Here is a 144,179-nt window from a genome sequence, read left to right on the forward strand (position 1 = left end):
CATACAACTTCATGCAACACAAAGAGGAAGATGAAAGGCTGCACCCTTGGGTCTTGTTGATACAGCAGATGAAACGTCTAACGGTGCTTTCATGCCAGTGTTTGGTTCATTTGGTCCAGTTCCTGTTCACACAGGCCTCTTACAAAGAAACGAAAGCTTGAAGTCAACTCTGAACTCACTGACTGGACAGTTTTGGTCTCTGTCATTCTGAATCAAATTCCGGTAATAGACACCGCCAGTTTTCTTTGGAAAAGGGCAGGCACTTTCAAAAAAAAAAAAAAAACTTGATAGATGAGTGGATGAACCATCTGTCTCTCACAGGCTAATGTCAGTCAGTCAGATCAATTAACCATATGATGTAGGAGGACTCTTGCTGAAGCCAGTTGGAAGAGAAGAGCAAAAATATCTTTTCCATTGGAAAGCCTTCACTTCCTTTGCTTGCTCTTCTTTCAGTGGAGAAACACTCCTGAGTTCTGACTGGTGTGTAGCAGTATCTATGCTAACCTCTTTAGAAGCTGTCATTCTTGTTATTTTCAAAGTCGCTTATCCTGCTGCCATCACATCTAAACCACATCCATAGCTGCCAGCGGCTCTTTATAGGACACTGACTGATCCAAAGCAGCTGTGGTTTGGCCACAAATGCATAACTTGAAGCCTGGTAGGATGGATTCTTGGCCCGAATCCAACTGCCTCACAAGGTAAAAGTTATGCAGCACTTTAAAGGTGTTTTCAGGGAAGCAAATTTGCACCTCTACTCATTTGGGTGAAGTTGACTACTGGACCGCTTGTGTTTATTTGCCTCACACCACCAATGTACCAACTCCACATTACAATTACAATTACAATTTGTCATGTGGCAGACGCTTTTATCCAAAGCAAAGTACATATGAGATTTTCATACATCACAATGTGATGTATTTTCATACACCACAAGCAACATTAGCTGTAATCTAACTACAACGGATGTGTCAGCTCAGTCTCTGACTGAACCAGAAACTCCAGTTCTTTCAATTTTCCCTTCAGTTTCTGTCATCTTCAATTGCCTGTTTGAACAGCTAATTTCCTTCAATTTCTTTCTAGATGAAAGAAGACGAGGTTTGACAGTATTTATACAGATTATGCAAAATCCAATCCACTATATAACCCTTAATGTGTCAGATTTTATTCAAATGTTTAAACAGTTGTAGTTATTCCTTTGCTTAAGTGGTAAGCCTTAGCTTTTTAAAAATTATGCAGTGTTCACCAATATGTGATTAGTATGTTGTGTACAATATCAATATCTATATCCATTCTTCCAGCAATATTTCTTGAAAGGAATAGTGATCATGAACCAGTGGTGGAACCTCCAACAATGTTGTCATTAAAAATGCTTTATTAATGTCGATGTGAAACTGTCATATCAACAGGGAATAGGGAAGTGTTTTCTGGAACAGTGAGTACAGCAATTACATATAATGAGTCAGATAATAATGACCATTCTGGTACAGAATATTGTCTTTTATTTTCTCATATGCAATTCAGTGCATCATTCAAACAAATATAAATACATCTCTGAATAAGTTAGAGAATAAATAAATTGTTGTATTTACAATTACTGCTATCATTCAGCATTTAACAGTAAACTGTTAGGATGGCAAACCATCCATCATATACAGCATTGAGATATTAGAGGAAGAATATTCTCCAAGTTACAGTGGAGGTTTATATTTCCATTTGTTCGTGAGCTCACTACAATCAGACAGGGCAGAGGAAAAGTGCAGGCCACAGATAAATAGCTTCTGAAGGGCATAACACAAGTTCAGAGTCATACTTTCCCAGTGACTAATTACAGAGGAATTAAATGAACGCTTGTCAGGGGACAAAAACAATTGTTGCATTTTTTGGCAAGCTGCACGTCACTGAAACTTTCTGGCTTATCTTCAATCAAAATGTTAAACACAAGCTATGCAATAAACACTGGAACCAACACAATAGACCTTCTGTAGTTGTTATGCTACCACAAAGTATACTTTATATGTCTGTGTGGAGGAGCTGACAATGGATCTTGTATAAAGTTAATTGTTTGTTAGATAAATCCCAAAGAGACGACCTTCATTTCACTATGAGGCAATGTGTGCCAAGAGTGAACAAGCTGCCATTTTTAAGTACTGCCTGATTATTAAAAAGCTCTTTGCTAATTTGCCCTAAACATTAGGCAGGACAGCAGATTCCCGCTCTGATACAGAGGATATTAAACCCAACCAAAGATCAGCAATGACAAAATAGTTTCAAGGACATTTGAGTAAACATTGACAAACAGCTCCGAACTAAAGGCAGAGTTGATATGATGCAATATGTAATGAGTGCCATAGTGTACATGAGTTATGGATCTAAAACTGTCCATTCAGATGAGTCACAGGAGTGTGATTACTATAGTAACCATAGAGCGACAGATCAGTGACGGATAAGTCTTTCTTGATGTGGTTACCCAAGAAGCAGCTTCTATGTCCTTAGCTTTAACTGATCCTTCCTTGACATGTGTAGACTGTTGTTAAGTTCAAAGGGAGCTGAAGAAATGACACTAAACTTCTCCACCCGACATTGCTCCTGCCAGACAAGGCTTCTGTCTTGGTGAGCTGCCAGTCCTCCGAAGCTCTTTGTTGATCAAATGCTTGAAAGACTGCCTCTTTGGCCTTCCATCTACTTCCTCCACATCCCCAGAGCTGGTAAGACTTTTCACTCATTTGAAAACCCTGGTGTTGGCATTGAAAGCAGCTGGAGGAGTCTTCGGTCCATGGACGTTGAATCCATGGATAATGAACCACTTCTGGTGCTCCCTCAGTCCTCTACCTGATTGTTCTGCTCCTGAGTCTGTTGACTCCACTCGGGTTCTTTTTTGATGACAGAATCTCTTTTGCGAGTGCCATGTTGGACTTGACAACAGATCTGCAGGAAAAAAGCAGAACAGGTAAGCTTCATATGTCTTAGAAATGACCATCAAACAACACAATATTGATTTAAAGGCTGATCCTTAAATTCTTCTTCATTTACCTGAAAGATGCCAGCAGTTTGTTGCTGTTTGTGCTTGCAGATTCTACCAATGGGCCCATGAGATTAGTCTGTGGATTCTCAGAGCTGTGGACAGATAAAACACCAGCATTAAAACAAGGACACAACCCTGCCAGTGCCTTCAATCAAATCTGTACAAACTGAGGCTTTCACGTTCTATTATTACGTTACATCAGGGTCAACCACGTAATTGCCTTTGAATACCAAACTAATGCATTTTCAGATGCCTTATGGGCAGTAATGCCTCACAAAACACCACTTAGGATAACATCTAGATATGGTGACTAATCCATATCAGTGGTTTCATGATCACAATAACTCAAAGACGCAACAGACATTCCCTCGAGCAAAAGCATAAATCTAAACTTTCCAGAAATAGCAGCACTGCTAATAAACCTTTGTGATTTCTTTCAAGGTCTCCAAGGAAATGCGGGACATTCTTTGCCCTATGACTACTACCCCTATACCGTGGTCACATTATCATCAACTAAATCATTTTGTCTCCTTGATGACTCGGCCTCTATGTCAACATAATACTGCTCAGGCTTGTCACACATGACTGACACTGGAAAGAGATACAGAATCTACTTTGATGCTATCTAACAGCCGATGAAGACTGCATGATGAGAATGTCTTGTTTTGCTGTAGTTCTAGGTAGATGGAAGAAGGAAGGTTGGCGCTCACCTTTGGCAGAAACCAGAACAGGTTTTATCTGCTGGGTTGAGGCATTCACAACGGTCAGCTGAACGGCGGCGACGTGACAGGGGACTTCCAAGGCCATACGGAAGGAGTTTACTGTAAAGGAAAACGAAAGAAATCGTCTTAGGACAATGTGGATGAAAACATGTGGGAAACTGGGATTAGTTTAGAAATTGTCCCTGAGTGCTGTAGGTGTTAGGTTGAGGTTAATGTTAGGTGGTTTTACACAATGTGCTGGTCTAGAAACAAATGCATCTTTCTGAGTGTATCATCTATACCCGTACCTTGGCGTGTTGACCCAGATAATATCCAGGTGGCAGAAGTAGATGCATTCTTTATCATCCCAGCTGTTACAGGAGCAGCGCTTGGTCCTGACGCGGTGTGGATGTGGAGCCTGAGCTGGCAGCTCTGCCTGGTCTGATAAGGGTAGTCCACAGCCTAGAAAACACAAAGGAGCCCAAGATTAGGAAGTGCCAACTAATGCTTTGCCAACTGATGCCTTGCAGTGTGACTGTACAGTTAGTGATTATCACATGTAAATACAAAATTCACTGGAAGAGCTAACACCCACTTCTGCGGTTAATCAAATGTGACTGTGAATAGCAGTGGTACACATTTATCGTATTATAAGTCAAGGAACTTAATCCATGTCAAACATTCCTGCAAGGAATGGTTGTATTAATATTGCTGTGGTATTAACTTATCATAGGAAAACAACCTCTGGATGGCTGAACCCAGCATTTCTATTGTACTTTCTGTGGTGACTGGCAGAGGATCAAAAGTATTGACTATTTAGTGCACATCATATCCACATCTTAAGTCTCTTGCTAAATCAATTTCTGACATTTTTTTTACAATTTTTGTAACATTGCTCATTTTGGTGAACCTCAAACCTTAACCCTAACACCTTTAAACTAGCCAGGAGATAACTGGTAATCCATAGCAACCAAAAGGAATATTTGATGAAAGCAAATTAAAAAATGTTTTATGAGATTTCACCCACGAAAAATATATAAACCCACTTTAGTTTTTTTGTAGCTTTTGAACAAATATCTGAAAACCTTAATTTTAGGTTTTCAAGAATTTTCCCCCCAAAAAACACATACAAGTTACTCACCCTCTTGCAGAGCCATGCAGATGAAGAATAAAGTCAGCGTCTTGCACATGAAGGAAGCCATCATCATCCTGTGTCTGATGTTCTGATCTCTAAAGTAGCAGCAGTCAGTGTACACACTCCAAGAGGTGTGGATGAGCCTTTACAGTTGTATGTGCTGAGGCTGGAGAGCAGCAACAGGTGCTTTCTGTTAATGTTGCTGCCAGGACATCTACTTATACCAACCCTGCGGCCAATATCATGATGGCCCCTCCTACTTCTGTGTAGGCCTGTCTATGTGGAGCAGTGTTGTTACACAACACACACATACTCCACTTGCCCTCCTCACATTCCAGCAGTGAGCTTGACACATAGTACTGTCAGTGCCCCCAACAGGCCAAGAAGGGAAGGGAGAACATGTGAGGGATCAGCGAGTAAGCTGTTGCTCTTCAGTATATTTCAACTGGATTGAAATTTGAAAATTTCTTTCGAAGAAAAAAGAATAAAAGAGGTGGTTGTTTTCCCTTTCGAGCTACTCCTGATTAAGGCGCTAACTTGGCTAAAAGGCTGTTCATCACTTGACACAGAATCTAAACTAAGAATGTCCCAGACTAAGACTCAAAATAACATTAATTCATTAATTATTACAGACCAAAGTCTGATCATTGAACTTAGAATCAAGCACACCAACACTCCATAAATACTTAATAACAAATTAGTTGCAAGCATGAGACTGTGTCTATTAACATATTTGTCAACAGTTTGTGTATAATGAATATTAACACAGCACAACATAGCTTTAATCATACATCATGATGAACAAACACGCATAAACAAGTGTGTGTGAAAAAAGTAATGGACTGTTCATACACATGTACAAATCATTCATAGGCAGGATTAATACTGTTTAAATATATGTACAGAAGACAAGCTGGATTTCATGGCCTTCATCAGCCACTGGTGTTTGCTCAGCTGTCATGGAAAGTGAAGAAGATGTGTTTAAGATGAACATTGCCATTACATATAATAACAAATATTTGTTTTATATCTATAAAATATAAGAAATGAATACATTTTATGCATTTATAGCGTCAAGGAATCATAACTACCAACAAGTGCATTAATGAACACTTAAAAATGTCCTCATTTGCTTGCAACTACCACCACTATAACTACTTTATATATTGCTCATCATTTCTAAACTCAAGACATCCCAAAACTGGCTCTCTTGATTAATAAAATGTCTTGTGTCTTGTACAGCAGCCTGTAGTCATGCAGAATAATAAGAATATGTATTATTGACAAGCGAGAAGGGATGATTGTTACAAAGACAGGAGGTTATGTGAGGCCATGGCATTCCCTTTGTTTTACTTTCTGTCTTTCTTTCTTTTTTCCAGAGGCAGTGGGTGTGCAGGATGAGGCTGGAGGCGGCAGAGGAAAGAGATGAGCAGTGGCAGAGGGTTTGCATGTGCCACTCAGCTGATATGAGGATGATGAAGTCCAGGAGAGCTGTCAGTACCCCCCGCAGGAAGGTGAGGTCATGGCACAGTCGCCCCACATGCCTCTGTACTGGCACACAAACAATATCTCAGCGTGTAACATGCTTCAACCTTGGTCAAGAGATACGCAGCCGCCTGCCACATCAGCTTTCTGCAACCCACACACACGCCGCCATGCATACAGTAAACTGGCAGAGACACGCTGTCTCTGTCAGTTTACGCTGCCTATGACAAAAACCACTCATCATAGCTTTGACCACACAGTCTTAACACAGCCATGCAAACACCCTCAGGTATTCCTTGCTCTTATCAGCAATATAATGGATTATATAATTCAAATGCACAGGTATGCACTTGCATAAGGAACCAGTGAGGTATGTGCATCTGATAACGGGATATCACAGGGAAGAATGGATGGATTAGGATGGACTTGGAATGAGACTTTACGAAACTCAAAGACACAGTCAATAGAAAGTACAAATCTGACAGCCGCATACTATTTAAATATACAGATGACTCTACACTGACTCTAAAGCCAGTCTGGAGACTACAGTATAGAGCTGTCCCAAAAATGTCTGTTTTAAGTCATATGCTACATGTTGCACATTGTGTTGTGTTACAGATGTTGCTCAAATATTTTCCTCTTAATATACTTTATCATTCCTTTTCTGGTACCATTACTTATTGTTAAAGGTACCTAGAGTTTCATTTTAGTAACTTTTATTAAAACCTCTTACATAAGTTATCTATGATGCTTTCCTTCCTTAAATTTGTTTCTTTTTGAAAATATGTTAAACTCTGGCTTCCAAATTCTTTAAGGAAGCTGTAGTAACCTTCACGTTGTATTAAAAAAAGGTGTTTTTAAATGCATGTGTAACTGTATATTTAATACATGGGCAATTCAAGTCAAATTCTTTGAACTTTCCCCAAGGAAATTCATTTTAATGCTATGTTTTTCAATCTAAGGTTTCCTTCTACACGTATTGTATGACAACAGTTCATTACTACATTTTCTCTGGAAGTCGCAAAGCAGTGTCTCTAAATTTTGTATGGGTCCTTTTCAGCTATGCACTCTTGACCATAAATGGTTTCAACTGAAGTAGGAGGCAGGAAAAAAGCAGCTACAAACAGGAAGGAGTAGGAAGTATGTACACTATTGAAGAACTTCAACTGAAGTATGGAAAATCTTGCAAAGATTCAGCAGAAGCCTCGACAAACAGAGGCCACTACAGAAGCAGGAAAAACTTTGCTGACATACATGTTTGTGAGTGTGTGTGTGTGTGTGTGTGTGTGTGTGTCATAGTTTATAGATGTGAAGGTGCGGCGGAAATGCCAAAAAGATGTCACAATGCAGAAAGGCTGGCATTTGACCAACTATTTATTACAGTCAGAAAAAAAATACTCATCTAGAGCAAATATTTGCCCAGTGGTGCAAACGAGAGGAATGGGATCAAGCTAAAGGCACCCCCTCCCCTCATTTCCCCTTCCCCATGTCCTCTTCCCCTGCTGCTTTCCCCAAACAAGGCAGAGAGGGAACACGGTGACTCTGCAGTTGCAGTGTAAAAAATGTGCCATTATCTATTTCCCACTTCCGGCTGCTGCTGAGGGCAACAGAGGAATGCAAGGTAGCACAGTGACAAACAAATAGCAGAGATATGATTGCAGAATTCTTTGAAATTCTTCTGGGATGAGGTAAAGACGTATGGACTGTGACACAATAACACACTGCATGTTCAGTGAAAAGGTTTCAGGAAAGTGCCAAGAAAGCATATTACTATTATGATTATTATTGTTGTTTTTGTTTCCATAGTTATTATCAATATCGACACCAATACAATCAGTTCAGTTAGCTGAACAGCTTTAAAAGCTATGTACCTGCATCTAGTTTCATTATTAACAAAATGCTCCAATGATTTGGCTGTTTAAATCTCTGCTAGCTTGGTTTTCCAGAGAACAATGCTGATATGTCATCCTTCTCCCTTATAAGCATAAAATGTGCAGAAAAGAGGAAGCAACTGTTGACAGAGGTTGAGGTGACTCACACACTCACACAGACACCACCATGGTATGAGTGATGTGAAGAATTTGGGAAAAACCTCTGCATGAGTAGATGGAGGCATTGATAGCAGCATCACTGCCTGCATGTGACATACACAAACCAAAACTTCTAATCTGACTGAGACACGTGAATCATGAAGGTGTCTGCTGTACCTGCCTACAGCAACCAGTCGTGTGAAAAAGTGAAAAAAGTGAAACTTGAGTTTAGAATATTTTATCACAGAGTACATGATGTAGAGCAAGAGCTGTGCATTGAGTCCCTGATGTAGGATTTGTTTGGATTTGAGCTGCACAGCGTGTGGCCCCACACGGCCTTAAACTGACATGAAAAGGAAGAGCAGGGACATAATCCACAAAAGATAAGCAGGGGTAAGAAAAATTAATAACTAACTAACTTCTGTACATTTGAGGACTTTATCATACCTGAAGATACGTGTGACCCAAGGCGGTCTTAAACTGTGTGCCACGATGAAGAGATTGCAGAAAAACAAAACATTATTATTCTACATTATACAAATTAAATGAAACTGGAGGAAGTTTCTTAGAGGGAGGCTTCCATCTCTATTCAGCCCGACAGTAAGAGCTTCATATTCCCATGAACTTCAGCTGACTCGTGTCTTTAAATAGTGAGTGGGGACTTCATGTCATTATTGTCAATCATGAATAATGTGAACAATGTAGAGAAACTGAAAGTGACCTGGTTGCTTTCAAAGTAGAATGTGTTTAAGCTTTCCACTTTCAACCTTGGTGAACTTAATTGTGCGCGGCAGAAATCAGGTCTCTGCATTCAGGACTGGAGAGAAAAGAGGGGGAATGACAATAATAACATAATATAACATATTAACATGTTCACATCTTGAATTCTTTCAGTTTTGTCATTGTTGTCAGCGAATGCTCTGACTAAGGGTTCCCACATGCATTCATGTTTGTGATGTTTCACTTCATACGCAGAGGCAGAAATGTCCCAATGTTTCCCCTCATGAATGATCCTATTGTTTGCATTTCCTCTTGTAATGAACCTTATCACAGGATTCCTCCTTTGATGTCCTTATACTCAGTTAATCATTTGCTGCTATTACATTATCATTGTGTCGATGACACAATTTCAAGGCCGTATTTGGGTCTTGTTATGCTTGTTGCTGTGGAGCCACTGGCACCCAACACATTCCATCAATGGGCCATGTAGAGTTCTGCAGAAAAGATTGACAATCATCTTAAGTAAATCACAGCTGACCAAGGTTTCTGTCATGGTTTCTATCATGGTTTCTGTCACTGTGGACTTTGAAAATAAAACCATGAACAGTGCAGATTAAAATCACCACCTTCTCCCTGTTCCTCTGTCTGATCATTCCTGCTGTCTGTGTGTCTTCTCCTGGATGATTTATTACAGGAGAGGGTTTCAGTAAATGGGCCAACACCAGTGTGTGATGTCATCCCTTTCATGAGAAGGACGTAAAGCTGCTTTCTGCTGCCATCCAGTGGTTACATGTGACACCTGCAGTTCTGCAAAACAAAGACGAGCTGCCTTTATGAGCACAGATGAGAAGACCACTATGAACTACATCAAAATAAAATCTTTTTTTCTTTTTTTTTAAATTTAAAGTAACTAGGGCAAGCCATAACGTAGATTTTAAGGAAAGTGAGTGTTTCCTTTCCGATGAAATTTCAGTTTCTGGTGAAAGTTCACCATCAAGTGCAACACAACACCATGACCACAGGGTGGTGCCACTGCATCTGCAGGTTTGCTGGGTTCTTTAATCTGAGTAGAATTGGAGCAGAAAAACGAGAGAAAGAAAAGTGATTGTGCCTAAGAGGACACTGAAACACATGAGAAAAGTAACCTCTGTTAACACGCATAACAAAAGTATTAACACTTTGTTACAGTGGACATGCACTGAACTCAGCCGTTAATGTTGACGAGGACCACACAGGTGTGATGCATGTTTAAGATCGTAAAAATGTCAAAATAGAATATGCAGGTAGGTTTTTATAAATGTAGTGTTGTACGATGTCCACTCCCATACAATGGAAGTGATGTCAATTTGAGAAAAAAATTCAGCAGCAACATCTCTTTCCAAAATCAGTCTCATCATTCCTCAGGATAATCCACAGAGCTCACTGAGAGGGTTTACAGGGGCTGGAGGAGGTAACTCCAGTGTGTTCAGTGAACGATTCACAGTAACCAGTCTGTCTCTGCAGGTCCAGTGTAACCAGGCTCCCTTTGAGGATCCTGGCCTCACCAAACCACAACATCCCTGATTCTACAGAGTAGTCAAACTAAGCCAACAGGCTCTGTTGAGTTTATTAATTCAGCTATGAGCCTGTGCATGTGACAGCACTGCGTTTCAGTTCGGCACACTGTAACGCTGCTTCAGCCTGAAGCGAAGCTCAGCCAGAAAACTAACCTCAGGTTAGTCTGGATGGATCAGTTTCCATGGTAACTTGGGTCAGACTTATTTAAACCTCTTTTATGAAACAGATTTTCCTGAAAATAAGCCTGACTTAACCGTTAATCTTGCCCTATGAAAAACCCTGCAGTGTTAGTTACCATGGAAACTGAACTCAGTGTTAACTCAAAGGCAGCTGAAAAGCCAGGGTTAAACCCAAGGCTAGGTGGCTAGTCCACTAATCCTTTTTCTACCACGCAAGCAGCCATTGATTTCCATTCATTCTTATACATCAATTAGTATTTGAAAAAAAAAACTCACGTTCCCCTGGAAAAGAAGACCAACAACCAACTCAAAAACCACAAGTGGAACACAGTTTTTAATATAAATCTGTAAAAATGAGAAGTTTAATGGTAAACATGAAAATGACAGAGTGATTGTATCATTTATAAAAGCAACAACACAAAAATACATGTATCTGTTTATGAAAAAAACTGTACCATAGCTACCATGTACGTGAAACAGGTTCGCTCTGGGTATCAAATTATTTGTCAGTGCAGTCCAAACGTCTTGATCTGAAACTTCTTTTCCTAAAGACATTAGAAAAGGAGGCGATCGTAACCCTGCTTCTTTGAACACAAAGACAACAACAGCAACAACAAAAAACCCTGACAAATCATAATAATCACAGCCTTTAAGAATGACAGTTCAAACCACAACCTTGACATAAAATTGCACTTCAAAATACTGGTTTGGGTGAATAAATATTTATAGTACCTTTCTATATCCATTTTGGTAATACAGTACATTAACACAGCAATATTATATTAGAGCTGTCCAAGGGGTTAATAGGGAAACTGATTAAAACTTTTGTCTATTTTCATTCCAGCTGCTTTTGCATATATTACAGAATTTGCATAATAGCACAGAAATAAATTAACACCGATGACATCAAACAAGAGGGTAAAAAAAGATTTACAAAACATACTGCATATCTAACATAGTGTCTATATATATTATTCATATAATTACATCATAGCGTCATTCAGAAGCGGTGCTGAAGTGCTCTTGCCTTTTTTCCTCAGTCTCCAAACCAGCGTGGTGTTTTTACACCAGACTCTGGTTTTTGGACTTTCAGTCTTTTGCACTGTCCCTTCAGACTCTCCCTCCTATCAGAGTTGTGTTTGGGAGGAAGGAGCCTTTTTTTGGCCTTGGGTGGTCTCGGGGTAAACACACCTCTCTGTGACATGTGCATCTGTGTTTACCTCCGGACGCCTCATCTCTGTCCCGGGGCTGGACGGCTGTTGGACGTCAAAGAATCCTTGATTCTTCCTGTGTATTACAGCATTCGATCGACTGCTCTCGGACATTCCCCCTGATGCACTGGGGTCCGGCGGGCTGGCTGGACTGCTGCGCAATGTCTCTTTGAGAGTATCCTGCCGCTGCAGTAGAGAAAACCTCCCCTTCGGAGCGTCACTTAGTCTCCAGGACGTCCCTGCGGGGTTCGGTGTGGCTGCTGTGGGGCTGCTCACCAGGCTGTACAGAGGAAGGAGGGACCTGGGCTGAATCATGTGAATCCCCCCGATGGGAATCAGGAGGCTCGGGGCCCTGCTCGGCTGCTGGGAGTGCAGAGGAAGGTGACTCAGGAGGTTGTGGGCTCCCCGAGGCCTTGTGGGATGTGGGGTGATGTGGGTCAGACCAACCTCATCCACAGACTAAAACAGAACAAAATGAAAGGACACTTGAATGGTTCTGCTGGGGAAACTAGGTCACTACAGCAACCGTATGAAGAGGATACAGTACAGAAAAGACAGGTCGCCAGTGAGGCACATTATGTGGGCAATAAGTAAAACCTTTCAAGTATCGTGGCAACCATAGCATGCTGTCCATCAATAGCAATGACTCGACGATTACTTGGCCTTGATGCTGTTTTCAGAGACGAGTTCTGAGGAAGTGCTATGAGTTAGCATTCAGCAATGAAAGACATTTCATCTCTGGAGGTTTAAAAGGCTCGTTCTAAAGCAATAAAAGCACCTGCTAATTCCTTAATGCTAACTCCTCCTGATGGGTTATATTTTGACTGGATGTTTCTTCTGGGTCAAATCAACCAGTGGCTGCCTCTGATGGTCCCTTTGAAAACGAGACTAACTTTTGCTAAACAGAGGCTACAGTGGCAATGGCATCAAGAAGAAGAAGAAGAAGAATCATCCTTTATTGATCACTGCACACCACATGCTGAGTTACAGAGTCTGAAAACTGCACACACCATGCTTAAGTGAAATTATTTCTCCGCTTTTATCCTATCTTGGAAAGTCCTTCCTCCACAGCAGACCAGGAGCGGTGGGGAGCGCACGGGGACCCAGTTCCTTTGTCACCATTGGTCAGGTGGTGATCGTCTTGCATGTTTTTAGTGGGGAAACATTTTATGGAGGATACCCCAGGTGAACATGGGGAGAACATGCAAACTCCACACAGTAAGGCCCTTTTTCCTCAAGCAGCAGGCACTGGAGGCATGGTGGAGGACACGCCACCAGCGCCCACAGCGGGATTCGAACCGGGACCTTCTAGCTGTGAGGCGACAGTGTTACCACTTGTTCCACCGTGCCACCGAAAAGAATGGTATCAAAGAGTTTCCCATCATTCTCTTGAGTCAGTTACTTTAAAAAGCATCTTAACACACCTTGAGAATCTTGTTTTTGCTGACCTCCAGCACTTTAACCTCTCACCTTGCTGCAGTGATATGTCCTGTGACATCACTGTTGGTGTTTACAGATGCAACAAAAAACGCTTCTGACAACAGTGGTGTCAGATGCGGAACAACCAGAGCTCAGTGAAACACTGCTTTTAATCTGCTGTTAAGTTCCTCATTAAAGACTTCATCATTAGACAATCTGCCCGGGAGCGAGGGGAATGGAACGGCAGGCAAGGAACAACAAACACCTCTCCTGTTGAGGTTGAATCCAAATGCCTGGACTCAATGAACTAACAGGCTCATTCCTGGGAAGGGCTGAGGGCTGCTAAAATCCAGAGAGCTTCCAGAGGATACAAACTTCCCCCGACTTTGCTCGAAACTACTACTTAACCGTACTTCATAGTAATATTGCGACAATGTAAAAGAAAGGGAAACAAAAAACAAGTCTACCTATGTTTCACACAGTTTACATGCAGTTTCCACCAGATTTACCATATTTATGTTTTTTCATTTTTGATGCAACCATATGAAATACTTTATTATTTCCATGGAGTCAAGAACCTGTGGTGCAAGGATCCTCAGTTGAGGATTCCATTTGAATATCCAGTTAATAAAGCTAACATTTTCCGGTGCACATCAACCTTTAAGAAGAGGAAGAATCCTTTATTAATCACTACACACAACATGCTGAGTTACAGAGTCTGAAACTGCACACCCCATGTTTAGGTGAAATTATTTCTCCACTTTTATCCCATCCTGGTCAGTCCTTCCTCATTGGCAGACCAGGAGTGGTGGGCTGTCAGCTGACAGTGGCGCCCAGGGACCCAGTTCCTTTTGTCTTGTTCCTTTTGATTTTTATGGAGGATACCCCAGGTGAACACGGGGAGAACATGCAAACTCCACACAGAAAGGCCCCTTAAAGGGCAGCAGGCACCACCCCAGGTGGGAATCGAACCCAGGACCTTCTAGCTGCGAGGCGGCGACACCGTGCTACCTTTATGCTGTTCCTTTACCTCTATCCCTGTTATTATGTTGACAGCAGCACACCTGCATATATCCTGCTTGAATTCATATCCATGGAAACTATTGAGAAAGTCTTAATGATGCATTCTATTCCCTTGCAGCCAAATGCCCTTGCAGACTTGACGTGACAATGGGGGCCGCATCGCTCGAGTGGGGTCGAGAGGGTGGACATTTGGATCCAGCCTGTTTATCTGTGACAGGCCGAAGCAGGAGCCAGTATTAGAACGGTGTGCAAAACTTGAAAGATGATCAAATAGCTAAAATAAGCCAGAATATGTGTAATAAGAAAATCTGTTTGAGAGAGGATATAAAGAAAGTCAAGTGTGGTGCTTTTTTAAACATATATTCAGCAGTCATTTACTGCATATGTACACATCAAATATTTAGGTATTTAGAAATGGCTTCCCTTTCCAAATACACCCAGTTTAGAGACGTAGCTAACGTTCACAGAAATGAGTGCAGATGTGAAAAACAACCCAGCAGAGAATGTGAATTAGCGTCTGCTCCTATGAGACTTATATTAGTGTGAGGAGGAAGCGGTGAGGTTACACCATGACATAACCACAAGTTTGGAGTAGACGTGTTTTTTTTTTATTTTATGAGGCTGAACTGAGATATTCACCCACGTTGTTTACGTCGTCGACATGTGGTTCCAATCTTTGGTATTTAACGATCGGCCTGCTTCTCATTTTATCAGCGGCTACCCAGGGAAAACATGTTGTGTCTATTTGCGAGCTCTCCTGCATTATTTTAAGGCTCAGCGCTGCAGGCCTGGTTTGAGTGATATAAAACAAGAGAGTTGCCTTTCCTTCCTTTTCCAATAAAGGTGCGACTTTAAAATAACCTGTACCAGCCTATCTATATTTGATCTAGATGTTGACTTACTGGGATTTAACTGAGCCACACAAGATTAGCTTTGTGAGCTAAAAGCTGATATATTTAAAACTGTAGGCTAAACTAACAGAGATGGATCGAGTCACAGGTGAGTGAAGCCTGCGTTTTGGACAAAAGCCACGTTTTTGACCAGCGTTAATTATACACACAACAAAAACAGAGCATCACGGCAGATTCAGACTCAGATAAAAACAATGTCTGCGTGAGGGTAGATGCAGAAAACAAATGAAATGAAGCGAAAGATGTTATGTCACCACGTTCTTTTGAGGCCAACGCTGAAGTGACTCACCAGTCTTGCTGCAGACGGTCGGTCTCTTGGGTGAAGGCAGGTGTGGCACTGAGCTGAAGTGTCTGCCAGGGAGCCTGGAGGCCCACAGGACTCAGGTCCATGGGACTGGACTATTATAGGAGAAAGACCTCGAACAGGCGAATCTGGTCTCAGAGTGGAGGTGGACACATGACAGCTGGATGGGGAGAGGGAGGAAGGGGGAGCAGGGGACTGGCGAGGCCTGGGTGACGGGCTCTGAGGTGGAGACGGCTCCCTCTGAGGAATCAGGGACGGAGTACTTGGAGAACGCGAGCCCCCTGAGGACGCCGATGCTGAAGCTTCAAGGCGTCTGCGGGCAAACAGGGCCCTCCTGGCACTGGCCGAGCTCTTCTGGGTAGAATCCTTGGGTGGAACCAGGGCGGACTGGCTGGGTTCAGGCTCCATCGGCTGCCCTACTGGACGACTTTTCTCACAGTCAGAGGAGGCAGTGTGAGAGCTTTCAGATGCCCTGGACCTGCTGTCTTCATTACGTCTGCCGTCCTTGTCCTTTGCATTCCGGCCCTCATCACATCCACTTTTCCCCAGGTCAGAGTACCAGTGATCTTTTGGTTTGTCTGGGTGAACTGAGGGTTTTTCACAGACACCTAGGACAGGAAAAAAATCACTTGTCAATACATTTTTCTTACTTACCTTTCTATTCATTTGTCAGTGCTAACAATGAACTCCACTGTGGAGCTGAAACAATTAAATATCAAGTGTAGCAGGCTGTTATTGGCCAGTCACCTACTGCACATACAACAGAGATTACTTCCTAACTGGGGATGTTTTTTCTGCCTTGTCAGGAACTGAATTTTGGCAGAAACACTACATTAAAGTATTTTATTTTCTTAATTTTGGGAGCTTTTTGCCTTTATTTGACAGTGCAGATGCAGAGAGACAGCGAGGAGGGAAGAGAGTGGGGATGAAACAGGTGTTTAGGTGCAGATTGAGTAAGTCTACCTGCAACATATTACATGTGCAATGAATTCAATCACAAAGCATGTAATTAATTAGATTAATCTTTTTATTGCTTGACAGCCCTAATATATAAATACACACTCATAATGTGGAAGTGTATAGGTGTGCGTGGGCTGTGTTCTGGCCAGCTGATAACAGCTGAGAATATTTTTTCCCAGGATGCAACATGTAAGAGCCTGTCCCTTGTTCTTGTGGCAAACCTTGTCCCACATACTGTATCTTCCATCTTGAACGCCCAAGATCTCGATCTGCTGATAACCCGTGTTTACATTTCTGTTCAAACAAATGTGAAATGTCGGAGCCCAATCAAAGTGACAAAGTGTGACAGCCGACAGGATTAGTGCACTGTTTGAGGCTATCGATTCAAATACTTGCAGGAAGAAAATTCATGTAGCTCAGGTTACAGCAGTGGATATAAATGTGGGTAGTTGCCAATGACAGGACTGTCTGTCATCTTGTACTCTTATCTAACTTATAACAGGCATGCCACGTGTAGCAGCAGTACATCTTGATCTGTGGTTCAAACTGTCAAGAATTCTGATGCTGACTTATCAGTGCGACAATACAGGTTATTAATTGAATCACATTATTTTCATTTCATAGTTACTTTCTTGGTCTGGAAGCTGACTGAACATGAATTAAAACTTTTCACCCTACAGCTGAATGTTAGCTCTGTGCAGTTACTTAGTTAAGTAGCCAGCAAATGTTTTCTCCCAGTGGGTATTTGTTTGGTTGCACAATCAATAAGCCAAGGTGCAGCACAGACATGTCCATGCTCACAGATAAGGAAATATTAAGCAGAAAGCTAATGTGCTGTAAAGGTATTATGAGTGCTAATGGTAGGCTGATAAGAAAACCAGGAAAACAGGACATGTCATTTGCAAAGCACATCTGTATTAGAAACAAAAACATGCAGTTTAATTTCAGTTGGACTTCAGTGACAATGTTTCAGGTATGTTTTTAGCATAAGAAATGGCAGAAAGTACTGCTTATTAGTACATTCGATTGAAAAATTTGATCACTGACACTTTCTTAGTGAGATAAAAACAACTTAACAAGCTCACTCATAAAACTGAACAACATCATGTACCTTCATCTGCTCCATCTGGCCAACAGCTTTCTTTTCCATGTGCCTCAGATCTCAGGTGTTCGGTGAGGCTTCCTGTTAAATACAAAAGAAAGGCTGGGCTCACACTGGATGCACAGATATCACAAAGTTGAAAAAAAAAGTTCTTTCTTTATCCTTACCTTTGGCTTTGAAAGAAATGTGACAGTGTTTGCAGTTGTATGCTGGTGACTCTGGGATGCAATGGGTGCACTTTTGCAGGACACCGGTATTCTCAAGGTGGAATCCACAATCCCCACACTGGCACTTCCCTCCACCTCCACCATGCATGATAGCATACTTCTCATTTGATCTGTAGGTGTGAAGAGAGTAAGAGGTTTTAGTTTCATCCTCGGAGCATTTCCCTGTCAGTTGTCTATCGATGCTGCTCCTCTCGGGATGATAGTCACAATCAATATGAGTGTAACTGGAGCTGACGGAGAGGCTGCAGGCCCTTTAGCACCTGTAAGCAGCTTTTTAGTGCCTGTATTTATCCAGTGTAAGTACGCTATCTGTTTGGCCTGTACTACACAGTGAGCTCACACTGTGGCAGCTGGGCCCGCTGTCCACCCCTGCATGTACACTGAGGGTCCCTCAGCGAGGCACCCACTTCAGCCTCAACAGAGCAGCTTTCATAAGCCAAAACCAGACGCCCCCCCCCCTCCCGCTGCCTTATAACCCCATCACAGCTCACACCACCACTGAGTACAAACAAGGGGGAGCCTACGATGTGGCCCAAGGTCTGGGGTTTGCTGTAGCCGGCCAATAAAAACAGGCCAGAGAGGGAGGGAAACCCTGAGCCCAGACCAGCTGCTGCTCTAAATAAGCATGAAAAAACACAGAAAATGAAAACACATTCCTACGACAAACAATCCTTCTGATTATAATCTGCTGTTTTCTTGTCTATTTTCACGACAGACTTCATGGCTGGATAAACTCGGCAGGTATCACAAAGGGTGGCTTTTACAGTGTGGATGAACGTTTAAGTTAAAGAAAGAGGAGCACTTTGCCATCATGGTGGGACACCATACTTCTAGACTACAAAGCACTGATTCACACCCAAGATTTGAGTCGAGGTGCCCTTGCCTCCCCCCAATGCCAACAAGAAAAAATGGCAATGTTTGAGCATGTTGCTGCATCACTTTTGTCTTTTTGTCCCTCAGACAGACTGAACAGACAGAGAAGGGGAAAGCGAACAGGCGTGAGGATGACTCACACTTTTTGGAAGGCTGTGATGAGCGTCAACATGAGTCACAACAGGGATTTGTTCACAGACACACTCCCAAACCAAAAAGAGACACACAGATGGCACCTCTCTGCACTCTCCTGCATCCCATCGCAGCGGTGTTTATTTTTGATGGGTATCAGAAGTACTGGCCGTGTCTGGCTTGACCTCGCAGCAAATTAATTGGAGAAGACGCGTGTGCTTCAATTAAGACAGATAAATAACAGAGCTGTGTCCTGCCTTACATGTTTACATTATGCATTTTACTGAATTTTGGTAGAAGAATCAGTCATTGCTGTTCTTGCTGTCTTTGTAACATTTGTTCTATCTTTGTAACACATATGATGCTTATGCCATTGGCACTGACCAAAAGAACATCACAAACCATTTTTCATTTTTCAAGTTGTTTTAATATATTATTAAGTCTGTTTCAGCAGGAGTTATTGTCTGTTAATACTGCATTAATGGGAAGTATGCTGAAGTTGCTATGGTTACTCTCATTTTAATATACCATTTAACATACTGGAATGCAAAAAGATGTATAATAGTCATTAAGCTGTTGGTTGGATGTTTCTTTGACATGTCCTGTTATACAGTAATAGACACCCATCAGCCAATCAGATCTGATACAAAACAATCAAGACTTTCTGCCTCTTTACAGTAAGATACATTTCATTCAAATTGTGTTCATCCAAATACATTTTAGAAATAATGACAGTGGGATCCAGGAGTTTGAGTTTACTACTTAGAACCACCTACAGTAGCCTAATAAGCCTAATAAACCTATGTTAAGCCTGACAAGCCTAAGTCAGGGCCAGAAAATCCCCCAATCAAACCTTGTTCTGCTTCAAATTATAGCATTGCAATGCTTCCAACCCATTTGGTCTCTGATTGTTTTTAAAATGATGTTATACGCACTGTATTAAAAGATAGGTTCACAATTATTCAAGCCTGTCTCAAAAGTCAGGTGTCCATATGGACATTTAAAAAGGTTTTGCTTTCTGTGATCATTCCTGCTGCTAATATGAGGCTTGAGCACTCTGAGTAAGACAAATCAAGTGATAGTATCCTCCAAAGTTGCAGTCATTTTAGTATAAAAAAAGATATTGGAAGATATCCACTTTGTTTGTCTAGCACAGACTGCTGAAGCCTCATAAACTTTGGATAAAACTTGGAGTGTATTTTTTCACAGAATGAGAGCTGTGAATTTTGTTTCGCATCACTTGTGAGTTAGGAAGGGATCTTTTAATGGCCAGTATGAGCTGGAGGAATGATTACTGCAAGCAGAACTCCTTTCGATGTTCATATGGCCACCTGGCTACTGTTTAAGACAGTACAAGTACAGTACGTACTGTATATGTTCTACTCAATCCACTGACGTAAGTGGAAGAGAATGAAACGTGCTGCTGCTCCATGTGAATGGCTGTGATGGTTGGTGTAAATGAATCTCTGCAGGCGCAAAGGAAGCTAGGTAGTTTCCTGGCTTCAGCCCCTCAACAGACGGGCTCTGTTGGTGCAGACAGCCAACCCTTGGCCTCTTCAGCATGGTGGACAGACAACAGTTTCCACAACATAACACAATATGTGACGCACGCCCTCAAAACTGTAACTAATGAGGTATATCAGATTTAACGCTGTAAATATAGACAATATGTCATCAGTAAATGTTCTTATGCCGAGCTGTCATAAGATCATACTCACACTCTCTCAGATATCCAAACTTTAGGGGGTTGTTTATTCCTGGAGCATGATTGTACTTCCTCCTCCTTCTTCTTCTCTTCCTCCCTCTCCTCTTTTCTGCTTGACGTGTTGTCGTCTGCGGACTGCTGTCCCTTCCTTGTTCCCTCATGGTCTCTGCAGTATGACTGTCTGTTGCAGACCTATGCTCGAAAGAGACATGGGCAAATTCACCAACTCTGCTCCAGCATGCCCAGGGAGACAAGAAATTGGGAATTCTCGTTGAACAGTATGTTTAAAAATATAATGTAAAATATACAAATTTTATACTCAGGTCATCAGCAGAAATTCAATTCAGGCAGAGTTAGCACAAATTTAGTGAAGTATCTTTTCTGCCTTTTGGGGGATAATATGGCAAGGATATAATCTTACTGAACACTAACCCACCCTTTGCTGCACCTTCTGCACTCCAGATGAATTCCCCAAGGGAAACCCAAAAAGGCTTGCTATGCTGATCTACCTGAATTTTGGCTCTACAGGGTTCCTTGACATTGGGCATCAACCATCTAAATGTGGTATCCTGGTTTCAAATGTGACTCACACCTTTTACTGCATGTCATCTACTCTCTCCCAGACTCACACAGATTCACAGACAATTGTAATCAGTGGTTTGTCATGTAATTACCTCAGTGGAGCAGGGTCTTTTGTTGTCCTCTTGCTCCATTGACTCTGTTGTCCTGACTGACATGGGGGATATAGTGTAGATGGAGGGACTGAGCCTCTGCTTACAGTGAAGCAGAGACAGAGCTGTCTTGCTGGAGAGGCCAGGTGGGTTGGGGTCATAGCCACTGGTCGACCATGATGAATACACTGAGGGCTTCTCTTCATCCAAAGTAGAAGGGTTTGGTTTAATGTAGTTCAAATAGCACCAACTATGACAGGTGCTGGATAGCAGACTGGGGAATGATGGTCCAACATGTGTGATGGGAGAACAAACACTGGGTAGACATGATTGATTCTCCCCTTTGAGTTGTTGATTGCATGTGCCCACCGATGCCTTTTCAACACATCCCACCTCCCTCCTCTCTTCTTCTTTTACTCGTTTCTGCTGCTGCTGTGACTCAGGAAGGATCTCTATACTGTTTGAAGGGGAGAGCATTCGCTTGCTTCCCCCTGAGCCCGATATCCTCAGTCCATCATCAGACCAAAACTGAAGTTCTGGACTTATGTTCCTATGGTCTCTGTATTCAGCCGATGGTATACCTACATTGTATGAAGCAGCATCAACCTTCTCCTGGGGCCTGGGGGAGGTGGACTGAGACAATGTGGTGTATATGGCACATGCTAGGGTGAGGGTGTCTGTTTGAAGACGCACTGCTACGGCTGGAGATGCAACTGGCCTCAGTAATTCCAGACTGGAAGTGATGTGAGGGACAGAATGCTGGATGAGGGAGTGACTTACTCGAACTTCTGACTGATCATCATGTAGTAAGGGAATCTCTAGCTTCAGCCCTGTAGACATGGGGAGGTAGCGAGCTCTGGCTGCACCTGATGGTCCATGTGCAGGATAGGGCTGTGGTGCTTGCGGAGGGGGCTGTTCTGTATGGACGTGTGAGGCTTCTTCTTTTACAGAATCTACAGATGGGCAGTGAGTGAGGGAGGCTTCTGTGCTGCCTGTCAAATGAATATTTTGACTGAGTTTCCACTGAGAAAAGACCTCTTTGCCTTGCAGTCTTACTGGATTATGCAAGACTGTGTCACCTGATAAAGGAGAAGTAGGGGACCTACTGCAGTACACAGAAGTTGGGCTTGCTTGAGAAGATGTGCTCAGGCTGACAAGTTTAGGACTATGGCTCTGTATGGCACACTGCTCCTCCTCCTCATCTGGATCTCTGATAGCAGTGTGTCTCATTAGGAGACATTTTCTTCTTTCCCTCCAGCCAACTGCAGAGCGCTCAGGGGACAGACAACTGTAGTCAAAAGATTTACTGCGGGTCTCAGCCATTAGGACACTTGGTTGTGGGTCATGAGGTGCCTGCTCAGATGCTGAGCGCCTCATCTCTCTATGCTGATGCACCCCAGGCACCGTCAACATGTGAGGAGCTCTTGATCTCCTCAGTGGTGTCGATGTTGCTGTCTCCATATCTGGTCTATTTGATTCTTCAAAGGATGTGGAACGACTGGATGTATACGACGCACTACTGTCCTGACTAGGGCTGCGGGGCAGGGATATAGAGTCAAAACTGGATTCCCCGGAGGACTGGGCAGCCTCGGCTAGACGTAAGCGCTTCTTCTTTGGAGGAAGCTTCTCAATAGGAAGCTGGGCCAGAGAGGGGCTTCTCTGTGGCCACTGAAATTCATTCGGTTTCTCTGAATGCTTTGCTGTGGAAGTTGGCTCTGTTGAGGCCACTGTGCTCATGTTGGAATCCTCTGTGACCAGTATTTCTGGAACCTTCACACTGTGTTGTCGGACCAACTTTCGATTTGTTAGTTTTGTCGACTGTTGTTGGGGTTGTTTCTGAGGTACCAGTTGATATTCGTCATGAGGTGGAGAGTTTGTTGCCTCAGTGCCTTGATTCTCGTTGCACAAAGATTCTTGTTTTTCAAATGAACTAGTATGTTGAATTACTGAACAGGTTTGCAGTGTAGGTCTTCTGGGGCCCTCATAAACTGTGTTGCTTTCATCTTTGCACTGTCCTGAGAAGAGGGCAGGAGAGGGTAATGAGGGAGAAGAGGGATCATCAAATTCAAAACTCTCTTCTTTCCTCCTCTTGCGCATAGCTGAAGTTCCTGCTCTGACTGCATGGTTAATTAACTGTGAGCACTCCATTTGACTAATTACAACCTCATTTCTGGGATGATGTGCTAAGCACAGGCTTTGCTTGTGTTTCTTATAACCTTCCCAATCTTTGCATCCAGTGCCACAGGCCTCACACTCATATGGCTGAGGTTGACTTTGCTTGTGGTCAGGCACAGTGGTTAAGCTGTCGGGGTAAATTGAATGAGAACCCTCATGTTCCTCTTTTGTGAGTTCGGCACCAAGTGGGATTTCAATAGCTGGCTGCCGTCTTAGCATCCCATAACGACGGGATGCCTGCCTTTGAGAAGGCTGTCGTTCATCAAAAGACTGACTTAGGCGGAATTTACTGGGGCCACCACTGGAGGCGTCAAATGAACTGGCTGCAGATGGCATTGAGTGACTTCTCTCCAGAGGGGTTGATGTTTGGCCAGCTGGCTGCTCCACATTTAAGGATGGATGATGAAATTTTTCACAAGGAACTCCCATGGTGATGGAGCCACTGTTTTTATAGCCCAGATCTCCAGCTTTTGGGCTATGAATAAGCGGTTCTTTCATCGATGAACTCTTTTGAGATTCTGAGCTATTCTTTCTGGAGAGTGAGAATCTTCTTGGTTTTACACTGTCAATTTTACTGGTGTCCACCACTGCCTCGTTGATAGTGATGAGTTTGGTGATATGGTCAATGACCTGCTTCTTGGGGACTGTGAATGCGATGTTTTTGTCCTCTTGACCAGAGGGCTGCTGGTTATGTTGCCGAGGAATCCTCTGTAGGTGTCCCAGACGTCCATACTTGCCGAGGATGATCTCTGCATAGCTTTTGGCACTTGTGTTCGGGGGGCTGTCCTGTGACTGCTCAGTGCTTTCAGAGCGAGAGAAATAGCCAGATTCTGTGCTGCCTTTGCTCCCTAAAATTAAAGATGAGGCCTTTTCATCAGATGAGTCTCGAGGAACATGTTTTCCTCTACTGAGACGGAGAGCCAGTCTCTTTTTCACTGCATGGGAGTCATCGTTTCCTCCAGTGCAATGCTTGGCGCTGTCTGTTTCATGACTCTTGGTTGAGGCTACACTGCTTTGTCTTTCTGTATAGGAAGATGCTGATGATAACTGTCTGGTTTCATCTTCTGACTCAGTGACTTGCTCCTCTAAAGATCTCGGCTCCCCAAGTGCCAGACCTGCCTTAACCCTGTGTGTGTGCGATTTGCGGTGTTTGTACAGGTTACTCTTGGTCTTAAAAGAGAAGCCACATGGGGCGCAGGGATAGGGTCTTTCACCTGTGTGGGAACGAATATGTTTCTGTAGGACACTAGGCTTTGCACATGCACGGCCACAGTAAGTGCAGACATATTTCCCTGGTCTCTGAGGCTTACGCTCACGTTTCTGTTTTGGGGTGCCCTCCTGCGTTTCTGGTTTAGACTGGGTGGAGCCACTTGCTGACGAAGTTGGGACTCCTGGTGACAAACTAGAAACTGTGGTTGCTTCTGTCGTCGTTGTTGTTGTTGTTGCCTCATGTTTGTGTTCCGGGGCAGTATCTGAGTCAATGCTCTGCCGCTGGTGCCTGAGACGTTTACGTTCAGGATGCTGTCTTCTGGACTGTTTGGGCTGCTGTAGTGTGCCATGGGGCTTTGGGGAGCCAGTTTGCTGTTGCTGACAGGGCTGGGAGGGAGACTTTGGCTGTGGGCCTCTGCGATGAGACTCTGGTTGACAATTCTCTTGACCTCCGGACTGCTCCCCAGTCGTCAGGCAACTATGCAAGGCCTCCATAAAATGGAAGGACAGCCTCAGGTAGACGAGCGGGATGTGTCTGCCTGTGCCAGGCTACAGAGTTCAGGCCAAATCATTAACTGGACAATGGTTTTAATGTGAGTGAATTCTATCAAATTATATTTACTTGCATTGACTTTCAGGCTTCATAATTTTCACTTGCTTAAATTTTATTGTTTGATAGCAAAATGATGCCATCAAATGAAGGAGGGTGGCATCAAAGAATGCAGCTGTGATATGTCATGTGCTGTGGAGGAAGTCCTCTGCCATGTTGATCTAAAGTAGCCCATCATGAAACACCCAGCCAGTGTTGCTGCCACACACTCTGACGGTCAGTTGACTCCGTTGAATTTATAATTCTTCTGTCTCCTCAACATAAAGATCTGTGAAGACAAAGCACTCATTATATACTGCAGGATAGTACTGCATACGATTCAACTTTGAGACACAAATAAATCCCTCTGACCCTCCGCTTGCCAAATATGGATATTTATGTTTCATGTGTTACGTAATCACTGTATGTGTCATAACATTCAGCTTTCCCCTGGCTGCTGCATACTTTTAAATTAGAATGGTTTATATAATATTGCTGTGTAAAAATATAACAGCATGCACCAAGTAAAAATGATGATTCTGCTAACATTCCCGGAGAGAGGCAGTATGTCCAATGACTACGACAGGAACATTCCAATAACAGCATAATCTGAATTTGTCATGGTCGTCAATGATTTCTAATCAACCATGCATTCCCTTTTTCAAAACTGTGGACCACACTATCTTTCTGTCAGATGGCATTACATATCCCACCCACTCCCATAAAATGAGTCAGATCTTCCTGCTACAAGATAAAAAAGGAAATGCAAAAGGAATAATACTCAATTCAGAGTCTGCCATTTTCATAAGGAAATACAAGATCATCTGGGTTGAGGTGGGAGTCACTTATATTGAAATTTTTTGCCATACAAACACCTTTTTTTCTTTTGGTCTTAATGAAATTGCTTTGCTTGAAGTTTTCTTTGCATAATTAATTACAATGGGATTAACTAAGGGACGGCTGCATGTGAACCTGGCAGAGTGTCTCAACATGCTCTAATTAATGCTGCATATTTGGCATGTTGTGTCGTTCAGTGTCCGACCATGCTTCCTTCAAAATCATGATAATCAGACAGTGCTATAGCACAATACTGCTGCATTGGAGCCACGTGAATGATTCTACCTGCTTTATTTCTTTATAGGGTAGGGATAACTGCATCTGAGTAACTGTGATTTTAGACACTGAAAAAGGCTGAGCCAAATGAAGACAAGGGATGGCTGTTAGCTGTGAGTGCATACACAAGGTGACTCAGTGGAGATACTGAAGAAAACTCCCAATGTTTCTTAGTGCCAGCATACTGAAACAGTAAACAAGGCATCCCACGCACTGACCAGCTGGTTTCTACACCCACGTTCTGGTGGAAGACGGCAAAGCTGCTGGATTATATCCAAATTACTGATAACAGGTTGATAACCATCTTTGGTTTAACTTGTGGGAACAGTATATATATGCCAGTATTGGATGAATAATAAACCAATATTACTTTTCTTTCAAATGTAAACATGCAAACCATATACAGTAGGTATATTACATTTGTACTTTGCAGAAGACTGTTCAGATGTCCTAGGCCTAAATGTGGTGGTAAATGCAGTGGGAAATGTAGGTCAAACAGGTAGTGTGACTGGACTAAGAGTTTTTGGAGGAGAGTCAAAGACTCAGTCGTCTTACTGAAAATAACACCTCAGACCTCAAACTGTGAGAACCTGCATACTCTGTATGGGGGCGACAAAGACTGGAGTGAAATAAATTTCAAGATTGAGTGCTTGCAGTACAGAATCTCACCTAAAACCAAGTGACATTTTTAAAATCATGCAATGCATCTGCTCATTTACACTTCCATGTGTGACACTCGCTCCAGAGTTAACACAAGACTGTTCATTTGCACCTCTGATGGTGCAAATGAACCTAACAAGCAGTTTTTTTTTCTTCACCCCTTCTCTCCACATGGATTCTGTTTCCCCCGTCCTTGGCTCTCATCCGCAGTGATTCTCTCTAGATGAACTGTTGCAAGGCTCTGCTAGAAAACACATGTCTAGGTGTAATGTTCTCAATGTTAAGGCCAGACAGCTGTTTGCTTGGGCAAATTACTACATATTTAGTAGGAATTGAATATCAGTGTCTTTCTATAGGTACAATCCATCCAAAATCAACACATCTCCGCTTAATGGGGAACTTTAGACATGAAAGTCTGTGTAGAGGTCTTGAGGAATACTACTGCATTGCTTAAAAAGTTGTGCTAAGCCTTTTGAATGCTAAATCACTGAAGTGGTCACTTGACTCACCTGAGTCAGCGTTGGTCGGGTCTGAAGACCATGAGTTTGAAAATGAAAACAATTTGGGGGTGTGGAGTTAGAAAGAAGTGAACTTAAGAGATCTCTTACCAGATGTTAGCCGCTACTAGCGTAAAACACTCAAACTGTCAGCAGTGAAGTCGCATTGTGAGTAATGTAGGCCAGGTTTTGTCAAGAAAGAAGAATGCAGGGAATAAAACCTGTCTCTCCGAGTCCAACAATGTTAGAGGAGTGCAATGCTAAATGAGTGGGAAGCTCCTTTAACCACTGTCAGACATCCTTTCCAAAAAACAACTGGCCTTTTTCTCAGTAGACAATTTGCTAAATCTTACACAATTCATGACATTACTCCATTAATGTGCTCCAGTAAGCCATACACAAGGATGCACAAGACCAAATTCATGGAACTCGCACCCCTTAATGTAATGTAGACATTATGCATATGACTAATCACATCTGGGCTTTTCCTGCTAATGTCTGGCGTGATCATTAGTCTATAGCCAGCCTATAGAGCAAAGACAGAGAGGGGTATGAGCAATGTGTGCAATATAAATATGTAATGTATTAGTATAGCACATTCCAAAAATCTGTAAACAGGCTACAGTGTATAATATAATATAATATACAGTGTATAATGACACCATATAATAGTCATTTTCTGACATGTCTCTAAAGGCTGCAGTGCACATATTTGCAGCGTGGGCACACACAGTTACAATCTGCGGAGTGTGCTCAAAATGCACAGGTAGCTACTGATACACGTCACCTCGAGTCAAGAAAAAAACTCCTATATAAATTTGTGAAATGCTGCGTCCATTCACACACCGTACAGAAAGAGAATATTGTATAAATGGCTTTTTAAAAATCTTGTCAATTTCCTCTTCTCACACTAATGGGCACCCAGCGGTGGTTCCTATGGTAACGGCCCTAAACCATGTGGTAGCAGATGGAAGGAGAGCTGGAGGGCTAAATTTATCTTCCAGCATCCTCACTGACTACAGAGAGAGGGAGAGAGCGAGGCAGTCGAAGGTGCCTCCCTCCTAGAAGCTACGGCTTTTTGAGGAGAGAACGGTACACATCTCAAAAGAAAATCAATACTCTGGGAGTCTTGGATTCGTACTACGCTGATACTCCTCCATTCTTTCAGGAGGAAGCAGAAAGGAAAAGGTATACTGTACATGGGGATGACAAAGAACACTGTCTCCACGATAAACTCAACATTGTTCGAAGCAATTCAACCACATAAACAATTTTAAAGCATTCTTCTGTTTTCATAATCTAAAAATGCAATATTTTAAGTGAAACAGGCGCAGTATTTCAAATGGCATACAAAACAGATTTATGTGTAAAAATAAGGACATTGCCTTGAATATCAGCTACTTATTAAGTGTTTTCTAAAATTAGGTTCCAACTAATAGACTGACATTCATAGTATCCGGATGTTGAGGTAGAAAGTAGGAATTAGGACTAATTTGGACATATTCACCATCATCCTAAGTCATCATCGTGCAGACTCATCTGAACTTAGCAACAAATGCTCACATTTGTTGTTGTCTTTTCACCACAATGTCAGCTGAGCATTACCAATGCTGTCAAGTCAGACAGCGCAGCTTCATCAGCAGCCTAATAGTGGCGCTCTCCGGGGACAGAGGAGAGCCCCCTGGGAGTCAGTGCATACACAGCCATTCCTGTGTGTGTGTGTGTGTGTGTGTGTGTGTGTGTGTGTGTGTGTGTGTGTGTGTGTGTGTGTGTGTGTGTGTGTGTGTGCGTGTGTGTGTGCGCACGCGCGCACCGAGTCGGGAGTGCTCCCCAGTCCACAGGAGGACATGCCAAGCATAGGAGGTTGGATGCACAACACAGGGAGCTCATTCACTCCCAGTCTGAGCTGTGAGCTTTAATACATACACAGCCCACGGACCACTCACTGTATGCACTCTACTTCATTCACACACAGACACACAAACACACACACACAAGCACAAACACCCTCGCTGCAGAAGCTGCACTGCCTGCATTTGTTTAAAACAGCCAAAATATTCATCTCATTTCAAACGTCTCTGTTTGCTCAGAACATGTTTCCACGAATGATTCGGGTTTTTTTCCACCACTCTCTGGCTCATTGATGTAGCAGCCTTCTGCAATAACAAAGACCTGAATGGAGAAAATCCCCGAGTCCTCACATCACGTCACTCACATCACCCCACACACATCAAAATCGCTGCAGCTGACAAAAAGGATGTCAATGGCTTTTTTTTTTTTACCTGGTAGCAGGTGCTGCTGTCCTCCGCTTGTGAATGACTGGAGACGGGGAGAGCAGAGAGCCAGAGAGAGGTGAAGGGAAGGAGAGAGAGAGAGAGAGAGAGAAAGGATGAATGAGAGTGACGGCGAGGAGAGAGGAGTAATCGAGTCTCCGCACTACGTGCACTGGGCTGACAAACAGGTAGCTGAGTATATTATGTGTATGAATGAGGAGGAGGGGACACGCTCCCTGTCTATCTCCACCTCCTTCATACACCCCATACCCCCCCCCACCCCCCACCCCAGTGTTTCTCTTTCAGGTCAAAGTGAAGTAGCAGCTCCTTATTTGGAAGTTGACGTAAGCTTGTGTTTCTTTTGGCAGCGGTCTCTGGCTGCACAGCTGGCAAAGCGGTGAGAGGCAGAGGGGCAGGGTGAGTGGTCGGTGTTTTAATTTGACTGGGAGACGGGGGTGGAGGGGGTTGCTTCATATTTTTAAAACACAGTTTCCCCATTCAGGTCTAATTTTCCAGCATAGGTGGAGAGCTATTGCTACTGCATTCTGAGAAACCCCTGGAAAATGTGAAAAGCTATACAGTAAGGACCCCAAAGGGGAAAAAAAGCACAGGGATCCAGTTTTTAAGAGCTGTTCTGGAGAATGTCCACACCGGGTCCAGCTCAACCGAGTCCAGGCAGCTCTGACATCACTCTCTGCTCTTTTAGGCCATGGGTTTTCCCCCCCTCTGCCAACTGACATTTTTCAGCAGCCTGAAAGCTTGCAGACATGTGAAGCATTGAGGGAATACCAGCCGGTGGGATGAAGGCAGGCGGTCGGCCTCTCATCTGGCCAGGCCTGAAAAGGGGACGCTGAGAGGGGAATGGAAGAGAGCCCAGGGTGTCCATCCTGCAGCAGGCAACAGAGCGTCTTTGTGACCTGGGCTCCAAATTTGAAACATGAAGGCCATACTGACACGTTCTTACTACTATGATACTTTCCATGTGATTAAAATGTCTACTGAAGCTTCTGCTCCACTGGGAAGACAAAACATTCCAACATGTCATATTTCCATCAGGTTTTCCACACTGTTTTCCCTCATTTGAGGTTTGACAGGAGCTTTTTTAATCATGTCCTCTGTTGTGCACTCCTGCGTATGGAAACCTCCCCAGTGGTGACATGCAGTGAAGATCTGCCAGTTTCAACTATTCTACAAAATCCTGCGTTAACTGCTGCGTTAAATGAAAGCCAACCCCCAAACAGTAATGATGTCTTACCAGTTCAAAACACATTTTTCATGACTTGGGTGTGGTCATTATTCTAAGATAGTTCTGCCCATTGCCAACCTTGTAGCCACACCAGATAAATGGAATTAAGCCTAAACTGGCAATTAAGTGTATAGTTTCCTTTTAACTTGCTGAATTATTTGTGCTCGTATTAATATTGATGATGGAGGTTTTGCAGCCACATGTTGACACTTCTGTTGGGAAATATCATAGCTATCAGAAATTCCTGATATTTCCAACTTAGAATCACAACTTGGAGGCAGACATGAACGTTCTTCCCACTCTATGATCTGACATGAAGGCAGATGCACCATCCAGCTTCACACCTGCAGCCAACACAACAACTGGCTCTGGCAAATATCCAAGCAAGCTACAATAATATTTGTGCTTTGGCAATGAGTGTTCATGCATTAATTACAGTTTGCAGCTAATGCTACATTAACTACTGTTAGCTAGCACAGCTAATTACATTTGTACATTGCCACTCAGAACTCATCGGGTATGGTCTCATGATGATTTACCCTCTGATGGCAACAGCAAATGCTTTGGGGCGACGGTGCAGCCGGCAGACATCAGGATAATGGATAACTGGGCCAACACCTCATCATCTGTCCACCTCTTCTGTCACTCCTCCTGTCATTGTTTACAATCCAGTAATCAACTTCACTTTCAAACTCAACAACTGATATATATTTCTGATATACATTATATATAAATTATCACCATTGAGCTATTAACTTCTAATGATACTGAGCTAATGAGATGACAGATCTCTGTTGTCCACCTAATATATTCTCATGTTACAACGATAGCTTTTTAGGTTAAACATGAGGGAAGTAGTATTTGTATTTGTGTAATAATTGAGCTCTTTTCTGTCCTTTGTGCAGACTCCATAACAACTTCTGGCCTGTAGAAAATAGTCATTCCAGTCAACTTGGTGAAATGTCACATACACTGCAAACTCAGTTCTGGGTGGCCCAGCTCTGGATTAGTGTACAATAGTTGGTCCAAAAATATGCAAATTCTGGATTGTGGAGTTAGTTGTTTTTTTGGCAACACCTGGAAACTCTGCTTCCCTCCCTGGGTGGTTAAATCTTCCCACAGTGGATTCTAGTGTCTGTTCAAACATTTGATAGAAGAAGAAAAATAAACATGGTTAATAGCTGTGACTAGAGACATCCATCAAATTGGAGGTAGGGCTGAATTTGAACTGCCTTTGAATATATAACTGACAAGAAACATTTTTAATGTAATCACTGTTGACTTTGGGACAAACTGTATTTCTTCGCAATATGGTACGAGCGGCCTGGAGCAAACGTACAGCAGCAGACATACAGCAGCTGATACAGGTACATATATGACTGCATTGAAATGATGTAGTGAACACTATAGATATCCGTAATCGGTCTAGTAATAGTGTGTGTTAAACACATTTGCCAATATTTGACAAAACAACATTTGATTTGAGTATATTGGTTATTTGAGGTTTCTCACACATCCTTAAAACCCTGCCATTTATGACAAATTACTGTTTATTGAGGCCTAAATCTGCTGAAAATAAAGGTGGTTTTTGCTTTCAACACATTCTGGTTTGTTGTCGTATTATTTAAGTATGACATGAAGACTAATATTGGCGAAGTAAATCAGTCTTCCTCCACTTGTCAGCCTCTCAGGAGGTGACAGAGCTGCCAGTGTTGAGCTCTTTCACAGGGGAGGTTTGCCTCTGTGCAGCTGGGGCTTGTCTGGATGGCCTTGTCACAGTGTGAACATCGTGCCACCAAACACGTTTCCTCAACAGGAATATTTCTTTTTGTTAGGAATGTAGGACGAGGAAGGGATGCAAACAAAAAGATAAGGTCTCACAAGACTGTCCTCTTTTCACTACACCAAACACTGAATTCATTTTGTACCTCAAGCTGTACAATACATTAACATTTAGCAGAGGATGAATAGAAATGATGGGCTATTTTAAAGGTGCAGATGTAGAGGATACAGCAGTAAATCTGCCTAATTTCACTTGTATTTATTTATCCCTCTTCTCAGGCTGTCATAAACCTGTGGCAGAGGAGAAAGGGATAAACAAACAATAATTCTTTTCTGAAACTGAAAGGGTTGTATGTGTGTTGTAGTACTGGAGTGCATACTTCATGCATCTTTCTTTATCTGCCACTGGCTCACTGGCTATTGCAACATGACAAAAGTATGTGCATATGTAAAAATCACTGTTTTATTGATGGTGATGCTCAAAACAGGTCTAGCACTTTACCTCTGTCAACACTGTTTTGCAGTAAAGCCTTGAGTTTTCACTTTGCATGGCCCATCTCATCATTTGGGTAATCTCTAAAAGTGATCTACATTAGAACAGACTTTAGCAGGACAAGGCCGGGACAGATGACCTTCAGCCTAACTGAGTGCAGGATTCAAGTAAAAGCTGTTAATGCCTCAGGCTGGATGAAGAAACACCACTTGTTTTATGACTCAGACATGGCGGCTCTGCTCAGGAAAGGCATCAAGGCTATCACTCCGTGCTGAGCACTTTTGATGTGGCTGTCCTGTTTTTTGTGTCTGAGAAAATTACTGAAGTGACATCACCGGAGTATCTTGGCTTAGAGATCACAAATGTGTTACAAACTAGGGATGTGGCATTTGAAAATCCTGTTATTTACCACACAGGACATGATCTAAGCGGGGGTTTTCAACGTCTGACACTATGGGCTTCCCCTCAGACAAAATCAACCCAACTTTTGGCAAATAGGCATAATTAAAACTAAGCTGAATCAACTATTAGCAGTTCCTGTTTGCAATGTGCTCGTACCCACGCTGGATTATATTAATTCTGAGGAAAGTGTAAAAATGTATCAGGCAAGCTCTGGAGTTAATGGAAATATCTTTTATGACCTAAGTGCCACAACCACTGCTGCCACTGTAACCAAACTACAATAACTGAGTTCAGGTTGTTTTTCAACATCTGTGCAGCTGAGCGAAACCCCACAACGCCACGCTGAAATCATTCCTCTGCTTTGAAGTTTGGCAGACTTGTTGTCGTGAACAAACAAACATCAACAAACCTCCATGACAGTGACTGGTCAATGTGTTCTCCTGTTAAAATGCAATAAGTAATGTAGCCATTTTAATGAATTCATCAAACTCATGCAACTTATTACATTTGATCACTTTTTGATTCTTTTTCTACCAAATGTTTTAAACTGGCAGTAAACCTGACAAGTCCTAATTTTAAACCAGGTGGTGTAAACCTTGTGACAGTACACTGATTACACATGATTGGCAGATGAGAGGCGGTGCCAATGAATGGAGCCTCTCTAACAGTACAGACAGCTCCTTGTAAGTCATCCTACCCTTGATGGTGTTGCACTTAAATTTGTCCCAACAGCTTTGCTGACCCACGTTGTCTGGAAATATGCCAAAAGAAGGAATTCCTGCACGGCAAAAAGATGCAAAGCAACAATGAATACAGAGAAGCTTTTTACTGAAAATAATATATTCGAATGTGACCCCTTTGTAATCACCAACATTTTGCTTAACAACTGTAACTAGTAACAGCAGTGAAGTAATGGTGCGACCCCGGTTGGTTTGTGGTAGCAGCATCCCAGCTTAGGACAGTGCTGGCTCCATCCTGCAGTGCCACAGAGGGAGTTTCTGGGCACTGTGCCACCTGTCAGAGGGGAGAAAACACAGGCAGTGTCCTCCTCAGCATCCCAGCGGTCCAGGGCTACACATATGGCCCTTAAACAGCACTTAGACCATAGAATCTGTCACTACCTCCTATAGCACAGGGTGGTCTTTATGGAGACAGTATGACTGTCTGACTTCTAAAATGGATTATCACTGTCTGTTGAATATGTGGGACTGCACGTTTGAGGTAGCACCCGCCGGTGGAAGTGCATATCATAGGTTCAGGGTATGCTGAAGACAGCAAAGAAGAAGAGAGCCTTTTTCATGTGCAGTGTGTGTACCTGGCTGCAAAAATAACAGTGTGTCTGGATCTAGAAGGCTGATGTGTACCTTGTTGCATGAATATGTGTGGGCATATGTTTGCAAAGCCAGCCAATAAATCCCAACATATAACCCTAATCACAGATCCCCTTGCCTCCCTCCAGACATTCAGCCACAGACAGACCAGAGAGCCCCCCGCCATACCACTAACAACCAGCAGGGAACAGATGCCCCTCTCAACCTCAACGTGCCCTGATGGCCACAGAAAGCAGCAGTATGACCCACACATGGAAGGCTACCATGCTACAATTTATAGTCCACAGAGAGAAATAGCCATGTGAGCTCACATGCCAACCTGACTTCCCAACAGCAGAGCACGCTAACAGAACGTTGTGCAGAGCTCAGCTGTGGTGGGTGGTGCAGGTTCAAACCCGACTACCAAATGTTCCAATAACATACTAATTCCATGTATGTACAAATGTACCTTTATGGCTCAAAGAGGCCCTTGTGTGTACTCAAGGTGCAATAATTAAGATTTTAACTGTGCACCACAGCACCATGACCATCATACAGCTACCAGCCCACTGCCCTTTCAGACCCTCCCAATCCTACACACCATGCTTCATGATATGTTTTCATTCATCAAGTACTTCGTTATGTCAAAGCTCTTTGCATAGTGATGCCTGTTGTGTTGGATTTCTTGCTTTTATTTGCCATTTTACCACTCAGACAGCCAGGGCTTTATTTTTGAAACTGAAACCAAATACACGAGATTAAAGGTTTAAGAGGTGTGCCTTTATGGCAATGGGTAAACAGCTAGACTGGATCAGTGATGGCAGCACTTCAGGGTGTCACTCCTCATGCCAAAGAAATAGTCCTGTGCTTAAACCTGCCATAAACCACAATTTGTCTTTCTATACTTTGGTTTTTGTTCAAATGAAACAAACTAGATTAAGCATGTTAAATACTGAGATTAAGAGATGCTGGTAGGCAGTTTTCTTGAACTTTGGGTTAGGGTTAGGGCCCTACAGAGCCTGGATAGCTGTTTAGCTACAGTAGTTGAGCAGCAACTTGTCCTCTCGAAGTGGACACAAAGAGCCAGGTGTCTGATACGTCTAAGAGTCCTGTCAATAATATGGTTAACACCTTATATTAAGGGATGCATATTCATCAATAACTTGTTACTTATTAGCATGCATATTAGCAGCATTTTGGCTCTTTATTAGGCTGTATAAAACACTTATTAATGCCTTATTCTGCATAACCATATTCTACAATTACTACACCATTAACTAAGAGTTTTCCTTTAATAACCTCTGAATTACTGCTTATTGACAGTGAGTAAGGAAGTTGTTCTAAATGAATTATGATATTAATAACTCTACATCTAACTCTCAACAATCCTAACCATAGAATAAGGCATTAATTAAGTTAAGTTATTAAGTTATTTATAATGACAAATATAGAGCCAATATGCTACTAATATGCATGCTAATGAGCAACTAGTTAATGGAGAATATGTGCACCTTCACAGAAAGTGTAGCTATTAATATGTCATTTTTATTGATGCTTTTAAGAACATTAATGTGATTGTATGTATCTTTCTTTCAGCCACATGGCTTGGTATCAGAAATAAGTCCTGATAAATGCTTCACATTATCCTTGTCAGAATTTACAGGAAGCTTATGTGCATTGACAGATGTGCAGCACGGACCACCAATGTGTTAACCAATCCCTTAACAGTTTCAGTCAATCATGCTCCCCATACTGATCTGCATGGGTGGTCCACCACCAAAGTCCTATTTTGAGCCAGGAAAAACTCTGTTTACAGGGCACTGAAAGCTGTGCCAGACACCGGCTGATGTTTCTGCAGCTCCTTGGTCAGCAGCGCCGGATGATTAAAGTTGATACTTCATGGCCTTATATGATAAAAACAACAGAGGAAAGGATCTGAAGTTGACAGTTGACAATAATCATTCTGATGACTGTAATATTGTCATAAAAGCTAGAGCATTTGGCCGGAGATTCCTTTTCTGTTCTTTAAACTTCACTGAACCCAATGTTTGTCCTATAGGTTAGCTGAAGAAAGGGTAATCACTCTAGAAATAAAAATATGTCACATTGATATTTCGAGACTGACAACAGCTTCATTTACAAAAAAGTGGGGAAAGCATGTATTTAGAGCACCAGCAAACCAAATCAGGAACAAGGAAAGAGGCACAAAGACCCATAGAATGGGAGGCATTGTGCAAGCAAAGAGAAAACAAGTTGAAAATAGACGAAATGCTAAATATAGGAAATATGACCTGCCACTTGCTATATTTGTCCCCGCATCTAAGTTAGGCTGTTTCTGCAAGTGTTTGTGGTTTCAGGGTGTGAATGTGGGTTTCAGGAAGGCTGCTGACTGAAACTGTGACACTGTTTGCATGCACTCATCACCATCATGGTGACAAAGGCACACTGCTAAAGGCTACACCTGCAGGGCTGTGGGACATTATCACAGGCATTTGTCACTTTTCTATGATATTTTTTAGACGTTTTTAGACCCAAGTGATTATTCAATTAATTGAGGAAGTAATCGGCAGATGTGTTTTGAAGTGCAACAAAGGTTTTTTTATACAGAAAATAGCCAGAGGGATACTTGGACATTGTGAAAAATAACCTATGGCTATGAATCACACAAATTTTTTTCATAACAATTTTTTTTTTATGAAATACAAAAATGTAGGTTGTAGGTACAGCCGATGTTGTTCCTCTTGTTCTTGTTCCCTCCACTGCCTCACTTTGGTTGATGCTAGCAGCGGAGTCCTCAGATTTGTTGTGGTTGCAGAGTAAGGTAGCTGCTTTTTACAAAGTTGGCAAACAGCCTCATGCTTGTTGGTCATTTTGCCATCTACGGTATAGAACCAAAAGTACTTCCACACACTGCTTCTCAGAGGCTTCGGTGTCATGATAATCCAATCAGCATGGCTTTGCTCACTTGTGACCTCCTCCATTTTTATTTATTTATTGTTTACTGATCAATAGCCAATAGGGCGTGCAATAGGTCAAGGACAATAGGTTCAAATGCAAGTTTTCAATTATAGCTTCTGCACTGCAGCGAGTTGGGCTCGGGCATTTTGAGGAGGAAGATGAAAGAGGAAAAGGAGGAAGGCAAGTCAGAAGCACAGGAGGGTCCATCAGCAGAACTGTCTGGACCAGAATTATCATCATTAAACCTTGAAGTCATTTGTCTCAAAGGTCTTGTTCAGACTGCCAGCTCAAATCTGTTTTGGCATATCAGAGTGAATCCAGGTTGATTTTACAAAGTCTGGACACAAAAACACATAAAATGCGATTTTTGCAAATCAGATCAAAGCCACATGTAGAGGTGGTTTGAAATGCGATCCAAAAGAGATTTTTACAGATGTGTTTCGGTCAGGACGCAGTGGCAGCTCAGATCAGATTTTGCATCGCTCGCAACACAACACGCCACAGTGACGTCAAATCCAAAGTGATGGAATCGAGAGCAGCTGAGCATCATCCATACTGCTCTGGAAAGCCATATTGCCAGCATGTGCATTTACTGACACCTCCGCTGTTACCACAGCAACCCATGTACATCCAGACACATAAATCTGAACTGATCACCTGCAAAAACAGTCTGTCTTTAAGATCCACTATTCACTATTAAGATGAAGAAAGAGCATTATAGTAACTGCTAGCAATTGTGACATGAACTGGCCTGATGTAGCTTAAAACTGCACTCAGCATTTTCTAACTACTAAAGGGTGACTCAACACATCTGGAAAATATACCAAAGTAAAAAATACTGAGCTACGGAGACCCCAAGGACAAACTGTGCATAAAGGCTAATTGATAAGCTAGGTGGCACGGTGGAACAAGTGGTAACTGTCGCCTCGAAGCCAGAAGGTCCCGGGTTCGAATCTCTCACACGGGGGCGTGTCCTCCACCATGCCTTTGGTGCTCGAGGAAAAGGGGCCTTTCTTTGTGGAGTTTGCATGTTCTCCCTGTGTTCACCTGGGGTATCCTCCTTAAAAAAAAAACCCCACCAAAAACATGCAACAAGATCACCACCTGAAGGAAGGATGACCAGGATGGGTTAAAAGTGGAAGACAAATTTCACCAATTTGCATGCCGTGTTCAGCATGTCTGTAAAACTGTGTGACAAATAAAGGGGACTGTCCCTCTGCTTCTTCTCTCTTCATAAAGGCTAATTTATAAGCTAAATTAATCTATGCAGAGTGTGCACAAAGAGCATTTTAGCATTTTCATACGTAGGATTCCTCATCAGTGTCAAAAGCTCTGGAAAAGCTGATAATTGGACTTTGAGTTGGGATTGTTTTGTCAAACTATTTCCATGATCAAGAATGGACTTTTAGCTAACAAGGATGCGAAAGCTGCCAAGCTTGCATGCCAACAGATGCATCTCCACGACAACTAAGTAAACTCAGAAAGCTCCAGAATAAACTGCTCTAAGTCCAAACTTTCAGTAAGATTCATTCTCAAATGAATCAGCAAAAATGATGATTTAAATGAGGAACTATCTAAATAAAGAATAAAGATTTTGGACTTGATCTTTTTGGTCTTTATTAAAGTGAGCATTGAGCTTCCGTACAGAGCCACACTTCAGTTCTGCAGCCTCGGCTCTTTGTAAGAAGAAACGGTAGCTGAGGTTGAGATGCCATAAGGTGTTTCAAACCAAATCACTACCAATATCAGAGCAGTTAGAATGCACAGTGCATCAGTGCATGAGAAGAGCCAGGGAGAAAAGCCAAATCAGGAAGCTAATGGAAACCAGTGAATAGCTGATAACAACCACATGCAAAGTCTTCACAGGAGCCTGAACGCGTGCAGCGGGCAGAAACTCTGCATGATGTGATATAACTCAGATGGATCAATACTAACTCTGTTGAGCCTGATGCATCTGGCTGGGCTGTGCGCTGGGTTAAACAGGATACAGAGCACAAAACAGTACACCCCAACCTGTTTTTATTTCAAGCCAAAAAAAAAAAAAAAAAGTCGCTGACCTTTTGCGCATCCACTTCATTAAGACACAGTTCATTTCAGAGGCCAGCATGCCAATTTCTGTGGAAAACACAGCTCGGGTAAAACCCATCCAAACACAATGAGCCATTTTTTTTTGCCTGAGCTGGGCTGTAAATGCAAACCAATCTGCTTGGATCTCAAGGTGATGTAATGCAGGCAGAGCGCAGCCATATGTTCTCTTATTTCACCAACAGTGGATCAACAGACAGGGATGAGGCAGCCTGCCAAAGAGCCTGCCTGTCCAAGAATCCATATCTTCCACACAGAGGGACAAGGAGAAGCTAGTGTTACTGTAGGCAGCTGTAATATTTTGACATTTTACACTCACGATGCAAAGCAATGATTGGGACATGGCTGCCAATGATACTGAGGTCTACCTGTAGGTGCCAGCTGAGTCAGCAGTACCTCCACGTGAAGCCAGGCTATCTACTAGGGCTGCGGTCTCTATCAGAGTAGGATCACAAAAGACCTACTGTGGGACAAATCCAGAAAAATAGACACAACTGCTGTGACATAACACAAAAGCCTGTGGTCTACCACCATATAGTCCTCTCCGCTCAGAGAAAACACGACCTTGATCAATGATCGCAATGTCAACAGGAGGAAGCAGAGGACACACAGTGTGGCGTGGACAATCTTTCATTGGGGAGGAACTGTATCAGAGTGCCCCCCCTCTTCATTCAATGTCTTTTTAAATCAAGTTTATTATCATTGTTATAATGTTATCATTATCAATGTTCAAAAATGTCTGACAGTTTTGGTTCAAGCTTGTCAAATGTGAGGATTTCTCTGTTTTATATAACAGTGAACCATGTTCTGACTTTATAGACTGAATCATTTATCAAAAAAAAAAACAAAAACGGCAGATTAATCGATCATGAAAATCATTTTGACCACAGACATTTTGATTTGTCATTGCAGGAAAAGCAGAGGTGTCACTACAATCATAATTATTGCTCGGCTCCATTAAGCGTCCCAGTAAGTCACACACACCCACACAGAGCCTATATGGACAGCAGTCATTATTCATGTCATTAGTTACACCTGCTATAACATGTCAAATACCTACAACAGACATTTTAGTAAACAGATGATATTACTAACAATAAGAAGAATACGTAAGAGCAATAACAAAGCCCTCATGCATATCTGTGGTCAGACTTCAGGACACTGGCTTTGTAATGACCACACAATCATGACATAATAATCACAATCAAACACAATGTTAACACTGTGTGAATGACATGTTTCCAGAGAGCAGGGGCAGCTTTCAACACAAATGCAGGCACATTTAGTGGCTTATGGGTGTGTGTGTGGGTGTGGGTGTGTGTCTACTATTTGTGAATGAGAAGTGCAGCTGACAGGCCTTCTGCCTGACAGGCTGCTCTCTCGGTGGGGGTCGCAGAAACCAGAGGCCCTTCCACCTCGCAGAGCAACCCAAGCTGGGTCCATACGCTCGCCTCCAGGGTCACTGACGGCATCCAACCCCTTCCAGCAAAGGGCGGCAGCTCAGCCAAGGGCCTAACAACTCACAGCCAGTGCACACGCGCCCTGACTCCCATGTACCTCTACACACACACGTACACACTGCTTGTAAACACAGCACTTAACACCCGAGCATACGGTGTTCACAAAGCTCACGTGCAAGCTTTCATGCCAACACGTCTTCTTGTGCACAAGCAAAGACAAGAATGCAAACGCACACAGAAACACACACAAGTGAGTGTATCCTTTCATTAACAATGAGGAGAGTCAATTTCCGCTCCTGTTGTCTCAGGCTGGCTGCTGGCAGGGAGGAAATCTGTTCGCTTACGGCAGTTTTGACATTTGAGTTTGTGTCTCTGTGACAGGGGGAAGTCCTGCAGATTGATGAGCGGGGCCACCATAGGGTCCCCTGCTGCCGTGGATGTATGAGTGTACGTACTACACATCCTAACTCGCATGTGAGTGCCGGTTACGTGACACATCTTAAATCATAAACACACGGTTTTGCGCAAGGAATCTATGATTTATTACTGCTGTAGTCACTTAGAGGTAAAAAATGGTGTTTTCCAGCTTCAGAGGCAAGAACATGGAGTTTGATGATAGATTGCATTGGGAAGAGATTTGTTCCAATAAGAGTAATGCAAGTTCAGCATTATGTACAGTAAGCACCGTAGGGAATGGAGAGTGGTCATTTCCTACTTCGTCTTTAAATTGTAGTGGATGGCGAGGATTAATGTTGCGATGTCCTGAGCAGGCTTCTTAAGACCTGGAGGATGCTCGGACACATTACGGCACTATAGAGGATATATGTTAACCAAGACTGTGCGTTGAGCCTCAACACTTGTGGTACCGACCAACCATGCTGTACGTACACCTGTACCTGTAAGTGATTCATCTGTGAACAAAAACAAATCATCTGCAACAACTTTGATGATCAATTGATCATTTCATGAAGCCAAATCATGGGGTCCAAATCCAAACAAATATACCTTCTATCATTTTTTCATTCTATCATTTTTAAATTAATAATTAAGTTAAACATGTCAATTTGGGAATAATTTTCACTACTTTCTGACATCAGACACAAAACTTTTAGTGGAATAATTTTGAAATTAGAGTTCTGTGGACTATTAAAACTGTTTTAATCCAAAAATGTGAAATATGGACTTATGAATAATTGTGATGATTAAAAAAGGAGCATGTGAGGTGCCTATTCCCTCACGTCCACTCAGCTGGCTCGACACTGTCTGAAGTGGACACGATCGTTGGATCGTTGTTTTCGTAAATGTATGAAAATGCTTGGATGCATCCCCCACAATTCCACCATCAGAGAGCTGTGGGGGAAAGGTCTCCAGATGGTGTCTGACCACCTGACAGGCCCTTCATATGTTTTGCTTTGCTAAAACTCAAGTAACACACTGGAACAAGTAACAGAAAATGAAGGATATATTTTCTGTCATCCATATGTTCCACTTTGTCCTATAAAGGACCATTCCACATTTTCCTGTGTGTAAATACATTTCCACTCCCTCACCTGAACGACTTCATGCTTCAATAACGTTCAGATTGTCCTGTGTGTCTGCTGGCATTTCCACCCCTTGCTAAGTGCCTGCCAGAGTGATGTGGACATCAGTGAAGCTCCAGAGATACAAGTGCCCTCACATTTCACCTGCTACCAAGGACACTGTAATGACTGACATTTGAGGGATGAGGTACCTCACTGGTGAACGTGAAGAACGTGCTGCATGAATATCGATGTTGTCCTCTCCGGCTCCGCTGCCCTTGGTGAAACAGAGGGACCTTTGACAGGGCCGTAAAAAGAGTGTATGCCATTTCATAATGCAACAGCGCTCTGTGGAACTTCAGGACACACTCTGAGAGCCTCACAAATGTTTACCATACCACCACTGCATGTGTTACGCACTGCTTATGTCCAGTGTCAAGAAAGCACACGCACCATTCTAGCTCCAGTGGCAAACCCAGTGAAAGTCATTCAGGCTTGGGGCCTATCAGTGCCACAGTAAGGCCATTATGCTCCCACTTTAGCACCAATGAAACATCACTATGGACAGAAGCAACTCTAACCTGCAGGGATTCATAACAAACCAACAGGAACTGCAGCATCGATAATGGCCATTATGATGGTTTTGGTAATGCTCGGTACACTGGAAGACACAACAAGAGCTTGGGAAGTTGTTCTGGATAAAAGTGCTGACAAAGCACATTAGAGCAGGCGCTGTATCCTCGTTCACTGATATAAAACAATAATGATCCAACCAATGTCTAGCTCACGAGATTGAGAGGCTGTTTCAAACACCTGACGTCTGGTCTTTGGTGGGGAAAACACTCCAGTGTGTACGATGTTATGCATTTTAGATGATCAGAGCCCAACAAATCGAAGCAAAAATGAGAAGGGAAAAATAAGCGCCATCAACAGAAACTTGATCCACGTGAAATCAAAGGGACAAAACACTCGGCTGACAGGTTATCTCTGGGATATCACGAAACAGTGAGCGATTAACAACAAAGGGGCTTTCCAGGATCACACGTCCATAATGAGGGGCTTTAAAGGGCTGCAGAGAAAGAACGGTTCAAATCAATACAGCAGAGGGCAGATATCCTGACTTCTGCTCCCCAGTGTGGCTCCAGCTCAAAAACATTGGAATCTAAAATGCCCATAATGCAACACAATAGCATCATTTGTCAGGCCATCCGTGGCTGCTAAATGTCGACATCTCTCAAACTCCTGCTCCCAGTTCGTAACACAAGCTCGCCATTAAAAAAAACGCAGTCTCCAAGGCCAAGCTGATGACATCATCAGGATTATTTTGCAGACTTTGAACAGCTCCCCTCAGAGCCACAGAAGACATGACATGAATTGAACTGCTCCTTTAAATATGTGTATACTCATGGTGCAACAGACAGATTTATGACACAGAAAACTGTGTTTCAGTAATGTTGTGCTGTGCTTTGAAAATATCCATGAGGTCAACGTTTCCCTGACCAGCCGACGGATGACATGAGCTGCCTGCTGTACATCATCTGGGTGAGTGATTGATGCAGGTATACACAGCATCAAACCAGACTGCTGGAACACACGGCGGTGGATTGTTATGTCCCCTGTGTATCCTTCCTGAGGTGAAGGACGACTCCGAGGCAAGAAAAATGATAATAAACAACCGCAGTCACAGCCACTGGTTTTTCCACGGAGCCTTTGAGGAAAGAAAATCCCTGTCGAGGATGCAGTCTGACAAAAGAATGCCAAAAATCTGACCCCTTTGGTTCGGAGTGAGACGGCAGGACAGCATGACACGGGGAGAGGCAGCCGCAGGTTCGGGTTAAAGGGTGAAAGCACCACATGCACTGCAAACTGTGACTTTACTGTACATATACAATGATGGCCTGAGTCATTCTGTGCATCTTTGCATTGATGCTCCAATGACCTGCTCTGTTTCTTTCCTTATTTTTTACAAAATCATACTATTCAGGTCATTTTTAAAGAAATTATTAAGGTTTTACTGTTTGAATGTTATGTAATGACAACAAAACACTCATAAAATCACTGAATCTCATTATAACATGAAAAGTCTCTTGTATAACAAGCAAATCTGTCCTAATAACATGAAAATGTCTGGTTATAACATGAAAAGGACCTTTAAAAAACGAGAGAACTTCTTTGTTGCAGTGGCAGCAACACTCTGCCGCATTTTTGTTTGCTATGTTAAAACTTCATGGAAACAGGAGTTATAAATACACGAGCATGACGTGTGCATGGATTATGTCACATTAAACAGGCTTAAAAAGATCAATCAAAACTAACATCAAGTCAGTTTATGAACAGAAACATTAAGCAACAGAATGCTGATAATTGATTAATAATTCCTATTATTTAACAAGGAAAATGTGCGGAACACTCGCTGGTTTGATTAATGCTCAGATTCATCACTGTAAAATTAATACATTTGGGTTTTAGGTTGTAGATCCTAAAAAGCAAGCAACCAGAAGATGTCACATTTTATAGACTCCATAAAAAAGCATATAAATGGATTGGCAGATTATGAAAACAATGATAGTTGTTCAGGATCTTAACAGTCAGTTTATCATAATGACCACAGGACATCCCAGCAGGCACAGCGGGCTCTGCTTTGTGTCCACGAACGGTGTGACCCTTTGGAGAACTAGTTTATTCTAAATCTCATGATAAACCAATCACATTGTCATGAAGGAAATGAAAAGGGCTCTGATGTATCAAGTGTTATGGGGTTTGTTTTTTTTTTAGCTGTCCTCAGATGCCCTCTAATCCAGCGGGCATCATTGCAATGAGCAGTGTTTCTGGGCTGCAGAGCTCGTACAGTAGGTCATTCCCTCTGCTTTGTACCTATATTCTCATGTATATTTGGTTTTATGTAAACCCGAACAGAAGCAGCAAAACCACGGGGGTTGCCGAAATCCACTGTGACATGGGACGTTGAAGCTTATCCACTTGGCCACGACGCTGGCATCCAAATCAACTCACCAATTTAAGCTCAGTTGTGATTATGTAATATTATCGGCGATTTGATCCCGAGGCCACAAAAAAATCCGGCACTGTTTCTCACGCATGATGTCATGTTGAATTCCTTGCAAGCAGGTTATGCAGAAGCGTCCGAGCAGCAGGGAGGCATTACGCAGGCAGCGCTGGAGCCCATGAGTTTCGTTTTGTTGCATGTGGGAAACGCCAACGCCAAACCCCGTTAAAAAACACACACATTTTAGTTTAAAGGTGCTTCTCAACAACGTGAATACATCCAGTAACGGTAATATTATTATTTTATAGATATTGAAAGTCTATTTGTGCATTCGGCATTCATAAATGCATAAAATGTAGACCTTTAGCGCCGATTCTCACAATTATTCTCCACTAACAGCAGTGGACAGAAGTGTATGAGGCTGGACTGTATAAAAAAAATGGGACAGAAAAGCATTACGAGTTGGTGGTTGATTTTTTTTCCCCAAAAAATACCGTTCAATTGTAAAACGTCATAACGTGCATGCGCGCTTGCAGACGAATTAATAAAATATATTGAAGATTTTTTGAATGGGGGTTGATTTGTTACAAACGGGGCGCATAGCGGTGATAAAGCCCAACGCAACATAACGCGCTGCTGAGGGGAAGAGCCAATAACCAAAAGCCATGACAGAAAGATGTGCACCTGTGTCACTCTCATCTGGGCAGTTTAACATGGTGCGTCTGGGTAAGAGGCGGCAGCTGCAATTATTTCAAACCCGCACCTCTGTGTTTTGAAGTAACAGCAGGAGCGACACGAAGCAACACCGATTAACAAAACACTTGGGCAACGTAGAAGCAGCATACTCTAGTTTTCCTACGTAGCGCCACACACCGAACCATGCAGTTCTGCTACTACAATTAGCGTCAAGCTAACAGGAATAACAGAGCCGTCAAATAAAATGCTTTCAAAATAAAACTACATCACAAAACAAAACTATTCTACGCATGCCGTTGTTTTAGCAATAAGCCCGCTCTGTTTATTATTACGAGTGTTTTAATAACACCTGTCATACAAGACCAACTATATACTGTACCTATATTACTAAACGAGACATATTCATGACATTTATTTTGAACATGAAATCACGATACTTCCTGTCTCTTTATGTCCAGTTCTGGCTGACTTGCCGCAGCTCACCACCTCCTCCTCCCTCTCACAGACAATGAATGAAGCCAGTTTTGGGAATGGACTAGCCCAGGACCAGTCCGGGTAGCTAAACACCCTTCTAAAATGTTAGCCAAAAACATTACAGAAACCAGACAACCCTCCCTCTTAGCTGCGGTTACGCTCTTCAGCTTAACGTTAGCTACCTTAATTACCATTCCGAACAAATAGCGATAAGAAAACAACATGCTGAATAATAATAGCCGATAAAACAGTAATAAAACAAAGCTAGAAAATACTTGCAAATATTTCCAACAGCGCGTCACTGACACCGTGTATGGGCTTACATTACCTGCAGGATGCTCAACTTCACTTCTCTGCGGTGCGGCCACGGCTTCACGAGCTGCGTCAAGTCAGCCGAGGTGCGTCCAGACGAGACAGGAAATTTACAGAAATGGCATTCAAAATAAAAGCGGAAAAGCACGCGCCTTGGGGCGTTGACAAAATGCGCAACACCAAGCGGAGCTCAAATACTGAAGCAATATTTCCCATTCCTGTCTTTGAGTCCACTTGTATACGTATATATATATATCTGTAATTTATGCTGTAAATACCATTACATCCATATGTTTTCGTGCAGAGCTTCATTCAGAGCGTCGTGTTTTGATAGCCAATGGTTACATTTTAGACCGGAAACGCCCTGTTTCATTTCAGCTGGTTTGATACTGGCATCTTCAGCAATATCTCATACAATACCTAACAGCGATTAAGCTAATGTGTCGGAACACCTCCAGCTGCTGATATCTAGCTCCCTAACCTATCAACACAGGTCTATCGCTGTGGCTTTTCGCTTCATGTCGGACTGGAACAAAGAAGTAGTGTAGTTGTTACCGGCTGAGCAGGTGAGTGGTTCAGTCCAGATGCTCTGGTGGTAGCGGGACGGAATGAATCCTCCTGAAAGTTGCTGCTGCAATTTGCCACCGCGCTGGCATCATCACTGTCATTGTTTGGTAAACAGAAAACAGCATTTCCGGGCAATGCTTTTTCAGCAAAGTCCAGTGAGCGCAGTTACGTAGCCTCCAATTGTTCAAACAAAAAAGGAGGCGTTTGTGGCCAATAAGAACAACTTTTAATAAAACACAAAGGTATGAGAGGCAACACTCAAACACAATGAGAAATAAACGATGAAATAGCTCTGCAGCTCGCGCTATTCATCCCCCAAATCACTGATTTATTAACGCTGTAACACGTAATATAAAGTCACAAATGAGAACGAATAAAGCAGGCTTGTTAAGTCAACTGGCACATTTTTGCCCAATGATTCTGAGAACCAGCTGATATCGAACTCACGCCGGAACAGCTGGAGCGCCAGCTGTGCAAAACCCACGCGCACTGCCGCGAGGCCCCGCCCCCTTCCAGTGGCATTAGAAATAATAATAAAAAATAAAAAAATAAATAAATCTTTGCGCTGCTTTAAGACTCTAGCGTGTTTAACTGTGTTTCGTTTAGTCACTTTATTGACATTAATATTATTTATATTAGGGTTTGTTTTTATTTCCATACAGAGGTTTGACTTCTGTCAGTGTGTGAAATGCTCTCAAACTGCAGAGCATCACAAGACTGAAACGGAATAAAACATAACATGGACAAAATGTAGCACAAGTAAAAGAGGAATCACAAAAACGCTTCTTCATCATCCAAACATGATCTCATTTCAATGTGGCCTCATTAGAATCACCAAGAGCCACTCTCATCAATTATTCAACAAATATTTGAATCTAGAATTTATTTTATTGATTTGAATATTAATATTTTAAACGTAAAACATTCCCTTTTAATATCTAATCACACACGCATTATGTTCCAGGAGTGTGTGAGGTACCCTGACATAATTTTTGTCCTCACACTCTCCAACCTGTGATAGCAAGCCGTTTAATGAAGACTACTGGGGCTGCCTATCACAAACCTTCAGGGCTCCATTTAGCTTGTTGTTCTACCTGCTTGCCAGGTGCTTCAAGCCCTCCAAGGACGAGAGGTGTGACTGCTGTTGATGATGGTGAAGGTCCCAAAGGGCAGGGCCCAGAAACCCAAACCTTAACACGCAGAGGAGTGTGGTGAGCCCCCAATGAGAGGGTGATCCTATAACTGGCTTATGCAACTGATCAGAGCCTCTTTCAGCATTATACAACAGCATTAGGTCAGCCTGCTGCTCACAGCTGGGCCGGGGACTACCACCGTCACTGTCACCCACAACAATGTGGGTCAGAACACAACTTTAGCCACGCAGCTGCCATTTATGCACAGCCTGAGTGTGAGAGGAGAGTGCCGAGGTGGAGCGGGGGTGTCATCGGCCCTGCATCTAATGTCATTAGCCACCAAATGTTAAGTGCGACATGCAGGAGTCGGCTGAATTTCCGGAGAGAAATTGGACCAACGGCAGATTACTGACATAACCAGTCGCTGTGCTAAATTAGCCTGCCTGATGTCGTGTATATCAACAGACCTATCAGCTTAGAGGAAACACTGATGCTTTCTGTTATTATTTATAAAATACACAAGACTAAATTGGACTCAAAACTTAGGGAATTTTATTCAATGCCCGACCCAACTATTTCTCACCAGTCGAAGGTATTTATGGAGTAAACATTTTTTTAGCAGTATTATGCATTTATGACTAAATGAGCAGCAATCAATTGTCTGCCTCAGCACATAGTACATATCTGCTCTGTAAACCACTTTTTCACTTTGAGGAAAAAAATCTGAATGCAAAGGGGAGAAATCCACGTGTTCCATGATCTCTCCTCAATAGAGACTATTTTTCGATACAGCCAATCAAATCTTGCACAAAGCAGGAACACAGGCGTTCTAACGTAGGCTGACAGTCACGATGACTAACAGCCAGACAGCAGCCTGTGACACGAGAACCAGACTCTGAACAACAGCCCACGTTAGCTTTCACGCTGAAGTGTCCTTAGCTGCTCGGCTACAGCACACGAAACAGCACCTAAACTGGACTACTTGGTCCGGTTAGCTGCTGCTGTGCTCTTAACTCTTAAACACTACGAACAACATGCTGTCTGTCCATGACATAACCAGTACAGAAGTGGATGACATCACCTTTTTCCGACTTGGCCGGCTTCCTACTTCAAACCAGTGAGATAAAGCACCAAAATCTCTCATGTGAAATGACCAAAACTGTTCTGATCTTTGCAGAAAATAGTGTTTTCATGAGCGATCTCATGACTCATAGTAAGACTGATAGTACTGACTGGTTGAGAAAGCAAGTTTTCAAGGCCTTTAAGACTTAAATGTTTGAGTTTGGTAATTTTCCATAAAGTGGACCTCTACTGTAGCCAGACTCCAGCCCTCTGAATCCCTGCCCACATCTCTTAATATCATCACCAGCTCAAATAGGTGTGGCGCTGTGCTCGCTGATGGCCGCTCCTGCAGTTGGAAAAACAACTGAACCGGCCAGAGTTTTGGAGGTGAGATTAGCAGGGAACTCATGACGTGTCTGCTGTCTGAAGCTATTTAAACATGTCGCTGAACCAAACCATCTGACGTCACATCACGTTTGGAGGCGGTAGGGCACACTCTCCAGAGATGATCCATCTCGGGTGTGACTCAAACTGGTAATGGAAAGGCATATTAACACAGCATGCTTTGATCCAGCGCAGCCGAAAGTGCAAGTGGAAAAGCCCTAAACAAGTCCAGAGGCACGAGGCTACGTTAGCCACTACTAGAATGCCCCAATCTCAAATCAGTGGGGTATTCTTTTAAGAACTGGGACATCATCTTTCTGCTCCAGAGCCAGAGAAACGGCCACACAGATGGTGACAAGCAGGAGGGAAACTATTGCAGCCGTGCAGGTTGCTGTGCATAAATGGACAAAAAAAGAAACTGCTTTTGGGGTGTAATCTATTCAAAATTTTTCTTTCTTTTGTGCGAGTCTCCCGACTTTAATCCCTCAATATAACTTAAGCGGTGCCTAAGAACTACTGAGAATGCATTTCATTCATCAGACCATGACATAACAGCAAAAGCACATCAGTTCATCTATGCTTCTGAGGGAACGACAGTCTGATGAGAACGGTTCAGGGTGCACAGAAACTGGTTGAATTTGTAATATGAAGATGAGAATGAAAACAGCAGGGGAAATCAAAGAGGGTTTAAAAATATTACATAAAGACTAAATGGGAGGGCATGCATGCAGTAATGTCCCAGGTACGCTGAGATTTGTCACCAGATGTCCACACATCACTTCAGAGATCATCGGTTCTCCCCAACACAAGCCTTGAATTAATATTGTGATGTGTAATGAAGTGTTTTGTTCAGCCCACTTGCCCATGCTGATCTTGTGAGGGAGGGAGAACACATTCTCTCTGCATTACTTGCCAAATGTGTGTGTGTGTGTGTGTGTGTGTGTGTGTGTGTGTGTGTGTGTGTGTGTGTGTTGCACTGGGGAATCCTGCACCGAAGGAACACAATAAATCACATTTTAGCAGGATCATGTGATTAATGGAGGGAGGGCAGTGAAGCATTTGGAAATCCCTGCTGGCCCAACTTGATGACATTGTTTTTGCCATTTCTGAAGAAAACACAGGCCTGTTTCCAAAGTCGAGTGTATGAAAGTGTATTAAAAAAACAGGTTATTATACAGCTTTAGAAATCTTACATCACATATGTGCGAAACGATGAAAGTCAGCAGCTCCTACAAAGAAACAGTCAAATTCCATGGACAACAGCCCCACCTACAGGACGGAAAGGTTGCCTACACTCTGATTAAAGAAATAGAACGTCAACTTTATTGATTATAATGAAAAGTGAAAATACAGTATACTGAGAAAGCAACTTTACACTGAAATCTGATTGTCAAAAAGATATCAAAATGGTCCCTCTGAATAGCTTGCGTGCAAAATATAATAAGGCACTCTTTTTATAAAACTGTGCAGTAGAACAAAGCTGTGCAATAAAAATGTTAAAAAAAAGAAAAAAATCTCAACACCTTTCCATGGGATCAGACCAGAAAGACAATGACAAAAGTTTGAAAAGCTAATGTAAATGTAGTGAAAAAAAGGCAAAACAAAAACAGCTGTTTGCCGTCAGGGTTCATCTGAGTTTCATTTGGTCTCGTCCTATAAAAGGCACGTAGTGCTTTCGATTACCTGTAACAGTGACGACTAAAAAAAATAACCTGAGGTGGAAAAACTGGCTTGTGAGATTAAAGCTCAAACAATTGTGTGAATCTCCAAAACTGCGACTTTAAACTCAAAGCCACAAAACGTCACAATTTAGGCAACACACAAGATGGCTTCAGGTGAAAAACAAAGCATATCGCTATTTCATTCTCCAACTTCAAATGTGGATTTGCCAGCAAACTAAAAAATTAAGCAGGTCAGTTTGAGGCTAAAGCGACCTCTCTCCAAGGTGCAAACAGCAAGAGGCTAGCGTGTTGTCAGACTTCACCGTTTTTAGCTGAAGTCTCTGTCAGTGAGCACCAGCGGGGCCACCAGGGTCCAGAGGTAGATGGCCAGGCCAATCCAGCTGGAGCTGATCTTTACCCACACGGCCGGCATGGAGGTCTGCATGGCCTCGTAGTCGGTGTTGGGCCTGACGAGTGAAGAACAAAGCCAGAGAGAAGTCAGCGTTGCAAGAAGGTCGGCGTGTCTGAAGGAGTGAGCCAAGCATGACGAACAGATACTTACTTGTACCAGTTGGTGAGGGTCATCATGATGTAGAGGGAGGCCAGGCAGAGGCTGAAGTGGAAGAAGGAGTAGCTGTAGGTGACTCCCTCCTCTTCGTTGTCCACAGCCCGTCGGACTCCGTCCTCACCTGTCGCGCCCTCTTCGGCCGTGGTCAGATCTTGATTCTCCTCAGTCTGCATCAGCTTGTTCACCTGGGCGTTGTTGGAGGAGCGGATACTGTGGTGGGCGAGAGCACAGGAAGTCATCTTAACACACGGTAACAAACGGCAGGACATGGCCGCATCAGAAACACACTTCTACTGGTGGCACTGTGTGGTTTCTGGCAGCGGGAAAAACTAGTTGCAGTCAGTGAGGAAAGTTAAAAAGTGTCTTAAGCTATTTCCAAGAATATCTAGAATCTTCTTGGGAAGACAAACCGTGACATACCTGGCGTAAAGAGTACAGAACAAGAAAATGATCAATCCAACGATGCCCTGTGCGTCCCACCACTGGACGTTTCCAGGGGCTGGGGTAGGAGGAGCGGGTCCTGGTGCTGCAGTTGGACTGCTGGGTTGGACCAAACTCAACAGACTGGGGTTACACTGCCGGTCTGACGTTTGAAACAGAGAAAACAACGTATGGAGTAAGGGGAGTAACGAGTACTGACTACAGCTACAGGGCATTGGGGGTGGGGTGACACATGTCTTTCTACTCTCTGAAGAATATGCAGTTGCGCTGTGACTCACTGGGATTGTTGGTCATAGCGGACCAGGTGACATACATGGTGTAGAGGGAGATGAGGGAGGCCTGGAGCAGGCCTGAGCTGGGCTGAGCCTCCTGTGGAGACATGACAAGGGATGAATCACAAAATAAATCAAAATAAACTCCTCCTTGCTCAGGCAATTTTGCCTTCACTCAAAAGCTTATAACTAGGACAAATGTTAATTTGATATTATCTTGACTTCCAGACTGAGCATCAAATAGCAGGTATACTCATTTCTTATGCATCATTGGCATTATACAACCCTATTTCCAAAGGAGTTGAGACGCTGTGTAAAACCTGAGAAATGTCATTGTTTTTTGAAAATGATATAAGAGCTGGGGGAACATTTCACATTAATCAGGTTATCACGTCATCCAGGCAAAAGAGGAGAGGGACCATTCTGCTCGTAATCAGCACACAGTTCAAAGGCCAGCATCTGTGATGGTGTGGGGGTGCGTTGGTGCACATGGCATGGGTCACTTGCACATTTGTGAATACACCATTAATACTGAACCACACATGGTTTTGGAGCAATGTGCTGCCAAGTAGACAACGTCTTTTTCAAGGATGGCTTTGCTTATTTCAGCAAGACAATGAGGAACCACAATCTGCACGAACTCCAAAAGCATGGCCCCGCAGTAAGAGAGTCCATCTGCAGTACTGACCTGTCACCCATTAATAATGTTTGCTGCATCGTGAAACGTAAATTACGAGAGGGGAGACCCTGAACTGTTGAGCTGAAGTCGTACATCCAGCAAGAACGTGAAAACATTCCACTTTCAGAATGACAGCAGTTGGTCTCAGTCTCCAAACGCTTACAGTGCTGTTAAAAGACGAACTGATGCAGCAGAGTGCTAAATGTGACCCTGAGGCAACTTTTTAGGAACGTGTTGCTGACATCAAATTCTAAATGAGGATAGAATTTTCAAAAACAATGAAATCTTTCAGTAACACCATTTGTGATGGAATCTAGGAAAACCCATCAGATGTCGCGCTGGCCCTTTTCAAGGAAAATGTGAAAATAGGTCGAAAGTCAAAATATTGGTGGAATTGGGTTTTCATTAAATTATTGTTTTACAACATCTTGTCTATCATTCCTGAAAATATCTCATTATATTTCGCTTGTTTAATATGTTAAAAACGTTATTTAAATTAGGCACTTTATCTGAATGAAAAACGATCAGCGCATGAAATCCGCCCCTAACTTTTTAGTCTACATAGCCTACAAAGACGATTTATCTATCATAGTTAGGGTGACCAGATGTCCCACATTGTGTCGCTAACAATTCACAACAACGTCACAATTGTGGGACGTATGAAAAGTAATGGAAATGCGTGACTGTCCTGCACAATGCGGGACATCTGGTCACCCTAATCATAGTAAACCACATAACATGAAGATGAAGTCATATTAATGTGCATTTTTGTGCACAGAGAGAGATGTCGAAGCTTCAGAGACAGAGAGAGTTTGAGGTAGCCGGTCGTGTTCTGATTTTGAATCCTCGTCTTTAAACCTGTTTTTCTCAAAATTCTGCTCAAAAAAAAAACCTCCTATTGATCAGCTGACTTTGAGTGATCATAACACTAGATACAAACCAGATATAAAAATAATGAAAACAGATTTGAAAAGAGTTGAAATAAGCTTCTATCTCCAAAATCAAATCAAAATCTCCAAAAGGTAAAATTTTGCCATATGACTGGTTTTCCCAGATCCCATCACATCTGATATGATATCTTTGTGTTATTTTCAATTCAATTTGGGGGTTCAGTGTTTTGCTAATCATCACATTCTGTTTCTATTCAGACTTAAGAGTGCCCTAACGTTTTTTGGAAACGGGGCTGTACCACTGCAGTATGATACATGAAGAATTAGGGCACAAAATATCAACATTCCACAGCCTCAGTCCAGAAATCCCCATATGAACACATCTAAAGTCTGTAATTACCTGAACTTTGGGCAGAATGGACACAATGGACACGATGATACAGAATATCAAATTGAGGCTGATGAAGACTTTGTGCTCTGTGCAGTCGTCAGGCTGGGTGTAAAACACGTAGAAGAGCACAACAGCAGTGAAAGCCAAGGCAAAGTTGACGATGGTGAAAAACAGCAGAGCTACAAGAAAAACACGAGCAAAGAGTGAAGTCATGAGACCGGAGTTCATCCGAATCCACACATATCCACCTGCCACACATCTCAAGTTATTTTCTCCGATTTAGAGACCTGCAGTAGTGAAGGGTCCTCATTATTTATGTAAGTAAAAATTAGCTGTGTGCATCTTAAGACGAGTCTAAAACATAACCAAATGTGGTACATTTGAAAGGGTCATCTGAAAACTTTCTATATGCACTGCCACTGCAATTTGTGCATCATATGAAACCTGACACAAATGTAGTTCAGCTCAAGCATCCAAACTGGAAGAATCCCAAACTGGCATGGTTAGTGCACGGCTCAGGTCAGGAGGGATCTATAGCAGGCGATTAAAACAGCCAAAAACATCTTTTATTACCATCTACTGAGCAGCACTGATCTCAGTGAGGTACCTGCATACAGCCCAAAGGACACTAAAAGACTGTGTTAGTCTATTAGTGTCCACACTCACATAATACGTGTAGTGAAGACTTTGAAGGAATTTAACAGAAAGGTCTCACTCGATTAATATGTATGATATCGGTGAATAACTTCCAGTGAGGAACATGCTGTCTGACAGACTGTCTCTAAAGAGGAGTTCAGAGGACTGACAGAGAGCTTCATCACATGGTGCAACAACAATCACCACCTGAAGCTCAATATCAGCAGAACCAATGAGCTTTTGATGGACTACATACACAGGTATTTGTGTGAAATTTTGTCATAATTAAAACACAATGCTTCCAGACTCAGCTGTCTCCAGCACAGAGGCATAACAATGAATACATTACTGGAGGCCCGAACCCTAATACAGGTATAACCATAACCTACAAAATCTCATTAGGCAAATCCTAAATTTTTAAAAGGTTTATTGGGCTAAAGGTTTCCCCTCTACCTGTAAACCAGCACTTGGGGCTTCCTTCCTCAGCCTTCTCCACCCAGGACTGGTTCCAGGAATGGGCGAAGTCCACCAGCAGGATGAGCTGGATGATGATGAACAGGAAAGAGCCCAATGCGCCAAAGTAATACCACACTGAGAGCAAACAGAAAGACATTCAGAGCATTCGTTAGAGGGTTATCAGGCTTTCTTTTACTGCACTAAACCATAAAGCAGGACAATCTCAGGACAGTGTGTGCCATTGTAGGTCAACCCTCGTCAGTTCTGGTTGTTGTTATAAACTGATGTTTTGCTTCTTTATGAACAAAACACAACAAATCAGAATTAACAACTGAAAGCTCTTCAACATTTCGAGCAAACACGTGAAGTGAAAGTGATGCCAGCACAGATATGATACCAACACTAAGGTACAGACACTTAAATTAAGCTTCTTTCAGGATCTTACTTTGAGGAATACAAGCATTTTCTCTCCAGAAACACCCCTTTTTTAAACAAGAGGCCATCTCTCAAACATAAATTTAATCTATCTAAACACAAGTAGCTGTACATGAATAAAACCATCAAAACTTGAATGTTATGGTATAAAACAAAGACTTTCTGATGGTGAAAGAAGCTTAAAAAAAAAGATAAAATAAAAAGCAGAAATCTGAGTAAGCATCCACTGCCAGATGTCCTTTCTCATGTACCTGTGTTAAAGGTGCCATCTGGAATGAAGAAAGCTCCCACAGTGATGCCAACCAGCACCAGGAACTTGAAGAACCAGAAACTGAACAGACAAGAGTAAAATATGTAGAGAACATGAGTGTTTTTGTCTTCATATGAACACAATCTTAGAGGTGCAGTCTACATGTTTGGCCACCAGAGTGCACCACATTTTCACCATCTAGGACTGTGGTGCTGAAGCTTTGTTGCACAGTACGAACCCATTTTGGATGGCGGCACGGGGGTCCTTGCTGCTGCGCACTCGGATCATGATGACGGAGAAGAGGAAGAAGAAGCAGGTCATGGCGAAGCACATGCGATACACCGACTTGTAGCCCACAATGACGTCACAGTTCACCTTGTTCTCTTGGCCAAATATGGTTGTGCCACCAACACAGAAACCTGGTATCTGACAGTGTGAAAGCATACAAAGGAGACAATGGGTGGAGGGCAGGCAAGGATCAAACTGATCCTCAGATGATGATGATGATGAGCTCTGGTTAAAAAAATAACAAACACATAACCCAAGCATCCTGCCCAGCTGCTCGACAGTATCACTGTTGCTGGGTTACAGCTTTATGAAACCAATTTGCACTATTTTCCTATCTTGTCTTGAATTGGATACGACACGTAGGTCCTGAAAACGTAATGATACTTGAGCCTCATCAAACGATTAGAAAATTCTGATGCAAAAGCTCCGCGTGGGCCATTAAATTTGATGTGATGTCGTCTTATCTCATGTACCTTTTTAAGATGATCCTCCATGCCGGGGAGAATCATGATGACAGACACCAGAGTCCCGAGCAGCAGCAGGAAGGAGAAGGCCAGCCGGCTCATGGTGGAGTTGTAGGCCGATGGGCAGCATGATGACAGGAGGCAGGAGGCCGAGCCGCACAAACAGGATGCCTTGGGAGGAGATGAGGGAGAGCGTTAGCAGAGCCTTCTTACAGATTCATAGATTATGAAACTCAGGGACAGGGCTTTGGGGTGTGGGATAATTAGGGTAATGCATGCATGGCTTGCAACGAAAGTGAGGAAAAAACAAAACAAATAACATGGTCTCTGCTGTCAGGGCGGCCATCTTTCTCCTCCCTCTGCACACTTTCAGAGAAGCAGGGAGAAGTGATTTACAGTGGCAATAATCAGGCTTGTGATTAGAACTGCCATCATGACAAATCTCTTCCTCCCTCTGTGCTTATCAGCACCGTGAACAGCATCACAGAGGATTCCCAATGATTCAGACTACTGAGAGGTGTGTGAAGCACGAGAGGTGGACACTGAAGTGGAGATCGTGTTCCTATCAGAAAGCATCAGGGTTAACAGCGAGCATCTAATGTTTGCTGCCTGACATCACAATTCTGCCAGTTAGCACGATAACTTTAGGTACTGCTGCTTTTGTTTGGACAGTATTTAACATTTGAGAGACTGAGCTTCATTTATTAAATGAATAAAATTGGGTTTTAGTCGAAAAAACTGTTACAGCTCTCTCAAAGTAAAGCATAAAAAATAAATCACCTTTGATGCAGTACAGAAACTAAGGTTGTAACAACACTGCTGCTGATGCTCGGCCCTGACACCGAATCAGTCCATGCTTAGTGGATAAACAGAAAATGTCAAAATCTAAGAAATTGAGCAAAATCAGATATGCCTGCAGATTAACAGATGTGCCATACTTGCTCCCATCTTTTCTTAGTGACCTTACTGTACTGAAGAGTATACCGCTGCTTGGATATTGTATCCTTCCCCTGTTTGATAAGTGGTATGTTGTTTTTCCTTTATCTTCATTTTAGTCTCTCATTTGTGTCTTAAACATCTATATCTATCTATCGCACACTGATTCTATATTGAACAAAAGGGGAGGATGATTATGATGGCCACAGCAAGTTGAGAATAACAAACAGTGACTTCCTCCTCCGAATAGGTAGTCACGAGGAAAACCGAGCGAACCCGGAAATGCGCTTGAAGAAAACACTTTGTAGCTCTGACAGAAGCTACATTTTCTTCATATTACTTCAGTACTACAGTATTTTCAAAACATGAAACAGACAAATAACCCTGGTAGTTAACAGTGAATAATGTCAAAGAACAGTACAATACGTCTCTGCTCCCTATTAAGACATCTGTCTTTACCACTTTACATTTCAGCGCATTTATCGACTCACAGATCGCCATTTTGCTGAAACATTTTTCAAGTCGGTCTCAAAAGTTGATTCACTTAGGTATAACGTTGAACCTAACAAAGTGGAGCACGTTTATCGACTATAAACGTTAGGACCGCTTATTTCCACAAGTTTCCACCATGGGAGGACAGTTAAACTGAAAAACGTCGGAACAAATTAACGTAACTAAAATGTTAATTAGGTCACCTGGTTAACAGGATGTGTTCCGTATTTAACTAGTATCCAACTATTCAGAGCAGACATGTCACATGAGACAGATGTTTCATATGTCTGCTACAGCCAGCAATACATATTTGGCTGTAACAGCAATTTTCACATGACGATGAGTCGGCATCGCACTGCTAATGTTTTGGTTGAACAACGTAAATTTAGCGCCTGCTGAGTCAGTCAAGAAATTCAGACATACTCACTGAAACACACATGCAGCAGTTCTATAACTGGTAAATGTATACTTACACAGCTGGCAAGAGAACCCAGAGCCAAACAAGCACCCATATTGTCTTAATCCAGAACTCTAACAAACCGTCTTCAAACTTCAGGAAGAAACTGAGTCAAAATGGCGATGTCAAGTCGTTTAAAAAGCACAGACGGAAATCCGTCTGCTTCTTTCAAAATAAAAACTATGTGCCAGGTAGCAGTGTACATCGTGTTCACGATATGCACACTAACGAGATATGATGGTATTTCATTTTGTTTATTTGTGAATTTTGGGTTAAATAGCCATATGGAAAACAACCAATCAACCAAGTATTAAGAAAGGTGTTGATGCTGTGTACTGTTTATTAACGTTAACGTCCTCGGTTTTATTTTAACAGCTAATTCACTGTACTTCCGGCATTGTTTGAATGACCTGAGAGTAAACGCATCTGTGATTTTTCTTAACATGGGGCTGTGATCGAACAGCCAAACTGTGGCTTATACACTGCATCGATAAAAAAAAAAAAAAAAACTCATTTTATTTATTGGATCATAAATTATATTTAGCATATTTTGCTGTGTTGTCAGTGTGCCAGTCATTTTAAACACCGAAGTCTGCTTCAAGGTGTTGGGGAGAGCCACTGCATGTGTGAAAGGAGTTACATGAAACCTTTAATGTGTGCAGAAGCAGCTGTGCTGTGGAGTTACAGAGTGATCTAATCAGACCTCTGGAGCTGCTCCTCATCTCTGCTTGAGGCTGTAGCTGCTGAGCAGAACCCACAGAAATCAATGGAACTGAATTTGTTTGAGTTGAGTTTTTTGAGTAAAACCCTCCAAAAAAGGCATGGATTTGAATTTTTTTAATTAATTTATTTTTTTAATTGTCCACTGTGAGACTGACAGTGTCCAAAAATCAGTGCAGGACTCTTGAAGCTCACCAGCAACATGTTTATTTTACCTGCTCTGTGTCTTTGTCCTTGCCTGCTTGCTGATGCCTCTTTGGACTCGATATCTTGCTCTGACTACTTGCTTTTTACTGAACCCTGTTCTGTTCAAAAACCCGGTAAACTTCACCTCTGCACTGCCTGTTTGGTGAGTGAGTCAAGCATTTAAGACCTTGGTTTTGCGAATTGACAGGCTCACTGTTCAAGGGGATTTTTTTTCTTCAGAAGGGTTTCTTTTGAAATATGGATTTAACACAAACAATTCAGAGGACCCTGTTAATGTGTCTCTAATAACAATTGAGAAGAGAGGAAAAATTGTAAGACGACATAATCAAAAGTCAGAATGATGCCATCATGGTACTTCTGAGTACTCTACTGTGATATCATGTTCGTATTTAACTAAATGCTACATGGTTTCTCAGTGCTGTGTAAGATAGACACAGTTTCTCTCAGCTCCGTTAGGTCCTCCGTATAGTGTACACATATCACAGCTAAACAATAAGACCCTTAAGTAACATATGATGCAACAGAATGTTTATGTAACAGTCCACATGCAAAGTAAGGCCACTGCGAAGTTACTGTAGAACCCAATTATATAGCCGTATAGGAGCAAACAGGAAAAAATAATGATATAGTTTCACCAGACGCAGCACACAGAGCGTAAACAGGTGTGACAATGAAGGTCAAGCAGGGAGTTTACAGCAACAGGGGGGCAAACCTCCATCTGTTAGTGTTTGACCCTCAGTAATACGGCGGATGTGATCACCTGTGAATAATCAGTGAAAAGATGAAGCCTCTGCCTCTCCGCACCTTCATTTGCCTCCAGTCTATCCGCAGAGGAAGTCAGACTGGTTCACATCACTGTACAAGTTAATGCGTGGTTGAATTAATCTGATGGTAATCAGATAACAGCTTCGTCACCGTGTTATGTCAACACTCCTCGAGGGACTGATATTGGTTAAAAGTGATATTTTCAGAATAATCCCAGGACCTTATGTGTGTGTTTATGGGGCCATGCAGTCATCAGTAGCATCATCAGTGCAACATGTTCCCGGTCATTGTCCTGTGGCCTGAAGCTTGTTGGTGGCACTGTGTTCATTATGATGCATTTAACAGCTCCATCAGTGGGTCAATGGTACACCGTGATCGTTTTCATCTTTTAAAAGACCAATTGAGATATACTGAGAATGTAAACCAGCCTGTTGAGTAAAACAAATGCAGCCTTTGCTGAAAACAGTTGACTTTGCTGCTGGACCTCTTTTTTCTGTTTCTATTTTGAGGTGGTTGTGTCTACAATGCACGTGCCTGAGTTTTACTATCTTGGTGAAAATACAGAGATGAGGACAGATAATAACTGATCCACATACATTAAGGCTGAGGACAAATTACTGAGCGATTGGATTCTGTTAATTGACACGTGAAAAGGCGATTCCATTTGTTAACATGTGAATGTGTGAATACAGTGCACCCCTTAGTGAAAGACAATGGTACAAACCTTTGAGCAGCAGTGACAAGACAGAGCAGTCAGAGTTAGAGAGAATTATACAGGAAACTGCACGCCGTGACTTCAAAATAAAATAAATATGAAAATTGAAAAAGTAAGAGGCCTAATATGCTAATATTCGTATTTTTAATGATCACATTGTACCAATACTTCTACTACTAATAATAAGAATTCTAATGATACTTGTACCATACAATAGGCTACAATACAAAAATAACCAATTTTGAGTTGCTGAATTAGTGAAACTCACACATAAATACGATGGTCCTCTTCTTGAAGCATAATATTGTATTACGGTGAATGGTATGTTCAGATGAACATGCAGGAAATTTAATGTTCTGTTTAGCTATAATAGTATTGTTATGAACACTACACAGTGAGAGCTTCTGGTCAGACAACAAAATATAACTGAACAAATTTATATTGAAATCAATATACTCTGTATAAATGTGTGGGTCTAGGGATATAACATACCCTTTTCTTTACAGGCATGATTAAAGCTGTTTATACCCTCTTCCCTTTCTCGACAGCCGCTCTGCTTTTACTTTGAAGGCCGGATCCAATCTTTTCCTGTGTCGTCCGGGCTGCGCGTGTGCAGCTTGGCGCTCCTCCCTGTTGCTGCTGGGAATGAGCGCACAGCGAAGCGCACTGCTGTCCGTGCGCTGTCAGCGCTGAGAGGTCCAGCATGCCGCGGGTCCAGCCGTGTCAGCTGTAATGAAGCCGTGGAATGTGTCGCACCGGACGGACCCCCTGACACCTCGCACTTTCTCCTCTTTGTCCCTGTAGAAGATGGTGGCTGGCGGCTAGTTCCAACTTCGGACTCCTTGTTTTTTCCCCTCAGCGAAGCGCACTGAAATCAGTTGGTGAGTGTCGGTCGTTGCGCACATACGCTGTCACCTGTTTTACTCCACAGGTAGGACATCAGACTGGCTTCTACTGCTGTGCCTTAACACGTTGAGAAACCTGCAAAACAGCCCGAGGATCGAGAAGCAGCAGGTTTCAGTAGATTATAGGCAGGGGAGGATTCATGTGGCATGCTGGAGATATTATGTGCCCTGAAATGTATTATATATATCTAAACAACAGGAGCTGAAACAACGAGCCATCGTTTGATCAGCTTACCTGCCAACACCAGGCATATCTGGCAGCAGCTGCAGGCTTGTTCATATTTAACACAACCCTAGAGCAAATGTTAACAACAGGCCGACAGTCGGCTTCAGTCAGCTCCAGCAGCCTGCCTGTCACCTCCATATGGACCCCCAGCATCCACTGTATCAGCTGTTCAAATGGAAATGCTGCTGGCTCCCAACAGAGAGCTCTATGGCAGCTGGATTATTGAAAGGTGCGTAAACCGTGACCTTCACATGGTGAGCATGACATGGTGAACTGTGAATGAAAACCATGCTGAGGAAACACCATGAGTGTCCAGCTAACATGTGATATTTCAGATGTTAAAACTCCTGAGAAGATTCTGTGATAACGTGAGAAAAGCGTATTTTTGGAGTCATATACCTTAAGCCTGCAGTTAAATAGTGATCCAGCTGGTTCAGTCATTAACATCCAAGCACAGCATTTTCAGCTAGAAGCTATTCAGTGTTTTAAATATGACCACTCTTCATTCCTAAAAATAAACTCGCACTCAGAGCATCGCACGGTCCTGAAAAACCAAAACCTGTCATGAAAATAATATTTAATAAACCCAGTTAACTGATATATTAGGTTATATTACATCTAACATCTTTCAGAAACTGTCCCTGAAGTAAAAGATGGTAACTGTGAGTGTGTGTGTTTTATCTTGTTACGTCCTCATCCTTCAGAGAGCATTTCTTCCCATTCAGATGAGTGCCAGCTCCACGTGTGTGCAGAGGCCTTGAACGAGCCTCGCTCTTTCTGCTTTGGTGAACGTGGAGCAGAAAACGTTTCGACTGTAAGACCCCGTCAGGGCGTCTGTCTTTGTGTCGTGGTTATAATGTTGCTCTTCTCCAATGTGCTCTTCAGTGAATCGTCAGCGCGTTACACAATGTCAAGTAGGGAAAATGAGGCCTGGGTCTGCTGGGGCACAGGCGGCTCCTCCCTGTTTTTAATATTCCTCTTAGCTCCGAGGCACTTCCTTTAATTTTCGGGTTCCACTGCTTGTTAATTACATATCCAGGAGGTCATTTTTGAACATCAGTCTCACGTCGGCCTGTTCTTGGTTCAGTGGCTGGCTGCTGAGGGGTTTCTGCTGTGTGATGCAGTGATCACCTGTCAGTCAAACAGTGTGGCTAACACTGGCCAATCTTCCTTTGTTTGTTCACACAAACAAGCAAAAAAAAACACGGTCATAAAACTTTACTTAACAAGTGTTGGCTTTTATGAATTAGCTGTACGTTTTTACACCACTGAGGTATTCAGCACTACCATTTGATGGAGTGAAATGGATCATGCGTGACTTTAAAGCTGCAGTAAGTCTTTTTTGTTTGGTCACTTGGTCGCAGGCAGCCGACTCTGCTCTGTCACCACCGGCTGACTCATCTGACTTCCTGTCATCTGTTCTCCTTCTGCATCCTGCTCTTTCTTTGAAATCAGGCTTCATGTCACTGTGAGTTGTGCTATGACAGCAGACAGATGATGACATCACACATGCCTCCATCCACCCATTCTGATGGTGGAGGACTGGCTGCATGGTCGTTAATCGCTAACCTGAATAGCCAGAGTCAGCCTTATCTTGATCTTTTATAAGGAACAAGGGCTGCCGGTGTAATCAGTAAACAGGTAAATGCTCTACCTATAAAATCTGTTTAATCTCCAATGGCCTCAACACGACTGAGCAGCTTATCTTCATCAGCTGTGAACACAACACTCTCCCTTATTAAAGAGCCAACACGGACACGCTAGCTCTGTATTCAAGTAGAGTTTGACAGTTTCTACATATGTGATACAGATATTTATATCAGTCGAACACTGATATTTTGCCATTTGCTTATCAAAAAGCTCCAGATATGACAACATTTGGTGCTGAAATACAGCTAATTGCTTACTTAATCATTGAAAAATAGCTAGCAATAATTTTCATGAATCATAAAAAAGTTGTTCATCCTGCCAAACATTTACTGGTTCAAGCCTCTCAGATCTGAGGTGGGGCTGCTTGTCTCTGTCTTTGTCATTATGACTTGGATGTCTTTGGGTTTTGGACTGATTGAGCGCACAGTGAGACTTTGTCTCACATTATTAGCATTTATTTGACCACAGAACTGTTGATGCAGTTTGCATTTATTCACCACAAATAACTAATGCACCCATTGTACAGCAGTTAGCTGTAGCCAGCTAGCAATGTACACACCAACTGTGTTTGTGTGCGTGCGTGCGTGCGTGCGTGCGTGCGTGCGTGCATGCGTGTGTGTGTCCGTGTGTGGACTTTGCCTGTGCTGTTTGTGCCACAGCTCAATCTCTAACAGATATCCAAATGCACCAGTCTTTGAGTCACTGGCTCAGTTTCTTTGCTGGAGTAAATATTCTAACACATCTGTAGACAGACAAAACGAGCAGTGTCAGTGTCGGGTAGCTGTGACGGACATTCTATTTTCTGACAATTTATGGACTAAAATATTAAAGACATAAAAATTCTGTGGAACATAATTCCATCTGTCATATTAACGGCTCCACCCAGCTGCTGCCAAGCAGTAACACCTCTCTCACAGCTGCTTAATTCATGGCAGTAAGGCTGATTGTTTAACTTCAGTATTTTTTTGATACTGGCTGAAATGTGTCCAAAAGTGAATGCAGTGGTCAGTGATATAAATCACAGTTTTGCTCCCCTGGTCCCAGACTTCTGAATAGCTGCCCCCCAGTTGTGTAATGGCAGTTTAGTTCCATCATGAGGCCATAACTTAATTTTGAATTTTAAAGGTATCTGTGGCATTTTGGTGTCCATCCTCAAAACCAGGTGTTTCAACATCAAAAAATGTCCAGGTGACACCAGCCCTGCACATCGCTGCTGTAGACTTGACGAGGAGCACATGCTGTTTGGGCTCTTTTTTACATCTTATGTCTGCCATGAAAATGCTATTGAAGTAAAGAAAAGTGTGCTTCACTTTTGAAATGCGTCTCTTAGCTGCAAGATAAACGACCGCCAAGTGCCACCTGTCACTTACAATTTTGGCGCCCGGCACCAAATTCAATTCCCATTGACTGCAGGCCTCACCACTTTGGGGATGGAAACAATAATTTCCTGGGCCAAATTCAAGTCATTCATTATTCCTCTGCATCGACCAGTGACCTATAAGAGTGCAGTGTGAGCCAGTGTCCTCTGTAAAGCTCATTGCCCTTTACCTTGACCTATGGCTGTCTGCCATTTATCTCCATCTACTTTTATCTCTCTGCCGTCAGTCAATTTTTTCCCCACCTGGGTCTGGAGGACATATAATACACCGACTATGCTTTACGGAAATGTAGAGGACGGAGGTTGATAATAGGATAGGAGGGGACCTGGTTCCTCAGAAGCAGTGTTGGACTGTTCTGACCTCAGTCCTCTCCCTGCCCATTTTCCCAGCAGCCCAGCCTGACGAGAGGCAGGGAGGGTGGTGGTATAACTCAATAGACTTTCCCCCAGCATGCCTCTGCCCGGCTCTATGGGAAAGGACTGTGGTTCGTCAATGTCATGTCTCCTGCTGTCAGCCTCTCCATACTGATTAGATGGGAAAGGAACAGTAGGTGAGATGGGATGGTTCCTCTGTGGAGACAAAGGCCTCATTGTAATTCCCAAGGCATCCATTCAGTCCACAGATCAGTGACCTTTTCAGTGTATCAGACCACACAATAGAATCAGCTGCTCTGTTTTCCCCTGTAATTACTGCGTGGAATTCCGTCTGCCCTAGAAACAGGCACAGCATCTCAAAACGGTTTGTCAGGCATCAACCATCTGAGGAGCTCAGGCTGTTGATTGGCAAATGGAGAGGCTGGAAGAGGGTGAGAGGTCGCTGTTTGAATTGCATTTCAATGGGCACCATCAAACGTGGTTTTCACTGAAGGCGCCTCTCTGTAGCTGCACCTGGCAACTTCACACATTTAGCAGCAAGAGGGGGAATGTTTGGACATTTTGAGTGTCATCGGGTAGAAATCCAAATAATCTCATTCAGATTTATTGTTGGTTTGTAGAGAAGGAGCAGAGAAGAGCTTTGATGGCTTCAATACTGGCTCTAATATAGTGTGGCAGAACTTGAATCTGCACTAATCAATATTTTTCATCAGCAACAATGGATCAAATGACTTTGAGCAATGTTACTGGTGGCTCTCATAATGACAAACACACATAAGAGAAAGTAGAACTGGGTGATAATTAAGCCAAAGGAAGCTTTTTAGTCTGTTTTAGCTCATTGTTTCGGTTTTCTGGCCCACAGCTCTGCTTTCATCGCCCGCCAGATGTCTCAAAATCAATGAATGCAGCTTTAAAGGTGCACCACGAGGAAACTCTGCGTGACAGCTACACGATTTAAGATGAAACAAACAGTAACAGTTGATTAGTTACTAGAAAAATACACAGCAGCTGATTTGATGATTGATTCATCAGCTTAGGTTTCATCATCTCGTGTTTTAAGCAAATATAACCAAATATTCTCTGGTTGCCAGCAATTCTGAGGATTTGTTGTATTGCTTCGTCTTATATGCTAATAAGCTTAGTATTGGTGGGACGACAGCAGTCTGATGCCATCATCTTGGGTATTGACCCACAGTGAAAGTAGCTGTTTGGGAAAACCTTTGGATTCTCCAGGAGGAGCTGAAGGAAATCTTTAGGGAATAGATGTCAGGCCTTGTCTGTTTGCTTTGGACCTGTGTAAACGTTGGAAAATGGCAGGATGAATAGATGATTGGAAATTCTACTGGTGGAGATGAAATCCTCTTCTGCTTCAGCTCCTCTTTTATCCCCATTGCTGAGTGCAGCTTTAATCACAAACACAACACAAAAGCTTGACACTTGTGCTGATGCAGGGTGGCAATGTGTGTGTGTGTGTGTGTGTGTGTGTGTGTGTGTGTGTGTGTGTGTGTGTGTGTGTGTGTGTGTGTGTGTGTGTGTGTGTGTGTGTGTCAGCCGATGCCCCATTTGCTGGGGTTGTTGTCAGAGAGTGCCAGGGGCCCATGGGTGGTAGCCAGCGTGCAGGAGCAGCGCGTGCAGCTGCAGCCACCCAGGCCGCTCCGCTGTGGACGTGCTGCGGTTGGGAGAGCGCCTGGGGTGGAGGACGGCCTCAGTTACACTCGTTAAAACTACAGGCTTGTTCTGAAATATTGATGTGACGACCGCACACGCTGTCCTCCCGGTGTCACACATGTATCGGACATGTGTGACACATGCAGTATGATACTACTGGTTCTGCATGGATTTTGTGCTGAAACGAATTGTAAATCGACAGAAAGTGATTTGTCACAATATTGATAAAATATCTGTTCTCTGCCTGTAGCTTCTCTCATGTGACTGTTTCAGTTTTTCTTGAGGTAGATTCAATATCAATGTGTTCTGGACTGTTGGCAAGATATTTTTAGTCTAAATTGTGATTAACTGTCAGATTTATTGGTAATGGAAATAATTCCAGTCTGAGGAACAGCTTGGAATGTGTCAGATGTGTAATTCTTTGACGGAATTGTTCCGGATTTTAATCAATAATGTTGGCAGTTGTTCAGCTGCTTCTTTTTCAAAGTAGCTTGGATATCTTTTTGATCATCAGTATTTTCAAGAATTCATCTGAATAATAATTTCTGTTACACAATAAAAACAAGTTTTGACTGTTTTCCTCAGAAATTATTTTTTGTCAGGTTGGAAACTTTTTCTCTAGTGCTTCAACTCCTAATAATAATAGTGATATTACAGGCTCTTCCTTGTATGAATTGTGGTGAAAAAGTGTGATTAGAATCAACATGGCTTGAGTGTGATCATACACACAGAAAATAATAGATACAGTGTGTAATGACACGAACACGCGAACATATTTGATCTCTTTGCGTTTGAGCTTAGTTGTATTTTATGGCTCTGTCTCATTTCACTAATTCCTCATGCTTTGCTAAAAAGTTGCAGCCGGAATCATCGATTGTTCCCTCTTGTGCTCCAGTTATTTAGCACAGCACGTCCACAAAGCTGGGGAACTCACAAGAGCTAGATGAAAAAAGAATCAGCAAAACTGATGCAGCAAAGGCACAGATATCCTGACAGTGTTTCCCTGGTAGAGCTGCATCCTACACTTCCCACAATGCAGCTCAACAGTGTCATTGTGTTCGACCCTCCCTGTCTGATAAATGGCCATGCTTTCCAAACTTCAAATGGAGGGCATGGATAAAATAACCCTGATGACATCATCAGGGACGGTAACGTTAAATACAGGCCACTGTCCCAACCTTAACACACACACTGTATTTGCCCTTAAAGGTAAAGCCTCCCTGCACCAGCAACATAACAAGAGCTGCTGTTCCTCGACAAAAGTTAGCCAAAAGAAATCCTCTTTCAGTATATCGCTACATTTTCACTCTTTCCACTGTTTTTTTCACTTGGCAGTGTTCCATTTGTATCTTATCACTTATTTATCCTTAGTTTATTAATATAAAGTTAATTGAGTCCTAACAGTCGTGAAGTTAAGCCAACTTGTGTCAGGTAAAGAAAAAAAGTGAATACTTTGATTAAAGTTACACATTGGTAAGTGGTCATCAGTCTTTTTTTATACATTTATGAGATTAGAGCTAAACTTGAATTGTTCATGTCTCTGTATAAATGTGCAGAAGTCAGCACAGGCCTGCTGATGCACTGGAGATACTGTGTATTTTTGTATTTAATGTGTGACTTAAAATGGAAATGTGCACATTTCACTAGAAATATAATTAAAAACTGTGCAGCCTGTTAAAAATGTACTTAATCTTTAAACTTCGTTGTAATTTTGTCTTCTTTATTTAATGAAGTCTACATTTATTTCCAAAATTCACAAGAAAATTCTAATCATGGCAACCAGTTTACATGCCATGAAAAAGAATATATTTAGAAAATATTGTAGAAGCATTACAGCTTCAGACTGTCTCACACTTGCTGTATCGCACAGGTGCGACTGCAGTAATTTCATTCATAGCCTGGAGCGATGTTTTTGTAGCATGTGCGACATGTCAGAGGCACTGTGCAGCCCTGTGCAAAGTGCTGTGATCGAACCAATCAGGAATCAGAGGTCACCAATCTGATCACACTTTCCCTCAGTCTAATTAGACTTACATCAATGGCAGCACTGGTGATGTGCAGCCGCCGCAGGACGTCCTGCAGGGGTAGGACAGCGTGGTTCGTCCTGTTTGACCTTTCTAATGGAGCGCATTGGAGGGCCTTTTGTGTCGGGTTCAAATTATCAGAGCTGAATCAGATAATGATGTGTAAAAATCATACATCCCCGAAACAGTCTGTTCTTGCTCGACGCGTTCTGTTCTTCAGATCGTTCCTGAGGCTTCTGCCAGCGCTGCTCGCCAGCCAATTCTTTACGGCTCTCTATCAAGTGCGCTAATTGCTGTAAATAGCTGGGTACTCTGTTGTTGTGATTGACCCTTCTGAAAAGCCGCTCAATCTGTCTCATATTTGCCAACACGGAGGGCACTTTGTTGGCCTCATTATATATAATGGTGTGTTGTTGTTATTGCACATTAAACTGAGTTAATTACAGAGGGGGTGCTTTGCTTTTATGTAAGTGCTATTTGAATAACTGGACTGAGTAATTTGAATCTTTGGACTTGTGTACCAGCAAACAGTATAGTTCAGTGATATCAGCGAGTGCTTTTCGAGCTGTGGGTAATTTCTGAAAGTGGGCTTTGAAGTTCTTTATCAAGGCCAGTGTTCAGCGGGTTGAAGCTGAGAGCTGATCATTGGGATATTCATCGTCATCTTATTGTTTACTGTTTTCAAATTCAAAAAAGGAGTGACTCTTCGCGAAGCCTGCGACACTCAGTTTACAGCGACAGCAGCGGCAGATTCACCACTTGAAATTTGCAGTGCTTTTTGAAATAATACATCTTCACTGTCACACAGAAATAAACTAAAGCAGGCTTCTGATTTCGAACGGCTGAAACTGTTTGCCGAGTTTATCAGCTGTTGCTAGCTAGTCGATTAAGTACGTGAGTTGGCTGAAAACACCGTCTCCAGCTGACTTTTTATTGTTTCAAGATGATTGAATTTAATGAAAGAACGCTGTGAAACAGGTCTTAAATATGCACATAATGGTTGTATGCTTACCTTACTAGACATGAGGATTAACCAATGAGTTAATGCTATGGGAACGAGTTTGGCTGGAATAGCTGGAGTTTAAACTTCCAAACAAATAAAGAGTTGGACGAGTTGTTAACATCAGCTTCGGTTCTGACACGTTGACTCTGACGAGGTGGAGGTTCCAGTCCTGTACGGAACTTTTTCTGTCACCTGAAACCCCACAAATGAATGTCATTAGCAAATTATGCTCCTTTAAACTTGCTAACATTGCTAACATTTGACCTTAGACCAAATGCATTTGTTAGGATGTTGCTCTTGTGTTTTCACTTCAGGAAAGATTCCAAACTCTTGCTTTGTTATGTGAAAAAATCCAAAGCTTGACAGACCAGCTCTGCCTTGTTTGCTGTTGCTAAGAAAGGTTTGAACAACTCCTGATGGAGAAAGGTGTGTAGCAACCAGTCAATTGAGTGATTCCCCAAGAATTTCACTCAAATTAAGGTGAAAGTCCTCAGAGACAAAATGCATATCACCACAGGACACTGAGAGTAATAATACTGATAATAAGAATGCTAAAACATGTCTGTCCATCATCTTATTTGAGACAGGGGTGACACTGAGGGGTTGATTTCTAGTAAAAGACTCTCATGTGGACACATTTTTCCCACCTAAAGAATCATCTGGATTATACTGTACATGCACGGACCTGTGGCACAACACCATGATGATTTCTCTCTCCAAAGATCCCCCCAGTCAAATCATGTACAAAGTAAAAGCCTCCACTGATGCGTTTGTGTCTGCGAGTCCTGGCTTGTGAAACATGAAAGCAGGCAGCCATAGTGAGAAAAAGGCTGCGCGGATGAGCAGAAAAGACGGGAAGATGTGCCCGGGATGTTTGCGAGATCTGAAGGGAGGCTGTGATCATGCTGTCTCATTAGATCAGTCTCAATGCTCTGCCTCTCTCTCTGTATCGCTGCTGCTCAGGAAAAAAAAAAAAAAAAGATTCTTTTCAAAATCAACTGCCGCTATCAGAGTCGTGCTTCACCTTTCAGCTTTTGTGCATATGTATGACCTTCTGTGCACCTGTTAATGTGAAAATGATGAGCGAAGCCGACGCATTTCCTCTCCTTCCATTTTTTCCTCAGTAGCTGTATTTCGCACTTACACTGCATACATCTTATGTCACTGCATTTTCACATCATAAATGCTGCATTTTTCATCCATCTTTCTCTATTTAATCCTTTCTAATAGCGATTTTCCTAACAGTTCTTGTGCATTTCTGCGTTATTTTCATTGCTCATACCTGCAGCAACAATCCCAGTCTCCCCCAACTTAATGCTGACTTCAAATCTGATGTTATCATGACAAAAGACAGCTCCATGAGACAGACAGAAACAATACCAATGCAGTATGAAGATGGTCTGCTTCTTCCCTGGCTCCCCTCCTCCACTATATAGCTGTCTTTATAACAATGGTGCAGTTTCCATGGCAGCTAGAGCATGTTAAGCTTTAGGATAACAGTGAAAAAAGTGGGGAGAAGGACAGGGAATAATCACAGGGTATGAGGGACTAAAAATAGCGAGGGACTTAATCCTAGGCATTATTTATTCATCTGAAACTTCTCGTGTCTGCGCCGGCTGTGTAAACATCATTTCTTCTGCAGTTCCTTGTCAGGAGGGGAGGCTGTTTTCTGACCTAAACCCCCAAAATCTTAGTGACTGACTAATACCATGAGTAAAGGAGGGAGGGGTACAGTCACAACACAAAGGCAACACACTCTGGATGGACATATATGGGTTGGATTTGCTCTGATGAGGCTGTCTGGTGAGTTACACTAGCTCTGGATTACTGTAAGCAATCTATTACTATTATTATTAGATGAGGCATGAGAGCCAAGAAGGCTGAATAATAGAGAGTGAAATGAACACAAAACTATTCCTTTGTCACTGAAAACCATCCACAGTGACAACATGCCAGCTTGTAAGTAAACATCTCTCGAAATGATGCCATACATGACCAGAAAATGTGATGATGTTTAATTCAGTCATCGCCAGTTCAGGCATCAAATGGACACAGACTATAGTGACGCTGTGGTTTGTGCAGTGGCTGTGGCTGCATCTCTGTGTCTGTGACACTGCAAGCGTTAGACTGATGAGGAGCAGAATAGAGGTCAGCCGCAGGCAGCAGGCAGGGCCAGGCTGCATAGCCCACAGAGCTGATATCTATCATTGTCTCTTGTTTGGAGAGAAGAAAGCTTCGACCGATGCGGCTGTTTGAAGGCCAGCACCAGTGCTGATATGTTTGCACTGAAGCTGTCAGTTGCTTGTATTTTGTGCTCGTCTTCTGTATGTTCCAGCAGAATCTGACTATTTTAATGCCTAAAACAATTTCAGAAAATTGGAAGTACTACTTAATTTAAAAGGCTAATCCAAACACTAAGATCTTATGGCACGAATGAAACTGTCATTTCTGAACAGTGTGCAACATTTTTGCAAGAAGTTTCCTGGAAAGAACAATATTATTTTGAGCAAATTATGGGGGAAAATAGAGACAGTGTTCATGTGGTTCAGTGTTGATGACTTCCAGTTCAATCTGAGTGTAGCCTGGAGAGTCTTTTAGTCAGTGCGCAGTGGAGCTAGGCTGATATACTGACTGATATTAGCTTATTGGAGGTAGCAGTGTACTTGTTTGCAGTAAATAACATACAACGTAATACGTAATAACGTACAGTTCAGTATGACGAATCAAGTTTCCCATATTAAAGAGATGATAAATAAATATATACTTGGGTTCCACTCGAGACATTCTACACTTTTCTACATCTCTACAAGACATTCTGAAGGTTTACTTTTTAGCTTTTAATGTGTTTTCTGAAACATTTGACAGTATGCACGGCCTCCAGTGAATGGAACTTGCATGGTGTCATCAAATGACCTACGTGCAGTATTTTGGTCTTTTTGGGAGTTGATGCGTTCCATTTGATGAAGACGGCCACGAGATACAGTCAGAAGCTTCAGGAAAAAAAGAGAGTAAAGTGTATTGAAGTGAAATTAAGAATTTATTTATAAGAAATGCAACAGAGAAATTAAATAAATTAATAAAATATCTAATCATAATCTGTTTTCACGTAGCTCTAGTCAGTGTTGTACACTTGCAGTACAGCCTGATTCTGATATGTTTAAAAACAGCATATAATAACAAATCTGTGAGCAAACAATAGACTGTGAATGTAACCCTTGTGAGATGGTCTCACCGAACACTTCATTATCAGCTTATATACACACCTCACACACAGAGGTGTAAAAATCTCATTATGAATTCAGTATGTTTCACTGGTGTGAGACTCTTAATACATTTTCAATCCAGCAAGAATAAGGAGTGCCTGAGATTGTGCATTTCTCTTCCATTATGAAGTCTGCAGTATTTGGCTTTTTAAAAAATGTCATGTTTGAGGCTTGAGTTTTCCTGACCCATTTACAGAGTGGTTTTCTCAGTGCTTTGTCCTGGTTTATCGCTAAACATAATGCTGTTCGTAAGTGTCTGCAATCACTCAAGGAGATGGAAATGCAAAAAACATGTCACATTAATTCTGACAAAACCACCAACTCTAATGGACATGACATTTTCAAACGTCTTCATCCATGCATTTTTTTGGATGAACAGGCGCATCCTTAAAAGCTTCTTTTATGCAAGTGAACCATCTACATGCCAGAAATTACCCGTATGTTGAATTTTATTTTTGATAATGTACCTGAAACCAGTAATATGACTAGTATTTTTAAAGTAACAGCAGTTTTTGATTTATATTTTCCAATCAGCTTTATAATTTAGCAAAACCAACAAAAATGTTGAAGCTCCTCAATATATTTTTTTGTTAATAATGGATCTAATGACTAATGGTATTGTGAAATTGTGAATTGAATTGTGTTTTGGTTCACTTTCACCATTCTACTTGGTGTCATCTGTACATTACCTGCCCAGCACCAAACAACAGACAGACTCAGTTAGCCACCAGCTGATGAACATAATAGTGCGTGTTACAGTTACAGTGATTGATTTTTTTTTTTTCAGGAGTCGGTGGAGACCAAAAAAGAGCTTAAAAAATCAATTAATGGTGGTTTAACAAAATACACCAGAACTGACTATAAATGAAGAGTATTAATAATATTATATCACAGTTCATGTTATGTTTTTTTGGGTAATTGTAATTGTAATTCTCAGTGTAATGGCTATTATGGTGGTGTAGGTACTCAGAGTGTATTGTATGTGCATCAGCATTGTACAATTTCACACAGTACATTGGCCAAATTAATACATGCTCCTTAACAGTTTACAGATTGCACTCATGTTGCTCTTAAAGAAATGATGGAGAACTATTGGTAAACGTAAGTGCACCTCTGCAGCTCCACATAGTGTGTTTTGGTGGTAGAAGGTTGTTGGAATGATGACGAAAACCAGTTTTAAACCTTAAACTTTAGTGTTATAAGGGCTTCCTACGTTATGTACTGAGGTGCACTGAATACAGGAGTGGATCCTGACTCTGGAAGGTCTCCAGTCAAGTTCAATAAGATGTGTGTTATTTGCTGATACTGAAGGACTATTCACTCGCCAAGTACTTGAAGAGAGCTTGGTGATGACATTTTCGACACACGACAGAAGAGGTGATATGTCTGTGTTGGTTACATGTTATTGAGCTCTCAGCATCTCTCTGTTTGTTGCTCCTGCTCGCTTTCTCTTGCTCTGTCCATGGTGCTGAAAGCTTCCATTCACTGTTGAGACAAGCTTTCTTGCTCAGGGTCCTTGCACTCACATTTTCATTTAGAAAAACAGACAGCAAGGCTTCTTCTGAATAGAGCCGCTCTCACCAGCATTGAGAGCACTGTGAGGTTTGTGATTAGAGACAATACGATGTGCTGTTCTGGTCCAAATTACCCTTCAACATTGAATGTGATGGGCTGTAAAGTTCAGAGATACAACAGACCTGCTCTGATAAACACATGGGTGACGGGGCTTTTTCCATTAGGACATATCTATGTCCAACTGTCAAGACATGAGGAGATAATTTCAGCTGCATCGTTATTTACATAGTGGCCCTGCAAGACAGAGCATGTTTCAAAGACATACTGGGTAATTTGTTGCTAAATTATAGAGGTAACTGTGTTTAGAAATAGCCCAGGTAGCAATTTCCAGCATTCATTAACTTTTATTTAATTGCAGAGCTGTAACATGTTCAGGCAGTTATTTGTCCTCTTTTTTCCCTCAGCATCTTTGCACCATCTCTGTGAACAACCCTTGACCTCTGACAGTTCTTCAATCAAAAGGCTTTTATAACTCTACCTTGTTGCGTAACATACCTGCAGCTTGTTCCTGTGCCTGACTGAGCCGGCACAGGCTTCATAGTATCTAGGTCAATTTTCTTGACAAGATAATCCCATCTAAACTGTTGTTGGATTACCAGATAAAACAATCCTGCTCAGATGATCACTCACTGTCTGTTTTAATCCGATGGCTTAGTGAAAGTTACCAAACAGATGTTCTAATTAACCCTGGACAAATGGTTGTTCAGCTGTTATTGACACTGATAGTTTTGAATTTAAGATACTTAAAGTCAGTGTTTTGCATTCATGTTCAATTGTTCATATTTACCCCATAAAATACAAAGAGGAAAAAGCTCTAAACTACAGTTAAATCATTATTAGATGCTATTATAAAGCAGCCAGTATTTTTTTTAGCTGGGGAAACAGCTTCTTAAAGTGCACTGAGGCATCTTCCAGTCTGAGTTTTGCCCCTGAAGAAAATCCTCCCATATCGCACTGGAAAGCTGTCACATCAGCAGTTGGTGGTCTGTGTTTAAACAGAATGTCAATATAGATCTGACATTACAGCAAGTCATTATTTCAGCCAAAGTAGTTAGATAGATTAACAGATACATCCTTGCTTTTCATTGATAATCAGTTGTTCAGTTTGACAAGCCTGTCAGACGAGGCAGGCAGGAGAGACATGTTGTGTGAGGTGTCCTTCCTGCTGCTTAGCCCTGATTAGACTCCTATTGTTGGACTTTCAGCTGAACTGCGGCCACTGAGCCAGGACAAAGAGCGGCTTTGTGGTGTGCAGCGGAGAAGGCTTCCCGGAAAGCCTACTGTAAGATCCAACTGAAAGGCCATGTTTAGTTGTTTAGTACTGCAACAACAGAATAGTTCACGAGAGAGCACTCAGTTCAAAGACCTGAAATCAGAGTGGTCATACAGGCCACTGAGGCCCAGTTCTTTGTGTTTTTATGTGAGTTTGGGGTGTTAAGTACCAAAGGGGAGTTTCGCAATCAACAAGTGAAAACATACCCATGGTGGATGAGGGCTGTCACTGTTTACTCAAAAGCCAAAATCTATGTTCAAAGTGGAAAAAATATCATCTGTTTGATTTCACAATACAGGCTGTGCCTTGTACTCATACAGAGTGCAGTATCTGTCTGACCTATTTGACTCATTCATTATGGCCTCATGAAACTGTTATGTGAAACTTCAGAGAGGAATATTAATATAAATGTTTGCGGCACAAATTCTCCAGTTGGATGCTATTAAACACAAAAATGTGATGTAATTTAAAGAGCTTCAGTCAAAGCTCGTCTATTTCCATTACACTTAAGCGCATTTTTTGATGGAAACACACATACACATACACATACACATACACATACACATACACATACACATACACAGTGTTGCTGATGTTGGCGTATTTGCTCATGGAAAATGGGGTACATTAGCATAAGGAAGTAATGTTTGGAAGCACAAACAGAAAGATGTTTGCTGACTTTGTAATGTTAGTTTGACAGTCTGTCTGGACATTTTGTTAGCTGATTCCAGTATTTTTTGACTAGGTACATTTGGCTACTTTTATCCCAACAAAATAATAAATTGATAATGTCCTTAGCATTTTTTTCCTGGAATTTTATTTCTGGCGTGGAAGTGTGAACAAGGCTTTGAAACACTCTTTAGACTTTTACATCTGGAAATATAAAAATTGCAGAAAGGATAATTGAACAGTTAACTGAAGTGGTGAAATAAATTTGGAAAAATCTAAATAAAATTAGATCTAACAAGATAATTCTGAAAATATATTTATTAAACTTTTTGGTTTCAAAAAATGCTGGTGGTGGTGGGGGCTGCATTGGAAGGACCGTTCTTTAATCCTGGCTATGGCCTCACTCGGAATGTGGTAAGGGCACAGCACTGAAAGTGCAACAGTGTTTTGACATCAATAAATCATAACTGCATTAATTATTAGTATATTGTATGTGTTATGTATGTTTATCCTGTACAGTAAAGCCAAGGATCCTGGAGGTGGTGGTGGTGTTTGCATGGCCTTGCCCCTTCATATTATATGTGCAGAGTCATGGGCTTAATTAGCAGCATGTTATTATGTGAAAGTGTTGTGGGAAATGCATTTATACTTGTGGAATTATTGGGGAAAAAAATAGGCCACAATGCACAGCTCTGGCTTATGGCTAAGCTACAATAGAGCTTGAGGCTAACAGATGGCCAACCTGTGGCCCTTTTTCTGGAGATCTAGATAGCATGCGTGCAGCAAGCGTGTATGTGTGTGAGTTTAGAGCTGCAAGTACAAATGACCTCGCGTCATTCCTTTGTTGAAAGGGAGCGATGGGAAATGGGACTGTTCTCCACAGAACGGTATGGTTATTTAAAGTGACGCGATGCAACAAAAGAGGGAGACTGAGAAGAGAAAGTGAGATAGTGAGAGAATGGATTTGAGTCATATGTTTACCTGTCAGTGGCGCTTTTTCTTTATTGTTGCCATAGCAACAGCAGCTCGCTGTGTATAGTGTGTGTGTGTGTGTGTGTGTGTGTGTGTGTGTGTGTGTGTGTGTGTGTGTGTGTGACAAGGGATGTAATTCTGCCTGTCACCAGTGTAGCCTAGAGCTGGCTCCCCAGCTGCTGGTTGCCATGAGACCAGACAGACACATCCTCCGCTTCAATGATAAATCTTTTCTCTTGACGCTCATATCACTAAACAGATTAGGTAGATTTTGTTTGAGATATGTTAAGATAAGTGGCCTCTGCTGTGCTCTGTATTATTCAAAATGTAATATAAAAATCATTTCAAAAGTACTATCATTAGAATGTCACTAAAATTACCAGGGAAAACACAGAGGGATGAAATAATATGCTAATTAGAACATTTCAAATGTAGGCTACTGGGAACAGAGCTTAGGTACTGCACTGTACAGGGGTTTCCTCATACCTGCTACAAGACTCATTTCAATAGAAGCAAGAACTGAACCTCTCGTAACTTAATGTTAATCTGTTATAAATCAGGCTGAGATGCACATTGGAATTATTCAACATTACAACAATTCTGCTTCTTATGCTATTAGCTATCGAACTGTCCAAGAGTGATCAGACATTTGGAAAAAGCAAATGATCCAGTGATGTATTTACCTCAGCTGATGCTAATTCAGCTAATATAATGAGTTACCTTGAAAAACAGTCAACAACGTCCACTTGAAGTTCCTTCTCGTTACCTTGGTGACACATGGGTTTTTAGGTGCATGCTAATAGGACAAAAGTGAGAAACGTGTTCATGGCTTTGAGATAAGAGGCTGAACCTCATGCAGTTTGTTCAAATGTGTCTTACATCAAATGCACTCACATAGTATTCAGTATTATTATTATTTTTCTAGTCACCATGTCCAACAAACTGATTAGCACGAGTTAGGAAGCTATCAAGCCAAGCAAACAAGGCAGTAACGCTGTACAGCAGTACATACTGACAGCTAATTCAGCTAATATCATGGATAGCCTGATGATTGAAGCACTGAGAAAAGTGAAATTATATTGGACTGACTTAATATTTCCTTTGCATTTCAATGTTGTTACTATGCATGGGTTTCCCATACTTTAAAAGGGCAAAACAACATGAACATTGTTGGTAGTTATGAAGATAAGACACTGAATGGTAATTTCAATCATTGTAAATGCACATCCTTAATATTGCTAGCTCTGAAAGATAGCTGCACTCAGTTCTTTAATGTACAAGTTTTCATATTGTAACAAACCAGGGGCTTCTTTGAGTCCTTACTGTCTTAGAAGTGTAAACCTGAGTGTTCTGTCTTGTTGTAGAGCACCGTTTTTAGGGGCATGTAAAAATGTAACATTGTACCCTCTTGTCATCATAAAGGGGTCCTGAGATGACGGAAGTAGAGCCCGTGTTGGACTTTGCCTCCTCGGGCCGTTCGGGGAGAAGAAACGCCCTGCCTGACATCCTGGGCTCTCCGGCAGGCGTAAACCCTGGCGACCTGCCTCTTAAGCTGGCTGAGCTGTCTCTCAAAGGTAAAGTGTGTTTTCTTTTACATCTTTGTAATACTGAGCACAAGGAAAACTTGAACTGTGATCAACTAATAAACTGAATCTGCAGTGTAAGTCCTGATATCATGCACAGATTAAGATCTGAGGACTTTACTATGTCAGAGGTTGCCTGCCATGAACTTTGGAAACTTGGGAAATGATAGATGACGTGTCACTTCTAATTCAGAGTCCACCTTGGCCAGACACTGCAAGCTAGCCTGGTAGCTGAGCACACACAGCTGGCTTGGTCTTCTGGTCCTGGTTCTGGTACATTTATGGCTGCCAGATACAGCAATGATTTGGGACTGAAGGGTTGAGAATCCAGTGAAAAACATTCGGCCTAGCTTAGGGCTCGGATTGTCACTTGGAAATTTGGTATAACAAGCTCATTCCATGCCAGAACCATCCTAAATCATTCATCAGGACTCTGGCATGAGTGTGGCTACCAGGCATGCCAAATTTAGGCCACTGCTGGTATTTTTGGCTACATGGGTAGCAGGCAAATGAGCAAGCTGCTAGATCAAATCTAATGGCGCAGTTTGTCTCGCATGTTCCAAAAATGAATGAAGTACAATTCTGGATTTGATTGCTCTTGTTCTATCCTTACAAGTTTACAGCTCAATACTGTTTCGTGCTCAATAGATTTATTGGCAATTAACTCACAGCGTATTGTTACATTGAGTACATGCAAGTGGAAACTAGCTGAAGTAAGCATGTCCCATTTGTTTCCCCGTGATCGTGGAGCTCTGGACACCATACATTTTCCCACTAGTGAGAAGTTAGCCCCAGATGTATGAAAAACACACTTCATTTGTCAATCAATTGACGTTGCGCTACTTTTAGTTGTATTGGAACCATAAAATGACTGAAAGATTAAAAAAAATATCGGCACCAAGTATGCAATAATCATTTATATCATTGGTATTAATCAACAGTTGCTTTTGAATCTCTAATTCTTTCATTTTACCCTTGAAAGTGACTTCAGCATGTTTGTTATTGTGCCTGTTTGCCTTTGTGGGCAGATGGTCCAGGAGGGGCCCAGTCACCCACGGCGGAGGAGCCTCCAGCACTGCCGGAGAGCTCAGAGGGGAAGGAGGGATCATAGGGACTCGTCTATTCGCCTCTCCGGAGACCTGCAAAGATAACCTGAGAGACGGGATGAGGAACAAGATAGAGGGCGACCTGTGGGAGGAGTGATTATCTGTGGAGAGTCAGTCTGTTTGCAAAGCAGCTGAGCCACGGAGGGAGAGTGACGAACCGACTCCCAAAGGAGTGGAGCCAGGAGCTTAGGACTGTTTGGCACTCAGTACTATCCGAAAGGAGTCAGACGTCACTTAGTTATGATCCAGTGAATGAGTGAGCGAGTGTGTGCGTGTGGACACAGGTGAGATATACACTCACCACGGACACTATGCTGATAATCAAAGGGACCATGACAGATTGAATACTGTACACTACTATTTTTATATGATTTATTTAAAACTAAAGAAAGACAGGAAGTCGCAAGTGAAACTGTAACATGTAGTTTCCTTGTACTTCCTGCTGATTTTTGTTTTACAGTGATGTGTGTTATTTTACACTGACAATAGCAGGAGGGAGTCCGATAGCAGCCAGTAGTCATTGGAAGCTTTTTAACGCAGCTGGATACAATATGGCACATGACGTAAGAACAGCAGAGAGTGTTTGTGTTGTCTTGCTCACTTCTGTATGCTTTTACACTAAATGTGTATGACCTACTGTATGTTTTCAACTCTGAGACTGTTGTACAGTATATCCACATTGTAAATGTACAGCTTTGACCCTCATCACCAGACTGTTTTGATCCTAGCAACAACAACAACCAGGGATTTGATCCTTTTTTTTAGGCGTCCATATGGTGCAAGGTGATAACGTGGAAGAGCCGCCCATATCTTGAGACATTCCTTTAGAGAATAGTGTCCCACTGCCAGCAGTGTACGCACTGCTTCATTATGATACTGAGAAAAGTCAGAGATTTCCTTTTGTTTTTTGCTCAAGGCTGCTTTTAAAGAGTCTCTTTGTTGTCCAAACCTCTGAAAATGTGCCTAGTGGCAGTTCACAACCGAAAAACCTGTGTTGTGTTCTTTCTCTGTGAAGTACTGTTATTGACTATTTTGGGCTACTGATATTTCCTCAGTTTTAATAGGAGGTATCATAACACCTCTTTACTGCTTGAACTGTAAATGAAATGAAAAAGAAACACTTTTGTAACATTCTACTATCCTGCATCTGCAGATCTGTCAGGAAAAGCATTCAGTTTTGCGGAATCTTCAGCAGGGCTTTTGTTTTTGCAGCGCCAGGCTCCTCGCACATGCTTCTTATAGCAACAGCAGCATATGCCCGCGGACTGGGCACGGGAGCAAGCATCAAGCAACACCACCACCACAATGTGTTTGGAGTGCACACTGACTGTGTGGAGAAAAGTCTGTTCACACTCATCAACACATAAGCAGAGCTGTGAATAGGATGCAAGACGGGGAGCGAGAAACACAGCGAGAGTCCACATTTGTCAGCTATCCGCTCACTGCTATTGTATATATACTGTGTTGTAGTATAACCCCTGTGTCATACATGCTGCCTGTATGATTACCAGACTTTATTCACATAGTGTACTCACAAAGAAATGATGTTCTGTAATTGTCTCTATTTGAAGATGTTTTGCCGGTGGCTGTGTCTTATGTGGATGTGTTTCACAAATGCAACAAGGAAAGCCTGATGTGCTGCTGCCCAGCCTCTGTTTTTGATGCGATGTTACTACTAATGCTGATGAGAAAGTGTTCATGGTCTATCTGAAGCTGTATGATCAACACTTTTTTGATGGTTGATGAATCAGAGGTGTATTTTATAGTGTCATGATCTCTAAGTGGTGCATATATTTTACTTAGCTGGATTGAATCCTGTGTGTTGATTCTATCTGGTGGTGAAAATTGCCATTAAACCCACAAGCTTTACATATACATCTGTGTGTTTGAGAAGTGTCATTTCTATGGGCCCAGTGCTTGACCTACACATTTTGGCATACTGGACATACAGCATGTTGGAAATAAGGACAATATTTACATGATAATGGTATTATTTAGTAGAATGTTTTTAGTCACGCATGCGACCGGTCTCTGTGGGAGAAAGGTCAGTGCACCACTTTGGTTGAGACTGAAATAGCTCAACAACTATTGGATGGATAGATGTGAAAATTTGTATAGACATTAATGTACCCCTGAGGATAAAGCCGAGAATGTTGATGGCATGACTTTTCCTCTGAACCACCAGCAGTTTGTCCAACTAAAGCCACTGCCAGCCTCTGCTGTACTCTGTGTTCAGTGCTAATTAGCAAAAATTAGCATGCTAACATAGTAAACTAAGGTGACCATGGTAAACATTAGCTAAATATAGGAATATAGGAATATAAATGTCAGCATGTTAGCATGGTCATAATGTGCATGTTAACATGTGACATTAGCATTTAGCTCAGAAGCACCACTGTTCTACAGCTGCAAGCATGCACATGTGAAAAAACATAAGTGACAAAGCATGAGTGAAAAAAAGGAAAAAAGTTCTTTAAAGCCATTTGTATGTGTTCAGATTTAGCTGTGTCAAGTTTGATAAATGTCTTCAGGTGAGTTAGCATCAATGGGGCTAAGTAGGAAAGTAAAACAAAAACAACCCTTTCCTTTCATGCATCCAGAAGGTCAATGTTTCACACATTATTTACAATAGTTAGGTCCTCAAATGCTCATCAGATTAAATGGAGGAATCTGTAATCCTCACATAAAACTCATAATGCATGAATTTTACTGAATGGACTTAATGGAGAGCAAGATCTTTAAGTGTCACTCACTGACATTTCAAAATGTAATGGACAAATAGCCATACAAGACTTTGTCCTCACCTAATGATGGATCTTTTCCATTTTGGACAAAACATGTTTTTCTTTAGTGTGGCTCTCAGACGAAAACATTAAGATATCCCCATCTATAAAGGTTGCATATTCATGCCCTATTCACATTCACACTCAGTCACATATTATCTCTGTTGTGGATTAGTTACTTATTAGCATGCACATTCGTAGCATATTGGCTCCTATAATAATAATAATTTTAGCTAATGGCCTAGTAGTTGGAGAATATGATCATACAGAATAAAGCATTAATAAGTGCTTTGTAACAGTACACACGCTAATAACTAACTTGGGTTATGGGTACCTTAATAGAAAGAGTCGACCCCCCCCTTTTTTTTTGTTAACTACAGTAGACATGATTTTTCCATGTTATCTTATTTTACCTGAATCAGCAGATCAGATAAATCCTTATGGAAATAATGCAGTACTGAGGAATCGCAGATTTCATACGTAAACAGTAACTGATTTTTAATGTTACGCTGATTACTACTAGTGCTGCAAATATAATTACAGGTTGACCACACATGAATGGCCAACTAAATACAAGAGTAAGCCTGAGTACTTTTTATAACAACAGTGTTAATGGTCAAGGTTGTGTGGTGGCTGGACTGGAGATGTATTAAGCTTTTGACAAATTGAATGAAAAGCACACACTTTTCTATGTTTTCTGCTTATTACTACATAGCTCTATTCCATTTACAGTCACCATCTCTGGCAGTTGAAAAGGCACTTTTCTTTTTTCTCTTTTTTTTACTTCTTCTAAAGTGTAATGTAAGAGCATTTAAGGGGCACTTGAAGGAAGCACAAGGTGAGACATGCCTGTTTCTCTGCCTTCCAGAAAAGCCATGTTAGTACACTGCTGTTACATAATGCAGCAGTACCTGGTGGTCAACAGCAGATGGAGACATTCACTAAATTATCATTCACCCCACATCATGTTCAGCACCGATGGGAGAATTTCTTTGTTATGTCTGCTACAAAGAAAATGGCTGAAATATAGTTTTCCCAATTATTTTTATATGAATACATTACGTTGGGTACATATTGTGACTAAAATCAGGGTTTGGGGGTTCTGGTTTTGCATTCCTGCACAAAACTTTCAGTTTTAAACCCAATAAGGGATTTGACTTGGACACACCCAGTGTTGTCTCGGTGCTCACACAGCAATAGGGAGCGATCTGACGAAAACAGTTTTTGAATGAGTTTTGGGATAATCATCTCGAATACCGCTCCTAACCTGTGGAGGTGGAGGTTAACAATGAAGGGGGTGTGTTGCACAGAGTGTGTTTGTAAGCCATGAGTAAACCTTTGTGATCGTGCAGGCTGGTTGTCTGGCTACGTCCCAGCATCCCTCCTGACAGGAGATGAGACCATCCACACACCCAAGGGCTCTTTGTCTCCCTGCAGACACAACCACAGCAAAGCGCTTGTGTGTAATACATTATGTTTGCTAGCTGATTCTGGTCCATAGCTTATGTAACAGAAACATTATTTATTAAATTCGTACCAATGGCTCTACTGCATATGGTACATTCATGCATTAATACTGATGATTTATTCAAAGCAAAACAGAAGAGTGTGCTCTGTTTCACATTTATTGTTTTTGCTAAAATATCCCTGTTAGTCTCCACCTCCACTCCCAGGCATCCTCCTCTCTTCTGAGGTTGCTCCTTTGCCCAGACTGCTTCTACGTAACTTGTTGCTAGGGTAACCTAGCCTTGAGAGAAACTCGGGCCTTGTTGCAACGTATGCAGTCATTCTGTTTTAGACAATGAGGGATGGTGAGGAATTGATTTGAAGGCTTTGGCTGCAATGAGGACAGGAGGCATATGCATAATGTGAACTTGATGTGGCGAAGTGTGAGACCCTGTTAGCCTCGAGTGAGTGCAAATTTGACCTTGTTTTTATTATTAAATTAAATATATATTTAAAAAGGATGACAAGAAGTCAGTGTGGAAGCAATATCTAAAAATAGCAAATTGCCAGCAATAAATGCTAACATTAATCTCTTACACTCTGACAGTTCACACTTTAACAAATCTCAAATAACAAGACAGTTTGCTTCCAATTCCACAGAGCAGAAAAGCAGCAGAGAGGAAAGCTCTCTCTTTTCTTACATAATTGAATAGCATGGTATAAGCGGTTAGCTATTGGCTTTCCTCAAGGAAACTGTAGTGCAATTGCCCCACACAAATGCACTGTGGTTCCTCACAGACAGGTTAGAGCCAAATGCTCCGTTATCAATCGAAGCTAAGTGAATGAACAGCAGACATTAGGTAGCTCAATCCTCTCTCCTTTTCAATCTCTATCTCTCTTTGTCTTTAACCCTCCATGAGCAGGCCTGTGAGTGAGTGATCCAGCTGCTGTGGAGGAGACAGAGAGTGTTAGAGAGGTGTATAGAGAGAGACAGAGATCGAGATAGAGAGAGAGAGAGAGGGTGGGAGGGTGGATGATAAGACTGCCACTGAGGCCAGGCAGACGTGGGTCACAGAGAGGATGCCAGGCAGGCAGGCAGCCCAGCAAATAGAACAGCCTTCACGTGGAAGTCAACGTGCCATTTCTGACATACAGGAGCCTCAGGAGGAAAGATAGAGAGGAGAAGAAGAGATGTAAGACACGAGAGAGAGCCAGTGACAGAGAAAGAGAGAGGAGAATAGAAACACAGGGTACAGGAGCTGTTGGAGTATGACTTCAACAAAACTCTGAAGCCATGGCGGTGACACAGGATTTATTTATTTATCATTCACCAAAATATCCACACCTGCTCATATCAGCTTAAAGGAAAAGACTGGCGTTTTTCTTATTGTCAGCAAATCCCATGAAGAGAGCAAAGCGTCTGGTAATGCTTTAATAACAGCTCAGAAACATAAAGCCTGCATTTTCTGAAAGACTCAGAAATGTCCTAAAACAGCTGACTCAATGTAAATATAGTGCTTATGTTCATCCAGCTCATTTATTCGATTTTTTTTTTTTTTTTTTTTAATATATAGATTTGTACAATGAAGCTCTATGGCACAGAGGAAAAGCTATTGTATATATCCATCTTTCACTGCACAGATGCTTGTTAAGGCTGTTACATGGTTCTCCAGGCTTTAGATAGGCCAACATGCACTGGGGTTGTTCAGAGACATTGATGTCACTGTTTCTTTAATACATGTTCATAAAGCATGTTTGAATTTTTTTTTGTCTCTGTTTTGAACCCACCTCCTCACAGGAGTTGATCAGCCAATTAGCTCGGTGGTGCCATGCCGCATGCCTGCAAGGGGCGTTGCTGAAAAGTGTGCATGTCGGTTCCTCTGTGAGCCTCCGCGACCTACAATTAACTATAACACGCTTCTCCGTGTAGCTGTGAGGAGGCATTTGTGTGGATCTTCTCAAAGTATATTCCTGTTTTAGGATCAATTCATTGGTTGGTTTTGGTCTTTTCATAGGATTTTTTGACAATGAGAATATAGAATAGTGCTGGCCTTATCCTTTCATTTCTGCAGAGCAAAATAGAGAATATGTGTACTTGTTTTGACAGGGTCGGGTTACATTTGAAAAGAACTGGCTCATAGAATGTGTTTTATGGCTAGCTCAGAGATTAAGGAGTTAAATAATATGACTGGCCACATTCTATATTTTTCATAACATCAACAACTTGGGTGTGTCCCAGTATTATCCCAAACTATTAAAAAATACATCAGTGAGCTACACTGTTGTACTGGCTGACATGTTCCTTCATTACCATGAACACACGCTGTAATTCATTTTGACTCAGTCCCACATACACTGTTCTGTTTCGCCAAAATACACACAAGATCACCAAATGTGTATTGATCCACAGCTGAATAGTTCCTAAAAATCTCCTCCTGTTCAAATAGCATTTGTTAAAAACTAGAGTGACCAGCTGTTTTAGGAGAGCCTTTTTGTAAAAGTGAAACTATATACTTGTGACCAGTCTTTTAAGGATTTATGTCACCAGAAAGATCAAATGATCTGTGGGCTTAGGGCCACAGTCTTGGTAGGAAAGTCAGGAAGTACTGAGAGAGAGAGACCAACACACCGGGGGTTTTGGTCTTTTCAATGGATCTCCTGACAACAAGCCAAGTAGAAAATAACATCATTCTTTAAAGAACATCAACAGCAAGGAAGAAAACAATGAATTCAAAGCATTTGGTGCCTGGCAATAAACAGACTGACAGTGATTAGACCTTTCTTGCTGTGTAATCTACGAACAGGCTGCTGAGCAATGGCCAGGCATCAATCGAGTTAAGTAAGTGTAACCAAAGCATCATTCTAATCTGTCCTGGATGTATGGAAGATACCAAGACTATCAAGAAATGAGGGGGGGTGAAATTGAGCAAGCCTAATGTGCGACAAATGAGGCCACTTTGTTAATATCCCCGTCTGTTTTTTTTTTTTCTACATTTGTCTCCCCTCTTCCTTCCTTACCGCTGCATCCAAGCTTAGCAGTGGCTTCATTCTTTGTCCAGCGACAGATCACAAGGCTGTAAACGCATACACGCTCAGACACACACACACACACACACACACACACACACACACACACACACACACACACACACACACACACACACACACACACACACACACACACAAACACAGACATATGACATCACCCAAACAGAGATGGGGCGGAGACTGGCAGCGTAAGCCTGGCATCACACACACATGCACAGTGGGATAGCACAACTCCTCTCCCTCCATAAGCTCTCTGTCAGACAGCTCAGCTTGGCATCACTCTCACCCAATAAGATGAAACGAGCATTAGTCTGACCCCGTTCTCACAGAGACCAAGTCACTTTGCACAAACACTATGTGGTGCTATCTCTGCGGTCTGGCAAGTCTGGCCTTTCTAATATCCCATCCCCCTCATCCTGTCCAGCATATCCCTCATGAAAATGTACTCTAGATGAATGGGACAGACCACCCCGAACTCCTGACCTCTCCTCTGTCGCTCAGCTGAAGTCTGTTCTTAATTGGTTATCTTCAGCTCAGAACGAAGAATGCCCCAGTCCATGATCCATCTCATCAATATTCTGTCTGCACAGTAATAGGTAAGGGTATTCACTTTTGTGGGCCTTTTAGTGGGCAAAGAACATTGAACTACTAGCAATCACTGTTTGTATTTTGTGGCTTCTAACTATTGCAGCCGAGTCCTCTCAAAGGAGCAATAAACCTCCTGCAGGACATCAAAAATCTCATATGTCTAATAATGTCTAATGCACTGCAGTAGCTTTTTTAATACTGTTGAATCCAATTGTCACTTCATTTGACTGGCCTACATCAGCGTTCCTCATAATGCTTTTCAATGCTAGACAGTGTTCCTGAATATGCGGATGGATGCAGATGGGAGTGTGTGGATGTAAAGATGAGTGGCTCACAGTTTCTTCTGGCTACCAACTCTGTCATCAGTTTCATTATGTATGACTCTTGATAAAATGTAATCAAGCTCCATTGTAAGGGCACTGGAAATATACATCGTTTACATTGTGGTGCGCAAGTTTAGATGTCATCGGAGAGGCAGGTGAAGGAACTGTTAGTCATGGTGACAGAAGCTTTGTGTGATGCTGTTGGTCTTGTGTAGCAAACAGAAAAGAAAACAAATGGTTGTAGAGGCTCTCCTGGATGGCAGAGAGAGTTCAGTACAGGCAACAAACTTTCTTCTGTTTCATTGACCTCACAGCAGCAACCTCAGCATACCTCCTCTTCCTCTTCACCATATTTGCCCAACTGCTAAGTCGATTTACCTGACTGCACTCTGGAGAGAGCACCTCATTGGTCAACGCTAAGGAACACTCTTGTCTTGAGACAAAAAATTCTGACATGCTAGGACTTTTCGTTGGGGCGTCCCAAATGCTGAAGGACAGGTCATTTATCAAGTCAAACTACATGGCCATAAAAGCCCGGTTGTGGTTCATAATCGGCCATGACGGTGGTAATTCGTCTGGCGAGATTCATGTAGTCTGATCCCAGCGTTATACATGTAAGACATTGTTGTTTGACCATACCGAAAGGCCACCTGAGTCTATAGCCATGCTAGTGCCTCTGTGAGGTTGTACTTAAGCACAGCAGTATGTTGAGCTAAATGCTAACGTCAGCAGACTAACATGCTCACAATGACAAATTTACCATGACATTAATGCATGAATGTCCGCACCACATTTCATGGCAATCTATTCAATACTTTTTGAGACATTTCACTCAAAACCATAAATGTGAACCTCATGGAGGTACTAGAAGAAAAGTCAGGGCATCACTAAAGTCATAAGGAGTGATCCTCTGGGAACCATGAATGTCTGTACTTCCATGTAATCCATCAAGTTGCTGAGATATTTTCAGTCTACTAGCATACTTCAGTCTACTCTAGAGCCACAGAACTATTGTGGTTGACAAAATCTACAACAATACAGGCCTACATATTAATTAGCATTATGTGATGAATGGAGATGTTATTCTGCTATTCCAGAAAATAGAATCTAACATTTTGTGCTTTTATTGATTTCTAGCTGGTTTTGACAGTGGATGGTACACTAAGGTCATCATGTCTTGCTGTAATACTGCCTCTGAATATTCATATTGAAATTCGATATCCTAACCTGCTGCATGTCACAGAGACTTGTAGGAACAAGGTGTCATGGAGAGCTGAGCGCTGAACACGACTAAAATGCTCGAACAGTCTGATATAATACTCCAAAATGAAGCTGAGCCTCACATGCAGACATCTGGCTTGTATGTGTGGATGTTGGTATGATAATATCAAGATAACACTAATCGCCCAGATTGGGATTATGATTATCACTCACCAGCACACAAACAGAGTTCCCTCTGTACCTCAGGACTAATCTAAACATGTCAGTTTTCAGAGCTGAAGCTGTCCAAGTTTGGGCCAGTCAGTGACATGTAAACACATCTCTTAGCACCACCTCATTAAATCAGCCAGTGTAATTCAGGGGAAATCAATAACCAGTATCCCTCTAGTTACAAATCTGCAAGGTAATTTCATCATGGGGGACAGGAATCTGATCTGCAGCTCTCCAATATGTCTCCATTGACATCCAGCCCGCAGCTTTCAGCAGCCATCTGTGGATCATATCTGCAGGTCTTCTTTGTTAATCGCCCTGTGGTCTTCCCTCTCCACCTCCACCTCCCTCTTGTCCTTCTCATCCCTTTGTTTGCCTTCTCTCCTCTCTCTGTCCTGGGGCTGACATCATGGTCCCAGAGGAGCCCTGTGATGGTAACAAGCCTGATTCAGCACCAAGTAGTCCCATCAAAGTCTCGACCCTGCATTACTTTTCAGTCAGCGGTTGCTCCCTATCTATATTGCATCCCTCTCCACATCTTTCTTTTTATCCTCCAAACCCTCCTCCCTACAAGATGCCACCCCTCCCCAGATAACCCCACCCCTGCAGCCTGAAGCAGGCTCCGGGGCACAGACTGCTCTTACTGTACCGAAAACAAGCTCTCCCAAGTGGGCAGGGCTCTTATTTCACCATAGGCTGTGCCTCAGATGGCTGCAGTACATTACTCAGGAACATCAGGGCAACACCAAAATGAAATATTTATCGAAAGCATGAATATGGAAGAGTACATCAAAGTATTTCTTCTACATTTCACCTTCTTCTCAAACTAGATTGCTTCCCATTTTCAAGTCAGAGCATTCGGGTTTCAATTGCAGCAAAGATTGTCAACCGAAGAGTAAAACTCAAAGTTAAGAGGTCTGAGGGCTTGAGTTGAATTTTTAAGAATGCTTCCTAAAAGCACCATCAAAACGGACCAGAAAGGGCCCCAATCTGGCACACATGAAAGTGTTTCTTTAATGTTGCATCATACAAAAAATAAAAGCAACAAATGCAGACAAAGGGAAGTCTGAGCAACACTTAAGCCCAAGCTGTAAAGCATCATCTTCCATTATTAGTACCGCCTTAATTATTCTTTAGAGACATTAAGAATCTTTTAATTGTGTCAAAAAATTGCAGTAATGTGGTAATGCACTGTGACATGGGTGGTTTCATTAGGTTAGGATATATATATATAAAAATGTATAAAAGCAATTATTTTTATGTTCTAAGAAATTCTGAATCGTCACGTTACATTTACCTACATGGATGGATAAAGAAACGACTGGTATGAAGAGCAGACAGACAACTGTTGCATTACTACAATTCAAAATTAATTTACTTCATTCAGAAATATTTAATCTTAAACAAATAGTTTAACATTTTGGGAACTTTCTTTGTTGTCTTTCTCATAATAGATGAGAAGATTGATGTCACTGGTGTTGCAGTATGAAGCCTGAGCTTCAGAGGTAAACCTGGATTAATAGTTGATGTAAGGGTTAACAGGAGTCCTACTGAAGATACCTGCAGCATTAGTTTTGATTTATAGTTGGACATTGGATTTCACCCTTTGATATTGGAAATAGGAGGCACACAGCAGCTCAGGTATACCCTACAGCCTGTGCATGTAGCTACCATAGGTACGGCACAACCCTTTACAGCACACGTATGAATAAAGCTTAAGCAGAAGGAAACAGCTGGCTCTGCAAAAAGGACAATTTGTTACTCTTAGAGAGGGATATAATATCTTCCTGGAGTACTGTTGTCACACTGAGGATGCCAAGTGTGGTATTATGGTGTCTGTACAGAGACCATAGACTGAAGACACAACATGGGCACACCAGCTGACAACGCTACTCGTGACTACAACGTCAGATATTCTGCCCAGACGTACCGGGTGGATGTATAAACTATTGTTTGTCAAGAAACATCCACCATCTATCTCCTCCTAAAATCATGTCATTTACATTTCTGCTTGTGTGCACATTAAATCAAGATACAATGTTGTAAGCAGTAAGCTTTAGAGCAGGCATATTTTGTAACTCGCTGGCTAATGGTTTCCACTCAATCCCAGCCAGTATGTCAAGATAGGCTGATCACTTTCCAGCCCCAGCTCTGTATTTAAAGGGGTTGTATGGAGTTTTCTGAAGTGGGGTTATATGAGGTATTTATGCATAGTCTGCATATTACCTACAGTAGATCACAGTCCACATGAGCCCAGTTTGGAGAAGCAGACAGAAATACCAGTGTAGGAAGCTAAGCGATGCACTGTTGTGACTGTGGACGGCGACTGATTATGACAGCAACGACAAAATAACATTCACTGTGAGGAGGAGGAGGCCTTTATGAGCCAGAGTGTACAGATGATCTGATGACCATGATGAACTTCTGTAGCTAGACAGTAAACAGGCTTAAAGAGAGAGAGGGAAAACTCTGTGGATGCTGCATTTCTGTACTGGTTGTCCGGGAAGTCGTTTCATTCATTTGTAGGCATGTAGCACTGTATTACCTCATGGCTGAGTACAGCAGAAGCTCTTCAACCAGTGTCTGTTTGGGCGTGGAGAGTTGTTTATGATTGAGAAAATGTAGTGCCAAAGGAAAGGGCTGTCTCATGGTCAGGTAAAGTGGCCAAAACATTCTACATATAGCTTCCATTTGACATGATATTGATTATTTTAGGTGGGCTTTCTTTTACATGGCTAAAATGTGTTTTGCTGCAGCCCCCATCCACAGCAGTGCATTGCTTCAAAAAACCCAAGTTATCCCTTTGAAGCACAAACACGAGCGTAATATCAAATTTAGTTTACTATGTCATTAATATGTAGAGTTCAGCGACATAAACTGCAGCCTCCTGAATGAGCACAGATTTGAATCAACCCCTCTCTAATTCTAATCCTCTTGTAGGAAAGATATTGTTAGGACCTGCAGTTTCCCGCCTTTTTTCCCTTTGTGTCTTGTGTTTCCCCTCTCCCTCTGTCTCTTGTCTGTCTCTGCCGTGTCTGTCTCGCATTCGTGTGTCTCCCTGCAGGGGGTGACTGATGGACCGGGCTCGATTCCCTGCTCCTGGAGTGCAGCTGCATCCAAACATTCAATCAGGGCTCACCTGCCATCACAGTATATAAACCCTGGCTCGCTCAAGGAAAATTAAAAGACGTTGAACCTTTCTTGGTCTCTGTCCTTTCTGCTTTGAGTGTGGCTTTTGGGTTCTGTATTCAGTTAAACTTACCAGATTTATTACAGGACTGTTGTATGAGACTGCATTACTTTTATCCAGGTGTATAACTAATAAGTGAGTGAACTTTTGCTGAAAAATAAGATTAGATGAGCCATAGAGGATCAATAGCTGTCTTAAGGCTGACTTGTTACACTGACACATGAATGCTTACTTACAAAAATTGCTGATGAGGCACAGAGTGCCATTACCCTCCATGCTGCTAGCATGCATTATTAATCCAGTCATTTAAAGCTAATATCAACCACTGCTCGATGCTTTATTACTGGTTGTTGTTCTCTCTTGTGAAGGCTGTACAAACTACTGTACGGTAACACGCTGCACTGCTGAGCTCTGTGGGCCGGAGCAACAAAAAGGTGGATCACTCTCAGCTCTGTCCCTGCCCACTGTTTCAGCAGCTGTGAGTCCCATCTGTTGGACCTCATTATGGAGAAACCCCCCCCAAAAAGGCCTATTATGTGCAGACTGAGGCGAGAGGACAGTGGGAGGTCGGTGGCAAGGTGGAGGGGTGGGTGGGGCTGGAGGGGTAGTGCGGGAGGAGTAATGCAAAAGCCACAGCATTAGCTAATGGAACAGCTTCACTGCAAGTCAGTGACAGAGGGGTGGTAGCTGAGGTTGGGGATCTGGATCTTAACAAGCAAATGCTTTGACCTCAAGGGTCAGCAGATGAGAGCATCTATAACAGACCATAAAACTCACCTGCTTATTCATAGGCCAACTTGTATTCATTTTTCCACCTGTATCTTACACTGTGGTCTTCAAGGTTCAAGATGAGGCACAGCAGAAGGGTCTGAGTCAGTCCTCTTAACCATCAGACATCTGTATCAAGTCAGTATGAAACTATATTATATATAAATGTTATTTAATAATGCTAATTACTAATAACATGATGATCTATCTTTTTCATGTGCCCGTTTATATGACTTGCTTTTGTTTTCTTGGCTCTGATGTACAGACCATATAATCCTGTCTTTATCTTAACTTTACAGTACATAAATGTTCATGTTGCATAATGCTGTAGCTTTAAAAACAAAATTAAAAAAGCAGTATACATGCAACAATTTCATTGGGAATTCTGGTCTTGCTTTAAAGGAAATGTGCTCATGTGGACGTTTAATATAGGTTTTCCAGAGCCGTGGACTTCTGGAATAGTCACCACTTTCCACCTTGACAGCACTCTTTTCTGTGTGCACAATTCAGTTGCATCTGTTAACTAGCTAGCCAAACAGCTTATGATCACTGCATTCTCCACAATAAAGATGAACAAAGCTAAACTTATAGCTGCATTAATCAATGTAATTCATTCTAACAATCAAACACTCGTAGTGTAGACATGTGCAGTCCCCCTCCTTTCCCCATTGTGCCCCTGTGTTTTCCTTTCCTTTGTCTCCTGTCTGTCTCCTGTCTGTCTGTCATGTCTGAGTCTGTCACTGCAGGGCGTGGCCGACAGGTTGAGCCCAGCTCCCTCTCCTCCTGAGCACAGCTGCGCTCAATCAAGCAATCAAGAATCACCTGCCTACATACTGTGGTATTTAAGCACCAGCATTTCTGCCAGTATACATCGAAATGTCACTCTACCTGCGTGGTGCTAAATCCTCACCTGTCCTCATCTGTACCCTGCCAGTCTGCTCACTGAAGAAACCGGATCTGACACTTTCTGGACTCGGCCTACTCTGGACTGTCAGCCTCATCAGGGTTCATCTGTTTGCACATCCCTGAATGTTCATTAAAACTGTTAACTTTTCCTCTGCCTCCTGTCTTCTCTACCTACCAGTGGCATTTTGGGTTCTTTAACCTCAGAAATTTAAAACGTAGCGTCGCACCCGAAGAGAATTATCAGCCACTCCACTCCCATCGGGTCTGTAGAGCTTTTTAGCTTCTTGGAGCTCACTGTTTTGGTTTCCTGCCCTCAAACTCCACTCTCACAACTTGGCGTACTGAAAAGTGGAAAATGCTCATGTAAACCAATTGTAAGTCATAAACCCAGCACCAAGGAGCAGAAAAACACACTCAGCCACTACCTGGTGAACACAGTGGAACATTTAGCAGCTAAAGAACCAAATATTTGTCGTGAGATTTGTTAGAGACCAGAGGAGGGCTTAATGAGTGACTGTTATTTGTCAGGTGGCCAGATGTGAACTCCAGAGGAATGTTCATGTTTTTCTGTCTGCAGAATGTGCAAACACACATCTGTGCGCGAGCATGTTTACCACAACAATGTTTTATTCTATATACACAAAGATATTGTATATCCAGAATAAGCAGGAGTTATGGTTTCTATGGTCATCACGTTAGTCACTGCTGACAATTATGATCAATATCACACTTTATATGTATTCCAAGTAATTACTTGTTCACAGCGGGTTTGAGACTTTGCCCATCACTCTAATATGTCCTGCAGCCTCAGGTCAAATCTTCATAACACTTTTCAAACATGACTCTGGTGCACTCTGAGAACATGGCCTAACTAATACAGATACACTTAATAGTTGATCTGTTGGACTTTTTTTGCCCAAAATATCAAGCATAAGGTGCCATATGAAAGGCACAGTGTCAAATCTATAATATACACCTGTTTTTCTTGGAGATGGTGATGTTTATGTTGAGCAATTCCTCATCCAGATCTTCTAAGAGGGTAAAGAGTTCCACAGGATGCTTTTAGGTCTTCCTGATTATGCCCTCTTTCTAATAACTAACTGATGGTTATTAAAACAGTACAGTAACAGTAAAACTGATCCCACTCAAATTATCTCTACTCACTCCCTAAAACATGTGTGTGATGTGTTAGGCACACAGTTTTTCTTATTGCACCAAACAGTCTTTTTGCACTTGTTTTGATATACTGAAGAAAAATAAGAATAAGAATAATCAATAGTTCCATATTACTGGACAGGTTGCAAGCATAAAATATTATATTTTCAATCATTTCTGCTATCTAAGAATCTAAGATTGCATTTGCCCCATCTTTTGAGTCAATGACACGACGTATTTCTACAGTACATTCTGCACGTGGGGACACATCACTCAGACAAACACACACACACAGAGTACACACATGCAGAGCAAATGGAGGGTGGGGGCAGGGACGTAGAAACCACTTCTAGACAGCCTGCAGCCTCCCAGAGAGGAGAGCAGCTGAGTTGGGGATTATGTAAGCCACAGTTACATAAAAGTTATCACTACACTTAAACATGACTGCCCTGTATATTCAGCATCATGGTAACAGGGGACATACTGTAATGTCATGAGTGCAATATTTACAAACAGAGCTTTTACGTTCCCTGTGAATGAGTGTTCAGTTACTCAGAGGGTTGAATTCTCAGCCACACCTTATCAGAGCGCATCACGTCACTGTTTTTACTGATCTACGTTCCCATCATTTAAACCTCAGTGGGATGTGTGTAATTGCTTTGTTCCAGCTACCTGCACATGTAACAGCCTCCTCTCTGCATGTCCCAGAGGGAAACATTACGCCTGCCGGGCTTCCTATCAGGACAATTACAGCAGAAACAGTTAGAGGTGCGGATTGGAAGGACTCCTGGTTCCCCATTCCCTGATCAGCTCACTATTGGAGCAGGGGGGTGGCACGCACCGTGTCTGTGTGTGCACTGAAAATGGGTCAGGCTTCCAGCTCCAGCCACAGCACACACCAGCATGGCTGACTGCTTTTGAAAGGAGGGTCCCACCATCTTAGGAGGAATGCTTCCCGTGGATCAGCTGCTGATGTGTGTGTCACACAGTGGCAGCTCAGTAGGAGATGCATAGATTAATAATAACCCCCCATGTTTCCCATCATGCAACCACTTGTCCTCTCTTTTATCACAAAGCTTTGAAATATCCATGCGGTTAACCCCATGCACCGGTTGCTGGACAGCATCTATCTTTAGCTTGAAAAGGGTTTCCAGTACTTTGACAGTGCAGGAGACAGATTTCTGAGGAGACAGAACAAATAAATCAAAGCTAAACTATATCTTATATTTGAAAAAACCTCTGAGCAAGCAAATTTGACTCCCAGACGATCAAACTGGTATCATTCTTGCAAAGCTGTTTTTGGAAAAGTGAGGCATAGACAATGTTTAGATTTTGTTGTGGAAAACTGATTGAAAAATGCAAATGAGGAAGCGAATTTCCTAATTCAAAGCAATGACCTGAATAACAAAACTGCTTTTTAATCTTAGCCATGAGGCTGAATGAATGAAAAGATAATCAGCAATGCAAACACACATTTTATCAAGACCCAAATCCTCTTGCGCACGCATGCACACGCACGCACGCACATCTGCAAATTTTGGCTGGTGCTGCCACTGGACTGTGCTGACAGACAGCCCTCTTGTGCCTCCCCCTGCCATCCCCATCCCTCAGTCTCTGCCTCTCATTCATTCGCCCGTCTTTGTCCTGTGAAGCACCACAGATCCAGTTAGTCGGGGAGACTGATGCTGGCAGGCCGTGAACACCATCTGCTCCTCTTCAATAAGACAGAGCAGCTCGGCCACACTGAACTGACTGGACTGAACACACAGGACGCTACAGGCTGCTACGGATAGGTTCAAAATACTGCAGGGAGATTACATGACACCTAGCATGCTATTGTGGATAATTCTGCACAACAGCAACAGCAGACATGGCTGACTGAGCAATATGCTGTATGTAATTGAAGAATGTTCTAATCTCTAGAAGAAATGAACCATTCCTGATGAAAGCAATAGTTTATTTTCTTGCCAAGCGTCTCATATCTGCACAGGAAATATGAAGCTACAGCCAGGAGACCTTTATCTTAGCTTAGCATAAAGATTTGAAACGGGACACAGCTTGTCTGTTCAAAAGTACTAAAAACACCTGTAAGCTCACTGTTAACAAGATGGCATCTTGTAGAAATAACAAGTTGTAGTTTTAATTCCCATTAAACAGTTAGATATGACCACTGGATGAAGTCACACTCTGAGTGATGTTGGGTGCAGGATTGGTGAGATTCTCTCCAATGGATGCGCAAGAGACTTTTCAGTGATAACCACAAAACTGCTCCAACAATTTAACAGAGCTCTGAAGCTTATAATTCAATATTTTTTAGTATAGAAGTGGAAAATTCTCATTTTAATGTCAAATTAAATGTCATATGTTCTTTTTTAGTGTAAAAACTCCTATTTTGTTATTTGGGGCATCTATTGAGTGACAATATTAAAACAAAATAAATAAAATAGTGGTTACTGTTTCCTAAATAATAAAATTGGCTTTTGGTCATTCTGGTATCGTAAGCAGTTTTACAGATGTGGTCTTGGACATTTTTACCTAAAATTCTCATTCTGCTGATGAAGGCAATTGGATGCGAAGGGAGTTTTTACAAAAACCCTTCAGCCTTTAGACATAACAGCTGATCAGACAGTAGAATCAGTAGATGAATCCATGATCCAAACTATTGTGGACTGTTTTCTATTCTCTTTTTTTCAGAAATGTAAGCAACAAATTCAAACCAGGGTCTGTCTGACATGTCCAATGCACTTTCACATTGCTGACCACTGTGCAGGTCCTACAGTAAACAAATGCATTAACAGTGGTGTCTGCCCTCAAAGGCACCTTGTTCCTTATCTGTGAGTGTGTTATTCTCTCAGTTTTCCCACCCAGACCCTGGGGATGTGTAAGGATGACCTTTGGGGAATGAAGAATCATGACTGAGCACTGAAGTGAGTAATTATGTTTCCCCTCAGACTGTGAGACCATGCAGCCCTCTTGGTGACTCTGCTACTGTACAGTGTGAGACTGAATCAGGTTGTCTGTAACCATCTGATCTGTCTAGCAAGAGCTTCACTCAGTGATGGAGGACAGGATGTTGGAGGAGAAGATGTCATACATGCCTGAACTGAGCAGCATGGACTGATATATCTCTCTCTGCACTCAAACATGCCACTGAAAGTGCCTTCAACAAAAATATAAATCAGAGGCCTAAATCATAAGATGAAATGACATCCACACGGCAACAGTAAAAATAGATCTAACTGTGGCCCTGCAGATTTAGCACAGCATTAATGTGACTGAACAAATGCTGATCTGCTCCTCCTGTTGTCAGAAAAACGTTAGCTAAGGCTAAAAATAGTCTGAAATCAAATAGTCTGGGTAAGGTCGATTGAAACTGAATTCAGTCCAAGCATTGGCATTTACATAACGCCTGGCAGTTTCATTGGAGAGCTCTATGAAATTGTGGCGCAGAAGCCAGGATGACTCTGAGATATCACTTAAAACCTGCAGTTTAACGCTAAATTGGATCTGCACATACATAAATGAAGAAGAAGCCAGTGGCACACGAGGTACTTGGACATCTGGGAAACGTAGGCAAACAGCAGTTTCAATAATAAATCGGATTTAAGAGGACAGAATATTTTATCTAACAAGGAACAAGATTAGATTTTCTGGAAACAGAAGACACAGAGATGAATCCTGCCTATGACCCATTCTTTGTCAGAATATGTCATGACAGCTAGAGTGATGACAGTGGGAATAAGAAAGCTGACCAAAATATCATTCCTGTTAGCAAGGGAGTTGCCAGTGTTTTCGGCTGTTTCTGTGACCTGTTATCTGCTATTTTAAATGTCCAGATTCTCGGGGTGAAACAGCAGGAATATTCTGCCTGCTTAGGAATCATGCCACCAGACGACATGTATTAGCTTGTCTCCTACACCTTGCCAGTCCTGTAAAGGGCAGCTGTCAACTCACAGCTGAACATTACATTGGGTCTGTTTCTCTAAGGATACACTGTTTGCCTGCCATTTGGTCCTTTAAACCCTGACTTCTTGTAAATGTCACCTTCTCACCTTTAAGCGGTTGAAGTGAAATGCCTGTGACAGAATGGGTTGTACAACCCCTGCACCTCTAACACTGTTCTATGTATTGTTCCTCCAAATGCAGCAATGCAGCCCTTTAACCATGCACCAGTTGTTATTGCTAATTCAGCTTTGTTAGTACAACTTGCGCACTAAAGGCTGTGTGTGCTGATGCCACTGACATGTATCAGCAGAAAGGAACAGTCAGCTACAGCGGAGAGCTCCCAATAGACTCCTTTCATGACAGTTTGCTTTCAGGCCTTCTGCTGTCTGCATGTCTCAGTCAAACACTGTGACAGGTGTCGAGGCTCAAGCATTGAGAGCACAGCAGCATACCATCACTTCCTTAAAAATCTGTAGAGCTCCAGTGTTGAATTTGTCACCCACAATTATGTCACACTTTCTATACAAGAATTGCTGCAGTTCAGTGTAAGATGACATTTATCTTATATTTTCCCAAGTGACACCCCATCATTCTTCTCTTCCCTCTCCCCCAGAGAGGTCAGAGGTCGTGCAGTCAGAGCTGGTGGGGATCAAAGGCACTTCACCATGATAGACGCTTGAACCTGTGTGGTCTCTTCCAGTCCTGAACTCTGCTTGCTGTCTCTGCTATCACTGATGGCTCATTGGAGTATTTGCTCAGGCAAAAATCTCGAATATCAAATATATCCAAATATGTATATTCAGTTATGGTGGGCGTGATTACAGTTTCCCGAAGTATTCTAAGGAGTTGAAAAATAGCACCTGTAATAGTAATAAAGCACCACACTTGAAAGAGATTGGGAAGATGCAATGGTCAAGACAGAATTTTCTATCTGGATGGAAGGTGTGTTCAGACTCACTTTGGGGGATCTTTTTTTTCTATTTTTTTGGACTCAAAAATTGCCCCTGTTCAGATTTCATGCATGGCTGAGAAGCTCCTGTGTATGCGATTGTTTTCCTTTCAATTTTATTTTATTGTAAAATAGGTGTTCATTATCTTTATGTTATTTATTTGTTTTGACACAGTGTCTTATATCTGTTACCCTTTAGTGATGCGTTACTTGCTGCCACGTTTTCAACATCTCCTCTATACATCTTTTAAGCCATAAAAAAATGTTCTGCTTTAAAAAGCAATTTGTGTTTGACATCATGTTGCCACAAAAAGTTGAATTATTTAATAATTTAATATCATCTTCTCCCTTTTTCATAGTGAAATCCACAACCTATGATTATCCAAATATTTATTTTAAAAGATGTTTCCCACCAGTCAATATCTACTTCTCTAAAGTGCAAGTTGATCCACCATTGACTTCCAAACAAGCTGTGATCAATTAAAACCTAAATGTCAAAAATAAAAGCATCTGAGACAGTGAAACTGTTACAATCCATTATATTAAGCACTGGGTGGAGTAATGACTACAATCACTCTCAGAGGGAATAATGACCCTAAAATTACCGCACTGTGATTTGTGTCCTTTAAACTGCTTCCCATTATGTCACTATGTATTGCTGCCTCACCTAGGTTGCTCTTCATCGTAATAACAATCATAATTTATCAATTTTGACACGTAGAAGGTGAAGCTCATTGTCTAAAGGTAAAGTCCAAAAAACTACAATTCCCTGAAACACGTAGGAGAGGGGCGCCAACCAATTATTGGTAGCAATCTGCGTGACGGCACTCTCTTTGGCCGATTTATGTGCGCGCTTGGTACACTCGCGCAGAGGGTAGACTCTGGGAGAGACGAGCTCAGCATCCTCAGCTTGTTGAAGGTGGGTGTGACAGACGGCATCTTTACAACTGAGAAAGTCTACAGGAATTATTTTTCCGCCTGTAAGTACAAATGTTGCTGAATTGAAAACGCTGTGAAGAGACGCAGGCGAGACGAGTTCAGTGTTTTTGTGAGTCCGCATTCTTGGGCAGTTTGTTAAATTGCCGTTTTTTGTTGTGAATGGCGTGGGTCGCCTCTGTTAGCGTAGCACGTGAGCTCATAACATAATGACTGTCAGGTTGTTGGTGGAAATCTTCGACTTTCAGAGGCATTTTTAAAAGTTTGGGATTATTTCAACGGAAAAAACGAGACGGAGACGGTGGTGGTTGCTGCTCTTTGTGGCGGCGGGTTGTTAGCCTATTGTATGGTGGGAGACGCTGGCACAGTTGGCACCGCCAGACAGGCAGCGAAGCAGACGAGGAGTAGATTTGGAGGTCTTCTTTCATGTCTGTGAATGTGTGAGCTGCCCCACTTTTTTTTTTTTAATTCACCCCTCAACGGCAGGAGCGCGCGAGCAGAGCTTTATTATTCGACGTTTTCTGTGGAAACAACCTGCCGTCTTTGTTTGCAGCTGCTCGTCACGTTGCTGTCAAAAGCGCCTTTGTTTGCTGCTGCTTGTTATGCTCGAGCTAAAGACACCAGAAAGCTCTCTGAAAGCGGAATTGAGATGAAGGATGTATTGTTACTGTCCGCGTGGACATTGTCAAGATGAAGCCTGTCAACAGTTCACCTGATGCTAACCGTGGGTGTAGATGTGGCATGGTAAGGTGTGGGCATTCACCAAAGCTTATTCTAATCAGTCAAAAGATGATTTCTGTAGTTTGGGCATTATATGAGAGCAAATGCCATATGTACTAATATCAGGGGAGGGGTCTTTTCGCTCAATAACATGATCGTTAACCACTTGACCAAATATCATGGCAGCTGTTGTCTTTGCTCCAGTGATTCTTCAAATGTAAACGCTCAAGTTTTAAAATAACAGCATATTTGAGCTCCAGCTATTCGAGCTCGCCTCGCGTGTTAAGTCGGCTGTTGTGGTCACTTGTGTATCCCCCTCCCTCCCCTCCTGCAGCTCAAACACATGGTGCAAGGAACAGGTGCTCCCTGATGATCATTTTCCCCCGCTTATGCTCATTGCTCGCTAATCTCGTCGGAGGTGGTGCATACTCGGCCGAGTCCAGGCCTGTCTGCACCTGGCACTGCCCGCCGTACCCACCCTGATCACGGCCTTTTGTTTCAACAAAATGCGGGCTTGTGTCGTTCATTAACAATGGACGCAGCCGTAGGTAGACTTTTGAAAAGCCGTCCACTCCCATGTCTGATGAGGCGATTCAAGTGCGCATATTGATCTGAATGTCATTGCTGCCACAACTTAAAAGAAACAATAGTGTGTGTGTGTGTGTGTGTGTGTGTGTGTGTGTGTGTGTGTGTGTGTGTGTGTGTGTGTGTGTGTGTGTAACGTGTGGTGGTGTTTTGTGTGGATTGATGGGCGGTGGTTGCGTGCAGTGCTTAAGACGGCCACTGGGTGTTGCCACTGTGCCTGGTTTTTATCTTGGCGTCTTGGGAGGGGGGTGGTTGTATTGGAAATGGTGTAAAACATCCGCTAGAGGTCGCTAATTTTAGAGCCATCTGCTGATACAAATTCATCAGACGTTGAATCACAACAATCTGACCTTCTCCTTATTTGCCTTTCAGGTAAATTGACCTGCAGCACACTTTTAAAATGGCAGCCTCTGAAGGTGAACTATATTTTAAGCTCTGAATGTAAATTATTGCCAGATCATGGTTCGTTGTGACTTAATGCATTGTTTTACCTGTGTGTTCAGATATCCAGGTCAAGGAGCTTGACAAGCGGGCTTCTGGCCAAGCTTTTGAGGTCATTCTGGCTGCTCCTGCCCCAGAGGCCAAGGGTGACTTTCCCCTGTCTCCTCCCAAGAAGAAGGACGTCTCACTGGAGGAAATTCAGAGGAAGCTGGATGCTGCAGAGGAGAGGCGCAAGGTAACAACATATTCAGTGTAATAAACGTTGACTGCAAGGTGTCCTAGAAAGCTAAACATAATAGTTTTGTATTTAATAAACTATTTAAATCTTGAACTCGTACACATTGAGCCCATGAGCATTTGAATTGTTGTAGTGGATGTTGGGTGGGGAAATGAAAATGCGATTGGCCGGACGCTAACATTTCAGTTTTCACGATCATTTTTCAGAACCATGAAGCCGAGGTTCTGAAGCACTTAGCTGAGAAGCGTGAGCATGAAAAGGAAGTGCTGCAGAAAGCTATGGAGGAGAACAACAACTTCAGTAAGATGGCAGAGGAGAAGCTCAATCAGAAGATGGAGGCCAACAAAGAGAACCGCACAGCACTTATGGCAGCGATGAATGAGAAATTTAAGGAGAAGGTCAGTGTTTCAGTTGATGATAAATGCATGATTTCTCCGCCTGGATGCCGGAACTTAACCCTTCATTTTTCCTGTTCTTTAATAGGACAAGAAGTTGGAAGAGGTGCGAAAGAACAAGGAAACCAAAGAGGGAACTTCGGAAGACTGAGAGTCACAAACGGGGGATTGTATAGGGTTTTTTACGTATCCAAAGATTGATTTATTTTTTGTTCGGCCAGTATTTTTGTTGTGTTCACTACCCACCTTTTTGAAATAAATACAAGTTCCACTTTGTGAATTTTTCAATTCTCCTGCTATAAGTGTACTTGCGCTGGTCATGTGGGTCATCCCCCCGCCTTGTTGAGTCTAATCCATTTGATATGTAGCTTGTCAGTGCAGCTTCTACCCTTTTTGAAAATTAGCAGTGTGTAATTATCCTTTTTGAGGAAGCATGTTTCTATGCATAGGTATTTGATCCCTGCCTATTTCATAGTGGGTTTGAAAATGTTCCTGTGAACCACACCTGTTCTTGGCACTTCCTGTATATTTAAAAAAAAAAAAGAAAAGAAAAAGTAGCACAAGGTTTGAGCAAGGTGTTGGCTGTTAAACATGCAGGTGTTTAGTGCAGCTTTGCTACTCAGATTCTGCTAGTTTGCTCCTGCAGAACATGTTTTGTGCCGCTGCTGATTCTTCGCTTTTGTAAAAATATGGAGTTGTCTTCAAAGCACATGACTTCTTGCTGTATAGCTGTGATTTAACATGCCAGACATGTAAATGGATGCCATCTTGAAGATCACTAAACAGGGGCCTGCACATGGAATGCAAATGAGCAATACACTTTGGCATCTCAATAGATACAGTGGCTAGTTGACTTGAACTGTTGTACTAAAACAAATAAAAAAATGTAAACACACTGTCTGCTGGCTTTTTAAACTGTTGGTGTCCTATTTGAATGGCTGGTACAGTTCTGTGTGCAGGCTGAGCACTTGATACATACATGCACTCAATGAGCCCGCCCATCTCAAAGTGTCAGTTTCTACAGTGCCTTTGAGCAGCCAAATTGTGGGGCTTCAGCCAATGAGAGTGCACTCCAGGTTTAGAGGTTTGGTCTATCTTTAATGGGCTTTAACAACATGGCTCTGAACCAAAAGAATGGCCACCTGTAGTTAATAACTCTGATCATGTACTGATCATCAAACTTAACAGTCTCCTATGGCTGCACGGGGCTGTCATGTAAGGCTGCTCACATATATTGGATCCCTGCTGGAGGAAGGGAAACATGGTCAAGGGCTCAGTATACATTACATTTTCTCATTAGTGTTGCCATGCATTTAAAACAGTGGCTCATCACATACAGTCATTAATACTCTGTGGTGATGCGAAGCCCAACATTTTGAAAGACAATGCACATTTCTGCTGATACATGTGTATTAGTGACATCACTGCACATGATCTCAACTCGTCCTCTGTGGACCAGCTTCATATAAACTGCAGTCTTTGTCTCCCTCTGCTGGTGGCTTCACTAAAGAGCTGAGTATCAAAAAGGTGGTCTAAAAAGCTTTATCAACTGTCAGAGAGGCTATGTTTGAGATAGTTGTTCCTTGAATATAGTATTTATTTTAGTTTGGCTCAAACAACATCCAAAGAAGCTGAATACTGCCACAGATAATCAGATCTTAAACTTACAGTATTATAAATCAATAGTTTTTATTCAAAATGTTCTTCATATGGACATCATTTACAAAATTAAAGGTCATCTCAGTGTCATTTCAAGTGGAGTCCACATTCAGTAGGCTGATCACAAATTTTCTGTACAATCTGGACACCATATGGTGCCCTCATTCAACCCTTATCATATCATTAAACCCTTCATTTGGAAAAAGAAGGAAACTTACTTGAAGAAATCTGACTAATGAGAGCTGCTGCTCTGACTGGCAGCCGCACTGAACTATTCAGATAATTTAAGTAAAAGTAGTGATGCCACACTAAAAATGCCTTCAAAACCTAAAAACACAGAAGGTGACTTACAGATAAGCTGCAGCTGTAAAATGGAAATACTTGTGTATTAAAAGTGTAAAATGTAGACACTACAACAAAATCTGAATTATTTCAAATATTCCATCATAGTAGGTGAGTATGAGGAGATAACTTCTTATTTTCGTGTTTCACCTCCATGTTTCCTGCTGCTGTTCTTTTGTAGTGATCACTTCAGCAGACCAGCAGAGGGCAGTGTTGTTCTTTTCTTCCTCTGCCTGCCTCTCTCAAACAAGCCATTTTCTATCAGTTGACATTAGGACTAGTCAAAATCTTGGATTAAATCAATATATATATATTTTTCAATGAAAGCCTACTTTTGCAGATGGCAGCAGGAACGTTTTCTCATTAGTACTCTTTAGTTGCATCACTTACTAACTTTGTTATGACGGGTTTCTCAAACACCAGGGTCACATATACAGTAACCCATATGGAAAAACTGAATTGTTCATTTAGCACTTGGCTAAACAACAAGCTGAATGGGGTTGAAGAGTAAGGCCTGAAAGTATTTGCCTAATACATATTTAATACATGCTGGATATCATTGGTCTGTTATTACCAGTGCAGTAACACATAAACATAATTTTGTTGTTGCACCATCAACAACAACAACAACAACAACAACAACAACAACAACAACAACAACAACACTCCTGGAACCACAGCGCTAACATGGCTGAAAATGGATCATATTTCATATAATGATTTTCACTTGCAGAGTAACTAGTGATTAGAGCTTTTAAATAAATGTAGAGGAGTAAAACATTAAATATTTCTTCAGAGCTCTTTCTTAACTGGAGAAAAGAAAAAAATACAAAGTGGAAAAAAAAACCCCGGAAATACTCCAGTTCAAGGACTTTAAATTGTATTTAAGTACAGAATGTGACTGAATTTCTTCCTTTCCTCCACCAGGGAGATAATTGTATAAGAGTGGAAACTAGAAGAGAAGAATTCAGCACTGAGTTCATAAACCCTTAAAACACTATCAAGAAGCCCTGAGAGTCTCAGTTTGGGAGCTGCTGTCACAGCTTACATATCAACTGTAAAATACCATTTAAATCCTGCAGAATTCCTGTCAGACCTTATAAGCCCATATAAGAACCCTGCTCTTGGCTCCTCACAGAGAGTACCTGGCTGACAACATGCTGTGTGTACTGCAGGCAGCAATCAGGGTGTCACTGCAAAGCCTGGCAGTTGTCTGAAATTTGAAACAAAAAAAAGGAGTGACAAAAGAAATATCACAGCTGTTAAAGTCCTTGTCAGAGAACTCATTCTCCATGCCTGATTTGCTCTGCTGTTCTTGCACAGAACAGAGTAATTAAGGAAAAACTATTGAGACTCGACACTTGAAGAAAGGAGGAATGTGTGGGTTGAAAAGTGAAATGCAACGTTAATGTCTCCAACTGTGCGGTTTTAACAGGGCTCGAAACGGAGCCCACTTTATAGACAAATGACCTGTAATAACCCTCTGTGATCTGGTTTTGGTACCACAGCAGGAGTGAACCGAGACAGCCTTCTGAGTGACAGCTCAATAATGCTCTGTATACACAAGTGCCCTGATAATTACTGATAGACACAGCATGAAATGACTGTTCTTAATCTTGAATACACACATTATTAGGTCCGCAAAGCTTGATGTAAAACTAGCTTTAATTGGCACAACACGGCAGGCCTGCACTTGGAGTGTTTTTACTCAGCTGAACACAGTGTTGACAGTATAGACCGGGCGCTCATTATGACTTACTGCCTACTAAAGCACAGCCTGCAGAGTGCTAATCACATGCATTTACTGCAGTCAGCCCTTGTTTTACTTTGCTGCGGTAATTTTAAATGGAAAATCAGAGCAAATCACCCTCTGAAGTAGAGCTGTCATTGTAACTTTGCTTTTCGTGCAGTTGTTCCCATTGTTTTTGGCTAGTGGCCCCTCCAATGATTCTACACTCTTTACTTACTCTTTACACTATACTAGCTGACGGTCAAGTGTAGCTTTATATGTTGGGAAGGGTTGCAACTTATATAGCATTCATCTGTACAGTTATCTACATTCTGCTGTTGATTGTGGAAGAGCTGCTATTTGATTAATGAATTTATTCTTGTTGCACCTGCCATGTTTTTAGCAACTGTTTGTCATTTTTGTCTAATTACTGGAGTTTTGTCCTTTTCCAGTTAATTCTAATGACGCCATGGTGAGGAACATGGTTGAATTTTGGTAGTCAGTTGTACGTATAGGGTGCAAAATGCCTGTCTAGAAAAGGAAGTGAGACTTGGTTTGGACATAAGGGCAGGGTGGTACTGATATTACCTGGGCCTGGCATGATGTTCTGCTTGGACCATAGAGGTTGTGAGACATGGACTTTTAAGAGGCCAAGAGGGTCAAATTCAAAGATGTGACTGGAGGTGTGAAACCAGTGTTTCCACAGCTTGACACATGCTGGAGACTAAAAGTCAGGATTTCTAGGTTTCTGCTGCTTCAGTGATGACCATTCTTTTAAAAATCTGTCTCTTTGAAGTCCTTGGATGGACATGAACTGAAGAGTGACCTTTATTTCTCACATTGTTTGATATGAGTTTTAGAGACCTGAACTGCCAAGTGGTGTGAATGTTTATTTTATGTAACCATCCCTTTAATCATTTTACAATCCCTCAGATATATGTTTGGACCCCTGGGGAGGGACCTGACTCCCATGTTGGGAGCCATTGCTTTAGGGTTTTATTTTATTTCTCAAATGGTAATTTGAGTCCATTTCCAATGTATAGATTTTCCATCTCATACAAAATATCTTTGTAAATCCCAAAGGATGTAAGCATTCCCCTTCCACATGCTCATCTTATCTTCCATCTTCCATTTGATTTTTTTTCAATTATTTCTATTTATTCAAAGAGAGCCATGTTGTGCTTGGTAAGAGCACAACAAAGAGGAAAGTCATTCAGGCCTTGAGTAAACATTATGCAGAATGAGTTGAGTCTATCCTGACATCATCTTAATGAAAATGTCTGTGGGGAAACAACAAATGGAGCCAGGCTAAGGCTAGGACTGCAGGGAGGGTAAGGCAAGCCGAGCTGAGCGGGGTCAGCAGAGGCGCAGTGGAAGGCACATTAAGGCTCACAAATACAGATCAGCAGAGATGATGAGTAAGAGTGAGATAAAGCCAGGAAGCGGGAGCATGGGGGTGGACTGATGGTCTTGGACGTGAAAATACTATTACAGGGCTGACTGAGTTTTTAATGTAGCAAAGAGATGCTGTTAATATTAAAAGAAGCAGGTGGTTGAACATGTGTTCATTTGTTCTGATAAGGAGGAGATGTGGCTGCTCAGTGGTATCAGTCAGAGATGACCAGCGACGGCTTTTTAAGGCAGATTCTGATACGGGTCAGACACTTCGCAGCTCCCACTAACTGATGCTTTGTGCTGTAATTCAACATCTCGAAACGTTTCCACTTAAATCCACTGTTTCCCTATAGTGTGTTTGCTCTCAGAGTACTAGTGATGCAGCTGATACCAAGAGCAATACACATATTTTCAGCATTGCCAAGCGTGCACAGAGCTCATGGTTGCATTAACCTGCCGGGGGCCTGGGGGAAAAACGAGCTGTCGGGACCCCATTGGAACCCACTCTTTCCATCCTCTGTGCAATGTGAACTAATTTTCCTTGTCCTAGGTTTCCCTCAGGCAGGATCTAGTATATGGTATATTTCAACCTGGCGTATTTCCATTAATGTGACTGTTGTGACATACATCACATAGTTTTAAGTGTCAAAAAAGGTGGCACATAGCTCATAATCTAACAGCTTGTTGCATTGTACATAAAAAGTTCTCGTTATTCTCTGAACATTTTTATGAGATTATAGGCTGATGATTAGATTCTGGTCTGGAATTTAGTAAGTCTAGGGGAGAGGCAACTTGGCCTGCAGCAAGGCAATTTTTTTGGAGGGCACGAAGGCCACATGCCAGGGCATCAAGGCCTTAATGCCTTTTTAATAAACAGTGGAGCACTTCAAGGAAGTGAGATGACTCACTCATTAGTTGCTTCCATCATCAGCTCCACAAAAAACAATGCATTCTGGATGTAGCCTGATGAGGTATATGACATGAATATACATGGTGACTTATATTTACATCACATCTATAAGCATATATGTGACAGACATGTCTGTAGTTCACATATTTTGTCATATATCAGATTAATGTATGGGATTGTTCCCTATGAAGAAACAGTCAGCAACATTAATGAATAACAGTAATTGAGTGCTGTTTGCTTATGTGAAAAAATCACATGCTACATGAAGCATGTGACTTAAACATTCACTGAAACCTCTGCTCCGCTGAGGAGGTGACAAACAACAGAGTGAAACATCTGATTTGAATGGTGTGATGAGGAGACTGTAACAGTCCTAAAATAATATATTAAACAAACAGAAATGCGACATTTGCATTATGTTTTCTACATTGTTTTTCACCATTGGAGGTTTGGCTGGCTTTCAATTATGTCAACTTGTCGTGCCCTCTTCTTCTGCAGTGGTATAATGGCACCTGACTGGAAAAGTAGTGCCGCCAGCTGTTTAGAACTATTTGATAAAGACAGTGGATGAAAAAGTGCATTCATTTGCATTTTCTTTTGCCAGTTTTCTTAGAATTCAGTCACTATTTGCATTACATTTGGATGAAAACCCAGCTACTGTTGCCTCACTTACAGAGTGGGCGTTTTCTGTAGCTGGAGGAAAAATGGAGCCACAGGGGCCATTAATGAACCATTACAGCTCGACACACCTGAGCAAGATAAAGACGCTGCATTAGAAAACTTACTTGGACAAACAACACAAAGGCAGGTGTGGGTCATAAACTAATTTTTTTACATTCTCTTTTAAAACTCTGCTTTTACTTTAAAGTTTTGAGTATTTTTGGGGCAATAATCTACTTTTAAATGTGTTACATTTGCCATTTATGCAGCTCTTCCTCTATGTGTATGTAGATTTAACCTACTTCATTCAACAATGGGCTGCTCCAGTGTTATTTTCATAATAATTCTTTGCATTGTGAAGAATTGTGTTCACAGAGACAGTGTGGTTGGGTTGGCTACATGTCCATGTCAAGATAACAGCAGATACAGGCAACAATAGAAGGCGAGGCAGATAGCAAGTACAATATCTTAAAGTGATCTTATCAATACCTTTATGTTGATTAAAAAAGTAAAATAATTGTATTAAACAGAAATAGCTAAATCAGAGATCATCGACATGCAGTGGCTATTTCTAATCTGCACAGCAGATATAAAACGTATTATTCCAAAGAGAGACTTGAGACTTGACTCAGACTCTTGACCAAAGATGTGAGACTTGACTTGGACTTAAATTGACTTGTGAGGATCAGTGGGCTGCACGCAAAATAACTTGTACTTTGAGTTGCTTATTCTCCAAGTATTTCTGTAGATGAGTCAAGTGGAAATTTTTACTTACACTTTTACTTGAGTAACAACACATACAGATACTGAGTAAAGATTTTCAGTGCTCCACCCACCACTGCACAAAGGCTTTATCGGAGAAAATACTTTTCCTTCCTGAAGGTTCTTATAAAGAAAAATCAGGGCTACTAAGTTCAAAACAGCCGGTATTCACTACTTAATTTCAATGTTGATCTTTGAATAACTGCAGGTTTTCATTTGAAGGCTGTAATGGTTCAGCTGTCATTTATTTTCAATCTCCTTTTCAATGCAGAAACAAACAGCAAAGACATTTCCATCAGTGATTTCTTCAGAATATTTTGTAATTAAAAGCAACACCTGAAACATCTGTGCTTGTCCCTGAAATCTGATTAAGTCTGAAATAAGTGAGTCAATGCATGTTTCTGTGCACCAACAAACACAAGATACGACAATGCGGGTCAGTAACTGACACTGAACTGACACTGAACGACAATTTCTATATAGAAAAAATAAATAGATGAAGAAAAAAGACTAAACGAATATGTGTATTTCTACTAAATATCTTTGAATCTGATGATTTTTGTGTCAGAAGCTTCAAGTGTTCAGTCTTTCCCCCACAATCTTCTTTTTGTCAGCATTCAGAAGCCTTTAAACTGAAGTCTCCACTGACAGCCAGGCTAATGAAATTCTTCTGGCACTGTTAACTGCTTTTGATGGGTAAATCAGGACTGAACCACAAAGGGCTGCTGCACTGCTCTCTGTGGGCTGAAACTCTCAGACATGCTGCACTTGGCCCCACCCCAATCAGCAATGCTATAACAGGCATTTCCAAACAGCAGCTGGGATATCACTGATAGGGTGTGGCCAAACATCCAACATGCTTGAACATTTGTGGGACACACAGAGCAAATGTAGAGCATGACAGCAACAGTTTTCTGCACTATTAGATTCAGCGCTGAGCTCAATTTTATAGTAGTTCCTGTAAGGGAGTTTTCTATCACAGGCTTTCTGTATAGTTAGGCGCCCAAAGGTCGCAAGGTTGGACAACACAGAGACCTCAGACTGAAACACATTAACATAATATTTAGAGACCATTCTAGCAGAGAGCAAATAGGAAGTCTCTCCCCTTTTTCTTATTATGGAGGTAGCCAACTCTTATAGCTAAACCAGCTCACCAGCTTCTCCTTGCTGCATCAAGCCTGCAATAAATACTTCTGCATAACACATCTGAAGTCTCCTGGTAGTCTTCAAAACCTCCACAGAAACTTCTAACAATACATCTGCATGGAAAAAAGAAAGCAGAACACAAGCAACACCTTTTACTCAGGAATCTGATCACCCCGATGAAATGTGTTGGCCTGACGACGAAGTTGTTCTGTGTTGCTTTAAGGGAGCTTACATTCTACAATTAAAAGCTTACACATGGTTGGATATTTAACTGGCTTGTTCCAGTAAAGCCTCAGTAAATTAAAATTTTACTACAGTTTGCCAGCAAAATAAATAAATGAGCCAGTCGCTATTTCACCACCAGAATATTATTCCCGATTTTAGAATTCAGACCTTCATGTTGCCTCCGGCCAATTAACCTAACCTTTGTGTTTTTGGACAGTGGGAGGAAGAGGAAGTGGAAAACCACACAGGCACCAGCGGGGAGACAAGCCAAGCTCCACACAGAAAGGCCCCAGCTGGCCCATTTTTTATTAGTCTCTAATAAAAATGGATAAAAGTAATCCGCTGCAAGATTTGTGGATTACTCACAGTAATCGGGGCATTGTTTTTGGAAAGACATTGCTGTTGACTTAGCCATGGCTCTAGCCAGATTTTCCAAATACTGAGACCATGAGTCTAAATCCACCCCAAATAATACTAAGGACATGACTTCTGTGTATGCAGAGCATCCCAAGTGTACATAATCATATACTGCAATAAAACACAGTGAAAAACATCAGCCTGGTCGTGTCTGCAGACCAGTACAACACTCCTCCTCCATGTCCACGCTCCCTCAGCGCCGCTTGTTAAGGCGTTGGTATAAATGGTAAATAAGTAATGTCAAGCATAGCAGAATGTAAGCTTTGGTTTTTTTGTGTAGGTGTTAACAGGCAAAGTATCTCTTCACTTGGACCTGCATCACACATACTGATCAACAGCAGTGTGCATCTTAATGTGTGTGTGTCATGTTGTGGGACGTGTTAACACAGTCACGTTGTGAGGACGAAATGCAAGTTCCCATTATGTAAATCATCAAATTTTAGACTTGGGTTAGTGTTCAGCGTGTGGCAGGTATGGCTTTGGTGGGGGTAAATCTCCAGGAAATGAATGTAAGTCTATGTAATGTACTCTGAAGCGACAGAAACACGACTGCCTGTGTGCATGTGTGCGTATGCCGTCACCAAGTCACACACATTTTTATTACTTTTCACATGTAGCAGTCGAGCAGCTAATCCAAAGACCTCAGTACTTACAGGAGATGACCTACGGTTAAGCAGCTAAACCTCACCCACTCTTCAGGCACCGTGCGCCGCAGCTGCAATTTGCTCCGTCTTTTGTGCAAAATAATAACTGATTGTTGGGTTTTATCGCGGTTCAGCTCTCATGATGAACTTGCAGGGATCACTTCCAAAGTTGATTTATGCAAAGCCACTGTGGAAAAAGTCAGCTAAATCCTGACTGGTGAATGTGCAGTTGTTTCCTTAAGAGGTGAAGCACATTCCTGGAGGTGGTGTCAAGTCACAGCAACTCTGAGCCGTGATGATAGAGGGAGTCTGCAATGAAGAGCAGATAAACAGAAATGTGAATGGGAAGAAGGAGAACTTTACAGGCAGGAACGCTGCTTGATGTTTCTGCCTGAAAATTGAGCCGCTTTCAAACAGTAAGGAAGTAAGAAGTGTGTGTGTGTGTGTGTGTGTGTGTGGTGACGGGATTACTTGATTAAACTGGAAGAATGCCTAATTACATTAAGCACAGTTCGGTTCAGTGGATATTTGTGTATCCAAATACACTGAGGCTACATCTGCAAGTTTTAGATAAAGATTTATCTGAAGAAATATGAAAAGTAAATGTGATTCCAATTACCATCCGGAAGTGACATTCTCACTTTCAGGCTGCAGTTGTGCTTTTTGGACACTGTTCTTACGGCGTTCTGCGATACAGTAGATACACTTTAATCTGCGCTGAGGTGTGAGTGTTCCAGATGGACTGTGTTTTAAGGTTTCAGTCAACAATTTCAGCCTCTGAGTGAACAGAGCAGCCGGATGGAGGCATGACTCAGCTCCATCTGAATTTAATTCACTTTGTATAAAAGCGTCTGTTGTTGCTTTTTGTCCCAACAATACTGACTCATACTACATACAGTGAGAGTTTTCATTGCCAGTTCCAAACATTTCTGACTTCTTCTGAGAAAAATTCTTTGGTCTTAGAAAACTGGCCGCTCGCTCACGCTCATTAGCAGACATTGTGTAAATAAGCAAACTGCCACTTTCTCCAACAACTTGAGCAGCAATGAAAATCCAATTTTTTCCACATAGCAGCAAATCACTGGATGAATTATGTCCTCATTTGCATGAAGTCAACGTTTGACCTCTGTTTTGTGTCCTGTTGTCCCACAGTGCTTTCAGAGACAATTCACAAGCACTACATTTGGTCACATTCAGGTGGTTTGCCAACCTTTATATCCTGTGAAACCTTTAAATAAAGCAATGCCTACGTTTGCACTACTCTTGTCAGCAGTTACATATGTAAAGATTAGTCTGGAAAAATAAACATAACATTAATAGTAAACAATAAACAACAGAAATACTTTTTTCTGCTTTCTCCCACTTCTAATTATCTTGCGACCCCTTGCCTGATCACCAGCCTGGGATCCACTGCTGGTCCCAAAAGGTGAATGAAAAGCACTTTTTTGCTTTGAGCTCCTCTGTTGTTTTCCTCTTCTCTCTGTAGGTTTATGGAGTCATAAAGCTTCTGCAAAAGAGTTTTTTATTCAAATTCAAACAGTTGCACAGAAGCATCTTCGCCTCAATTTGCATGGTGTAGAGTGAATTTGGCTCTGTTCCCGTGTCTTCCCTATGAATTCAATCTGCAAGTGTGCTGCCTCTACAATTTGCTTTGTTATCAGCCTGAACGAGCAGAACGAGGAACACTGACTTGCTCTTGTTACTGTACAGCCTCACCGGTGCTGAATGTGAAAATGTAAAGTTTGGCCTGAGGTTGATGATAAGAAAAAGGTCAGAGTGTCATTAAAATAATCTGGGTTGGATGCATGTGCTCAGTTAAGTTTTTAGTAGTTTTGAGATCACTTTGACATCATGAGACGACTCACCCTCTCAGAACCCTGAACATCTTGGCAATCTGGTAGTTCAAACAGTCTTAACAGTGCAAGCTTTGAGGGACTGTGGCTAATATTATACTAATGGTTATTGTGAGTCCTACCAGGCTACTGTGGTAGAACTACTACTCCCCCCCCCCCCCTTTTTACTATGTGACCTGATTGAATAGTTCTTAAAGAGCGGATCAGTGGTTAAAAGTCACTCATTCATGAATCTCACTCTTTGTTCGTATTGTTTTTAGGTTGCTGTCTACTGCATCCTGTTTACACCCAGTAACTTTTATTGGCTGGAGGTTGGGGTAATGAAGAATTAGTGTGTTTTGCATGAATGCGGCTGAGTCCATTAAGAAAGAGAATGAAAAATAGATTCATTCGAGCTGTCACAGCCTCTGCCTCTCTGTTCACTGTGGCCCCTGCCTGTCCACGAAGCCTCTGCTGTCTCTACCTGTTCCCCAGAGGCCTCAGATGTTTCCAGCTGTCCCTGACTTCCATGTCCACCTGCTCATCTGTGTCTCATTTCCCCAGTCACCCTGTCAATACTTATACCAGCCCCTTTCCCTCAGTCAGTGCCAGGTCGTCAATGTTGCAATATGCCTTTGTGCTCCAGCCACTGAACCTGCAACCTGAGCCCTTCACCTGAATCTATTCGGCTCTGCACCTTTTCTGCTGCCTCACTCCAGATATGTGTGGATTCTCAGTCACTTCTGTTTGGACGTGCTATACGTTGCAGCGAGCTTATGTATCTTCACAATAAATGACTGAACTCTAACTGTCTGCCTGGACTGTCTGTTTGGGTCCATCCCCTGCACTCACTCAACCAACATCAGTGGTTCATTTCACAGCGTATAGCTTCATTTGAAGGTATATTGAAACATAACTAATTTATTTGCTCATTAAAAAACAGTTTCTGACTCTGAATTAAGCCTTGTGGTCACAAATGCGCCCTCTATGGCTGACCACGACTGCAGTCCACCTTTACTTAACCTTCATGTATAACCTGCTTGATAAAAAGTATGGTTTGCAGACAATTATGAGACAAATACTGTATGTCTCTTAAATACACTGTACGAACTTATTGTCCCTTTAGTGATAGATTGCGTGCGCTAGCTAACTGTCGGTTATCACCAGCCTAGCTCAGGGATGAGAGAGTGCATGTTCCAGACCAACAAATAGTCCTGCAGTAAGCTTCTAGTGGCACCTATTACACAAGGACACGAGGCTGAGCTTCACTGTGCCACTTTCTGTTGTGATCAACCAACCCGGCCAGCACAGCCACATTCAGCTCTTTCAGAGAAACAAATCCAAAGAACCCCAAACACTCTCACATGACTTTGTCCTCTGAGATAATATACACTGTATATTCAAGGTTATGTGAGCAACAGAGAGAAACTGCTTATCTGTGGTGCTGTCCGAAAGCAGAGAATGATATACAGACTCACGAATACATTATCAAATTACATCACCAGTTATTTTGAACAAACTACACGTGGGGAGGGTATGTGCATCATATTTTGTCAGCACTGTCCTCTGAAGAGATTACTGCAGGGTCCTGGAGAAAATCAAGGGTCACAGCTGCTCCTCTGAATGGATTTTCTAGGTTATTATCTGTGTTTACATTCATTCTTGTCAAGATTCAAGGCCTCAAATCCCACAACATAGACAGAATCAGTAGGGAGAATCAGAGAGAGAGATTTTCTGTCAGGAATCACTTCAACAAATCTTCAGTCAATCAGTCCAAGCCAGTCAGTCTTTGATGTCATGTTACGTTCCTTGTTATGCAAAATTCCCTGTTAGAGTCACAAAGGCGAGTATTTATCTGCCCAGATCTGGATGTCTGCAGTGAATAGTGAAACGAGAAAGATTAAGAGGAAAATGAATAAATAAAAAGGGAGGAGGTTTGAAAGTGTGAGATTTAAGAGGGGATAAATTCAGGAGAAATAAGGCAGCATATTCTCCTGCAAAATCTAAAGCTTTGAAATGCTACACAATTTATCCCTGAAATGATTTCCACTTCTCTCGGATACCATCCTGGTTAGTCGCCGATGCCGCGTACACTGCAGCTCCACGGGGATACATTTGCAGAAGCAGATATTTTTCTAAACATTCCATTCCTTTTCTCACTTTCTTTATAAAGAGTTGGAAATTGAAAATGAAGTCAAGATATCACATTACCAAGTACAGCGTGATCGGCTGAGTGCGCCTGAACACGCTGTGCCTCGTACAACAAGCCTGGTAGTTTATTCAGACAGCCATTCAGATTTTCTGAGAGCTAAGAAGGGGAACTGACATGTCGTATGGAGACAAAGCCCCCAATCCTATCAGACATCTTTTCTTCATGATGAACAGTCACATGGCCTTTTTGGAACATAGCAGCAAAGCTTTTACTGCATATGCTAATTTTAGGATTAGCTGTGGAAAACCCGGAGATGTGAGAGCAAGGCCGATGCAAAACCAACTGGCAATAAGAATAGCTGAGTGAGACTGATGAATTCAGCTTTATTTATGTTCTTCTTTTTGTAGTTTTAGTTATTGCTCTTATCGGTAATGAGGAACACAGGCAGTCAAACAATCAGTCAGGTTTCAAGCTAACTTTCTGGTTAGCCACAGTTATTTGGAGGCGAAAACAAAAACTACAAAAGTGTATGACCTAAAAGTTCAGATTTATCTCCAACTCAAGTGATTTAGATGATCTGTCTTTTCTTTTCTGATAACATCTGATAATGCTAGCCGAGACGATGACAATAACAACTGCATGTCACCGAGTGCATAACGTCCATGTCCTGTCCATGACACGTCCAACGGGGCTGATTGCTGCCATTCTAGACAATGTGTGCAATTCCACCGGGCGCCTTCCATGTCTGTGTCAGAAGTGTCCCAGAAGGGACTCACTGTTCTACTCTGCAGAAAATATACTCTGAGTCTATTAACAGGAAGTCAGACACAGGACCGCTGTAGAAAATCCGGTAAATTCTTATAATAAAATAAAATAAAAATAAATAAATAAAACATTCCAGATCAACACATCAACAATAAATGTAATTAAAACATTTTTTTTAAAGAAACCATTTAACTATGAAGCCTATTTCCCATGGCAGAAGCACAAACATGAAGGAAAAGCTCTGTTTCTTGGACGGAACAGAAATGCATTGCAGACGCGACGTCTGGACACACCATCGGAATCTCGACGTAAAACTCAAATTACAATAAAGTGGGAATGGCTGCTAAAAATCTCTGAAAATGAAATAGAAATTCAGGTTGGCAGAACTAGGTGCTAAAGAAGATTTATTGACTCATTGCTCCCCTACAGAAATGTTGTATTGTTGTAAGACAAGAATGTTTGCATGCACAACACGTTGTTTGTCTCTGCCAATCAACTGTTGTGGTTTCCACTTGCTTGTCACACCCACAGCACCCTTCCCCCTGGTTTAAACCTGAATCTTCTGCCTTCAGTAACTGAGCTGAGGTAAATCAATGCCTCACCTTTGTGGTTTCTGCAGTCTATGTGCAAAGCGGCTAAATATCTGTAATAATGAGAGCTGTAGAACAGGTGAGATAAATGTACTGCCACTCATAAATGTTGCAGGGAGACCTGCCAAGGACAGTGAGACTCTTGGGAATGTCCCTGCTTCCTTCCAGGTGCAACGCTGCCACTGAAAATGAAGAGGTGTCAACTTGACGGGTTCAAATCCGCTTCCTGCACAATCTCTGAGGCTAATGTACAATCTACTTACACACTGTGTGACATACTGTATAGATAGAAAAACTGCTTCTTTTCTTTTTAACTCCAGAGAGAATATAATCTGTTCTGGTTTATTTTGGAGTTTTTCTGATGATATAACCACTGAGTTATCACCCTCAGCCATCTGCACAGATGTTTCATCAGCTAGGCGCTCTGCACACTATAAACAAAATATCCATTTTACAAGAGCAAGCTGTATGTTATGCTAACACATGCCATGAAACATATGGCACACCAGGCATTCCAGCACCTCTGTGGGCTCGCTTGCTGCACATTTGACGTTAAATCACCCAGCAGCTCTTCTCCCCATTCCCTTTTTATTTTCTGACTCTGAACTTTCGGGTAGTGACAAATTGATGGGGTTGCGGCAAAAGGCTTTCAGAATGCCATAAGTTACGGCGGGTGAAGGCCTTAAAACAATAGGCAATTAGCATACTTTTCCCCCCATCCATCAGCAGGTAGTGCCAGCCCCTGGCAGCCATTCATCACATCCGTGCCACCGAGCAAGCGGGCCTGAGGCCCCTGCTGCACTGCTTCTAAAGAGATGTATGAATACAACATGAACACAGTGAGCTAGAATAAAGACTAATATAGCCCAATTCAACCGTGACCATGAAGATGAATGCGTTAAAAGAAAACAGTGACAACGTGACTGATAGTTTTAATACAAGCAGTGAATAAGCAATCTGTGCAGAGGTTATCTTGGCGTGTATATTGTCATGAACTGTGACTATAATATGATATACTGTAAAGCCACTAAAAGCACCATGCCTTCCCCAGGGTATAAAGTCTTAGGAGGCTCCATCAGGCTGCTTTTAAAGCACACCGTTTGATGCAGATTAAGTTTCCCACACAGCCGTGTGTTTGTGTCAGAGCTCAGTTCAGTTTGGGACTCAGAGCCAGCGGCTGCTAGAAGCTCCTGTCCATTAAGCTAGCTCTGGGGAGAGACTAAAAATTAACCTTAATGGACACTTTTCTCTCTGAATACTAACTAGGGGCTCTTAACTAAGTACCGCTGTGTCTCTCCCACTGAGTGTTTGGCTATTCTTATTTATTTATTTCACCACAGAGGAGTTAATGTGTGAGAGACACCGAACTGACAGACAGCCTCTACAAGCGCAGCGACTCCACAGAGGCCGCTCATTCACAACCCCGCCTCTCCTCGCCATCCCTCTTTCCCGCTGAGCAGCTCTCCATAAATGCCAATTAGCAGAAATTTAAAACCAATTAGAGCTGCTTTGTGCTCACTAAATCTGATTATTAAAAGCCATGTACATCTTCCATGCAATCAGCGCCCGATGCTGTACTACAGACAGACTCCCATGCCAAACCTATCAGTCTGCTATCCAAGCCACTGACTGCTTCACTACCCTCAGTCCCCCTCGCCTTCTAATCTGACTATAATGACATTTGCGTAAGGCAATGAACAGTGTTGTGCCACGGTTTCTCAAGACTCCACCACCCACCACACACATCACAGACATTTTTATGACTCCTGGGTGTAATATTTCCCTCATTTGCATAATGATGTCCCCTGTTTATTATAAACCTGTGCATCCATCTCACTAAGGCCCATTGAACAAGCAGCGGATTTGTACAAAATTAGAATGCAAATGGAATGTAATACTGTTGCACTGCCAGTGATGGGCCAATAAACTACCTGACCCCCCCTTTCCTCAGCACCTAGAAGCAATATGCACCACAGTCACACACCCACGCAACACTTTAAACAACAAATGTGTCATCAATCAAACTTCAAACTAATGAAGTTTTCAGCAGAGGCTAAAAAACATGTGACACTAAAGTGTTGCAGTGAGCAAGTTAAACTGCTTCTTTGACATTGCTGCTGGGCTGTTGATGTGACCTAGAGCTGAGGTCGACGTGCTTCAGGGATGAAAAACCTGCCATCCTGCATCTATGGAGGCCTTTCATAGTTAAATCAATAGATGAATTTATCATGTGAATGAATAATCCATCTGAGTGTTAAATCTTTCTCTCAGAGGAGCACTCGAGCCCCTGACCATGCAAGGACAATTTTTTAGGGGTAAGGATCATAATCAATCCTCTGAACAGCAGCAGTGTAATATATTCACACAGTAATTAAGATGCACACTGGAGACATATCTTTTTATGCATGGCAGCTACGTTTTTGATAACGCTTTATCAAATGCCACGGCAAAATAAGAACACTTCTGATTATACATAGAAAATGGCATTCCCTCATGAAATATTAATGCCTGTGTTCTATCTTTGTCCCTTTAGCTGGGTCTGAAAATCAACTTTTTGGCACTCGGGCCATGATAGTATGCGTCACAGGGCCCACTCTCTCCTCCCACAGCATTTAAATTAGATTACTGGTAAGATAAATTCGGCTGGGTCCGTAAAAAAATGCACTGTGACAAATGCTGACTCAGGTGGCCACAAGCAAATCAAGACAAAAATCACCACTGCAGTTCAGAGCCTTTTTATTTTCCTCTCTGTGCCAACAAACTCTGAAGCTGACTTCTTATGGGAATGAAAATGCAGCATTTTGATTGGATGGAGTTGATCCTGCACTGATCATTTCACATTTTCACTCCCTAAAAGTTTTTGTCACAATGCCAACTTCTGCCTCCCAGAGGAAGGACCGCCTCAGGGGAAGCATTTCATGGTTAGAAAATGTCTGGCATACTGGAAACACACCTGGACTACCAGGAAAATATCCCCAACGCAATATTTCATGATGAAAATTTGAGGTGTTGAGGAAAATATTGCCTCAGGAATTCTATTTTAGAGTGAATCTACACAGCGAGGGACTCTGAGCTCTCAGCAGGGATATTTGACTTGCCTATTGTGAAACGCATCAACTGTGGTTTAATCTCAAGATTCACAGTCTGTGACAGGGCTGCCATTTCAAGCAGAAATCATCTGTTGAAATGCATTTAACGGGGTGTGAAACATCTATAAAGCCGTTGAGAGGCAGCATCATGAGACTCTTTTAATGAGGAAACAAATTAACACCAATGGACAATGGATTACATCACCAGGGTGGAAATGTATCTCCTGTACTGTGTTATCAAATGTTTAAAGAATCTAACGAGGATGAGGTTGTCAGTAAGCTTTAAAACTCATCTAATGGTGCCTGACACTGTGCTCCGCCATGACTTTTCAAAGTCAGAACTTGATGGCTGTGTTTGACATTTCTGACTTTATGAAATAGACAATCTGACAGTCACACCCACCTCACGCAGCGATTGGCCACGTGTGGAAAGGTGTGAAGAATTTGATCAATTCCTCAAACTTTTCTCTTTCGTTCTATACACCAATACTTCTGTCACTTTTTGTGCAAGTGAAGCAACATGATTGCCTCTGAGAAGCGGCTGTCTGAAACACTGTGTTTCATGAAATCATGAGGACAGCAGAAACTGCTTCTTCCTCTTCCTCTTCATCTGCCTCTTTGGGTTTTGTAGTGGAAACAGCTGGTCAGTCACGTTTGCTAGTCAAGACTTATTCAGCAAAGGTGTTTCCATCTCTCATTTAGATTCATTACATTATCACTCTTATGAAAAGGCAAAACCCACCTCAAGCGAGGGTAAAACTTTTTTGGAATTTTGTCGTTTCCATCAAGCTTTTCAAATGCAGTCTTTCAAAATTTGCAGAAAAACACCTTGATGGAAACACGGCTATTGGAAAATTGATTACCCTTGAGGTTTCTTATTGTTGGTCAAACAAAACAAGCAAAGCTTTAACCATCACAAGGATAACCAGCGATGGGCATTGTTCTCTTGCAGTCTCTCCTTTTCATTCTTCACACAATTATTCTTTCACTTTTCATGTGTGCAACATCATGAATGCCTTTAAGGGGACGCTGGCCAAACCTTTTGTATGATTAATCACATCTTGCCCACTAATTTTTGCCACTCCTTCAAGTACGGCCTTTCACAACAGGTCATAAACACTTTTGCCACTTTTGCAAGGACAATGCTTCGTACAAACCAGTTCGTTTTAAAGAGACCTTAAAGTTACACTGAAATTAAAGTTGGTCTCAGTCCAAACACACATGTTCTATTATGATATCATTCTGCTACCTACCCACTCTAGATAATGGTCAAGTATGATGGGCTGGGTTAGCTAGTCACTTCAAATCACACTGGGAAAATGTACCGTGACAAACTAAAAGACAAACTTGAATACATGAGTGGAGAAACATAACAAATTTACATGCTTCCACGCAGGTGCACTGCAACTAAGCAGCACAGTGGCTCAGAGGTTGGCACTGAGGGCCTGGACTTGAATCCTGGCTGGAGCAGGGCTTTCCTGTGTGGAGTCTGCATGTCCTCTGTGTTCTCCAGTTTCCCCCATTAACAAAAACATGTATGTCAGGTTAATGCTCTTGACCCTGACCAAGACACTGGCTTAGGACTGGAGCTGGTCCCCAGGCTCTGATGTTCTGTGGCATGTATAAAAATGCTGAGCAGGCGACATTGATTTGTATCAAGTTGGGAAGAGGAAACCATCTAAATGGCTTTGAAAGAGGGTTTGTTGTTAGAGCACAGATGGTAGGAGTTTCAGTCCAGGACTGCTCTACTGGTTAGTGTTTCAACAGGACAGCAAAAATGACATCTGCATTTTGATCTTTGGGAACAGACATCAGTAAATAGGGTGGGAAATTGTGGTCGACTGCATACATTTGATGTCCATGATGCTCACCACGGACCATACCAAGTGAGGGGATCTGATGGCTCTGTTATGCTGTGGGGGCATTGTCTCTCATGGTTTGGGTCCACTTGTTCCCTCAGAGAGAGGGGCCACTGCAAATCAATACAAAGTTATTCTGAGTGATCACTTATCCTGTGATGAAACATTTCTATCCTGAAGGGCATCTCAGCATGTCTTGAAGTCATGGGAAGGACATTTTGGAAGATGAAACACAGAGCTGAATTTAGAGTGTTATTAAGAATTGCCAAAAAATAATGTTTCACTCAATACAGTATTTTTACAGACTGTCATTCCAAGAAAACAGACAGCATCCGTATCCCCTCGGGTCAATATGAGGCTCCCAAATACAACACGTGGATTCCTTTTAAGGGGTCAGACACCGAAAACGTGGAGATACACTGGATTAGTGTGTCTCAATAATTGCCCCGAAACAGCATGTTTGCGTCAAAGTGAATTATGACTCTTGTCTTCCAGATGGACAAGAGCCAAAGGAGGAACTAATGTGACATTATTGTAAAGTCATAAAACCAATCAACCAAACACTGTCTTTGACATGGGAGACCGTTTGCCACTCTACAGACAGTCAGCATTGATTTCTCATTTCATGCAAACAACAGCAAAACCATTGCAGTGTAAAGAAAACTTTTATTTTTGCAGCAGTGATGATGCAATGGATTTGAAGGGCACTGACAAATTTTGTTGTCCTATTGATCGGGCCCTCAGACTGGAAAAAGCTGAAAAGTGTTGTTCTGGAGGGAAAATTGCAAACAATATATTCTGACTTGTAATTTTCTATTGAAATACTGCATCGTTTTAACTTAAAAAAATCTCAGAAAAGATAATTGATCTGCTCACAACTTCACAACTCACTGTAACTTTGTCTCCTACTCAATACTGAGAGTCACAAGTACAATACATTGATTTATTTTATAGAATGAGTCAAAATAAAGTGAAGATGCAGTGGACTAGTCCTTGAACAGAAAATTTCTTTTGAAGGAAAAAAAATGACCAACATCTAAAAAAAAAAATCAATAGATAACCAACAGAACCATTTCTTACATTTATTTGGTGAAAATGTAAAACATGGGTGCTCTGGTCGCTCAGCTGGTAGAGGGTGGACCATACGGCTGAGTCCTCACCACAGTGACCTGGGTGAGATTCCAGCCTTGGCCCTTTGCTGCATGTCATCCTCTCTCTCTCTCTCTCTCTCTCTCTCTCTCTCTCTCTCTCTCTCTCTCTCTGCCATGCCTATCCTGTCTCTCTCCACTGTCACTGTCTAAACAAAGCAGAGATGCCAAAAAATTATCTTTATACCTACAGTATATTGGTTCCAGCATCTCAGTTGTGAGAATTTCCTGCTTTTCACACTTTAATTTTATTGTAAAATTCTTACCTTTGGGGTTTTGGACTGTTGATCAGACAAAATAAACTGGCCTTTGGGCTGAGATTAGATTGGCACATGTTACTAATGTGTTTTTTTTTTGGGTTTTTTTTTGCTTATAGGGTGCATTTTCATATTATTATTGGTATAATTAGTTAGTAATTAGTATAATTAGTAATAATGGAAAAATAGTTGCAGCTCCATGTAATCTTGTAAGACAGTTTGTTTTTCTGCACCTTATCCACTCCTTCACATCATTTTAAACTGCGAAACAAATGAAAAAACACCAAGAAACATGCAAACACAGTGCAAGAAATTCCTGCTACATGCTGCAGGGGGCAGTAGTTGGACATGGATGCACAGGGAAGCCCTGTTAAAAATCTCCAATACACTCCAACTGCAGCAGAGATAAAGCTTTCTCGTCGGAAGGTAAGCTGAGATCCCATGATTCAATCATAACACATTAATATCAGCTGCAAACTAGCTACGAGTGTTTCCGATGTAACAGACACATACAGCCATGAGTGTCATCACCCCTGTGTGACAGGTAACACTTGTGGTTTAGTCCCAGACATCTGTGTAGGAAGATAGTTGTATGTGACTGATTTATTTCTCCTATTATAGGACTATAGAACGGCAGGGAGGTCGTAGTGACGGGGGTGAAGACTAGGATTAGGATGCTATAGTCATTCTTCCATGACTGTTACATGGGATCATTTTTTATGAATTAAAATACACTGAAAAGATGTTTAATTGAGCAGGGGGTCCCACTCGAGACCTCTCAAGGACTGAAAGAGCCACTGATTTGGTGATTAAATCATTCAATCAAAGTGCCATGGGAGCTATGTTTTGAAGGTGCTTTCATATACAGGAGTATAGTTGCTGTAGAGTCAAATTCAGCTGCTTTTTAGGAAACAGAAAAGTGCCACATTGCCTTCATATTCTGCTGTGAGAAAGGCTCACTGACTGAAATAATCTAATTGTTCACACACCAGTATCTGCTGGTGACCATCTGTAACTATCACATAAATTGTTGCGTTGGCTCGTAGGAAAAGCATCTCCATTTCTTTTTCCAGTTCATCGTCTTTTGTTTCCATGAGCGCGCTAACATGGAGTGATCGTCTCGTTCAAAATGAATGGTCCGCAGGCTCGGCTTGCTGAGCTTGTTAGAGGATTTCTGCAACTTTGTGACCGATCAAACGGCGTCTGAATCCTCACAGTCCCTCAGCTGTCTTTGTGCCTTTGTCTTTCACTACAGCTGCTGCCGCTTTTCTCTGATGCTCTCTGACTTCTTGCAACCACTGCTTCCCAGTGGTTATGGTTATCACTTTAATCTTCATGCCTCCTTTCTCGCTTGGGGTATAAATAAAGCAAGTTACATCACAATACAAAAAGTAGATATGTGTTGAACTGTGTTTCTATTTCGGGTGTACCTGAGTACACCTTTGCACCAAGCTGTACAGCAGTGTAGCGCTGCCTCCACCAGCTAGTCAACACCACCCACTGAGGTGTAACTTCAGTGCTTGAGGGAGCTCATCCTATCAGTCATCTTGCAACTGCGGCGCTGCCATCCCATCATGAGACTCTCAGCTCTGCTCCATGCTTGGCTCCCCCATCAATGCAAAGCTGCCCATGTAGAAAAGTCTACTGATAGAGGGGACTTGCAGGGTGACTTCTGATTTATTACCCCATCCTGTACGAGCTGTATGAGCTGCTGTCAAAAATTCTTCACAAACACAAGCCTCCCTTCATCTCTGTGCTCGTATTCCATCTCATCTCTTTCCTTATATTTGATCACATTTCAGCTTCTTCTTTTAATCCTCCCATTTTTCTTCTCTTCTCTGTCGTTTTTTTCTCGTTTCACCGCACAATACTCCCTCACCGCCGCCTGATTAGGAAATCTGATACCACCATCCTACACAATGCTACTCTTAAGCACACATCTTCTCAGCCCAGAAATAAGACTGGATACACACTCTGTATAACCCGACTTTGACAACGCTATCTGCTGGATAAGTGCATGCAGGCTGGAATAACTGCACTTAGCCCTGTAATTATGCAATGGACAGTAATAATTTACCATTTGAGAGTAAAGAGGGGGATAGGGGTCACTGAGCCGGGTGCTATCACTGCCCTAAGATGCATGTATTACACAGCACTGTGTGAACAGATAAAATGTTACATTCATCCTTCTGTCCTCTCTTCTTTTGCTGCTTGTATTTCAGACAGCATACCATGCAGCACAGCACAAGGTTCTGTATATGCAGGACTTTACAGCCCCTATGTGCAGAATTTCAATTGTGTTTTACTTTGTTGGCCCCTTGTGGTAGCTCCTACTGTGCCACTACTCCAGTGGGGACACAGGGATGAAAGGGCAAGCAACCCATAAGACGCTTGCAGATGCATAGAGTTATCTAAAAGTGGCGGCAATTTAACATCATATGCAAAAACTAGCTATTATTGTGACCATGTCTTGTAAGGACCCCTGTATCAAAACCCAGCTTTAAGAGGTTTATTATCGTAATTGGGTAGCACGGTGGCACAAGTGTCACCTCACAGCTAGAAGGTCCCCGGTTCGAATCCCACTGTGGGCGCTGGTGGCGTGTCCTCCACCATGCCCTTGGTGCCTGCTGCTCGAGGAAAAAGGGGGCCTTTCTGCCTTTCTCTGCAAGGAAATCACCACCTGACCAATGGTGACGAAGGAGGACTGGACCCCAGGCGCTGGCGTCAGCTGGCAGCTGGCAGCCCACCACTCCTGGTCTGCCGTAGAGGATCAACAGACTGAGGATGGGTCAAATGCAGAGAAAATAATTTCACGGAAGCATGGCGTGTGTGCATGTAGTGTGTGCAACTAACATGTAATAAATAAAAGTACATTTCTGCTTCTTCTTCTAATTTATATTGTGCTCACAAGTTGATAAAAACATAGCACTACTGGTTGCACTGGACACAGTATAATGGGAACTTGGCTGAAACAGGTTACATGCCATACACACAGGAGGTGGTAGACGGTCGCCTCTAACCAGAAATGGTTCTCTCAGGACTCCTAACAGGTTAGTCCAGCCATGGTCATGGTTCCTCGAAACTTCCAACTAGGGATTATATTGATACCAATGCCATTATTGATTCGCCTTGTCGGTCTGGTTCTTTATTGATTCTCTCATTTATTTCTGTTCAATCTTATTCGAGCTGGTTGTTGGCTGACAGGTAGCTGTAGCAACAGTCTGTCTGTCATGAAATGAGCAAGTGTTGTTCAACATTACTTTACATTTACGTTTTCCTAGTCAAAGAAAAAGTCTGCTCAGCCGTTTGGAAAGAAGTGCACAAAGTGTCAAACACACGGCATTCCTAGAATTTACTGGAAGCCCATGTTGTGTAAAAAGATGTCTCAGCATATTGCTGGTTTTTCCACCCTGACTTGAACTCGTCATTTTAGAAACTGGCACTGTGGTCATCTTTCTTCTTGAAATGAAGCCACGCTTTGGACCATTTCTTCCTGTCCAACGTGACTCCTTCTTGATTGTTTGACATCAGCATTTGCAATAAGCAACTGTCAGAAAAACATGCCAGAATTGATCAAAGGAACTGATAAGCTTGGAGGCATACGATTCCAATGGATGGAACCATTTGGAACAAGCTTGATCTTCATTGAATACTTCCAAAAAGTTTGGCTGTCCACCTGAGAAAAACATACTAAACAACAAACTGTACATTTACAGACAACACTCTCCTGCTCATGGTATTTATGACTATGACTGGACTGTTGGGAGCAAAGGAGGGAACACTTCGATGTTTATTATTATATATTATTATTATAGAGAGATAAAGTTTGCTCAGGAAGCTTGCTGAGGCTGGAGTGGATGGACAGATTACATCAGACTGTCACACAGGGACTGCTGCTCCTTTCCTGTTTCTATCGACAATCAATATGGGCTTCTTTTGACCAAAACAACCGTAACCAAGTGATGATGACTGTAATCACAATGACGAAGGTCCCCTAACCTGAACAAAGTGGCCATTTTAATCAAAACCATGATCTTTTCAAGAGCCGTGGATTTTTTTTTTTTTTCAAACCAAACCTTCACCACAGGGCTGTCATATCAGAAAAGGACAGTGTTTGTCGAAATGGCAATGTTGTCCTGGCAACAGTGGTGAAAGACCAGAAAATACTTCTATGTGTTGATGTAATGCTTATAGGGCAAGGACCACCAATTTATCTTATCCTCCTTTATTTTGGAGGAATTGTTGCAAAAGTCTGAATTGAATGTCGTCAGATAAACATAAAGGCTAGTGGCACAGCTTAAAATGCGATGAGAGACTGAATCTTGTTCCGCCTATGCCAGCTCTATGCTTATGCCTGTGCATTCTCAGATGCTGAAAAACAGGCAGCAGAACTTGTTACATAATAAATGATAAAATAGACGAGAACATTTATCAGGGGATTCACTGAGAGAGGCACAGGGTGAGCATCCTTCATGTTCACAATAGTCTTTAATTAAAATTTCAATGGCAAAATAGGTTTTACAAGCGTATTCTGTCATTTGATATTACGACTAAAGGGACACTTACGCTTGAATGATGAAAAAAAAAAAAAAAAACTTTAACAGAAAAAGATGAAGCCGACAATATTACATCCATATTGTATGACTGAAATGGCTATAGACTGCAGCAATTGTACTGCACCGATCCACCTTTCCTACAAATAAAAACTTATATTGTACCATGAGAATCATTTGAAAGATGCTATAATCACATAAAAGTTCCACACAAAATGGTTGTAAATGAGGCTGCTTACGACCACTGTGATTCAGTGCAGCAAAAAGGAACACAGCAACACGGAAAACAGAGGACTAGAAGAATTAGCCCTAAGTTTTATTTAACAAAATCCAGAATACAACTACTCCTACCACTTCTCAGAATACAAATAATAAACACGTTAATGTTTATTCATGTGGAACCTTATTAAAATGCATCCCTGCAATCACTTTGAGTCAAGAGATTTCAGAGGTTTCAGCAACAACAACTGCTATGGTGATTACAATAAATGTGTAATCAAACACGCCATCATATCAAGGGACTGAACAGACACTGTCAAGAGAATGACCAGGCCATAGAATTTTAATGAAAAAAGAGGCTTGCAGCCAAAATTAGCTTGTTTCATATTTTCTGCTCCACATGTTTCTCATCTGTTATCAGATTTTTCTTAAAAGTGAAATATCTGTCAAGTATAATACAGTTTTATGAGCAAACCAGTATGTTTAAGTGGGTAGATATTATGTATTCCTCTGAACACAGCTTGTTTTTCCCACATTCAGAGACCTGAATACGTTCAAAAACAAATTCTGTGTCTGAAGAGCAGCTTCTCAGTTTATGTAACCCACTTGGTGGATAAAAGCGGATTTTATTCAGATTGGGAAGCAGCAGCAGGCACCTGTGCTGGTGATCAGGCAGTGCTAATATGTACCAGACAGCGACCAGTGGGCCGAGAGGAGCGGATTAACTTCACTTTGGAGAGGAGGAGTAACTGTCATTTAAGGATTTGCAGAGGGATATCTATATTTCCACTGCTAAGCTCTCGGTGAAGTGTCAAAGGGAGAGTATTCTACCTTCTTCGACGACTTTGGGCTGTGAGCTGAGCACATCTCCTCTGCTGAAAACACTGGAGGTCAAACTGAAATCAGTCATTCTGCCCACACAGCATCCAAGGACAGATCTGCTGTTTTGACTCGCCTCCGCTCTCCCTGCAGCTCTCATCCAGCAGCTCTGTGGCAATCGATCACATATGGATTGACGGCATTTGATCAACACCCTCAATCAATTGATATTTTCAGTCCAAGTTCAAGCTCATCTTTGGGTTTCAATGTGGACATAAGGTGCTAAACAAAACATTCAGAGCAATGAGGCGCTGTTTATGGCTTTCCTTGACAGTTTTCTGTGGTCATAAAGCGCTGCTTCCAAATTGAAAAGCAGAAAATGATGTTGTTATGACCGGCAAGCACTGCAAGCCCTATTCTGAATTGACAATTACTTAATGTTTCCTTTGAGACAAGCAGATGACTTCACAGAATGACAGAGCAGTGGTGGATAAGTTAAGAGTGTCAGCTTTCGATTTATGCTTCACTGAAGCTAATGAGGGCTTGTATGTGTTTGTTGTGGTGAGGGTGTATTGATACAGCATACAGCCATGCAATAACTCCAGCAAACCATACAATATAAAGCTCTGTTACAGATACAGTCAGTCCCCTTGTCAGAAAACCATTTTCCCCAAGGCTCAACAGATCATTTGCTTGTTCCTCTCCGTGGGCAAATATGTACGTATGAAATGGGTCTAATTACAGTCATCAGCGTCATCATCATTTGTAGTTCATTAACAGGGTTCTAATGCCTCAGAATGTCTCACACATCTCTGATAGCAGCTATTTTCGTGGCCCAGTACACTCCATCACGTCCGCTGGCTGCTGCTTGTTGAATACCATAATGAGCTAATCAGAGAGCAGAGTCCAACTGACCAGAAAATGAAGTGCAAACAATGGACTCCATTCCTCTGCCAAACGTCTCTTTCAACTCCTCAGCCAGAGCAACCTTCATGACTCGCCACCAACAGGTTGGTGTGTCACTTCTATCACAGGCTCAGCTCTGTTCATGCATGCAGGCTAAAGGTTACTGCTGAATTAGAGTGCAGCAGCAGGTTTTTCACATTGCGTCTTGCTGTGCCGGAGGTCATGGAGTCTGTGGTGGCTGCCAGTGTGCTCAGATGAGCTTGAAAAGCCCCCGCGGTCGCTGTAATCAGTCTTAGCTGTCCTCTGGAGCCTCTCCACGTTTTGAGCACTCTTTGCTACTTTTCTCACCACCTCATCATTGGTGTCAAGGGTCCAGGCTGTCTAGATCGTCCTCATTTTTTGATGAAACCATCCATGGAGGTGTGTAGGTGGCAGAGCCTTGTGTTGCTCCAGGGCAAAGGTTTTTACTCATTTCCTGCATGACTGTGGGAGGTCATGACACCAAGGATCACCAAAGTTTACCGACGGACTGGCGGGCCACAATGTTAAGTCTGTTAAGAGTCCTCACACCTCTAAATGACCTGCATTTTCCCACAGCCTTTTGGCCTTACAGAGTTTATGAGGCTTGTGTTCAAGTCATAGATCAGTAGATTAATACTGTAGAAAACAGCTTTTCTCCACAGCATGGAGCTGATCCCTAGGGAGACTTTGCCTGATCCTCGTCTGTATCATTGCCAGCAAACGAAAACCCCTCAGAGCCAATAGAGCTGTGTGACTGTCAAAACTCTCCCCTGTGCAACACATGATCTTCTCCAGCCGTTGCTTTGCCATATGTTAAAGCAAAATGGAGGCAGCACACTGCTGCGTTTGGCATGATTTGAGCCCTAGGGAAGGGAAGGCAGCAGAGTTGGCGTCCTGTTGTCACAAACATATGGCTCCTGTAGCTCCGTCTGATGGCTTCCATTGTTGTTGAGTTTCACTGTACAACACCAGACTCCAAAGGATGCAGCGCTGGTTTGTTCTGAGGCCCAGCAGCTTCTTTAGTGAAAGTGAAACTGATTAAAAAGACCTAATGATCCTTTCCAACATAATCCCTTTATCTCCACTGTGCTTGAAGAAAGTCTCATGTGATCGCTATTGAGATGTGTGTGGTTTTAGACTTCAAACAGACACCATGAATCAAAGGATTAGTGAATAACCACTGCCAGATAACTCGCCATTTTTGTGTGATGCAGAAATAGGACATCCAAAGCTGTGATAGCGTGTACAGACACACTTGTTTCAGCTAAAACCGCCTCTGCTTTCCTGACAACATTAGGATGATTGTTAGCATGCTAGCACTCCACTCTCTTTGTATTCCTGTGTGTGCCCCATTTTGGAGAGAGGAGTGTTGCTGGGTAATGCAATCCTGGATGGCCACTCCTATTAATCACTTCCTCCTGAGGAAAGGGTTCATTAGGAAGCGATTCTCTTAATGGAGACTGGAATGGCCCATAGTTTAAGTGGTGCAGAGTCAGGGCAGAGGAGCTAAATCCGTCTGCCCGGTGTCAGGTCTGATCAGGAGTGGAGGGGCCGCTCTCTTGGGTCCTGCTAAATGACGTTATCTAAGGGTGCAGCGACCACTCACATAAATAAGCCTGGAGGTGGCCCACGCTGAAAAAAGAACTCCAGCACTGCAGCTAAAAGGAAGGCCCTCTCCAACCAAACTCTGCTGAGCTGGGGGGATTAGATCAGTTACAGGAAGGAAAAATATTCAACACAAGAAAATGACAAATTAATCTCATCGGGTAATGCGGGTGTCTTGGTGACAAATGTCGACAGAATACCTGAGCGGGGCAAGTAATTATACCTAAATGAACTTGTCAGAGCTTGTAGGGAGACTATCACTTGAGTTACTATCAGCTTTACACAACTCGTCTGCGCTAAGATGACGGCTCCCAGCCCACAGACAAACGAGTTCCTAGAGTGCTCGTACGCTGACAAAATGATAATATGTTGCCTCTGCTGCAGAGTGGCTTTCTGTTGTGCCACTTGGTCCTGACACTACTTCAAATAACATGTGGTATGTTTTTTTTGTGGAGGTAACATCTCACTGCTTAGTGATGATGGAACGTCAAGTAAAGTTCAGTTACGGCTTTGATCCATCTCATTTTAAAGTGAGTGGTGGTAATAGGTGTGGCTTAAGTTACACCTCTGCCTGTTTTTCCCCACAGCCGCCAAATAATCCTTGATTACCATCCAGAGTTCTTCATTCTCATCAAGAGTTACTGATCCGTTGCATTTACTGTAACACTAGCCTGTATTGACATTTACACAGACAGCATGGTCCACCTCTCTGGATGTGATGCTGTTTGTTTGATTAAATGTTGATTAGTGCAAGACTGTTTGGGGGGTGGGAGTGGGGTGGGCGGGCGGTGTAAGGGAGCACAGATTCCGCACTTGGCACTTGGAGATGCAGCAGCGGCTAAGCCACGCGGCTCATGGAGCCAATTCAGGTACTTTGAAACCCTTAGCGCCTGATTGCCACAATTTGCATCAAAAATAGCACTCCTTCTAGGAGACAGTCAAAATCTGAACACACAGACACTGCAGACACGTTTTCATATTCAGCATGACTTTCACTTCTTGTGGATGTCGATATCTCTAAATGACAAGGTGCAAGCGTAACGATCCATCCATTTGTAACAAGAGTGGTGTACTGCTACTGTTTCTGATAACTGCCATGATAATTGTTGGATCAACTTCTGTGCTGTATTTTAGTGCCCAATTAGCTGATATATGTGTCACTCGAACTGGACTTGCTGGTTCATATTTCATTGTCCTACACACGCACAATACTATAACCTTAAATTAATACAATGATAATGACATATACATCTCATTTCACCAAGTGAGTGAAATCGTGCAGACAAAAAGAGAGAAGTAAAACTTGTATGTAACTTGCCAGTTGTGTAAATTCTTTCAGTCATGGATCTTTCAGTAAAGTATACGGAGTAACTGCAGTCTCTGAAAAGAAAATTACTTAAACTACACCCCTACTTCATGAGTAATATGCTTATTATATTCCTCACAGTGGATGGTCCTTGATGTATGAAAGAGCTTCAGTGTGTTACACTGCTTTTTCTGAGCCACTTGCTACTTTCAACAGAAGTGTAGTGTCACATGACACCTAAAAATGTTGTTGTTATTGCCTGACCACACATACCACACGAACCCTGCCCCCTTTAGTCTTCTAGATCTCTCTGTATCTCTGTGAAATACTCAATTTCTAAGTTTGGCAGAATCACACAAAGATAACACAGTGTAATGTAATCCATCAGAAAATCTGAAATCAAAGCTTTTGTGAGTGAGGCATCTCATTTTTCATCTGTATTTCACTGGACTGCATTATCTTGTAAATTCCTGCTAATCTATCCACTGGATAAACCAACAGGAGTTATTCAACTGTGTGAAACACCTCCATCACTTTTATCCCCCCGTGTGTTATTTGGTGTTTGCCTTGTGTTCAGGTGTGTGATTAGAGTGGATGGCAAAGCTTATTCAGCTCAAATCTCTTCTCAGTCAATACCAGCAAATATTAATGATGTTTTCCTCATAGGTGTTCACAGGGAGTTCAGAGGCTTGCAACAGAATAAACAACAAGCGCTGGAACAAAAGCTCACTCAGGCTGCACAGAAAAGCTTCCTCTGTACTTCCAAAATGCTGAAGGCGGGCTTTCTGCGTGTCCTCTGCTCTGTCCATAACCTCATCAGGCTGAATAATTGTTGCAGTTCGAAGAGAAGATTACCTGGAGGTGAAAAATGTCCTCTCTGTTCCTGTGCTCTCCTTTCAGTCTTTCAGCTCTTTTCTGAAAGACAGTGACCATGTCCTTTTTCAACTGATGAGACAAGACTGAAACACAAACTTTCCTTTTTGATTGCTTCACACCCCAGAGGCCTCCTTCTTTTGAAGTGTCAGAGGTCATTATTTCAAGCAGAAAAAACTGATGACTGCAGGCAAACAAGATGAATTGATCTAACTGGCTGATTCGGTGTCAGAGGGGCTTATTTTCTGTACGTGCTTTATTTTTATTTTATAAGAATGTGAAGAGCTGCAGTGGCGTAATTATTAATGGTTGTTTGTGTCTCTAAAGTGGCTGCGATTTTATTTCATGTAATGAACTTGTCAGAAGACTTTTCCTGTCAACACAGTGATGTTGACTTATTCAGCAGTTTTTTAAGGAATGGCTGAAGGACTTATTTTCTCAAGGCTAAATTATTAAAAAAAAACAAAAAAAACAAAAAAAAACATCACTAATTCTAAACCTTGGTCTTGCAATTCTCCCATAAATACATTGAGTCTGACATTTTGTCATGAGGGCAGCACCAGAGGAGTATCCAGAATGGAAACAGGTAATCCTCTGGGGAGCATGAATGTGCTCAGTTATTGGAAATCTGCCTGTTTGATTTCACTATTGTTCTGTGTTTGAGTGAAATTGTTTTCCTGATGGTGATGCAAGAAGGTTTTAGAGTTGGAAGTCAGCAAAAACATAAGGATTCATCTTCTGGGGACCATGAATATAGAAGCCAACAATAGCTGTTAATAATATGAATTATTTAAGTTAGTTAATGGGGAAATTAAATATTGACTGCCTTCTGCACAAACACAGTCAAATACAGGTCAAGAAATGTACCATCCACCTCTCTAAAGGTTGGAACCATGGTTTAACAGCAAGAAAAAAAACAAAAAAACATTTAGTAACTTACCAAACATTAAATACAGTGTACAGTGCATATGCTACAGTATGTGTGCAGTGCAGAGAGCTCAATGCATTGCAACATAAGACAGCATGTGCAAATAGACAAAACACAAGAAAATTGAGAAAAGCTGACCAATTTGACAACACATACTTCAAATACTCACAACCAAAACAACACATGGCAACAACAAGCATATCCCAGCCAGGTTCAACACTTGTTTTGTGTTGCCTGGAACACACCGTCAGGCATTGTCGTCTGTGTGTGTTGTAGCACCTTTCTGTGATTGGTTGCATTGCGTGTATTTGCGGTGCATGTGAAAAAAATAAAAATAAATCGCTGTTCACTGGAAGCTGAAGAGGCCATGATAATAACTCACCATCTTACTAAATCACTATGATGCACTGATCACCAGCAAAATATTTAATATGTGTTAAATATCATGAAGTTATTCATTCTCACTGACTTCAACGCGATACTTTACTAATTGTATGTATGACTATATTAATGTTTCGAGTCAGCTTCTTCAGTGACAGCGTGGTGTCCTGGTGGTCTAGGGGTCTAAACACAGGCCCTCTGACAGTGATGTCACCTGTTTAAATCCAGCCTGGCACCAAGGTTTGTGCATTTTCCCATCTGTTGTGAACTCTTGCAGTTTAAAAGTGATTATGAAGTTGTCCTGTGCAATTTTTTTAATTTCCAAACTCAAATGCCCAATCTCCCAATACATATATATATAATGACTGCAATTTCTTTGAATTATAAAGACCTAGAAAAACCAAAAATTGGCAGGTGGGTTTTAACTTGCATCCATTACTCAGGCACATATGACACTCACGAAAGAATAAACTTTATGTTTTCACAATTATCTCAAAAACAACTTGTCCTATAGTCAAGATTCTTTAGTCATTTTAATGCATTCATCTGCATTTTTTTTTTAAATCTGCTTGAACCCTGTTTTTTGAAGCTTGGGGCAATATTTTAACTTGAGGCTGAGTAAAATCTGGTCAAAGGTCATGGTATTGATTTATTTTAATTTAAACTGAATGCCAAGCTTGCCAGTTGTTGTTTTTATATACAGTAGCTTGTTCAAGACAAGGACACATTGGATGGATGAAGAGAGTCACATACTTTAAAGTGCTATCATACATATTATTTTGTTATGAGCTGCAGTTTCATCCTCTCTTGTTTAAGTCAGTGTTGACCTGCTTGCGTTGCTCATGAGAGTATGTGTGTGCTCCGAGATAATTAAGACTGAACAACAATCATCATGCCACGGGGGGGTTTACCTATCTGTGGCAACATGCCCCTTCCCACACACATCTGTCAGAAAAATGACCAGCCTAGCACTTGTTGTCATGGAAACACTTAACATGTTTTTGGTTGCCCTTGATGCTCCTCGCCTCAGTCCACAACAAAGCAAACTCAGAAGTTGAAAATCAATACAACCAGCAGGCAGCAGACAAAGCGGCGCTGTGTTGGGCGGCCGTGGCTGTGGTTGAAATTCACCTGCAGTGTCCATGTGGCTGTTTGAAAATGCATAGAATAATGGGAATTAACGGCGCGCCAATCTGTCCAGATTAGCAGAGCGCCTGAGAGAGATGGGCCAGAGGAGAAGGAGGGAGAGAGAGAGAAAAGTGACACGTTGACAAATTTCAAATGCGAGTCTCTCCAGTCAATCAGCCCAAGGACAAGCTTTGATGTGACTTTACTGCGGGATAACATGCAGCCCAATTTGGATGTCGCTCAAAAGGAAGACTCAGCTGCTCCTTGTTTTGTCGGCGCTAACACCTTAAAGAGCTGCTCTAATGCATCCGTCTCTCCCTCTTTCACTATCTCTAACCTTGACATGAGAGGGCTCACCATCTCCTCACAAAGCACCTGATTGAATCCCAATGTGATAGAGTTAGCTAAAACACAGTATCTTGCCTGTGGACTCTTGATTGGATCTCCAGAGGCTCTCACTGTTTCTCATCTCAAAGGCTCAATCACCATTCTCTGATTGGTGATCTTAACCCCAGTGACCTCGTGGAGATGGACTGTACCAACACAGAGCGTGGGTAGCCTCACACTGCCCGTCCTTCCTCAAGGAAAAGTTTCAAGGAGCCATCGGGAAGACTTTAAAGAGCCATGCTTTGAGCTCTCAGGTAGCTTTGTGAAACACATTGGTTCCATTTGCAAACACCCACCCTCTCTGGCGACGTGGGAGGCATTTTGATCGACTGCCAGTGGATTGTTGATGCTTCGGGGGCTTTGTGACAATGCGTTTACACAGGCCAGAATATGAAGGGTGCTCCTTCAGTTCTTCCGCCATCAGAAGTGGCAAAAACAAAAAGAATAAAAGGTGTTGCTCTTCAACAGATTAATCAGCCACAATTAAGCACTGCGTCTGACAAAATCAAGCAGAGGGATGAGAGGGACAAAGATTTTTTTCTACTAAGATCTGCCTGAAGACAAAAACCTGAGGTGAGGGATAGAAATCAGAGGGTGAACCTGCTCTTTATTTTTATGAATCATATTCACTACAGAGTACAGTAGGAGAGGCGCGCCCACGGTAAGCAATTCACAGCAGCACCCGTGTGGTTTCACAGAGGAAGACAGACGTAAAAACAGATTTGCAGAGAGAGATAAACAACTTTGTGAAGTGAGGAGATGAAAACAGCCCTGAGGTGCTGTTTGACCAGGTGCAGTGGTACACTGTGCTCAGAAAAGCTGCTGTGTTTACTTCTTCATCGAATCGTTTGAGCCTTCACCTCTTCATACTGTATCCCTGTTACAGCAGAGGCTTGCTAAGGTCAAGCTGTGAGCTAAAGAAACAAACACACAGGCATCATTACAAAATGAAGGAGGGCAAAATAGCTATTAGATCACTGATTTAATAATTCATGCATCCATGAAATGACACTGCGATTTTCTCTGCATTATCTGCAGCACATGTTGATGTAGACTCATTATTGTCTGTATTGACTTATTCACCTCACCTCATCACTAGGGCTGCAACCAATGATCATTTTCTAATCATCTGCAGATCATTCTCTTGATTGTTCACTTGGTCTCCAAAATGTCATTAAACAGTGAAAAATGATATTGAATGAACCAAAATTAACAAAAGCAGCAAATACTCATATTTGAGAAATCGGAACCAGTGTACTTTTTTTGGTCATTTATCTTAAAAACTTTCAGTAAAACAGTAAATTGATTCAATATAAATTGTTGATGATTCATTTCTTGTTAACTGACTAATTGTTTTAGCTCTTTTTAAATTTGATTTCAGTGGTTATACTTACTAATACTTTACAGATCAGTTGAGTCATTAGTAAGAATTGTGTTTTGGATGAATCCCTTCGTCAGGCTAATCTGCTAGTGTTTACCCTCCTCCAGCTTCACACATTCTGTCATTTCGCGAGGTCTTTAGTCTATCAGGAAGACTCCTCTGGGGTTGGACCAATTGCCAGGAAAGAGCTGATCAACATAGCAAATTATTTAAATGTATTACTGCAAACTTTAAGGCTTATTAGAAAGGGAGAAATTGCGTTAATGGCTTCAAACTGGGCTATAAACCATTGATTTATGAACCATCACTAAAGACAGCAGTTACAGCTTGTTCAGTCATTATAAAGGGACCCTTCTTGGAAAGTTGGAATAGGAGTGAAATGAACTACGTTCCCTGTGTGGACCTGATGTTGAGACCTTGACACGTGGATGTGAACACAGCAGAACACATATAGCTGGTTCAACTTCAAGGGTACAATTTCATAGAGATGCAGTTTTAAGTGCCAGACACAGAATAATTACACTGTATGGCCCCTACAGTAGAAACACACACAGCATCACAGAGTGCAATACACACCTCCAGCAATATTATGCATGCTAGTTGTATTATGTCAACCTCATTGCAGAAGTCAGAACGATGATGTTACAGGATTATGCAACACCATGCAATAAATGAGACTTTCTACCCAAGTAAACAGCTAAAACGTCTTGGTAAAGGGTCCCAAATGTGACATTAACTGGTGGCCAGTGACAGGACTTGAATTACAGTCTCATAAAACAACACCCCAACCTCCAAACCCACACTTTCCAGCTGGATCAGCTCTGACCATCAGCACTGACCCTAAACCATCCACTGCATAAACACTCAATATGAACATGATTCCTTGAGATACCATGCTGGATCACATGTGTTGTCTCTGCTCATCAGGTGTTGATGTTACTCTAAGTAAAAAACATGTCAGATGCCATGATGGCATGTTTTAATAATGTAGCACAAGAAGAAAGGCTGGGGCATTGCTTTCTAACCAAATGGACTCATCATTAAGGGGAAGAACTGCGTGAAATCATTGTCCTTTCTGTTTTGCAATCAAACACCGTTTTCTATGGATAGGGCAAATCAACAGATTTTGTCCTCAAGTGTTTTGAATTAGTTTCAGCTTCTTTTCCCTTGTTCTCTCAGCCTTGACTCATACATTTGCAATGAGGCCTGCTCTCATTACAGGATTACCTTAACTCATGAAGCGCTGTTCTTTTTTTTAGTGTTTATCTGTATTTTCACTTTTTTTTCGCACAGTGTAGGTATTATAGAAGCAGACAGGAAATAAATGGAGGGAGGGGGTATAACCAGGGATGGAAGTAAGGTCAAGTAAAAGTAAATTACTTGTGTAGAAATGTACTCAGATAAAGGGCAGCTCTCCTGCAGCCACAGACACACCAGCAGCTTCTTCTCTGCTGCAGCTGCTGATTTGACTCTTTTCATTTGTGCAGAGTTTATCAGGAGCTTTTCTCATGACTTTTGTTTTTACTCTGTAACGAATGGCAAGTTCAATAATCGATATACAAAAATGCAAGTAAAAGTCCACAAAAAACAAAACAAAAATGAAAGTAAATGTTGCTTCCACCCCAGGGTGGAACATGCAACAAAGGTGTCCAGGTGGAACTGTTGCAGCTATGTGGGACCAAAAACCTTTGGTTATCAAGACACCAGGAAAGACCTTTCCAAGAACAAACACAAAAAAGAACAACTGGAAAGTTTTTTTTTTTTTTTTTCTCAAATGACCTTGATTATGCATAATAAGCACAACAATTACAGACATAAATAATGAAGTCACTGTCAGCATAAATATTCTCCTTGTTCGAGGGAGGGCGGTCTGAAATGTTTGGGGAGGACAGAGGAGGATCCTTTAACTTTTCATTTAACTTTCATTTCCTTTCTTCCTTGTGAGATTTATGTTTTAAAAATTTGTACCTGACCATATACAGAGGACAGCAATCCATCCTCTTACCTGAGCTTCATTTGCTAATTCAGTGACTTAGAAGAACAGTTTACAGTGAGGCTGTACGTAGAGGCAGCAGTTCTT

The 144,179-nt window shown here is 42.0% G+C and overlaps 5 protein-coding genes across 7 annotated transcripts; 2 read left to right on the plus strand and 3 right to left on the minus strand.

Moving 5' to 3' along the window:
• Positions 1 to 1,356: 1,356 nt before the first annotated feature.
• On the minus strand, positions 1,357 to 5,050 carry edn2 (endothelin 2). Its single transcript, XM_070984833.1, has 5 exons — positions 4,865 to 5,050; positions 4,032 to 4,185; positions 3,733 to 3,843; positions 3,031 to 3,114; positions 1,357 to 2,925 (listed from the first exon to the last, which is right to left on the minus strand). Exons 1-5 carry the CDS (start codon positions 4,929 to 4,931, stop codon positions 2,826 to 2,828), a joined length of 516 nt encoding a protein of 171 aa, XP_070840934.1. The 5' UTR covers positions 4,932 to 5,050; the 3' UTR covers positions 1,357 to 2,825.
• A 6,110-nt stretch (positions 5,051 to 11,160) lies between these two features.
• hivep3a (HIVEP zinc finger 3a) lies at positions 11,161 to 47,745 on the minus strand. 3 transcript variants are annotated; one of them, XM_070984371.1, is made up of 7 exons: positions 47,642 to 47,745; positions 21,371 to 25,629; positions 20,710 to 20,888; positions 17,927 to 18,096; positions 17,769 to 17,840; positions 15,683 to 16,305; positions 11,161 to 12,499 (listed from the first exon to the last, which is right to left on the minus strand). In XM_070984371.1, the coding sequence occupies exons 2-7, from the start codon at positions 25,244 to 25,246 to the stop codon at positions 11,957 to 11,959; spliced, it is 5,463 nt and encodes a 1,820-aa protein (XP_070840472.1). In that variant the 5' UTR covers positions 25,247 to 25,629; positions 47,642 to 47,745; the 3' UTR covers positions 11,161 to 11,956. The 3 variants fall into 3 exon arrangements, with proteins under 3 accessions (XP_070840472.1, XP_070840474.1, XP_070840473.1); XM_070984373.1 differs by lacking the exon at positions 47,642 to 47,745 and adding an exon at positions 47,589 to 47,628; XM_070984372.1 differs by lacking the exon at positions 47,642 to 47,745 and adding an exon at positions 29,893 to 30,125.
• Positions 47,746 to 51,907: 4,162 nt separating this feature from the next.
• serinc2 (serine incorporator 2) lies at positions 51,908 to 60,198 on the minus strand. The gene is made up of 10 exons (XM_070985418.1): positions 60,104 to 60,198; positions 58,212 to 58,373; positions 57,689 to 57,876; positions 57,452 to 57,531; positions 56,763 to 56,900; positions 55,683 to 55,852; positions 53,720 to 53,810; positions 53,421 to 53,583; positions 52,995 to 53,210; positions 51,908 to 52,899 (listed from the first exon to the last, which is right to left on the minus strand). Exons 1-10 carry the CDS (start codon positions 60,140 to 60,142, stop codon positions 52,761 to 52,763), a joined length of 1,386 nt encoding a protein of 461 aa, XP_070841519.1. The 5' UTR covers positions 60,143 to 60,198; the 3' UTR covers positions 51,908 to 52,760.
• Positions 60,199 to 63,129: 2,931 nt separating this feature from the next.
• pkib (protein kinase (cAMP-dependent, catalytic) inhibitor beta) lies at positions 63,130 to 84,039 on the plus strand. The gene is made up of 3 exons (XM_070985385.1): positions 63,130 to 63,375; positions 80,898 to 81,049; positions 82,087 to 84,039. Exons 2-3 carry the CDS (start codon positions 80,908 to 80,910, stop codon positions 82,167 to 82,169), a joined length of 225 nt encoding a protein of 74 aa, XP_070841486.1. The 5' UTR covers positions 63,130 to 63,375; positions 80,898 to 80,907; the 3' UTR covers positions 82,170 to 84,039.
• Positions 84,040 to 103,533: 19,494 nt separating this feature from the next.
• LOC139345830 (stathmin-like) lies at positions 103,534 to 106,907 on the plus strand. Its single transcript, XM_070984679.1, has 5 exons — positions 103,534 to 103,615; positions 105,310 to 105,353; positions 105,441 to 105,613; positions 105,823 to 106,014; positions 106,100 to 106,907. Exons 2-5 carry the CDS (start codon positions 105,338 to 105,340, stop codon positions 106,160 to 106,162), a joined length of 444 nt encoding a protein of 147 aa, XP_070840780.1. The 5' UTR covers positions 103,534 to 103,615; positions 105,310 to 105,337; the 3' UTR covers positions 106,163 to 106,907.
• The last annotated feature ends 37,272 nt before the right edge of the window (positions 106,908 to 144,179 follow it).

This window comes from Chaetodon trifascialis, chromosome 17 (genome assembly GCF_039877785.1).
Source record: "Chaetodon trifascialis isolate fChaTrf1 chromosome 17, fChaTrf1.hap1, whole genome shotgun sequence".
Taxonomy (NCBI): domain Eukaryota; kingdom Metazoa; phylum Chordata; class Actinopteri; order Chaetodontiformes; family Chaetodontidae; genus Chaetodon; species Chaetodon trifascialis.

Coding starts and splice junctions, on each gene's coding strand:
- serinc2 (XM_070985418.1), bottom strand. CDS start 60,142: ATGGGTGCTTGTTTGGCTCTGGGTTCTCTTGCCAGCTGT. Junction 58,374..60,103: donor TGGGTTCTCTTGCCAGCTGT/GTAAGTATACAT, acceptor TCTCCTCCCAAG/GCATCCTGTTTGTGCGGCTC. Junction 53,811..55,682: donor CCATTCTGCCCAAAGTTCAG/GTAATTACAGAC, acceptor ATGTCTCCACAG/GAGGCTCAGCCCAGCTCAGG.
- edn2 (XM_070984833.1), bottom strand. CDS start 4,931: ATGATGATGGCTTCCTTCATGTGCAAGACGCTGACTTTATTCTTCATC. Junction 3,844..4,031: donor ATCTGGGTCAACACGCCAAG/GTACGGGTATAG, acceptor TTTCCTTTACAG/TAAACTCCTTCCGTATGGCC. Junction 2,926..3,030: donor AAACTGCTGGCATCTTTCAG/GTAAATGAAGAA, acceptor TTTTTCCTGCAG/ATCTGTTGTCAAGTCCAACA.
- LOC139345830 (XM_070984679.1), top strand. Junction 105,614..105,822: donor CTGCAGAGGAGAGGCGCAAG/GTAACAACATAT, acceptor ATCATTTTTCAG/AACCATGAAGCCGAGGTTCT. Junction 106,015..106,099: donor ATGAGAAATTTAAGGAGAAG/GTCAGTGTTTCA, acceptor GTTCTTTAATAG/GACAAGAAGTTGGAAGAGGT.
- pkib (XM_070985385.1), top strand. CDS start 80,908: ATGACGGAAGTAGAGCCCGTGTTGGACTTTGCCTCCTCGGGCCGTTCG. Junction 81,050..82,086: donor GGCTGAGCTGTCTCTCAAAG/GTAAAGTGTGTT, acceptor CTTTGTGGGCAG/ATGGTCCAGGAGGGGCCCAG.
- hivep3a (XM_070984371.1), bottom strand. CDS start 25,246: ATGGAGGCCTTGCATAGTTGCCTGACGACTGGGGAGCAGTCCGGAGGT. Junction 20,889..21,370: donor AAAGACCCTGCTCCACTGAG/GTAATTACATGA, acceptor TTTCGAGCATAG/GTCTGCAACAGACAGTCATA. Junction 16,306..17,768: donor GCCAGATGGAGCAGATGAAG/GTACATGATGTT, acceptor TTCCTGTCCTAG/GTGTCTGTGAAAAACCCTCA.